Raw genomic sequence first — 138589 nt, forward strand, 5'->3', positions numbered from 1 at the left:
TTTTCTAGGAACAGCTTTACTGAGATATAATTTACATAGCAGAAATTTCACCCATCACCCATTTAAGGAATTCAGTGGCTTTCCGTATATTTTCAGAGTTGCACAGCCATTACCACAATCTATTTTAAAAACATTTCGTCACCCCAAAAAGAAACTTAGTACTCACTAACATTCGCTCCCCATCTGCCCTCTCTCAGCCCCTGCCAATCACCATTCTACTTTCTGTTTCTATGAATGTGACTACTCTGGGTACCTCATAGACAGTGGAAACATACGATATTTGTCCTTTCGTGTCTGGCTTATTTCACTCAGTGTAATGTCTTTAAGTTTCATCCATGTTGTAGCCTGTCTCAGAACTTCATTCTTTTTAATCTCTGAATAAGATTCCATTGCATGGACAGACTACATTTTGTTTATCAGCCCATCAGGAGACTGACATTTGGGTTGTTTCCACTTTTTGGCTATTATGAGCAATGCTGCTACAAACATCTGTGGATAAGTTTTTGTGTGGACGGATGTCTTCTGTTCTCCTGGGCATGCGCCTAGGAATGGAGTTGCTGGATCACATGGTAACTGTATTTTGAGGAACTGCCAAACTGTCTTCCACAGTGACTGCAGCATTTTACGTTCCAAGCACTTCTTTTTATAACACTCAGGATAGGAGTTAACTTTTATCAGTCCCAGGACCCTTTGAGAATTTGATTAAAGCCTCCCTCCTGCCACCAAGAGGATAGACCCACACTCCCTGGGACACTGGCAAACGCTGTCCTGACGTAGGCTAGGAAACTCCATCCCAGGGATGGAGCCCGGAATAGCCTTGGAACTCAGGAAACGCCGCCAAGATGGACTTGCTGAGAGCTGCCCTCCTTCCCTCCCTCTCCAACAATTGCCTATTGGCTCAACCCCGAACAGTCCTCTGGCGTCATCTGAGGTTTCACAGCTGCCCAGGCTTTCCTGGAATAACGTCCCTGGAAAGTCTCAGCCGGCAGATAGAATCCCCCGAAAAGTCCCCAAGCACGCCCAGAACACTGTCTCCTTTCCCAGCCACCTCCTCTCTCCTCTCAGCCTGGTCCTCTGCCTCTCTCCGAGCCTTTTTTCTGCCTCTTCCCTTCTCTGTTCATCTCCATCGGCTTTCCCATCTGTGGTCGGCAGAATAGTACCCTAGAAAGATCCAAGTCCTCATCGCCGGAACCTATGAATGTGCTAAGTTACATGGCAGGGGGGAATTAAGGTTGCTACAGCTGATCTTAAAGAGGTGCTCCGGGATCATCCAGGTGGGCCCAATGTCATCATGAGGGTCCTTAAAAGCGGAAGAGGAAGGCAGAGGAGAGAAGAGGGAGATGTGGCCGCAGAGGAGAGTCAGAGACGTGATGTGCAGGAGGAAGGCGCCACAAGCCAAGGATGCCGGGTGGCCTCTAGAAACCGGAAAAGGTGGCCGGGCGCGGTGGCTCAAGCCTGTAATCCCAGCACTTTGGGAGGCCGAGACGGGCGGATCACGAGGTCAGGAAATCGAGATCATCCTGGCTAACCCGGTGAAACCCCGTCTCTATTAAAAAAATACAAAAAACTAGCCGGGCGAGGTGGCGGGCGCCTGTAGTCCCAGCTACTCGGGAGGCTGAGGCAGGAGAATGGCGTAAACCCGGGAGGCGGAGCTTGCAGTGAGCCGAGATCCGGCCACTGCACTCCAGCCTGGGCGACAGCGCGAGACTCCGTCTCAAAAAAAAAAAAAAAAAAGAAACCGGAAAAGGTGAGGAAGCCCATGCTCTCCTAGAGCCTCCAGAAGGGAACATAGCCCTGCCAACGCCGATTTTAGGCCAGAGAGCCCTGTCAGGCGTCTGACTGCAAAGCTATCAGAACAGATATTCATGTTTGAAGCCCTTATGTCTATGGTAATCCGTTACAGCCCCCGCAGGAAACGCACGACTCCTGTGGGCTCCGTCTCTGACGTTCAATCCGGGGCCCTGCATTTCACACTGGCTTTCATGCGTGTCTCCCCCGGAGCAAGCTCCAGGAGGGCGGGGCTTTGTGGTGCTCCCAGCTGTGTACCCTGAGCAGAGTCTGGCACACGAAGGGCTCTCAGGTAATGTTTGTTAAGGGGAGGAGGTGCCGGGCGCGGTGGCCGCGCCTGTAATCCCAGCGCTTGATCACTTGAGGTCAGCCTGGGCAACAGGGCAAATCCATCTTTACAAAAAATTAGCCGGGCACCTGTAGTCCCAGCCACTCAGGAGGCTGAGACAGGAGGTTCATTTGAGCCCGGGAGGCAGAGGTTGCAGTGAGCCAAGAAAGCGCCCTGCACGCCAGCCTGGGTGACAGAGTAAGGACCCTGTCTCAATAAAGAAAAAAAGAAATTACAAATGTTTTCTTCATAACCACAATGCCATTATCATATATAACAAAATTCCTTAATAATTCCTTAATATCATCAAATACTTAGTCCTTAACCAAATATCCCTGATTGTCTAAAAAATGCCTTTCTACTGTTTCTCTGTTTTGAATCAAGAACAAGGTTTATACACTGCATTTGATTATTGTGTGTCTTAATGATTTTATCAAAGGCAAACACTCCCAACCCTCACCCTTATATGTCATTGAATTGTTGAAGAGACTGCATAAATTTTCCAGTAAAATTTTGCATGTTCTGGGATCTATCTGATTTTTTTCTGTGTGTGTGGTATTGAATATGCTCCTCTATAAATGGATGTTGGCTCAGAGGCTTGGTTTATTCAGATTCCACTTTTAGGCAAGAAGACTTTATTGGTGGTATTTTTTTTTTTTTTTTTGAGACGGAGTCTTGCTCAGTTGCCCAGGCTGGAGTGCAGTGGCGCAATCTCAGCTCACTGCAAGCTCTGCCTCCTGGGTTTACACCATTCTCCTGCCTCAGCCTCCTGAGTAGCTGGGACTATAGGCGCCCGCCACCACGCCCGGCTAAATTTTTTTTTTTTTTTTTTTTTGTATTTTTAGTAGAGATGGGGTTTCACCATGTTAGCCAGGATGGTGTCGATCTCCTGACCTTGTGATCCACCCACCCTGGCCTCCCAAAGTTCTGGGATTACAGCCATGAGCCACCACGCCCGGCCTATTGGTGGTATTTTATGCTGCACACTGCATTCAGGAGATGCACAATATCTGGTTGTCTTACTGTTAGTGATTCTAAAATTGATTAGGGGCTACAGGTGCTGATAACCTGATCCCTCCAAGATTCCTTGTCAACCTTTTCTTTTTTTAATTTTTTTTTTTTTTTTTTTTTTTTGAGATGGCATTTCACTCTTCTTGCCGAGGCTGGAGTGCAATGGTGCCATCTCAACTCACTGCAACCCCCACCTCCTGGGTTCAAGTGATTCTCCTGCCTCAGCCACCTAAGTAGCTGGGATTACAGGCACCCACCACCATGCCCAGCTAATTTTGGATTTTTAGTAGAGACAGGGTTTCACCATGTTGGCCAGGCTGGTCTCAAACCCCTGACCTCAGGTGATCCACCTGCCTTGGCCTTCCAAAGTGCTGGCATTACAGGTGTGAGCCACCATGCCTGGCCCCTCGTCAACCTTTTCTTTCTTTCTTTCTTTCTTTTTGTTTTTAAGAGACGAGGTCTCCCTGTGTTGCCCAGGCTGGAGTGCGGTGGCTATTCACAGGCACAATCATAGTTCTCTGCAGCTTCAAACCCCTGTGTTCAAATATTCTCCTTCTGCAGCCTCCCAAGTGGCTGGGACTACAGGCATGTGCCACCATACCCAGCCTCATCAACCTTTTATCCAATAGTCATATCTATTGGTAATAAATTGCCTGACAGTTATTTCATTAGGGGTTTCAAAATGCTGATTTTCCAGTTCTGTCATTCCTTTCTCATTTATTAACTGAAATTCTTCTTTTTTTTTTTTTTTTTTTTTTTTTTGAGATAGAGTCTTGCTCTGTCGCCCAGGCTGGAGTGCAGTGTCCGGATCTCGGCTCACTGCAAGCTCCGCCTCCCGGGTTTTTTTTTTGTTTTTTTTTTTTTTTTTTGAGACGGAGTCTCACGCTGTTGCCCAGGCTGGAGTGCAGTGGCGCGATCTCGGCTCACTGCAAGCTCCGCCTCCTGGGTTCACGCCATTCTCCTGCCTCAGCCTCCTGAGTAGCTAGGACTACAGGCGCCCGCCACCGCGCCCGGCTAATTTTTTGTATTTTTAGTAGAGACGGGGTTTCACTGTGGTCTCGAGCTCCTGACCTTGTGATCCGCCCGCCTCGGCCTCCCAAAGTGCTGGGATTACAGGCTTGAGCCACCGCGCCCGGCATCCTCCCGGGTTTACGCCATTCTCCTGCCTCAGCCTCCCGAGTAGCCGGGACTACAGGCGCCCGCCACCTCGCCCGGCTAGTTTTTTGTATTTTTTAGTAGAGACGGGGTTTCACCATGTTAGCCAGGATGGTCTTGATTTTCCGACCTCGTGATCCGCCCGTCTCAGCCTCCCAAAGTGCTGGGATTACAGGCTTGAGCCACCACGCCCGGAATGAAATTCTTCTGTAAAGAACGTTCCCTCATCAACTAGGACAATTTGGTAACACTGAAATTCAGTTCACACGGGAAAGAAGGGAGAATGCTTAGTTTTTTCCTTTGTTTGCCAATTTTCAGGGGAAGGACTTGGTACTCTGTCCACTGTGTTTCTTTTTCTCTCTCCCTTTATCCATCTTCCCTTTAGTGGAAGTGCCTTTAGTGGGAGTCTGCACTGACACATTTTTTTTAAATTCAGTGTTTCTGGTGTAATCTCTCTGAGGTTCAGTTTGTCTCTATCTTAGGCCAGTGGGAGTTCAGTGTCCGTTTGCTATTCCCCCGTTCTGTGTTATCTTTGCTTTCTGGAACCATCTGCCCCAGGCTCATTCAGAGTATTTTCTCCCCCAGACCTTAGATCAACCATTCCTCCAAGGGTTCCAGGATTTCTATTCAATTAGTTTTATTTATACTTAAATACTTTTTCTTCTTCTCTGGAAATACTGACCCCAAATATGTGCACTGTTATACAACACGTCATTAAATAGTTTCAAGTAATAACACCCATATTACCTTTAACAAGTACAGTAACAATTAAATATTTAATAAGATATCTTTAGTCTTCCTTGGGGAAAAACTAAGTATTACAAAATTCTCACCATACAAAAATAAATAAATAAATAAATACAAAGATAAACTGTTCTTCATCAAAATTTAAAGCCTGGGCCAGGCGTGACGGCTCATGCCTATAATCCCAGCACTTTGGGCAGCCGAGGTGGGCAGATCATCTGAGTTCCAGAGTTTGAGACCAGCCTGGCCAACATGGTGAAGCCTTGCCTCTACTAAAAATACAAAATCGGCCAGGCACAGTGGCTCACACTTGTAATCCTAACACTTTAGAAGGCCGAGGCGTGTGGATTGCCTGAGCTCAGGAGTTCGAGACCAGCCTGGGCAACAAGGTGAAACCCCCCATCTCTACTAAAAAAAAAAAAAGGCTGGGCGTGGTGGCTCAAGCCTGTAATCCCAGCACTTTGGGAGGCTGAGACAGGCGGATCACGAGGTCAGGAGATTGAGACCATCCTGGCTAACACGGTGAAACCCCGTCTCTACTAAAAAATACAAAAAACTAGCCGGGCGTGGTGGTGGGTGCCTGTAGTCCCGGCTACTTGGGAGGCTGAGGCAGGAGAATGGCGTAAACCAGGGAGGCGGAGCTTGCAGTGAGCTGAGATCCGGCCACTGCACTCCAGCCTGGGAGACAGAGCGAGACTCCGTCTCAAAAAAAAAAAAAAAAAAAAAAAAAAAAAAATTAGCAGGGCATGGCAGCATGCGCCCATAGTCCCAGCTACTCGGGAGGCTGAGGCAGGAGAACTGGTAGAGCCCAGGAGGTGGAGGTTGCAGTGAGCCGAGATTGCTCCACTGCACTCCAGCCTGGGTGACAGAGCAAGGCTCTGTTTCAAAAAAAAAAAAAACAATTTAGCTGAGCATGGTGGTACACACCTGTAATCCCAGCTACTTGGCAGGCTGAGACAGGAGGATCGCTTGAACCCTGGAGATGGCGGTTGCAGTGAGCCAAGATCGTGCTACTGCACTCCAGCCTGGGTGACAGAGTGAAACCCTGTCTCAGAAAAAGAAAAAAAAATTAAAACCTTTGTGCTTCAAAGGATGCTTTTGACAAGAAAGTGAAAAGACAAACAGAATCAAATATTTGCAAACTATATATCTGATAGGAAATTCATGTCCAGATTAAAAGAAAAACTTGTACAACTCAATAATTAAAAGGTAAATAACCCAGTTACAAAGTGAGCAAAAAATATGAATAACCATCTCTCCAAAGAAGATCTGCAAATGGCCAGTAAACACATGAAAAGAAACTCAGCCTCACTGGCCATGGGAAAATGCAAATCAAAGCCACAATGAGATACCACATCACACCCAGTAGGATGGCTACAGTAAAAAAAGACAGATAATAATAAGTGGTGGGGATGTGGAAAAACTGGAACCCCTTATAGACTGCTGGTGGGAATGTAGAATAGTGCAGCTATTGTGGAAAACAGTTTGGTAGTTCCTTCAAAAAGTTAAACATAGAGTTACCATTTGACCTAGCAATTCCATTCCTAGATATCTACCTAAGAATATTGAAAATATATGTCCACACAAAAATTTGTACATGAATGTTGATAGCAGTATTATTCAAATAACCAGAAGGCGTAAATAGCCCCAGTGTCCATCAGCAGATGAATGGATTAACAAAATGTGATAGATCCATATACTGGAATATTATATGGCCATAAAAAAGGAATGAAGCCAGGTGCAGTGGCTCGCAGCTGTAATCCCAGCACTTTGGGAGGCTAAGGCTGGTGGATCGCTTGAGCTCAGGAGTTTCTGATCAGCCTGAACAATATGGCGAACCTCCATCTCTACAAAAAATTAAAAATAAAATTATCTGGGTGTGGTGGGACACACCTGTAGTCCCAGCTACTAGGAAGGCTGAGGTGGAAGATTGCTTGAACCTGAGAGGCACAGGTTGCAGTGAGCTGATACCGTGCCACTGCACTCCAGCATGGGTGACAGAGTGAGACCCTGTCAAGAAAGAAAGAAAAAGAAAGAAAGAAAGAAAGAAAGAGAGAGAGAGAGGGAGGGAGGGAGGGAGGGAAAAGAAAACATTCTGCTAAGTGAAAGAAGACAGACACAAAATGCAACTGAATGTGGCTCTGGATGCTTGCTGCTTTCAGAGTCCAATAAACAAGAGCAAGGTCTGGTAGAAAGTGATTTTAGGCTGGTCTGAGTGCAGTGGTGTTTATAACTCATTGATCACAACTAGTTACAGATTTCTTTGTTCCTTCTCCACTCCCACTGCTTCATTTGACTAGCCTTAAAAAAAAATTTTTTTTTTAAAGAAAATGATTTTATTAACCAAAACTAGTAAAGGGAAAGTGGCCGGATTCCCATTCAAAGCAACCACCTTGATTTTTGCGGGGAAGGCAGGGATTAAAAAAAGAAAAAGAAAGAAAAAAGAAAAAAAAATGGATAAGGAAGGCATGCAAGAATTGAGCTGTGTCTTGTTCTGGTGGCTAGCTTGGGTCCCAGTCCACCTGGATTTCAGGCTGGTGTCATCTCAAGAATGGCTGGATTGTTAACTAGCCACCTTGAAGTAATCTCTGGAATTTTGCAGCTGGGTCTCCGGACTTGGTTCATCTATCTCAAGATTAGCCCCTGGAACCTCTAAGAAGGCACATAATTAGACACTAGCATATAGTTAGATAAATGTGAAGGGAATACATACTGTAGGAAAGGGAGGGATGCGGAGTCTATTTTAAGGCTAAGACAGAAGGCTTCTGCAGTTTTCCTCAAGATTATACCTCAAAACCCAAGATTTAAAAAAAAAATAAAAGTTTACAGGAGGCTGAGGCAGGAGAATCACTTGAACCTGGGAGGCAGAGGTTGCGGTGAGCTGAGATCACGCCATTGCACTCCAGTCTGGGCAACAAGAGTGAACCTCTGTCTCAAATAATAATAATAATAGTATTAATAAATTAATTTTTTTTAAAAAAAGGCCGGGCGTGGTGGCTCACGCCTGTAATCCCAACAGTTTGAGAGACCAAGGCAGGTGGATCAACTGAGGTCAGGAGTTTGAGACCAGCCAGGCCAAAATGGTTAAACCCCATCTTTACTAATAATACAAAAATTAGCCAGGTGTGGTGGTGGGTGCCTGTAATCCCGGCTACTTGGGAGGCTGAGGCAGGAGAATTGTTTGAACCCAGGGGGCGGAGCTTGCAATGAGCCAAGACCACGCCATCACACTCCATTCTGGGTGACAAGAGTGAGACTCCGTCTCAAAAAAAAAAAATAAAAAAAAAAGGAAAAAGTTTAAGGGCAAGTGTGGTTGCTCACACCTTAATCCCAGCACTTTGGAAGGCTGAGAAGTTGGAGGATCACTCAAGTCCAGGAGTTTGAGACCAGCCTGGGCAACACGGCAAAACCCCATCTCTACAAAAAATACAAAAATTAGCCGGGTGTGGTGGTGCCCATCTTTGGTCCCAGCTACTGGGGAGGCTGAGGTGGGAGGATCACTTGAACCCAGGAGATTGAAAAAAAATTTTAAATGCATTTTAAAGTTAAGGTGTCAGGTTACAAAAAGGGAACATATGGCCAGGTGCAGTGGCTCACGCCTGTAATCCCAGCACTTTGGGAGGCCGAGGCGGGCGGATCACAAGGTCAGGAGTTCGAGACCATCATCCCGGCTAACACGGTGAAACCCCCAAAAATTAACCGGGCATGGTGGCATGTGCCTGTAGTCCCAGTTACTCGGGAGGCTGAGGCAGGAGAATCGCTTGAACCCAGGAGGCGGAGGTTGTAGTGAGCCGAGATTGCCCCACTGCACTCCAGCCTGGGCGACAGAGCGAGACTCCGTCTCAAAAAAAAAAAAAAAAAAAAAGGAACATGTTCTATACTTCCACTTATATGAAATGTCTACGATTAGTGGTTGTCGGGGCCTAGGGTTTAGGGGTGAGTGGACAGTAACTGCTAATGAGTAGGGATTTCCTTGTGAGGTGACAAAAATGTTCTAAATTAGGTGGTGGCCGTTGATGCACAACTTTGTGAATATACTAAAAACACTAAATTTTACACTTTAAACGGGTGAGTTTTAAAGAGGCTCTGGGAGGACAGCTCCAGGTACTCCGGCCGCTCCCCTCCATTTGTCTTTTTAGCTGGAGGCGAGGAGCTGCTGGTACAGTCATAAGAATGGCTCCGCCCTCCTTCCCAGCCTGCCCCGCCCCTCTCGCGCGTCGGACGGGCGCCGATTTGCGCTTGCGCAGCGAGGCCGGGTTTACGTCGGCGCGAAGCGCGGTCCTGCAGGAGCCCGCCTGGCGGAGGCCGCCCCGGAGTAGGCTGGCTGGCTGCGCCTGACGCCTTTCCGTCCCGAGCAGCGCCCTTAGATGGGTTTTTTTTGCCAAGCCCCACGGGGCTTCTCCGGGCGTTGCGCGCGAGGGGCCTCCCGACTCTTCCTGCCCTGCTATCTCCCCGCTTGTGGGGTCGCGCGCGGCCGCTCTGGGTGTCTCCCGGCTCGCGGGTTTCCTTCCACTTCCCCTTCCCGGGGCTCACGGAAGCAGCGGCAGCCCAGGGGCGCAGGAGGGATGGGGCCGACAGAGGCGCCGGCAAACTCTTTCCGTGTAGGGCCGCACGAGAAGTATTTTCTGCTTTGCAGGCCATCGGGTCTCATAAACACTCGGCCTTGCTGTTGTGGCAGGAGAGCAGACATTGACAATCATAAGGAACGAGCGCGGCTGTGTGCCAGCAGAACTATTTATGGACACTGAAATTTGAACCCGTGTAATTTTTACATGTTATGAAATAGTCTTTTGTTTTTTTGTTTTTGTTTTTTCAACCACCTAAAAATATAAAAAACAATTTTAGTGTGCTGTATGTAACAAAAACAGGCAGCATCGTTTGCTGCCTTTGAGGCAGGTTTGGGAAGGGAGCCCCTTTACCCCCAGGGAAGATTCCGCAGACACAAGGCTGAGAGTATTGCTATGCTTCGAGAACTGGGTTCTCTGCGTCCACCATCCTCCTCTATCCAACCTGCTGAGAAAGGGCACTCACCACCTGAGGGCCACCCTAGTTAATCTGTTTTTTGTTTTTGAGACAGGGTCTCACTCTGTTGCCTAGTCTGTATTGCAGTGGTGCAATCTCGGCCTCCTGGGCACAAGCGATCTTCCCACCTCAGCCCTCCAAGTAGCTGGGACTGCAGGTATGCACCACCACGCCCGGCTAATTTTTGTTTTTTGTAAAGATGGGGTTTCGCCATGTTGCCCAGGCTGGTCCTGAACTCCTGGGCTCAAGCCATCCTCCCATCTCAGCCTCCCAAAGTGCTGGGATTACAGGCGTGAGCCACCGCGCCTGGCCACTGGTTCATCTTTGCAAACTATCTCATGATCTCATTTAATTTTATTTCTTTTTTTTTTTTTTTTTTTTTGGGACGGAGTCTCGCTCTGTCACCCAGGCTGGAGTGCAGTGGCCGGATCTCAGCTCACTGCAAGCTCTGCCTCCCGGGTTTACGCCATTCTCCTGCCTCAGCCTCCCGAGTAGCTGGGACTACAGGCGCCTGCCACCTCGCCCGGCTAATTTTTTGTATTTTTTAGTAGAGACGGGGTTTCACCGTGTTAGCCAGGATGGTCTGGATCTCCTGACCTCGTGATCCGCCCGTCTCGGCCTCCCAAAGTGCTGGGATTACAGGCTTGAGCCACCGCGCCCGGCTTTAATTTTATTTCAATCAACTTTTTGTAGGGCAACTTAATTTTTTTTTTTTTGAGACAGGGTCTCACTCTGTTGCCCACGCTGTAGTGCAGTTAGCACCATCACTGCTCATTGCAGCCCCGACCTCCCGGACTCAAGGGATCTTCCCACCTCAGCATCACCCCTCTGCCCTGGTAGCTGGGACTGTAGATGCGCACTACCATGCCTGGCTGTGTTGCCCAGGCTGGTCTCAAACCCAGTTCTTTTATAATTTATTTTATTTTTAATTATAGCAAACAGAAAACCTGATGCTTTTGAATTAAAAGTCGGCCTTCTTACAGCTTTCCATTTCTTTCTTTCTTTCTTTTTTTTTTTTTTGAGACGGAGTCTCGCTCTGTACCCCAGGCTGGAGTGCAGTGGCACGATCTCGGCTCACTGCAAGCTCCACCTCCCAGGTTCATGCCATTCTCCTGCCTCTGCCTCCCGAGTAGTTGGGACTATAGGCGCCCGCCACCACGCCCAGCTAATTTTTTTGTATTTTTATAGAGATGGGGTTTCACCGTGTTAGCCAGGATGGTCTCGATCTCCTGACCTCCTGATCCGCCCGCCTCGGCCTCCGAAAGTGCTGGAATTACGGGCGTGAGCCACCGCGCCCGGTGCTGCAGCTTTCCATTTCTATCACTAGTTGCAGCCTCTGTGACAAAGCTGGTTCAAAGAGCCGAGCCATGAGCTCAGCATAGGAGTGGAAGACAGAACTCTGTCCCAGCGACTGGCTCAGCCCAGTTTGCCAGAATCCCCTTCCTCCCAGCTGACCTTGCTAAAGTGCAGATACTCAAGAGCAGGGGTGACACAGGTGCAACTGACATGCTTCACTTGGCATTTGTGGGTTTGCAGAGTGAAGTGGGGGGTCAGGATTTAGGCCAGCACCGTTCAGTAGAAATATAACCTGAACCACATGTGTAATTCTACATTTTCTAGTAGCTACACTTTAAAAAGCAAAAATAGGCTGGGCGCAGTGGCTCACACCTGTAATCCCAGTACTTTGGGAGGCCGAGGTGGGCAGATCATGAGGTCAGGAGTTCGAGACCAGCCTGGCCAACACGGTGAAACCTAGTCTCTACTAAAGATAGAAAAAAAAAATTAGCCGGGTGTGGTGGCGTGCACCTGTAATCCCAGCTACTCAGGAGGCTGAGGCAGGAGAACTGCTTGAACCCGGGAGGTGGAGGTTGCAGGGGGCGAGATCGCACCATTGCACTCTAGCCTGGGCTACAGGGCGAGACTCCATTTCTGAGTTAAGGTGTGGGAGAGCAGCTGCAGGAGATGCCCCACTGCGAGCCAACAGGCTGCCTACCTACCCGAACCCCAGGCACACCCTAACTATTGTACTCCTCCTGGGGCAGATTGGAGAGGTGCTCAGAATGAGCTAAATCCCACATTTATTGGTCTGTGCGTGAAGATGTCCCCGGCACCTCAGCATGTGCCTTACCTAGTCTGTCAGTGAGGCTGCACTGGGCTTGCATGTGGAAGGGGGCAAGTTGTAAAGTTTTGGAACAGGAGGGCTGGCAATAGAGACCCAAGTGTGCCAGTAGGGCATGTCCCCTGACCTCTCATGTTGGGCAGAGGGGCTAGAAGGGGAAAGGCAAAGTAGCAGAAAATTTCAAGGACCCACAGCTCAAAACAGAGGGGGACCGTAGTTCCTAGGAGAAGCAGGAGCTTCATCATTTCAAGCTTTTAGAAGATGAACTTTCTGGACACCTCATTTGGGGGTCGAGAGGCCTTTTTCCTTTTGATTCTCACCATCCCTCCTGCCACCACATGCACTCTGAGCCTCACTCCATGGAGGGGCTTCCGTCAAACTCTCCTGCAGTATCTGAGGGTCTCCCCTGGGAACTGCTCCTTCTGGGAATGTCTGACAGTCACCAGGTAGGAGTAGGGACATCTGGAGGAAGGGCACCCCACTCTTCCCCCTCAAAGATTGGCTTCTCAGAGACAGCTGCGAGGCAGAGGGGTATCTTGAGCATCCTTGCCCCCACAGTCAAACACTTGTTTGGACTGGTTAAGACTCTTCCTCAGGCCCGGCCTACCTGATTCTCGGGGAGCAGTTTGGGCTGGCTGTGGGGGGCAGCGTTTCTGTGTGCCTCTGTCCACCTCTGCCCTTTGAGCCAACCCCTCGGGTCCTCCAGTTCCCAAGACAGAGCAGTGGGAGCCTGTCACTCGAAGAGTAAAACTGGAGTGAGCTACACAGGAACACAGACAAACATCAGTAACCAGAGGTTCTCCAAGGACAAGGGTCACACAGGATCTCCTGAGAGGAAAACACCAAGGTCCAAATATGGGACTCTGGCCCACAGCCAGTCAGGGCAGGAACGTGTGGCCTGTGGCTCCACGCCAGGAGAAAACTCTCGAGGAAAAAGCAGTTCCACAGAGAGATAGACACAGACTGTAGGTCAGAAAGACAGCTAGATCTGCTGTAGCCACATTTATTACAAAATAGTGACCGCAGTTCTGGTATAGCAAAGGTCCCTGACAGCCCAGCACCCCTGCAATGGCCCCCACCCCACAGAGTCCTCTCAGGTGCCTCAAGTGTGGAAGGTCTCAGATTCGAAGGTCCCCTGCCAGGAGGGCGCCGTACCGGGTAGGTGTGAGGGGCAGGTAGGCACCTGCAGCCTGGTCCAGAACGTACAGTGGGTCGGACAGGGTGCTGGGGTCGAAGCCCTCCTCTGCCATCCGCACTTTCTGCTGTTTGAAGGTCTCTGTGGTGGCCAAAGACTCCTGGGGACAGGAGGAAGGGTCAGAGGAGTTGGAGGGAAGGGGACTCTGCCCAGCTGGTTCAGGGGAGTTGCCTAAATTTTGTTAAGGAGCACGTCTGGGGAAAGGGAGTGCGAGGTCAAAGTTTAGGGGAGGAGGTGACAGGGAGGAGAAAGAGCCAGGCCAGAAGAAGGCAGGGATAAGGAAAGAAGTGGGGTGAAGGGCGTATGTCTCCGTGGTTTTTCTCTTCGTGGAGTGTATTACGTTGGGGGCCCCTTTGTAGAGTTTGGGAGCCATCAAACTCCCAAAGTTGATACATGGGGTGGATATGTGGAGTGAGGATATATGGGGTGAGGGGCTGCGGGGGGAGTGGCTGGTTACCTGGAGCCTGAGGAATCGGGGCCGGGCATAAGGTGGCAAGTTCTCAGACACGTGGGTGTAGAGCTGCATAAGGTCCAAAGAGTGGGGGGGACGCAGGACCAGGGCTGCCATTCCAGCCCTGCCTTCATGCCCTGATGGGTGTGGGAGACAGAGTAAGCCCCTCCATGGCTGACCACCATGAAGGCCTCGTGCTCCCTGCGCCCAGGTATTACCAATTCGGGGTGGTGGCTGGGTGCCTCCCCCACCTTCCATGCCTAGGCACCTGGCACAGTGACTCCATAGACGTTCACCTCCTGAAGAAAATCCAGGGCCTCAAAGACCTCTGCCACCTCGGTTGTGGCCACATTCTCCCCCTTCCACCTGTCAGAGAGCAGAGATCTGAAACTGGGAGTCAGGGGTCAGGGCCTCATGGGCTTGGTGGGGAGATGAGGTCAGAGGTCAGCGTGCCAGACTGTCACAGGGATGAGATGGTGAGATCTGAGAATGAGAGATTAGCTGAGGACCCGGGTTGAGGTGGCAGATCAGGGAGTTGAGGTTCAGAAGCTTTGGATCACAGAGATCAGAGGTCCAGGATGAAGAACCAGTTATGGACAGATACCTGAAGGTGTCTCCAGTACGATCATGGAAGCGGAGAAAACCTTGGTCATCGCAGACCAGCAGGTCCCCAGTGTTGAAGAAAACATCCCCAGGCCGGAAGACATCCTTTAGCAACTTCCCCTGGGCCAGCTCTGGCCCACCAGCGTAGCCCAGGAATGGGGACTGCTGGCTTACCGGGGCCACCAGCAGCCCTGGCTCACCTGGCAGAGTCACCAGGGTCAGGAGTGCTGTCACCTTTCCCAGAGCCTCCTGCCCCCATCCACCCGTCTCCAATTCCAGTCCTCCTGTGCCAGCGTCAGCACCTCGCCCACCCCACCAGAACACCACCAACCTGGAGATGTGGCCACACAGTGCCCCCGGGGGTCCCGAATCGGCTCTCCTATGGTGACATCATAGCGAATCAAGGAGAAGGGGAAGATATGCTGGGGAAAGGGAGACCCGGGTACTGAACCATTGCAGTCACATGAGCCCCCTCTCCTGCCAGCCCTCTGCTGTTCCACGGGTTCTCAGTTTCCTCTCTGCCCCTCACCTTGTAAAGCCAGGAAGCACGCCCCACAGCGCCCTGCTGTCCTGTGTAGTTGATGGTGGCCACGTTGCCCTCTGTCAGTCCATATGTCTCCAGCACCTGCAGGGGCCCAAAGCGCCGCACAAAACGCTCCCAGGTGTCTGGGCGCAGCCCGCTGCCCACTGCCAGCCGGACCTTATGGCCGTGTTCTGCCTTGCTCTGAGATGAGTGGGAGAGGGCCGGGGCTTCAGCACCAAGATGCCCGCTCCCCGCAGTGAATTCCTGTTCTCCATTCACCAGAACCCCCCCAGCACTGTGACCTCCTTCAGAGGCCGTAAGCGTCAGATGGCCTAGGCCATCTCCGGCTCCTTATCTTACACTGCGATTTCCTTCTTGCTGCTTCTCCCTCCAACTCCCTGTCTCAGTGTCTCCTGTCAACTGTCCTGTTCCCCGTGAGCTAGCCCTGTGTCAGCAGCTCTGCCCAGGATCTATGCCCACGCACCAGGGGCTGGTTGACAAGGTATCGACACAACTCCCCAATGTACTGGAACACGGTCACCCTGTGCTGCTGGCAATCTTCCCAGAACTGACCAGCCGAGAACCTGGACTTCAGCACCACTGTGGCCCCTGCCAGAAGTGGGAAGTGGGGAAGAAGGAAGCAGGTAAGATTAGGAGCAGGGTGGGAAGCCCGAGCCCCTCTTTCCAGACCCCAGCCTTCACTGTAGTCATTCCCTGGGAAGGGCCCACTGTGGGAGTCACACCGTCAGGAAGCTGTGCTGGCCCTCTTTCCCCTCCCCCGGCCCCTGTCCCCAGCCTTGGAAGAGGTGAATGCCCTTTCCCTACTTCCCAGCCCCAAAGATCCCATCCTCCACACTCTCACCTCCTTGTCTCTCTCTCCCTCTTCTCTATTTGCCTGTTCCTGGACTGATAGTCCTTCCCTGCCTTTGATCCTGCAGCCTGGAGTTATGTGGCTATATGGCCCCCCCTGCCCTGTTCCTCAGTCTGTAGGTCTAGGCAGGTAACATTGCCATTGTAGAGCTCCTGGTGAGTAGGGCTCTGCCCCATCCGTCCTCTAGATTATCTACCCTGGAGGACTCACACCACAGTAGGTGCTTAATAAATGTCTGCTGGATGAATTAATGAAGGTGGGGTTGGGGAGACTGACCAATGCCCAAGCAGCCCACAACGCCCAGCAGGGAGCCGGACATATGGTAGAGTGGGAGGGCGAGGTAGATCACATCTTCCTGGTGGACACCACACAGCTGGTAGAAGCCCTGGCATTGCAGGATCTTCAGATGACTGATCCGAGCAGCCTTGGGGAGGCCTGTGGGGTGGCAGTTGTGGGGCGATCAGGGGAAGGGTGGACTCCAAGCTCTACCTATCTGTTTGCACCCCCACTGGGTTTCCCACAGAAAGAGGCGGATGCAGGACGGAAGCTGAGGATGGAGACCAGGCTGTCCTGGAAATCTGGGTGGTCTGGGGGAGGTGGAGAAATGAGTAGGAGGTGAAGGGACTGGGGAGTGAAATGATGAAGAGAAAAAGGAAGTGCCAATGAAACCAGCATCCTGTCTGGGGGCTTTGAAGGAGTGGTCTGGGAGCTGAGGAGGTCCCAGTCTCTGTTCCCAGAACCCTGCCTTCCTCTGCCTTAGTTTCGGGGAGCTAAGTATGGTGCCCGGCTCTCACCCGTGGTGCCAGAGGTAAAGATGTACAGGCACGTGTCTGTTATGCTCTGGGGGGAAGAGAGGTATCCTGGCACTGGCCCATCCACTTCAGCGGACACTTCAGCCAGCAAATCGCTAATTCCAGCAGGGTGGGTTCCTGGGCCTGCAGCCCACAGGTGAAGCCCCATGCCTCTCAGGGCGGGCAGGTCCGGCTCCAGGGACTCCAGAAACTCTGGAAGGGTGGGAAAGCACAGCGCCGGGGCCCTGGCTCTACCTAGAAGAGCCTATGACCCATGTCTCCTCCCCATCCCAGCCCACACTGCTCTTGGGTGAGGGTGAAGGGTATGGACATTCCATCTTGGGTCTGAGGCCTGGAACTCGACTCCTTGGGGATACTTGGGGCACCAAAGATTCAGTCTCATCCCTTTGCAAACCCGGAGACTCCTAGCTCCACTCACTTTCGAACCCCAAGGGATAGTCGGCTTCTTCCCAGGCCCAGGGATGAATCCAAGCCCTTCTGCGGTCCCCGACACGCCCCCTTCTGTGGCTGGCCGCGCCTTAGTTAGTTCGGCGCTCCAGCCTTACCTGGCGCCAGCACCAGCGCGCGCGCGCCGCAGCTGCGGAGGCAGTGCAGCAGGGGGCCCCGGCGCAGGGCGGTGGGCACAAAGGCCGTGCGCAGGCCGGCCTTGGCCAGCCCGAACCAGAGCCACAGAAACTCCGGGCCGGCGGGGAGGAGCAGCGCCACGGTTGCTCCAGGTGCCAGAAGGGCGGCGGCTCCTCCACCTCTGGCCGCACCGTTCCCTCCAGCAAGCCCCGCGCCGCTTCCGGCCGCTGCATCTCCGGCGCCCGGCGCCGCTCGCTCGCCTTCTCCAGCGCTCCCCGCGCCACTGTCGCTGCCGCCAGGTCCCCCGTCCCAGCCTAGCGCACGTAGGAAGGCGCGTGCAGCCCTGTTACTCTCGCGCTCCGCCTCCGAGTAGCTAAAGCGCCGCGAGCCGTGAATGAGAAAGGTGTGCGCGGGGCGCTGCCGGGCTAGTTCCGCGAGGCGCCAGGCCAGGCTGCAGCCCCCCTCGGGACTTTCCGGGTCGGCGGCAGCCGCGGCCAGGGCGCGAGCTCGAAGAGCCCTTTTGCAGCGCAGGGCGCGCAGCGCGAAGGCCAAGTCCGCCGGGAGCCAGCGCAATTGCGGCCAGAGGTGTAGCTTCAGCAGCAGCAGCGGTAGCAACAGCAGCAGGGGCAGCAGCAGGAGGGCAGCCATGGAGCCCGCTTCTTCCGTCGGCACCGTCTGGTTCCAGCCGCTAGCAAACATCCCTGTTCCTCCCTCCCGAAAACCCAGGGCCTCTCGTTCTAGCTGAGACCTCTCCTTCCCGTGAGCGCGCCTGCGCTGGCACACGCCCCTTCCCACCCAAGCCCCCACCACTCCCCACGGGCGGAGAGCAGAAACCCGGGAGGAGTGCGGGTGTGGGGCGGCCCCGGACTCCCAGCCCTCCCCACAGCCTACGCTCCGCCCTAGGCGCGCTCCCTCCCGGACTGCTCGCGGCTCGCATCCTACCAGGTCCGGGGCGGTGCTCGCGCCTTCCCTCAATCCCAGGGTTATGTCTGTCTTCTAAGTTCTTTCTCGGCTTGGGCGGTTTAGGCATCTGGCTAAGCTCTAGAGTCCAGGCCTGACAGCCAGGGCTTTTGGATCGCAGTCCATCTTCCCCTCAATGTTTCTCATTTTCCCGTGAAGGGAAGGTACCATTGCTCTCTCCCAAAAGAATGAAGAACTTGGCCCCTGGCCCATTTGGTTCTGCAAGTCCCAGCAGGATAGGCAGGCCCATCCCCTCCTGCCAGCCGCAACCCCAGGGGATGGGTGGGGGCTGAGAGTTAAAATAGGGGAAAGGTGGAAACCCAGACTGCCAGATTTCTGAGGGACCACGATAGAGGCCCCTCCCTTTGGGCAAGGGTACAATAATTGGGGCCAGTCAGCAAATGCTCTCCATTCTGGTTTTAATTGGGGCAGAGGAAACTGGGGAAGGAGAGAGGAAGGAAAAAGGCCTCTGGTGGTTTAGACTTTCAAAGGAAGGAACAGCAGTGATGAGAGAGGGAAGAACCTGGATTCTGTAAAAAGACAAATTTTCAGGGTGAAGAGGAGCAGCTCTGTGCAGTTCACCCAAACTTCACTCCTCAGTCCGCCTCCATTCTCCCTGGACAGCGGGGGAACAATAGCATAGCCAAAGAACTCTCCTCTGCTGGTTCACATGGCCCAGCAAAGTGGCCAGACTGTGGAAGGAAGAGCATCTCTATCCCTCCCTGGTATCCGGACTTCATCTCCAGATACAGTTGTCCCTGGAGACTAAGCTGGAGTATCCCTCCCGTCAAGCAGGGAGTCCTCCGGCAGTTGTTGGTAGGCACACAGACTTCAACTGGAGGATGACAGACCTTTTGGAAGCCTCATTTCTTGAGAAATGAGAAAGGAAAGGCCTCATCCTACAGGGGATGGTTCTGCATAGATAGGTCAGCGCCTGGCTCCCACCTCCAGTGGTAGCAGGAAGGATGGGTAGGGGCCAAAGCCAAGTCCCTTCTGCTCTAGGCAAAAGTGGGGGCAGAACAGGAAGGGAAAGGGGGTTGTTCTGAGGTTACAAGTAGCGATGCCAATCAAATCAAGACCAAGCTATACATGCACGGGCAAACGCCAGCAGACACTCCAGCACAAAAGACATTCTGGCTTGTTTTATTGTCATTTAAAAACAACTTTTAAGACACGATTATCTCTGCCAAAAACAAACAAACAAAAAAAACCAAAAAACCCAGATTCAAGGAAATGGGATCATTTGACAGTTCTGTGAAACTTGCCTCTGGGACTCCCTGGACTCTGGTGTAGCTTGAGGTGCCAACCTCAGGCCAACCTAAGCCTCCAGGGCACACCACATGGGGCTGTGGCCACCCTTTCAGACTCCTTTCTGAATGCTTGCAGCATCTGCCCCATGATTAGGAATGGACACCCTGACCACGTCACAGATAGCCCATTTCACACTGGCATGTGGATAGTGACTATAAAACACCCCTTCAGAACAAACCAAGACCCGAAGGGGGAAGCGGGAAGGGACACCCACACACTGAGTCTCTGCTCTTATCCCAGCTTCTCTGGCCAGCTGCCCCTTTGTCATTTCCCTTCTTTGTTGCAATGGCTCCTTGGGAGACTGGGGGAGGAGACTGGGGAAGGGGCCTGGGGGCTGAGGACTTCCACTATGGCCTGATTTTACAGAGCCTCTGGCTTCAGTCAGATCCCAAATATCACTGGGAACAGCAGTGTGAGGGGCTGGAAGCCCCAGGAGGGAAGGGGCTAGGGGCTGCATGGCAGCTTCTCAAACTCAGCCAGAGGAGAAAGCTCCTCCCTTCCACCGGGGGAGCTTGGGGATGCGGCAAGGGTGTTTCCCCTGCAATCTCCCCAGCCTCTATTAACCTTTGAATCACCAAGGAGGAGAAAGCAATCCAGCTGGGGTTGGGATGGGGAATGCAGGGCCTCAGTCACTGTCAGAGCCCACTGCAGAGGACCCTTTTCGTTTCCGCTTGGTAGGCTTCGGTTTCGTGTCTTCCTCCTCCTGGAAGAGATGGGCGGGGAAATGGGAAGTTACCAGCCTGGGCAGCTGCTGGTGCCGACTCCACCTGCACCCAGTGCTCCTTTTCCCCCTGTGCACTGGCTGGGCTCTCACCGAAGCACTGCTGGAGCCTGACTCTTCTTCAGCATTGGGGGGCTGTGTGGCATTCTTACGACTTCGAGGGCTGGACAGAGCTGCTTTTCGCCGGCTCTTGGGTGGCTTGGTGGAAGAGTCCTCATATTCCTCCGCCAGGGAGAAGAGATCACTGAACCTAAGGAAAAGGAGCAGGAGCTCTGAGTGGGAGCCTGCTGCTCCTACGGCACCTCCCATCCTCTTCTCTGCCCCCAGGCCTAGGCCTCTTTTTCTTCAACCCTGGACCCTAAGGTCTTGCTGGCCATTACGTTTATGTCCCTAGCAGGCTTCCTCTCCCTTAGGCTTTTCCCCTACTACTTTCCAAGGCCCAAAGTGGCAGGAGCCTCACTTCATCTTGTGGGCTTCGTCACAGCTCGCCTGGACATGCTGCAGCGCCTGGAGAATTGGGGTCTGGCTAAAAACTAGAGGAAGAAAAGGGAGAGCAGGGAAGGAAAAACAATCAGATGTCTGGGAGCTTATTAAACAGCACCCAAAGGTTGTTTTATCCCCAGTGTGGGTTGTGGCCCCGAGTGTCCTGCCCCTGCCCCCAGCCTGGCTCCAGGCATAGTCTGGGCCAGGGCAGCACCGTCTACACTGGACGCCGAGGGTGGAAGCCATACAGTTCTGCTTGGTGTTGGTCAGGTTGAGCCGCAGGTTGTCCAAGTGCTCCAGGATCTGCTCCAGAGTCAGCTGGGCCAGCTTGCTGCTAGAGCTCCTCAGGCTGTGCAGGAATCACCAGAGCCAGAGTCTGAGTGCGGGAGGGTTCCAGAGTGCAAGACACCCTCCACCCGCCAGGGCCCCCTTAAGACAGAGGCAGCCTACATGGGGAGCAGAACAGGCAGGCTGGGAGGGCTGGGGTCAGGTGAGAAAGGTGTGCCTAGAGCAGGGGATCCTGGCCACAGGGGCACTGGAAGATGGGGAGAAGGGGCCACAGTGGTCTCGCATGCCATGTGGCTTCGGACCACTAGATGTCGCCCACAAACCAGGCTGGGACAGCACCAGCCCCCACCACCACCGGGCAGCAGTCACTGCAGACCGCCATGGCCTGGAGGGTAGACAGGGACCGTGTCCCACCTCTGTCTCTTGCGAGGCAGGCTGTTGTTCTTGATGAGCAGGGACTTGATGTGCTCGGCCAGCAGCTCGTCATGTTTCATGCACCAGTGCCGCAGGATGCTGGTGGTGAACTGGTCGTCAGGATGGCAGGGCCGGCTCAGCACCATCTTCACCATCTCCTCACTGGGCCTGGGGGAGGAAGGGGGTACTGGGTGCTGCTTGCACAGTGGCCACAGGGCATGCTGGGTCTCTCCCACTGATTTCCCAAACCCCGGCCTCCCTACCCACCCACTACTCTCACATCCCTCTCCCTCTTCTCCTTAGGCCAAGGAATGCCTGGTTTCATCCTCTGTGGAAGCCAGGAGAGGAGAAGTGAGATTCTTCACTTGCTGTAGTAGGAGAAGGTGTGTGCGTGTGTGTGTTGGGAAGGAGAACCCTCAGTTCTCCTCTTCCTCCCCGAGAATAGTCAGGGAGTGGGCCTGGGAGGCAGAAGCACAAGCATGTGACATGCAGATGCTCCCCTACCCCTACCCTGCTAGAGCTGTGGGCCAACCTGGCTTCCAGCTGGAGGAAGAGGGCAGGAGAGGGTTGTGAAGCCACAGCCCCACACAGCCTCCAAGCTTCCCTCTTCCTCTAGGATACTCTGTACCATTTCTAGTCTCTCAGGCAAGGGAGCAGAAAGGGTGGAAGGAAGGCAGAAAGGTAGGAAGGATAAGATACACAGCTGCTGCCCCATTTATCGGGGGATGTTGCTAAAGCGGCTTTGCGGGAAGAGGGGGCTGCCACCCCCTCCCTCTCTGCCCCACCCTGTCAAGGCACAATGGGTCCAGCTGGCTCTGCTCTGCACAGGGTGAGGGAGAGGATGGTGCGTGACCCCTCTACCCTGACCCTCCCTCCTCTTGGATTAGCTGTGCAGTGGCTGCAGGAGCATGGGGTGGCGGGGGCGGGGGTGGGGTGGCGGGGGTGGGGTGGGGGCGGGGAGCAGGAGCCACCAGGGATTAGAACTGCTGTGGCAGCAGGAAACAGGGATGTCCGGTCCCCACCTCCCCACCTCCGAGGGCAGCTCCTGGTGGGCAGGGGGGTAAAGTCGAGAGGAAGCCCAGATCCCAGGGGAGCTGCTCATTTGTAAGTCACGTTGGGGGAAGGGCAGAATAAGCAGATGTTAATGACAGGAAAAAATATGGCAATAAGGAGCAGGACAGAAGCCCTTTACACCACAGCAGCTTTTGGGATGTTAAAACTGAGGGCTAAAGAGCCCCAGAAGTGGAACTCACTTTTCTCTTCGGAGTTGAAGCAGTAGGCAGGACAGGGCCTCTGGGTGCTCTGTGAGGGAAGGGCAGAGGCTGTTGAGGGGAAGGTATGATTCCAGGATGGAATCTGGGGACCTCTCTCATCCCCCAACAGCCACTGGAGGGAATAAGGATCGTCTTTGATGAGGAGCCAGGAAGAATCCCCTACCCCACTCCTATCAGTCCCTGAGCCGCCTGAGCCCCAGCCCAGAGCCTGGCTCATGGTGGACCCACAGGACTCATCTAAAGAACAAAAGTGGCTGACAGGGAGCCTGCCCTTGTGCACTTTGGTGGGAAGGAGGACAATGGATCTGGGCTCATCCTAGAAGCCTAAGCCTCAGCCTTGCCCTAGCTGTATAGGAAGTGTCATGTCTGATGTGCTCCCTACCCACAAACCTACTCACCCTTGTATTTGAGGTGCTGCAGGATGGGGATTATGGTCTCCAGGGGAATATTGTGGGCCAGAAAGAGCTGCCAGGCACAATACTGCTCAAAGGTCTCCCAGTCTAGGCTCTGAACTGGAAGAGACAAAAGAAACATCTCTCTCAAGAACACACACACACACACACACCCCTAATCCACTGACTACCAACCAGCACTCCAAGCAGGGATGTTACAGAGGTAGGACAGATCCAGAAAGACACTGCCCCAGACCACACCAGGGTGGAGTACAGTTCTGTCCCCTTAACTTCCCAGCCCCAGAACCAGCTTTCCAGATAGTGTAAAATACACAGGACTGACACCCTGCCCTCCTCTCCTCTCCCAGGTACCTAAAGGTTTGATCACTTACTGAGTATGTTGAGAACTGAGTCTTTTCGAAACATAACCAGGTTACCCATCATCACGTGGCAGACCAGCTCCTGGAGCTAAGGAGGTGGAGGAAGGAGGCAGAACCCATCAGCTCTGAAAGGGGCCAGGAAGCTATATGGAGGGGGACGCAGGAGGGCTCATAAGGGGGAAAAAAATTAGAAGAAGTGAAAGCCCAGTTTAAAGGAATGGGAAGGAGATGGCACACAACGAATGCTGCCCTCTCTGAAGGATGAAAGGGCTGATAAAGTAGCCACAGGCCTGAGTGGGAATCTTAGGACTATTTTGGGCAAAAGTAGTTACAGCCTTGGTCTGAGCCTGAGAAGGAAAGGACCCTGAGAGGCTGGGCTCTAGATGTAGGTTGGGCAGGGTAAAGACAAAAGGAGGAGGATTCTTGGGTGCTAAGCTTCCTCTTTTATGAACGGGAACTAAGTGGAGAGGAGGAGAAATGGGATCCCAGTACATGCCTGAGAAGGATCCGAGCAAAGCTACAGCCTCTTGGGGACCTACGCATGGTGAAAAGGTCAAATAGAAATGGTCTGACCATTTTCATTCCGAGTCAAAGGAAAGACCAGTTGAGAGCTAAAACCACAACCCCCTCAGGTTTTGCTGTGGAACAGGAGTGCCCAAAGAATATGGAGAATAAGGGGAACTCCAGGCAGGATTGGCCTAACCTCAGCCTGCCTTGCTTGGGCTCCACTTTTCCTTCCCAGGCCCCATGGCTGAAAGTGCACATCACTGTAGCCAGGAGGGAGCATGGGCTCCCTGTCTGCAGGCCTGGAGGGAGAGCAGAGGCCCTGTTCCCCTAATGCTGCCTCCCAGACCTTTCTGGGGAGGTCAGAGCTCAATGTTTACCTGTGCAGAGTCAATAACAGCCACGATCATGTTCAGCAGCTCTCCGCTCCTCAAGGTTTCATCTGGAAACTAAATGGAAAAAGAGAGGGGAAGAGTCCTGGGTGGGCTCCTCAGCTTTCATTCCATAACCCACTCTCCTTCCTTATTAAATCTCAAGGTGTGACTGGGTCAGCCAGACACAGGCCCTAAAATAAACCGCTAAACAGAGATCTAACAGCTATGATGCTGGAAGACTTCGAGAATTTGAAGACCCCAAGTGCTGTTATTTACGTGTGCACACCATCAGGGGTGTGGGTTTTCTCTGATAGTTCCCACAGTGTGTGTACAGAAAGGAATGGGGAACTACTAGAGATAAAGCCAGAGCTGAGAGGACTGGCCATGATGCCTGATTCTGTGTGGGAGCAGCGGTAGAATAAATATTTGCATCCTTGGCAGCAAAGAAGTCCAACCTGTGCTGACCTTTAGCCAAAGAGGTGGTGTAAAGAGTATGTCTGGAGGTATGTGGGGTAGGCAGGGCCCCATCTAGAGAAGGGGGAACAGGGGGAGGGAAGTACCCTGTGTCCACCATCTGCACCCCTCCTCCCTCCAGTACTCGGCCGAGATCACAGTTCCTCCTGTCATGCCCTGGATCCTCATTTCCCTCTTCCTGGGAACTTCTACCAAGAGGAGAAAGGGCTGATACCTGTTATGTCCCAGTTCCTAGAGCGTGAGTGAACCAGGGGAAATGAAAGTGAGTCTCCACTACAGAAGCCCCGGTCATCAGGAACTATCAGAGAGAATCCAAGCAAGGGTGAGCCATCAGAGGACAAGAGGGCCTGCTGATGGGGATCTGTCCATGTTGATATGAACATGGATCTGGTTTGTGGGACCTGTCCTAGGTCCAGATGATGGGACCCAATATGAGAAGCCAAGTATATAGGCCCAGACCCCAGAGCACATCAGTTACACTGAAGTATAGGAATTTCAGGGAGTTCTAGAAATGTTTCAACCACTAATAAAGAGAAGTGGAAGGAGGGGACAGCTGTGATTGTGGGAAGCAATGGCCCACCTAGGTTAGTGAGGGTGAACAAAAGAGGGTTCAGGGTTGTGTGTGCTCAGAGTGTTCACTGAAGTGTGTTCCTGTGAGCCGCCTGGCACAGATACGGAGGCAGGCACTAACCTCTGTGTAGATGGAAGGCGTGAGGTGGCACAGGAGCCGCACATCATCCTCCTGGCAGGCCTTCATGTCCATCATCAGGCAGGTGTGTAGATCGCCCAGCTGGGTAGCCTGGGCAAATGACTCGTACAGGTTCATCTTCCCTGCGGCGGCTTTGCTGCAAGACCATCTGGGCCTGAGCCAGTAGCCTGACCCCAGTGCCCACCTTCAAGCATCACTGAAGCAGGCTCCCGCTCTAAAACTGCTTCGCTGGCTCCAGATGCCCTGTGCTGATCTGCCTCATTTCCCTCCCAACTGCCTCCCGCAGGGGCTTGATAACTCATGGGAACCAGAGGATACTCTTCTTTCTCTCCATCCTTCCCCAGAACTCAGAGGGCTCCAACCATGGTCAGTGAGTAAAGCTACTGACTGATGAGAGTCAGGAACAGAAGAGGGAGGGCTCAGGTCAGGCTGGAGAAGGCTTTTTCTCTTGCTTTCTGGGCTCTAACCATGAGGGCAATGACACCTCACAGCATATACAAACTTAGCTCAAAATGGCTTGTAGGCCTAAACGTTAAGAATTAAAGCCACACAACTTGTAGAAGAGAAACAGGAGTAAATCTTCATGACAACAAAAACACAAGTGTAAAAGAAAAAAACAGACAAATTTAACTTCATAAAGAGTTAGCACTTTTGTTCAAAAGTGCTATCAAAAAAGTTAAAACTTACAGAATGGAAGAAAAAATACTTGCAAATCATCATGTCTGAGACTTGTATCCAGAATATATAAAGAACTCTTTTGGTATGCAACAAAATCTTAAAAAGATTCTTAAAAGTTGGCTGGGTATGGTGGCTCATGCCTGTAATCCCAGTGCTTTGGGAGGCAGAGGAGGGTGGATCACCTGAGGTCAGGAGTTCAAGACCAGCCTGGCCAACCAGCCTGGCCAACATGGTGAAACCCCGTCTCTAATAAAAAGACACACAAAAAAACCAGCCAGGCGTGGTGGTGCGCTCCTGTAATCTCAGCTATTTGGGAGGCTGAGGCAGGAGAATCACTGGAACCTAGTATGCGGAGGTTGCAGTGAGTGGCGCTCATGCCACTGCACTCCAGTCTGGGCAACAGAGCAAGACTCTGCCTCAAAAAAAAAAAAAAAAAAAAAATCTTAAATGTCAATAATAAAAAGACAAATAACTCAATTAAAAATGGGAAAATCTTTTTCTCCAAAGAAAATATACAAATGGCTGGGACCGTGGTTCATGCCTGTAATCCCAGCACTTTGAGAGGCCGAGGTGGGTGGATCACCTGAGGTCAGGAGTTTGAAACCAGCCTGGCCAACACAGTGAAACCCCATTTCTACAAAAAATACAAAAATTAACTGGATGTGGTGGCGTGTACCTGTAGTCCCAGCTACTAGGGAGGCTGAGGCAGGAGAATTGCTTGAACCCAGGAGGCAGAGGTTGCAGTGAGCTGTGATCATACCACTGCACTCCAGCCTGGGTGACAGAGCAAGAATCCATCTCAAAACAAACAAACAAACAAAAAAGGAATGAAGAAACGATACATGTTACAACATAGATGAACCTAGAAAACATTATACTAGGTGAAAAAAGCAAGTCACCAGCCAGGCGCAGTGGCTCACGCCTGTAATCCCAGCACTTTGGGAGGCTGAGGTGGCCAGATCATGAGGTCAGGAGATCGAGACCATCCTGGCTAACATGGTGAAACCCCGTCTCTACTAAAAATACAAAAAAAACAAAAACAAAAAAAAACTAGCCAGGCGTGGTGGCAGGCGCCTGTAGTCCCAGCTACTTGGGAGGCTGAGGCAGGAGAATGGCGTGAACCCGGGAGGCGGAGCTTGCAGTGAGCCGACATCGCGCCACTGCACTCCAGCCTGGGCGACGGAGTGAGACTCCATCTCAAAAAACAAAAAAAAAAAAAAACAAAGCAAGTCACAAAAGATCACATACTGTATGATTCCATTTATCTGAAATGTCCAAAATAATCTATAGAGGCAGAAAGCAAATCAGTGGTTGCCAGGAGCTGGGTGAAGGGCAGAATGGCAAAGTGATTGCTAATGGGTATGAGGTTTCTTTTTGGGGTGATAAAAATGTTCTTTCTAAATTAGATAGTAGTGATAGTTGTATAACTTTGTGAATACACTAAAAAATTATTGAGGTCGGGCACAGTGGCTCACACCTGCAATCCCAGCACCTTGGGAGGCCAAGGCGAGTGGATCACCTGAGGTCAGGAGCCTGACCAACATGGTGAAACCCCGTCTCTACTAAAAAAAAAAAAAAAAAAAAAAAAATTAGCCGGGTATGGTGGTTTATGCCTGTAGTCCCCACTACTTGGGAGGCTGAGGCAGGAGAATTGCTTAAACCCAGGAAGAGGAGATTGCAATGAGCCAAGGTTGTGCCACTGCACTCCAGCCTGGGAGACAAGAGCGAAACTCTGTCTCAAAAAAAAAAAAAAAAATTGAATTGTACACTTAAGAATAAATTTTAAATTTTCAAATTTTATGGTTTTTGAATTATATCTCAAAAAAGCTATTAAGAAAAAAAAACCTTAAGGCCGGGCGGAGTGGCTCATGACTGTAATCCCAGAACTCTGAGAGGCCAAGGTAGGCAAATCACTTGAGCCCAAGAGTTTAAGACCAGCCTGGGCAACAGGCAAAACCATATCTGTACAAAAATACAAAAATCAGCCGAGGGTTGGTGGCTTACGCCTGTAGTCCCAGCTATTCAGGAGGCTGAGGCAGGAGAATCGCTGGAGCCTGGGAAGCAGAAGTTGTAGTGAGCTGAGATCGCACGCCAGCCTAGGTGACTGAGTGAGACCCTGTCTCAAAAAATAAATACATAAAAATTTAAGTTAAAAAAAAAAGCCTTAGGAGCACACAAGCCTTACTGAGATGGGGGAAAAAAAAACCCCAAAACCAATAACTGGGCATGGTGGTGCATGCCTGGATGTAATCCCAGCTCCTCAGGAGGCTGAAGCAAGGAGGATCACTCAAGCCCAGGAGTTTGAGACCATCCTGGGCAACAAAGTGAGACCCTGTCTCTACAAAAAAATTTTAAAAAATTAGCCAGGCATGGTAGTGCAAGGCTGTGTAGTCCCAGCTACTAAGGATGCTGAAGTGGGAGGATGGCTTGAGCCCAGGAGTTTGAAGCTGCAGTGAGCTATGATCAGGTGACAGAGTGAGATGCTGTCTCTTAAAAACAAACCAATCCAACCAAACAAACCCACAAGGCCCTGGTGATGACAGTCCAGGGTTGGGGAGCCAGTGGGCAGAAGAGAGGCTCTTCAGGATGTGTCCTGACACCATTTGAAACATGGGGACCATACCCACCTGGCCCTCAGGTAGTAGAGCAGGTGGTAGCCAATCTTGGGCTGCTTCTGATACAGCTCAGAGAGAAGGTCTAGAAGCAGAGAGAAGCTGCTGTTGTCTTCCTGCATCTGACATAGGTTCCTGGAGTAGGGCATGGGAGGAGAGGAACAGAGCTTTACCCAGGGCAGACTCTCCCGTGGAGTTTCTCAGGTGGCATGGGCTGTCTGTGCCCACAGCATATGTCCTCCTCCCTGGAAAGGGAGTCCCATTACCCCAGGACAGAAGCACATGTGTGTGCTGTCAGGGAGGACAGAGGGCAGAACAGTATCTCCTATAGCTGCATGCTTACCTAAATATTAGGTACAGAGGCTTTCCTACAGACTCCTCCAGGGACCTACAAGAAGAGGATTATATGTGAGAGTCCATGTGAGGGGGTGAGGTGAGCTATGGGCAGATATGGAGGACCAGCTGGAGGCTAAATGCCAGCCTGCTCCTTCCCTACCCAAAAGGCAAACTTCCTGCTGCTCTGTAGGCTTGGTAACAGAGAAAACAGGTTCCTAACATGGGACCACGCTCTCGCCCTTCAGAGACAGGCTCCAGGCCAGTGTCCAATCACACCTGATTCAGCAGATTAGAGTTACTTGGCCCAGCAGCAAGGGCTGGAAGCATGAGGAGGGGATGTTAGTCCACCTCCCCAGTACACACGGTGTTCAGCAGGTAAAAATAAGCCCTTGTTTAAATGAGTTGGTACATGTGAGAATAAAAACACCAAGTGAACAGATTTTTCTCCAGTCTACAGTAAGGGGTCTCTTGGACCCAGGCTGTAAGAGCAGCCTCTGGCTCCTGAGGCTCAGGAGTGAGGGAAGATGAGCCTTACTCCTCAGTAATCTCCTCGGGCAAGACCTCCCCTCGAAAGTGGGCCTTGAAGAGCTCCTGTAGGCAGGAAGCAAGGACAGACAGCTGCTCCGAGTCAAAGTCTTCCTGAGTGATGAGACAAGGGAGAGAGAATCACTACCTACACCCACGCCCCGCTGCCCCCACTATCCCAGTCTTGGAACTCATCTGCTTCCACCTCCAGGATCAGCAAGCTCCCCTCCCCACTATAAGAGGGACTCATCTAGGGGAGGGAAAAAGTGAGTTGGCTTCCCTGGGAGATGTGTAAGCTAAGCAGGCTAGGCTGCTTCCTCCCTAAGGGGCTGGGTTCCTCCTCACCTCCAGGACCTGGTCCACAATTTCCTGCATGACCTCACACTGGGCCTCCGTATCACTGCAGGACAGAAATGAGAGGAAATCCCAGGGACATAAATGATAGCAGAGGGCAGGACACACACCCAGAACAGTGCACAAGCACACTCACATGCACAGAGACAAAACAAAGGAGCTCTGTGTAAAATCCCAGCTTGGATGGGAAGGCTTTAGGGCAGAATTGGTGCTCTCTGGGCAGAGGCCTAAAGAAAAGGAAAATCCCCACCAACCCTGCTTTGGTTCTCAGAGGCTCTTCTCCCAAGAATCTGCAGTGGGAACTCAAGGTTTTAGGGAACGAGGCTGCCCCACTCCCAGCTTGTACTCCCAACGTCAACTGCAGAACTCCCTCATGAAGCTTCAGCTGCCTCTCCACACACTCCTATCATGTTTGCCTCCAACCCCCATCTCCTGCTGTACCCATTAAGCACCAGGTGGAGAGCCTGCGGCTGGACCTCTTGAGGTTGAGAACAGGGTCTGTACCCACCTCCCCTTCTGTAGCTGGAGTACTTTGTCCCTCAGGGACTCATCCAACTGGTCAAGGTAAGGGGTGATATCAACTGGCTCCTCCACAACTGTCTCCTTGATAGGGTGGAAGCGAAACTCTCTCTTCTTTCCTAAAGGGAGTGATTTGGGAAAGAAGTCAGTTTGCCCAGATGCCAGCAACAGAGACAGTCCCCTCAACCACTTATCCCCTTCCTCACATGCCCTAAGTGTGCACCTGTTTCCTCAATGCTGTGTGAGTGCCTGAAGCATCTCCCTGAATGTGCACATGTGCTAGCTCTTACAAGCAAACAAGGGCAGGAACCACTTCTTTTTTCCTTCCTGCCTTGAGTGTTAAGTGCAGGGCTCTGCACTCTGGAGTCTCATCCAGACACCCTGTGAACAAAACTTTAACTCACAGGAATAAGGGTGACAGGAAGAGTGCAGAGAGGCTGCTTCTGGGAACTGGTCCTCTCAGGGCCAGCATAACCCTGAACTAGCCCTTGCTGATACCCTCACCTTTGCTGTTGAGATCCTCTTCATCGTCACTGAAGGCTGCCTCTGCATTGTCATAGCAACTCTCATCCTTATCCGACATATGGTTGTCCATCTCCATGGAAACTGGCTCCTCAATTTTGACTTGGGAGTAAAAAAAGATAAGGCATATGATGGCCTCCTGGGTCCTCTAACATGCCTCATGCTTCTAGGAAGGGAGAATGGAGGGCAAGTGAGAGAATAAGGTGTTTATGATCTAAATGGAATTCTGACCCTGGAAGGACAAACCTCTTGACAAACCTCTTGTCCTCATAACCCTCCATGACCTGCAGAGGGATGTTGCCAGGAATAAGAGCAACACAGGACATGACTCCTCTATGCTCAGCTCGTTAGGATTGGTAATTAGAGTAAGACCAGGGACAGTCCCAAGTGCTAGTCTCACTCTTGTCGCCTGGGCTGGAGTGCAGTGGCGCCATCTCGGCTCACTGCAACCTCCGCCTCCCAGGCTCACACAATTCTCATGCCTCAGCCTTCTGAGTAGCTGGGACTACACGTGCCCACCAAATACAAATTTTTTTTGTATTTTAATAGAGACGGAGTTTCATGATGTTGGCTAGGTTGGTCTCCAATTCCTGACCTCAAGTGATCCGCCCGCCTCGGCCTCCCAAAGTGCTGGGATTAGAGGCATAAGCCACCATGCTTAGCCTCCAAGTGCTCTTTAATTTAAAACCAAGTTGGAAGATACTACTTGGCTTAGACCCTTATCCCAAAACAAAGTGTGTATGTGTGGTAAGGAGATGGCAGTTGAATTCTGAGCAAGGTTTGAGGCCCAACATGACATACTGTCATCAGAGGCCAGGACCTAGAGCTGGAAAGAGAGAAAAAATGGGCAAGTTAAAGTGAGATAAATATTGTAAATATTACATGAAAGCCTTCTAACTACTGAGCAGGAGTTACTAGGAGAAAAAACAAGAGTTAAGAGAGCAAGAAAGATGAGAGCACGTCAAATAAGATTAGATGAAGCAAGAGAATCAAGACAGACAACACAAAAATGAATAAAAAAGATAAACTGAAGAAGGAAAACCTGTGATGAACAGCGTCACGGAAGTGGAGAACTGTGAACATCCTGAAAAGGGCTCTGGCCTGAAAGCCTTGTTGTCTTGCCCCTCTTTTGACACAGGTGATGGAATGGGAAGACCTCATACCTTCCACAGGTGGGGAGGGTGAGCTGCAGAACTCAGGAAACTTCTCCCTCAGCATTGCCCGCAGCTCCTTATCCAACTTAGGGTTGTCAAACAGGGGAGCCAGGTGTCTAAATGGGGAACATGATGAAGGTCAATATCAGAGCTTCTCTCTTTTTTTTTTTTGAGACAGAGTGTCACTCTTGTCACCTAGGCTGGAGCACAGTGGCACAATCTCGGCTCACTGCAACCTCCACCTCCCGGGTTCAAGCAATTCTTGTGCCTCAGCCTCCCAAGTAGCTGGGATTACAGGTGTGCGCCATCACACCTGGCTAATTTTTGTATTTTTAGTAGACACGGGGTTTCACCATGTTGGCCAGGCAGGTCTCAAATTCCTAATCTCAGGTGATCTGCCTGCCTTGGCCTCCCAAACTACTGGGATTACAGGCGTGAGTCACTGTGTTCGGCCAGAGCTTCTCATTGCTAACTCAACATGGAGCTGAGATAGGTCTAAGCCCAATCATTATAACTGGACCATACTCAGATCCCTGAAGGGGGTCAACAGGGAAGATGAAGGCATTTGAAGACCTTTGTAATACGATGGCAGTAGAGAAATTCCTCTAAGAGCCAGGAAGACATATGCCCAGCAGTCTGAGGTAGAGCCAATACTTTTTACACCTGTCAGAGAAAAGGGCCAGCAGTGCTATGGCAACATTTGGATATGCCTGGACCTAATGAAAAATGGGAAAACAACCTCCTTCCCCCACCAAATTCCTTACGCCAAGACTCGCTTCTCCACAATGTGGTTGAGAGAGGAAAAGACACCCTGCCGCACGTGGCCTTCCAATGGTGGATAGAAGTTGGGAATGATCTGGAAGGGAAGAAGGAGGGGAAAAATGAGCACAGGACTCCATCCAGAGAGTTCTGCTGAATTAGATCTGAAAAGCTGCTTTGGTTTTGATCAGGAGACACTGGGGAGAATGGCTGCAGAGAGAACTGGACTTCCTGACCATTCCAGGCCACTCAATGAGAAATTCTTACTGGACCTGGCTGCTCCCCAAGGAAACTAGATTCTACCTTAAGTCACCATCCCTGTGATTGAGCAACCCCACAGAAAATGGAAGATGCAACTGCAGACAGTGGAATATGGAAGGGAAGCATTTATTAACTTGGGGGATAGGACCTATGACCACTTCTGCTCTCAGTCAAGGCATACTGAGAAGACGCATGCACTGGGAGATCGGGGAGATACACTTAATTCTGCTCATCCAGGCATGGGGAGAAAAGAGAGCTCTAACACTTACGCGGCACATGAAGTCCAAGAGTGTGGCAGTGATGGCTGGGTGGGGCTTCATGGAGTGGTGCATAACCAGGATGGCTGGTTCTGGAGGATGTGAAATTAAAGAGCCCCTCACATCAGTCAGTCTCTTTTTTTTCTTTTTTTTTTTTCTTTTTTTTTTTTTTTTTTGAGACAGAGTCTTGCTCTGTCACCCAGGCTGGAGTGCAGTGGTACAATCTCGGCTCACTGAAGCCTCCGCCTCCCAGGTTCAAGCGAATCTCGTGCCTCAACCTCCCCAGCAGCTGGAATTACAGGTGCGCGCCACCACGCCAGGCTAAAGTCAGCCTGTTTCTGTCTCCATAAAATGGCATGTCAATATACATGAATGGCCCTGGGAAGTGCTATGTCTATTCCCCCCATTCCCACTGAGCAGACCCAAGAGCTGACAGCCCCCGAAACAGCTTGTAGTCCTCATTTCCCTTCTTGTTCCCAGCATTCAGCTTGGAGAAGGGAAGTAATAGGAGAGGAAAAGCAGGACATGGTACAGCCTTTTCCTTTGCCCAGGCCCTCCCCTCCTGAAGACCATGCATCAGGCTCGGGGGAGGAGGTACGGTGATGGCTTAGCCTTATCAAAGCAATTCTCTTTCTAGGTCAAGGGAAAACTGATGAAGAACAACAGAGCTGCTCCCAGATAAGCTGCCTCTACTCCATGGTGCCCTGAGATTTATGACTGCTATCACTAAGACAAGGCAGTGGGGCTTAGGGTGGTGGGGAAGTGGAGCCGCCTGGTCTTGGTCACATACCTATGTTCATAATGCTATCCTTGTCTGGACTAAAGAACAGCCAGTCGTAAAACAAAGCCAGTTTGGCATTGGAGGCAGCGACATTTGACTGGAAAAGAGAGGAGAGAAACAGAGGGCTAGTTTCATCAATCACCTCCCTCCATTTCAGAGTCCCAAGACAGAGTCCAAGGCCCACTTGGCTGTTCCATCTATGAAATTCAGTTCCTAGTGAAACAGGTGGAACGCTCACCCCCCTTGTGTTGTGTATGGGTGAATACTCTGTGGTCTTAACCAAGAGGACAGGGATTGGGCCAGGTACCCCCCAACCTTTTTTTTTCCAGACAAGGTCTTGCTCTGTTGCCCAGGCTGTAGTGCCGTGGCACGATCTCAGCTCACTGCAACCTCCACCGCCCAGGCTCAAGAGATTCTCACCTCAGCCTGGGACCATAGGCACGCACCACCTCACCTGGCTCATTTTTGTATTTTTTTGTAGAGATGAGGGTCCTGCCATGTCACCCAGGCTGGAGCGCAGTGGCATGATCACGGCTCACTGCAGCCTTGACCTGTTAGGCTCGGGTGATCCTCCCAACCTCAGCCTCCTGGGTATCTGGGACTACAGGAGCACACCACCATGCCTGGCTTTTTGTTTTATTTTGGTGGAGATGGGTTTTGCCATGTTGCCCAGGCTGGTCTTGAACTCCTAGGCTCAAGTGATCCTCCCGCCTCAGCCTCCCAAAGTGTTGGGATTACAGGCGTGAGTCACCATGCCTGGCCAGGCCTGGGTTCTTTTCTTTTTGTTGTTGAGACAGGGTCTGACTCTGTCACCCAGGCTGGAGTGCAGTGGCAGGATCTCAGCTCACTGCAACCTCCACCTCCCAGGTTCAAGCGGTCCTTTCACCTCAGCCTGGGACTACAGGCGCACACCACCACACCTGGCTAATTTTTGTATTTTTTTGTAGAGACGGGGGTCTTGCCATGTTGCCCAGGCTGGTCTCAAACTCCTGAGCTCAACAATCTGCCCGCCTCAACCTCCCAAAGTGCTGGGATTACAGGCGTGAGCCACCATGCTCAGCAGGCCTGGGTTCTTAATAAAGCCAGCAGTTCATATCTCTGATTTCCGTAAGGGAGAATGCTTGGACTCAGAAGTTCACTCATCACCCCTGAGCTGAGGCAACAGTCAGACTAGCACCCCTCGGCTGCCCTTGCTGGGCTCTCCAGGCACATTCCTGAAGAAGAGACCCCCACCTCTCCAGGAAGAGCCTGTTGTCATATCTGAATCAGCACATTCCAAGGACCTAGTCAAACGGGGGAGGAGGAGCCCTGTTGGAAGAGGTCAGGGAGCAGCCAGATGCCAGAGAATGGATAGTTTCCCACCCTAGGCACAGAGAGGAAAACACTTGGAAGGAAATGCCTCCACTGCAGACTTGCTGCATTTACAGAAGGGAAGTAGACAAAGCTGAAGCCAAAAAGGCATGGCGGTGAGGGTCTAAAGAATGCAAGCTCTGAATCTGAGAAAGAAACAGTTAAGAGGAATAGCTGTATATGGTTTCTGGAAGCAAAAATGAAAAAGGCAGGGATGCTCCAGAAACCCAGGCTTTTGGGGGTTGGCAGTAATGGGGGAGATGAACCTGTTCAATCTCAAACCCAGATGGAAAATAATGAGTGTAAGTAAATTTCTAGAGACACAAAGGGAAGTGAGGCAGAAGGCTGAGATACTCTGGAGGACCAGAGTGAAAGAAGGGCCCTTAGGGGTCAAGTGGCCCTGGAGTCAGGAAGAAGAATGGAAATATGGGAAAACCATGGAGGAGGCACCCTTCACTACCCAGTATCTTTTGCCCTCACCGTGCACGTTGTCAGGAGCCAACCAATGATGGCCCACCGGGGCAAGATATCTGAACTCAGTACTTCATTAGAAGGGTGGACTACCCCACAGATGTAGCGAATGAGGTCACAGCGCAGAGACTGACTATCTGGAGTTGACAGGTACTGGCGCTGGAACCAATCTTGGTATCGCTTTTGTTGACCAAATCGCACCTGGGGAAAGCGGAAGCAAGAAAAAGAACTTAGAAGACAGTGTGGGTCCCTGGACAGAGGAAAACAAGCACCACTTAACTCTAGGTTTGCCCTAGACCTCCATTTCTTCCCACAACTTATTCATTAGCTCATATTGTGTCGTAAGTCTCCTCTCTTTTAGGAGAACTTCTTGATTTGAAAAAAAGAACTGTGCCAGGCACGGTGGCTCATGCCTGTAATCCCAGCACTTTGGGATGCCGAGGCGGGTGGATCGCCTGAGGTCAGGAGTTCGAGACCAGCCTGATCAAGATAGAGAAACCCCGTCTCTACTAAAAATACAAAAAAAATTAGCCAGGCATGGTGGCGCATGCCTGTAATCCCAGCTACTCGAGAAGCTGAGGCAGGAGAATCGCTTGAACCCGGGAGGCGGAGGTTGGGGTGAGCTGAGATGGCGCCATTGCACTCCAGCCTGGGCAAAAAAAGCGAAACTCCATCTCAGAAAAAAAAAAAAAAAAGCTGAAAATTTCTAGCTTGTACTGCACGCTAGTGTTATAGTCATTTTTGCCACCTACCTCAGGCTACATCTACCCCCAACTGCAACTTCAGTCCATTTTTTGGCTCTTTACTCCTTATACTAGTCACTGACTCTCCAGTCAGAAGTATAATCTTGCTGGGCACGGTGGCTCATGCCTGTAATCCCAGCACTTTGGGAGGCCGAGGTGGGCGGATCACGAGGTCAGGAGCTCGAGACCATCCTGGCTAACACGGTGAAACGCCGTCTCTACTAAAAATACAAAAAAATCAGCCGAGCATGGTGGCGGGTGCCTGTAGTCCCAGCTACTCAGGAGGCTGAGGCAGGAGAATGGTGTGAACCTGGGAGGCGGAGCTTGCAGTGAGCTGAGATCATGCCACTGCACTCCAGCATGGGTGACAGAGTGAGACTCCGTCTCAAAAAAAAAAAAAAAAAATAGAAGTATAATCTTTTCTCATTTTCTTGAGCCACTGGTGAACAGCAAGAAATGTTCTTCAAGAGTAAGAGCTGGGCCTGTTCACCACTCAACATCAACTGAGAATTTCCTGGTGCTGACCTAACAGGACCATTATCCAAAGCCTAGACTCTCCAAACCTTCTTGTGGAAAGTTTTTCCTCAAACAGACCCTAAGTGATCACAAATAATAACACTAAATAAGGAAAAGGATCTGGTTTCCCTCTTCTTATATTCTCCCATCTGTCAGAAGAAATCAACCAAGATAGAGCAAAAAGGTAAAAAAAGCAAACAAAAAGATACTTCTAGACCAACACCATCCAACAGAACTTTCGGCAATGATGGTTGCTATTGTGCACGTGAAATGCAGCTATTGTAACTGAGATATCAAATTATTATTATTATTTATTTAATTTTTTTGAGACAGAGTTTCACTCTTGTTGCCCAAGCTGGAGTGCAAAGGAGTGATCTCGGTTCACTATAACCTCCACCTCCCAGGTTCAAGTGATTCTCCTGCCTCAGCCTCCCAAGTAGTTGGGATTGCAGGCATACACAACCATGCCCAGCTGATTTTTGTATTTTTAGTAGAGACAGGGTTTCACCATGTTGGTCAGGCTGGTCTCGAACTCCCAACCTCAAGTGATCCACCCACCTTGGCCTCCCAAAGTGCTGAGATTACAGGCGTGAGCCACCACACTCGGCCCGAATTATTATTATTATTATTACTATTATTATTATTATTTTGAGATGGAGTCTTGCTCTGTTGCCCACGCTGGAGTGCAGTGGCGTGATCTCGGCTCACTGCAAGCTCCGTCTCCCGGGTTCACGCCATTCTCCTGCCTCAGCCTCCCGAGTATCTGGGACTACAGGTGCCCGCTACCATGCCCAGCTAATTTTTTGTATTTAGTAGAGACGGGGTTTCACCGTGTTAGCCAGGATCATCTCCATCTCCTGACCTCGTGATACGCCTGCCTTGGTCTCCCGAAGTGCTGGGATTACAAGCGTGATCCACCGTGCGCGGCCCAAATTATTATTTTTTAAGAGACAGGGTCTCATTGATGGGAGGATTGCTTGAGCCAGGCTGGTCTCTAACTCCTGGGTTCAAGCAATCCTCCCACCTCAGCCTCCTGAGAAGCTGGGATTACAGGCACATGCCACTGCACCAGGCTCTGAATTTTTTTTTTGTTGTTTGTTTGAGATGGAATCTCACTGTTGCCCAGGCTGGAGTGGAGTGGCATGATCTCAGCTCACTGTAACCTCTGCCTCCTGGGGCTGGGTTCAAGTGACTCTCCTGCCTCAGCCTCCTGAGTAGCCACCACCACACCTGGCTAATTTTTGTATTTTTTGTAGAGACAGGGTTTCACCATGTTGCCCAGGCTAGTCTTGAACTCCTGACCTAAAGTGTTCCCACCAGCCTCGGCCTCCCAAAGCGCTAAGATTGTAGGCGTGAGCCATGGCGCCCAGCTGTGGGTTTTTAATTTTAACTCATTTTAACTAACTTAATTTTTTTGTGTGTGTGACAGCGTTTCACTCTGTCGCCCAGGCTGAAGTGCAGTGGTGCGATCTTGGCTCACTGCAACCTCTGCCTCCCGGGTTTAAGTGATTCTCCTGCCTCAGCCTCCCGAGTAGCTGGGATTACAGGCATGTGCCACCACACCCAGTAAAATGTTTGTATTTTTAGTAGAGATGGGGTTTCACCATGTTGGCCAGGCTGGTCCCGAACTCCTGATCTCAAGTGATCTGCCCACCTTGGCCTCCCAAAGTTCTGGGATTACAGGTATGACCCACGGCGCCTGGCCAAGAATGTTTATCATACCTAGTCCTGAAGGCTAACTTAAATTTAAATGGCAACACATGGCTGGTGGCTATCACATAGTACAACACAGACCTCGACAATTAGTCTGGGTGACTTGGGAAAGCTGATTAAGAAAGTAGTTCTCGACAGCCAGACTGGCCGCAGAGGAATGGCCTGGGAAGTCTGCTAAAAACAGACTCTGGCTGAGTGCGGTGGCTCACTGTAATCCCAGCACTTTGGGAGGCTGAGGCAGGTGGATCACCTGAGGTCAGGAGTTCGAGACCAGCCTGACCAACATAGAAAAATCCCTTCTGTACTAAAAATACAAAATTCGCAAAGTGTGGTGCATGCCTGTAATCCCAGCTACTCAGGAGGTTGAGGCAGAAGAATTGCTTGAACCCAAGAGGCGGAGGCTGCAGTGAGCCGAGATCGCGCCACTGCACTCCAGCCTGGGCAACAAGAGCAAAATCCCGTCTCAAAACACAAACAAACAAACAAACAAAAACAAAAAAAAACCCCACAGATTCCTCAATCAAATTATCTGGGACAGTGGGATCCAGGAAGCTGCATCTTTAACATGCTCAAGTAATTCTGCCATTATTCAGTCAAGTTTGGAAAGATACATAACTCTTTTCCTGAGACTTCATGGTTCTCCTGGAGCAATTGTGGGTTTCTTAACATGAACACTTTCACTCTCCCCTTTATAGAACATTTCACACTTGTAAATGATACTAGTATTTCTACATAATTATTGGTTTAGTGACCACTTTAGATAAACTAAAAGCTTCACGAGAGCTGTACCTGTATCTCTCTTATTTGACAGTGTATCCCCAATCCTTAGCACCGTGCTCAATGTGTAGGCATAGAATGAATAAAGGACAAGGAAGCCAGTAGCCAGGCAGATCAGGTATGATTATTTAGCTACCATTCTACTGGTTAGTAAACAACGGTAACAGCTCCACAGACCAAAGCAAAGCCCAACCAGCGTGTGACCTCTTCTCTTGCTGCAACACCTTAGCTTACCCGGGATGTCATGAAGAGGAGTTTAGTCTCCATGTCTGGGGTTAGACGACATGCTAGGAATTTTCGGGATGTTCTTGACTGAAGAAGCTGTAGGATACCTGAATCAAATGTGGAAGGGAAGAGAAAAGAGGAAGCCTGAGGACCAGAAAGAATGAAAGGCAGGTTGGGAACCTGGGCCCAGGTACTGATGGCCAGTAGTCTTGCTCACGGAGAAATTCCAAGACAAGACCAAGGGAGGTCAAGCACAGGTGGGGATTCCAACCAGCACTTACGTGTTCTGCTCCAACCAACCACTATCCCCAGGACCCAGCTATATTACTTCCTGTCTTCTGCTGGTCTTCCAGAGCCTCCTACCCACGATTCCCACTGGCAACAGATGGGAAAGTTAAGGGGAAAATATGGGAAACCCCAGCTGCTCTTCCTGCTCCTGATGATCCCATCCTTGGGTCCTGGAATCAATGTTATCTGTGGCATGAGCATAAGCCCTGGAGTCAGAAACATGTGGATCCAGATTCTACTGTAGCTCATAAGCATGATTATTGGTTTTGCACATTCATGTGTGACATGTGCCTCCCTCAAACCTTGTTACCATGTCCTCACATTACCTGCCTGACATGAGAGAACAAAAATAATTTAAAAGGCCAGGCATACTGGTGGCCTGTAATCTTAGCACCTTGGGAGGCCGAGGCAGGCGGATCCCTTGAGCCTATGAGTTCAAGACCAGCCTTGGCAACATAGTGACACCCCATCTTAAAAAAAAAAAAAAGAGGCTGGGTGCGGTGGCTCATGCCTGTAATCCCAGCACTTTGGGAGGCCAAGGCGAGTGGATCGCTTGAGGTCAGGAGTTCAAGACCAGCTTGGCCAACATGGTTAAACTCCATCTCTACAAAAATACAACATTTACCTGGGCATGATGGCAGATGCCTGTAATCCCAGCTACTTGGGAGGCTGAGGTGGGAGAATCACTTGAACCCAGGAGGCGGAGGTTGCAGTGAGCTGAGATCATGCCATTGCACTCCAGCCTGAGTGACACAGCGAGACTCCATCTCAAAAAAAAAAAAAAAAAAAAAAAAAAAAAAAAAAAGACTTGGATCAAAATCCTGCCTCTGTCACCTAACCTACCCGCTGTATAGCCTTGGGCAAATTACTTAATCTCCTTAAACCTCAGTTTCTTTTCTTTTTTTCGGGGGGGTGGCGACGGAGTCTCACTCTGTCACCACGCTGGAGTGCAGTGGCACGATCTGCAACCTGCGCCTCCTGGGTTCAAGCGATTCTCTTGCCTCAGCCTCCCAAGTAGCTGGGAATACAGGCATGTGCCACCATGTCCAGCTAATTTTTGTATTTTTAGTAGAGACAGGGTTTCACCATGTTGCCCAGAATGGTCTTGATCTCTTGACCTTGTGATCCGCCTGCCTCGGCCTCCGAAGGTGGTGGGATTACAGGCGTGAGCCACCATGCCTGGCCTCAAACCTCAGTTTATGTATAAATGTAGAAACTAAAATACTTGTAGGGCTGTCCAAAGATTAAATGAGGTAATACGTGTTTGTCTAACACAGAGGAGGTACTTAAAAGCAATGAAATAGATGTTCAATATAAGAGTACTACAATTTCCAGCACTTTTCTCTCTTTCCTGACTTCCCAGGTCCTGGACAACTGCCTTCTGTGTGTGTGTGTGTGTGTGTGTGTGTGTGTGTGTGTGTGTGTGTAAGGGGTGTGTGCACGATCACAAGCACATGTGTGTTGAGGTGGTGTGGGGAGCAAAGCTGTACAGTTATTGTTCAGACCGTAGCAGGACCCTGGGAAAGGGAAAGGGATATAAAAAGGACCTTGTCGGGGAGGCACACGGAGACTCCCTCCTCCAAAGTGGATTTTGCCCAAGCTGGATCCTTGGAATTCGAGGCAAGACTGTTCCCAGGGAGGGGCCTTCTCTTATAGGATTAATTCCAGGCCTCTACTGACTCAGTCTCACGAGTTGACCTCTGACTCCCCTGCTAGACTCTGTGAAGCTGAACACTGGCCACTGGCTCACCTCCTGAGCCAAGGAGCTGCCAGGAAGAGGGGAGGAGGACTACCGTTCTCTGTCTCTCTTTTTTCTTCGTAGTAATGTGGCAGCTGGAGTCTGCCAAGTAGGGGCTGTCTAGGAACTACATGAATTGTTCTGTACCTCTACCATTCCCAGTTGTACTTGGCAAAGCTTGCCCTGTCCCAAGCTTCCTAAAATCTGATCACCAAAAACTCTCCTACCCACCAACCTCTACCTTCTTGATTCAAGCAAGACATATACATTGAACTCCCAGCTGTCAAGGACAGGATGCCTAAGACCCTACTTACCTGTGAACTGAGGACTCAAGGCCTGAGGATTATGGATAATATCTTTCCAAAGCAGTTCAAATTCTGGTATCCTAGCAACATTCTGAAGCAGTCTTACGAGATCCCGACCAATCATCAGACATTCCATGAACTTGATAAGGAAGAGGAAGTGGGGGACAGGAAAGAGAATAAAAACATGGATTGTTTACCTGCTGGAGGGAGGACAAAGGAACAACATGTTCTAGGGAGGGAAGGAAAGAGGGTTAAAGAGACTATAGGATTTCTTCTGGAACCAAAGGATTGGCTCCTAGCTGTTCAGGGGAAGACAGCTGGAAGCTGGAAGCTGGGGACTGATACCAAGAATGAGAGGTTAGCGGGAAATGCTGAAGCCCTGCTGGCTTTTACATTAATCCACCTCCCCCTCCACCCAGAACTGTTTCAATACAGTTCAAGGACGACTAAAGTTTCAAAAGGATGGGACTGGCAGAAACCCTAACCTCAAACTCATTTTGTCTAACAAAATTCTGCAGTATCTAATTCTGTGGGTCCAATTCTGTGGTAGAAATGTCTGTATCTGTGTAGTCTAAATGAAACCCATTAGCAACATGTAGCTAATGCAACTAGAGAAGTGAATTTTAACGTTTCATCTAACATTAATTTTAGGCTGGGCACAGTGGCTCACGCCTATAATCCTAACACTTTGGGAGGCTGAGGCGGGAGGATCACTTGAGGCCAGGAGTTCAAGACCAGCCTGGGCAACAAAGCAAGGTCCAGTATCTACAAAAATGTAAAGTAAAAAAAAATTTTAATTGCCACATGGGAGGTCTGATAGAGGACAATTCATAATCTCACTAGACCATGGGAATTACCCAGGAGAGTAGGTGGGGGACCGTGTCATGGTAGGCACACAAGGACAGCTTATCTCTGTGGTGTACAACAGTATCCTTGAAGCTGACCAGGGAAATCCCAAGGATGCCAGCTTAACGGGTAGCATTTCTAGGAATTAGGGCTATTCTACACTAACTCCCCCTCCTTTCTACCCTCATCTGTTGACAAATGATGGAAAACACCAGATCTTGACGCACCTTCGTCTCTAACAAGGTATTTCTGACCTCACTGCATAAACCTCCAGAGGCATCTCAGCCTGAGTCTCACTTCCCCACATTATTTTTGTCCTGTTCCCTCACCCGTTCCCGAAGCAGTGAGATGCAGAAGTCCACTTCCTTCTGTCGCAGGGCCTGGAGCTGGGCAGTCCCATGGTGGTCCACGATGAGGCGGAGGTACGTGTAAACAGCCATGGCAATGAGGATGCTGCTCTTCAGGACCCACTCCCTGCAGGGAAGAAACACACTGGCTCCTATGCTCTGTCTAGAACTATTCACCCTCCCAATTCACCCTTCCTGGGGTTGGCTACAGTGCCTCAGAAATAACTGATGATTTGACACTGGGAGTAGATGCTTTGATTTTTTGCTTGCTCACTCAAGCTAGTATCTATCTTGGACTAACAACTGGCTAAGCTACGGACAACTTCCTAATTTTCTCTTACAAGTGCCTAAAAGGTAACTGCCAAATAAAAGCAATCTCTTTTTACCACCTAACTACTTAGTTTCCAAGAAAATAACTCTCTTTGTTGACTCATTCATTCAAACATTTACTGAGTGCCTATCAGGCGCCAAGCAACAAGTGAGGTACTAGGGACAGAATTAAGCCACAGTATCTACCCAGGTCAGACTATGGGGAAAAGCTGGGTAAGTGTCCCTAAGTCAGCGGTTCTTAAGTGTGATGCAAGAACATGTGGGATTGCCAAGACCCTTCAGGACCTGGAGTTTTGAGAACATACTGTGCTAGCTCAGTCTGCTGATCATTAGCAGCTCACCATGCCACAAACCTTTCCCTGGCTCTATCTAGTCACCGACACACAATGAGTTCCCACTCCCACACAATGAGTCACCTGTCCTAAATCACAACCTGAAAAAAAGAACCCGATTTTGGGTGGCAAACTCATCTGCTCATGAGTTTCAGAATATCCCTGAGGAAAAAGGGGGTAATGAAAGGTTTGTTCCCAGTTGCTTTAAAAGGAGTAGAGAGAAAGACACAGTGGGGATATTCTAATCCTGTCTCTAAGTGACAAAACTGAGATGCTATCTCCTCCCAGCAAACAATTTGTAATGGTTTTGGCACCCCTGTTGGAAGGCAGGGAACTGGAGGAAGATGACATGACGTTTAATTAGTCCAGGCAGGCCACATCCTGATTCCGGAAAACTACTCAAGCCACCTAATTAAAATACTCTGTGGCCTTTTCTTTTCACAGAATGGGTGCACTAGCCAAGGTTACTGGGGAAGGTTTCCTCCCCTACCTGCTACCTTTTAACTCCACAGCCCTAGAAACATTTGGAAGAGAGTGAGGAGGAGGGTGTAGGAGAGGACACACTTTTAAATTTCTAGGTATTGACTTTCACCAAAAGATGTTAAGTTTTTTGGAGGGTAGAAAACAGGGCAGTTATCTGGCTGTCATCTGATGCCTGTACAGAAAATTCAGCTTTAAGGTATGGGGATAGGAGGTATTTGGCACCAGGAACAAAATAAGAAAAATCACTTTTTAGAAAGATTGCTAGCAAAGGTAATGAAATTACCTGAATCCTGGAATGGCATAATAAAGAGAAAGAAAGAGTTGAAAGGCCCCCTGACCCAGGACAGTAAAAAGGAACAAAGACCTAGGAAAAGCAGAGATCTGGTAAGAGACTGTTAGGATCTAACGTGCTACTGCAATGGCACCAATAACAGAAGTGGCTCCAGGCCCAGATGTGGCCGCACACCCGTGCCAAGAGCACTAGGTGGCACTGCACAGCAGATAGGGCAGGGCTCTCAGACCTGAGCAGAGCACAGCACACGGCCATCTCTTTCGCAAGGGTGAACGTTGGGAGGAGGTCCATTCTTCGGAACTACAGATAGTATGGACACTATTAGCCCTCTCAATCATTCGACTGCTATGGTGTCCTCAATCAGAAAAGAGACTCAGAAGTCAAGCAAGAGGAAGACTGAAACCAAGGGGAAAGCCTCACCTCCAAACAAGTTCAGAGGTGGAATAGCCCTCATAAAATTTCTGGCCTTTTATTTTGATGGATAAGGGAAAGAATCAGCCAGAAAGTCCAGTATGTATCCCCTGATGCACTCTCTACCACTGGAGCCTCCAAACCCCATATGCAAACTCCAGCAGGATTCACTAATCTCTATTACCTGCTCACACCAATTGCCCCCTGTGCCACTTCAAAAAGAGCACGGGTTCGATGGAGATGCTTGGACGGGAGACAAGGATACCTGCCAGGCGTGGGTGTTTGCCTGGCCCAACTCTGCTGAGCTCATTCCTCCCCAGCTTTCCCCTAAGATAAACATTCCAAGGAGGTCTGGATCAAAAATAAACCCTTATCAGATGGAGCCAGTTTTTCTGGGCTATGCGATATTTTGGCAAAGACCTCTTTCCCATTCCTTCATTCCTGGGCATTAATTTCTTCACTTGCCAACAATACACTTGTCTCTCCCTCTCCTTGCCTCCCCCTCTCTGACTTAAGGTGTTCATGGGCCACACAATCCTTTCATCCCCATTTCCCACACTCACACTCCTAATGGCCATTATCTGGCCTGTACCCCACCCTTCATGGTGGACTCTACCTTTGCTCTGTCAGGATATCCAGAACACTTTCTGCCAACCAGATATTTTTGGCTGTAACATCTCCACCTTATTTCAAAAGGAGAAAAAAAGAATAGCTCTGATTAGCAACTCAGCCAATCCAATACATCTCTTCACCCATTCTGCTGGTTCACCCTGACTGCCATCCCATCACTGCTGTTCTTAGTGCTGAGATAAACTGCCTTCTGTTCTGTCAGGCTTTAAAGTTTCACCCTTTGCCTCCGGAAAGAAGAAAAGGGAAGGTTCTGAATTTTTCTAGAAACCAGAGCTGCTGCTTTTCCACAGATTGTGAGTTGGAGTGGGAACATTTTGGCCCTTGAAAATGAATGTCTGACAAGTAGATATAAGAAGCCCACAGTTGGAAAGAAAGGATGATATCTCAGAGAGGGCCTGAGAGGTATAGGTGGCTGACAACAGCTGCAGTCTAGCAACTGGATGTCCTGAGTCCTGCACTCAGGCCCCCAACAGGCCAAGAGTTTCTTATTTCCAGGTAACAGTCTTTCCAGGTAACAGTGCTTGCTATGAAACTTCCTGGGGCAGAATTAACATACAGCAATGCCAGACCAGTCTTGGGATAAGAAGTGGGGGCTGGGAGTGCCAAACAGGGAAGAGGCCAGGAAAGAGGATAAAAATAGCCAAAACTATGCCTTGCCCCAGGTCCCAATTAAAAAATTCAATGTTCACAAAGTCACACATGACATAGATTAAGGTTCATACACATCAAAACAGGAGCATCAGTGTTACATAAAATTTTAAAGAGGAAGCAAGCCCCAATGGGCTAATGGTGAGGTAGTAGCAGGTCACTTTTAAACAAACACATGCAATCTTGGGAGTAGCCGCTTGAATATGCAGTGGCTCAGACAGATGTCACCGTAGCCAAGATGAGAATAAAACCTAAATGTCAGGGTCTGTTCTGTGACATAGTTTGTTCTCATTCTGGCCCCAGTAAAGGGCCTAATTATTAGGGAGCAAGCATTCAGATCATAGGGGTGGAGCCAGGGAAGATGTCTAGGTTTCTGAAAGCACAGGGACTTGGGAACAAATTTATTTGCCCTCACTTCTCTCCCCATTTCTTCCTGCTCTGAAATGCTATAAAATCTCAGAGTGAAGACTGGCTAAAATAGGCCAAATAGTCTGTCAAGCCCTGGGTTTAGTAGGAAAGAAAATGAGGCAAGACTTACTGCTTTAAAAGGCCCCCCCATGATTTTTCAGTCAATTTATTTATACAACATATGTGGCCAGAAGATGTCTGTATCAGAAAGAAACAGTCTAAGCAATCCAGGAATTCCATCCCTTTGGCACTTAATCATTCTCCATTGTCTCTATTTAGTCTCTGGGCTCTCCTCCTTTCTTCTTTATGCTCCTGCCATCAAACTCACCTGCAATCTGCTTCATAAACGTCATACAAACACCATCGGCTCCTAGAACCCCACTCTTCACCAGTTCCCGTACCAACCACACCAACTAAAGGAAAGAGGGAAAAACAGATGAAGAGCAGGACCTGTGAGTTTGAGAAGGGAACTAATTCAATTACAACTGAAAGGAGCACACTACAATTTAGACACACAACGATAGGGTGTGTTAGCCCTGATTCCTCTTTCCCACTCCTGACAGAGAGAAGATCCATCCTCTCTCTTTGAGCTGGATCCTGTCTTTTCTTTCTGGCCTTACCTGAGTACGGCAGGTATCCTGCAGCTTCAGGTACTTCTCCATAAGTATCTGGTTGATTTTATTCAGGACAATATTCATGCCATCACGACTCACCAGAGCCAAGTCCCGGTAACACTGTGAGAAGTAAAGTTTGTGATCAGCCAGCAAGCTGAGGATAAGGTCCTTAACCCCACCCACAGTGGCCCCCTTGCCCTCTAATCCCTTAAACTTAAATAACATCAGTAAGGCACCAAGTAGCAATGAAATACTTTCCATTCTGGACACTTTCTTTCCATAGGGGTCCTGCATTCCCAATCCATCCCTTGTTCTGTCACACAGAGTGGGGAAAAGGTACTGGTTATCCTTTAATGAGGTAGAAAAGCCTGCTGGGCAGCTGGGTGCGGTGGCTCACGCCTGCAGTCCCAGCACTTTGGGAGGCCAAGATGGATGGATCACGAGGTCAGGAGATCAAGACCATCCTGGCTAACACGGTGAAACCCCATCTCTACTAAAACCACAAAAAATTAGCCGGGTGCGGTGGCAGGCGCCTGTAGTCCCAACTACTCGGGAGGCTGAGGCAGGAGAATGGCATGAACCTGGGAGGCGGAGCTTGCAGTGAGCCGAGATGGTGCCACTGCACTCCAGCCTGGGCAACAGAGCGAAACTGTCTTGAAAAAAAAAAAAAAAGAAGAGCTTGCTGGGCAAGGCTCCTAGTACTATCCTTGTCCCCCCACTTCCCCTCTTAGGAAGTGTCACACTGTTTGATGCCACAGGCTGAGCAAAACCAGGTGGAGGCCATCTGCTTTTCATCTGCCAGTAAGTAAAAGGTCACTGCAAAGTGGGTTTGGCTGAACAAGCCAGAAAGGATCCTAAAGAGGTTTTTAGAACAGTACTGACCCAGCCAGATACAGTAAAGGGAATAGTAAGGGAAGAAGATCCAGGGCAGGGCCCTAGACAGTTAAGGACAGAACCAAAATTGAAATTTTTTTGAATTTTTAGTTTTTTTATACTTGGGGTCTTACTCTGTTGCCTGGGCTGGAGTGCAGTGGCACGATCGTAGCTCATTGCAGCTTTGAACTTCTGAGTAGCTGGTAGTACAGGCATGCACCAACACGCCCAGCTAATTTTTAAAACTTTTTTTTTTTAGAGGCAAGGTCTCACTATGTTCCTAGGCTGAAACTCTTGGCCTCAAGTGATTCTCCCGCCTCGACCTCCTGAGCAGCTGGAATTACAAGCACGAGTCACCATACCCAGTTGAACTAAATATCTTCATTCTTTTCTCTGTGATGCCCTTTCCTTCTGCCACGTATTGAAAAAGGAGAGGTGCTTCAGCACACCAAATCCTGGGAGAGGTAAGGGAGGGCGTGCTAATTTCTTCTGTGAGATTATTGCTTCCCTTCCCCTTAGTTTTTTTTTTTTTTTCCCTTCACTGTCTCTATTGTGAGACCAGACTCTTGGAGGAATACCTTAGGGGGCCTCATTAGCAACTTCCTTAGCCTGCTGAGTTCTATCCTGTCAGGATCTCATCAGAAAGAGTAGAAATTAGGCAGGTAGCTTCCCACAACCTCTGAAGACCAGTAGCAAGGATGGCATCAACAATAATAATAATATAGTATAGCAAGGGCTGGGTACGGTGGCTCATACCTGTAATCCCAGCACTATTTGGGAGGCCGAGGCGGGTGGATCACCTGAGGTCAGGAGTTCAAGACCACCCTGGCCAACATGGTGAAACTCCATCTCCACTAAAAATACAAAAATTAGCTGGGTGTGGTCACACGTGCCTGTAGTCCCAGCTACAACTGAGGCTGAGGCAGGAGAATCACTTGAACCCAGGAGGTGGAGGTTGCAGTGAGCCAAGATCACACCATTGCACTCCAGCCTGGGTGACAGAAGGAGACCGTCTCAAAAAAAAAAAAAAAATAGAGCAAGGATGTTGTTATACTATAGCAAGCAATAATACAGCAAGGATGGCATCAACAATAATAATTTTATATATATATATATAAATATATATATATAACTGCATTTGATATACGTAACAACCTTTTTTTTTTTTTTTGAGATGGAGTCTTGCTCGTCACCCAGGCTGGAGTGCAGTGGTGCAATCTTGGCCTCCCAGGTTCATGCCATTCTCCTGTCTTAGCCTCCTGAGTAGCTGGGACTACAGGCGCCCGAGACCACGCCCAGCTAATTTTTGTATTTTTAGCAGAGACAGGATTTCACTGTGTTAGTCAGGATGGTCTCGATCTCCTGACCTCGTGATCCGCCCGCCTTGGCCTCCCAAAGTGCTGGGATTACAGGCGTGAGCCACCGTGCCCGGCCAACAACCTTTTAAAATAGGTACTACTTATTATAATTATTACTTTTACAGATGAGGAAATAGGCATGGAGAGCTTAAAAGTTATTTGCCCCAGGTAGCCGGGCGCGGTGGCTCATGCCTGTAATCCCCAAGCTTCTTTCTAGAGCTGCCTGCTGGGAGAAATACCTGGACCAAGGGCTGCCTGGGCCTGAGTCCTTGACTCTTTGATGAAGACAGACCTTGACATTAGACCCTTTCCCATTACCTTTATCTACGGACTGCCAGCACCTGCACAGCTTAGGACTCTACCTTAGCCTCCCTCCTTGCCACAGTTCCCCAGCCAGGCCTGCTCCCAGCTGTTTAGTTCAGACACCAAATAGAAAATAAATAAACTCAAAGGATATAAACATTCCTAAGAGCTGCCAAGAGGGCTGATGCAAATCAAGAAGGTACAAGTGAGACAAAATCCACCCCATGCATCCTCTATTCTTTCCCAGTGCTGACCTGCTTTCTCCTTAACTGAATTCTCTTGTTCACCTGTTCAATCCATCCTAATCCCACCCACTAAGTCCCAGAGAGTTGGCCCTAACTCCTTGAACCTGCCTACCAGTTCCTCAGCTCATGCTTCCCTATAGCAGGATTCTATTTGTTCAAGACTCAGTTTCCACTACTTCTCCACCATATCCACATCCCATCTCGGTCCATGGAGATTCAAGAACAACTAAATCTCAAATCCATCCTGAGGTTTCTGTTCCAAAGGCAGAATTAACCCCAAATATAAATCCTTAGAAAGCAGTCCCGTTGCTTTAAGCTGAAGCCTAAAATGATGCATTACAATCAGTCCTCATCAGTAACTCCCACCTAAAACTTCTGTAGGACAGAAGTATTTTTACAAAATAATCACTCTTTTAGGGAGAAGGATCAAAGCTCTAGGGAGATACGTCACTAATTCTTCCATCATGCTCTGACCTGGCTCAAGGTCTCTGAATGAGTCACTACTTGATAGTTCCTCACCCGCCTACAACTGTGTCCTCCTAATTCTGTCTTTACTGCCTTTGTCTGAAGAGGTCTGACCTGCAGGCTTGGCCCAGAAAGGCTCACAGGTAGGGGATTTACCTGGAAACTTTTAGCATGTGAACATGAATGCTAGTGAAGGTGTCAACCAGCTATGAGACCCAAGGCAAATGCTTCACTTCCCCAGAGGGCCTGGGACTCCCGCATGGGGCTGTTAGAGGGCAAAAAGAAGAGGAGATACTCTAGTCTCTTGCATTTACATTGCAAAACCCAGCGGCCTCTTACTGATAGGCCAGGCAAAGAGCTAGAAATACCACACATATTCTGCCCCCTTCACTTAGGTTTACTGATTTACCCAGGTTGGTCCAGATCACCTGAAACAAACAAACAAAACTTTCCAGCCTTGCCTGCGCTGAGATGACTAAATGGAATTTGAATGGTATTTATAAAAACTCACATATAGCCAATGATGGGCGCACACAGACACACACACACACACAAAGATTTAAAAACCCACACAAGAGGAAGTTAAACTTTAACTCCAACCCAACCACTCTCATCTTTGCCAACAATTTCTTTTTTTTTTTTTTTTTTTGAGACGGAGTCTTACTCTGTCGCCCAGGCTGGAGTGCAGTGGCCGGATCTCAGCTCACTGCAAGCTCCGCCTCCCGGGTTCACGCCATTCTCCTGCCTCAGCCTCCCGAGTAGCTGGGACTACAGGCGCCCGCCACCTCGCCCGGCTAGTTTTTTGTACTTTTTAGTAGAGACGGGGTTTCACCGTGTTAGCCAGGATGGTCTCGATCTCCCGACCTCGTGATCCGCCCGTCTCGGCCTCCCAAAGTGCTGGGATTACAGGCTTGAGCCACCGCGCCCGGCCAACAATTTCTTTAAAATGGATGGGCTGGACTGGATCATATCACTCTTTAACACCACTCAACTGGAAACATTCATTTGTCTTCAAGGATCTTGATGATAAATTCAGTACAAAAATGAAACAGCAATTTAACTCGACAAGGTCCCAGCCCAGAATGGCCTTGGCTCTCCTGGGAAACCAAGGATTTCTGAATACTTGCTGCCTCACTGCCCACCCTCACCCCAGACCCTATTCTAGTTGGCATTAGAAGTACAAACAGATCAGGTTCCCATGCCCATAAATCCTTCCCTTGGCATTAATTCAAGCAGCTATGCCAAGGAACCATGAGCATCCTGCTCTAATGACCGGAAATGATTTTCCTTTGGTTCCCCTTGAACAAACGACATCATCTCTGACCTCCAAGTTACCTCACAGGTAAACTGGGAGTGGTTAGGAGGAGACAGAGCCACCAACTTCATATGGTTTTGTGAGAGGATCAAATGAGATCTTGTCTGGATAGAGTCTAATAGAATGCTGGGCACTGAGCATGTTTGTTTCCCTCTACATCACCTTTATTCAGAGAAGAACCAATGAAATGTTAATTCCCCCATTCCAAGCTCTTCTTAGTGTCATATAGTTAATGCCAGATAACAGATACATACCTTAACTCATTATACCAAGACTCAAAGGACATAGCGTTGCTAGACAGGGGAAATTTGGAGAGGCAAAAGACAGAATTTTGCTACTTTATTTTAAAAACAACAGGCCAGGTGTGGTGGCTCACATCTGTAATCCCAGCACTTTAAGAGGGCGAGGTGGGTGGATCATCTAAAGTCAGGAGTTCGAGATTAGCCTGGCCAACATGGCGAAACCCCATATCTACTAAAAATACAAAAATTAGCAGGGCATGGTGGCATGCGCCTGTAATCCTAGCTACTCGGGAGGCTGAGGCAGGAGAATCGCTTGAACCTGAGAGGCAGAGGTTGCAGTGGGCCGAGATCAGGCCACTGCACTCCACCCTGAGCAACAGAGCAATACTTCATCTCAAAATAAATAAAAAGAACAGAATTCAAAGAGATCACCCTGCCTAGTCCCTCACCTCAAGGAGGGAACCTACCTGAACCATTCCACATAAAGGGGACTCTTCAGTTTGTGAAGAACCCCAAACTAGTTTTCATATAATATTCCTCAGAAAGTCTGACTCCAGTATATTCCAGTGTTCTCCTAACCACTATATTATTTACTGTATCAATCATGTAACATTAAGCTGTCTCATCTAAATCCTACCTACTAAAAATTTAAACCTGTTTTCTCTTCACCTGCCAATGGCAGAATCTGCAAACTACAGGCCATGCTCTTCTGAATAAGAACTCTCATGGACTTGGTTACAATTGTTCTCTTCTATTCCCTGGATTAAATCCCAACCCTTTTAGCCTGGCCTCATAAATTTAAAATTTAAAACTCTATGTGTTGGCCGGGCGCGGTGGCTCAAGCCTGTAATCCCAGCACTTTGGGAGGCCGAGACGGGTGGATCACAAGGTCAGGAGATCGAGACCATCCTGGCTAACCCGGTGAAACCCCATCTCTACTAAAAAAATACAAAAAACTAGCCGGGCGAGGTGGCGGGCGCCTGTAGTCCCAGCTACTCGGGAGGCTGAGGCAGGAGAATGGCGTAAACCCGGGAGGCAGAGCTTGCAGTGAGCTGAGATCCGGCCATTGCACTCCAGCCTGGGCGACAGAGCGAGACTCCGTCTCAAAAAAAAAAAAAAAAAAAAAAAACAACAAAAAACTCTATGTGTTTTTCCACCTTCATGACTGCCATTTAGCTTCAGAATCTGGAGAGAGAGAGGGGACTTTAATCAGAGGATGACAAATTCACTGAGTAAAAAGGGACTTATAACTATATTTAGAGAACAAGGTGATCCAGCTCTGGTCAAAGAGTCTCATACTACCCCAGTTAAACTGTACGTTCCACCATATCCTGGATCATATATGAGGAGGGTTTATGGGTCCAGAGCAGGGTGCCTTACCTTCTGGGCTTGGGCAGGTTCAGTGAGGATGAGAGTAAACAGACCTAGGCAGATTTCTTCATGCTGGGGGAGGCCTTTGCACACCTGGAATATGAGAAAGGAAAACAAACTAGTTGTCATTCAAAGGCAGTAAGTTCTCAAACTCAGTTTCTCCCAGAAAACATGGGACTCCTAAGGAAGATGCAAAGGAGAATAATCAACTTTTAAATCTGATGATTTCCTTCTCTTAAAAGAGATTTTTTAAAAAAGAAGAGAGGGCTGGGCGCGGTGGCTCAAGCCTGTAATCCCAGCACTTTGGGAGGCCGAGACGGGCGGATCACGAGGTCAGGAGATCGAGACCATCCTGGCTGACACAGTGAAACCCTGTCTCTACTAAAAAATACAAAAAAACTAGCTGGGCGAGGTGGCGGGTGCCTGTACTCCCAGCTACTCGGGAGGCTGAGGCAGGAGAATGGCGTGAACCCGGGAGGCGGAGCTTGCAGTGAGCCAAGATCACGCCACTGCACTCCAGCCTGGGCGGCAGAGCGAGACTCTGTCTCAAAAAAAAAAAAAAAAAAAAAAGAAGAGAGATAAGGACAACAGGTGTGGTGGTGCACACCTGTGGTCCCAGCTACTCCAGAGGCTGAGGCAGAAGGATTGCTTGAGCCCAGGAGTTCAAGGCTATAGTGCATTATAATCATGCCGGTGAATAATCACTGCATTCCAGTCTGGGCAACATAGTGAGACCACATTGCTATAAAAATAAAAAGCTATACTGAAAGATGCCCAAGTCTCCAAGAGATAGGCTCCCACAGTAAGAGAGAAGAATTGAGAAATTTGATTCAGGGAGCCAAGACTTGATGAACTTCAGTCCCCTACCCCCAACCACTTAGTCTTCCCATCTTTTTGACCATGTTTCAAGACTTTCACAGCAGCAGCAGTGGCTGCAGGGATAGCATTCTACTTACATAGGCATTGAGGGCATCATTGGCTTCTCTCTCGGAGACACCAGCAGTCATCGATGTCACAATGCTCATACACCTTTCCAATCTCTGGGAAGGGGTGAGAAAAAATGAACAGTGTGCGGTAACACCACTTAAGAAGTACTTCTGGGGGCCGGGCGCGGTGGCTCAAGCCTGTAATCCCAGCACTTTGGGAGGCCGAGATGGGCGGATCACGAGGTCAGGAGATCAAGACCATCCTGGCTAACACGGTGAAACCCCGTCTCTACTAAGAAATACAAAAAATAGCCGGGCGAGGTGGCAGCGCCTGTAGTCCCAGCTACTCGGGAGGCTGAGGCCGGAGAATGGCGTGAACCCGGGAGGCGGAGCTTGCAGTGAGCTGAGATCCGGCCACTGCACTCCAGCCTGGGCTACAGAGCGAGACTCCGTCTCAAAAAAAAAAAAAAAAAAAAAAAGAAGTACTTCTGGGCCCCTAAAAGTTTAACAATTCAAACCTGATCATGCCTGTTGATGTAACTGCCAGTTTACTAACAAAGTCACCATGAGGATATAACCAGCAAAATCTAAAATGTGGAAACCGTAACAGGTGACCTCATTTTTTTAACACATAAATCACAAGAAAAAAAGTGAAGGAAACCTATATATTAAGAGACTTAGGCCGGGCGCGGTGGCTCAAGCCTGTAATCCCAGCACTTTGGGAGGCCGAGGCGGGTGGATCACGAGGTCAGGAGATCGAGACCATCCTGGCTAACATGGTGAAACCCCGTCTCTACTAAAAATACAAAATACTAGCCGGGCGTGGTGGCGGGCGCCTGTAGTCCCAGCTACTCGGAGGCTGAGGCAGGAGAATGGCGTGAACCTGGGAGGCGGAGCTTGCAGTGAGCCGAGATCGCGCCACTGCACTCCAGCCTGAGTGACACAGCGTGACACTCCGTCTCAAAAAAAAAAAAAAAAAAAAAGAGACTTAGGGCCAGGGGTGGTGCCTCACGCCTGTAATCCTAGCACTTTAGGAGACTGAGGGGGGCAGATCACCTGAGGTCAGGAGTTCCAGACCAGCCTGGCCAACATGGTGAAACCCTGTCTCTACTGAACAGCAGCAGCAGTGGCTGCAGGGACAGCATTCTACTTACATAGGCATTATATCGTATTACATGAAAATACAAAAATTAGCTGGGCGCAGTGGCACGTTGTCTGTAATCCCAGGTACCTGGGAGGCTGAGGCAGGAGAAATGCTGGAACCCGGGAGGCAGAGGCTGCAGTGAGCAGAGATCGCGCCATTGCACTCCAGCCTGGGTGACAGAGCGAGACCCTGTCTCAAAAAAATAAAATAGGCCGGGCATGGTGGCTCCCACCTGCAATCCCAGCACTTTGGGAGGCCGAGGTGTGTGAATCACAAGGTCAGGAGTTCAAGACCAGCCTGACCAACACGGTGAAACTCTGTCTCTACTAAAAATACAAAAAAGTAGCCAGGCATGGTGGCATGTGCCTATAATCCCAGCTACTCAGGAGGAGGAAGCTGAGGCAAGAGAACTGCTTGAACTCGGGAGGCGGAGGTTGCAGTGAGCAGACATCGTGCAACTGCACTCCAGCCTGAGTGACAGAGCAAGAGTCTCAAAAAAAAAATAATAATAATAATAAATTTTTAAAAATAAAATAAAATAAAAGGGACTTAGGCCAGGCCAGATGCAGTGGCTCACGCCTGTAATCCCAGCACTTTGGGAGGCTGAGGTGGGCGGATCACCCGAGTTCAGGAGTCTCGTCGAGACCAGCCTGGCCAACATGGTGAAACCCTGTCTCTACAAAAAATACAAAAATCAGCTGGGTGCGGTGGTTCACACCTGTAATCCCAGCACTTTGGAAGGCTGAGGGAGCTGGATCACCAGAGGTGGGGAGTTCGAGACCAGCCTGACCAATATGAAGAAACCCCGTCTCTACTGAAAATATAAAAATTAGCTGGGCATATTTATATTTATAGTTATATCCTCATGGTAGCACATGCCTGTAATCCCAGCTACTCGGAAGGCTGAGGCAGGAGAATTGCTTGAACCCGGGAGGCAGAGGTTGAGGGGAGCCGAGATCACATCATTGCACTCCAGCCTGTGCAACAAGAGCAAAACTCCAGCCGGGCGTGGTGGCTCATGCCTGCAATCCCATCACTTTGGGAGGCAGGAGGACTGCTTGAGCCCAGGAGTTCGAGACCAGCCTGGGCAATATAGGGAGACCCCACCTCCATAAACAAGAAAAATATTAGCTGAGCATGGTTTTGCATGCCTGTGGTCCCAGCTACTCAGGAGGCTGAGATGGGAGGATCGCTTGAGCCCAGGAGGGCAAGGCTGCAGTGAGCTATGATGGTACTGCTGCACTCCAGCCTGGGCAAGAGAACATTATTGTTAATGTTTTTAGTTATGATATAAATACTATGATTATGTTTTTAAAAAGTCCTTTTCTTATAGACTTTATATAAAATGTTTACAGATAAAACTGTATATCTTAGATTTGCTTCAAAGTAATAGAGGTAGCTGAAAGAAGATAAAAGAAGATTGCTATCTACTGTTAAGTACTGAAGCAGAGTGATGGCTACATGAAGATTTTACTACTCTACTTTTTTATACTTGAAACGTCCCCCCAAAATCTTAAAAACAAACTTAAAAACCAATGAGAGTGTGAGGAAAGAAAAATAGAGCACCAAAGGCCAAACTAAAACCTACCAGGGGCTGGGCGCAGTGGCTCATGTCTGTAATCCCAGCACTTTGGGAGGCTGAGGTGGGAGGATCACTTGAGGTCAGGAATTTAAGACCAGCCTGGCCAACATGACAAAACCCCATCTCTGCTAAAAATACAAAAACTAGCCAGGTGTGGTGGCGCAAGCCTGTAGTCCCAGCTTCTCGAGAGGCTGAGGCAGAAGAATCGCTTGAATCTGGGAGTCGGAAGTTGCAGTAAGCCGAGATTGCACCTCTGCACTCCAGTCTGGGCTACAGAGAGAGACTCTGTCAAAAAAAAAAAACAAAAACAAAAACAAAACAAAAACCTACCAGGGTCTCTAAACAAGGATGGAAATAGCTGCATTAAAGCCTACCCAATAGTCATTCTGGTTTCAACTCCACCATGGCATGGGGTCAACATTCTAAGGGAACCTTAGTCATGGGTCCCTGTTCAGAAGAAGCAGTATTGGTAAGATACTGACAAAATGTATCTCGTAAGTCAATGAACCTCTCCATTATCACCACCTAAACTATTTCCTGAGTCCTTTTAAAACTTTATCTTGAGGATTAACACAAAAACTGTTTAAGGAAAACCAATTTCCAATGATAATTATTCTGGCAAGAGGAGGACAAAGGAAGGCTGGTTTACTTCTACCTGATCTTAGAGGTCATCACCACGTATCTTATTGAGAAGTGGTTCTATTGCATCATTTTGAGGAACTGACAAAGATGGATAATAGGATAGAGGTTTAAGAATGAAAGATGGCCGGGCGCAGTGGCTCATGCCCGTAATCCCAGCACTTTGGGAGGCCGAGGTGGGCGGATCACGAGGTCAGGAGATCAAGACCATCCTGGTGAACACGGTGAAACCCCGTCTCTACTGAAAATACAAAAAAATTAGCCGGGTGTGGTGGCGGGTGCCTGTAGTCCCAGCTACTCTGGAGGCTGAGGCAGGAGAATGGCGTGAACCTGGGAGGCAAAGCTTGCAGTGAGTGGAGATTGTGACACTGCACTCTAGCCTGAGCGACAGAGGGGACTCCGTCTCAAAAAATTAAAAAAAAAAAAAAAAAAAGAAGAAGAAGAATGAAAGACAACTGGGCTGGGCGCGGTGGCTCATGCCTGTAATCCCAGCACTTTGGGAGGCAGAGGGTGGGTGGATCATGAGGTTAGGAGTTCAAGACCAGCCTGACCAACATGTTGAAACCCTGTCTCTACTACAAATAGAAAAATTAGCTGGGTGTGATAGCATGCGCCTGTAATCCCAGCTACTCGGGAGGCTGAGGCAGGAGAATCGCTTGAATCTGGGAGGCAGAGGTTGCAGTGAGCCAAGATTTCGCCACTGCACTCCAGCCTGGGTGACAGAGCGAGACTCCATCTCAAAAAAAAAAAAAAAGAATGAAAGACAATCATGCTTCTCCTTTACCATTATCCTCAGGTTGCCTATGTCTATCCTGTGTAAGAGCATAAGGTGGCACAGGGTAGAACTGAGTGGTAAGGCAAGGCAAGTGTTTGTAGCTGCCACAGCTACAAAACTTCAAGCTAAAATAAGCCCCAAGCCACTTATTACAACTTAATATCAGGTCTGACTATGCCCCAAATTAGGTCAGATTGGTAGCTCAGCCTGAATAAAAAGCACCTGTGTACTTGTGAAAAGGAGCTGTGAGGTCACATGAAAGCTGAGCTATGACTCTCACAGCCTACCTCTCCCACAAGCTCTGAGATCCAGTATTACCTAGTCCATCTCCTATATGATAAGGGGAGGGAAGGAAAACCCTCTGGCTGGGCTTCCTCTGTTTTTAAATCTTATCCCACTTGCCAGGCACAGTGGCTCATGCCTGTAATCCCAGTACTTTGGGAGGCCGAGGCAGGTAGATCACTTGAGGCCAGTAGTTCAAGACTAGCCTGGGGAACAGAATGAGATCCCCCGCACCATCTCTACAAAAACTAAATAAATCAGCCAGGCATGGTCGTGTGCACCTGTAGTCCCAGCTACTTGGGAGGCTAAGGCAGGAGGATCACTTGAGCCCAAGAGCTGTAGGCTGCAATAAACCATGATTGCACCACTGAACTCCAGCCTGGGTGACGAAGCGAGGCCCTGTCTCAAAAATCATCCCTCTCTACCCAAGATAGTTATCAAGAACTGGGGAATCAATCACATCCAGCTGCTAGGTTCAGATTGTTCTTACTAGGAGATCTGGGGGAAGCCCTGTACACAGCCTAGGTTAACGGTTTCAGAGGAGAAGGAGATGGTGAACAAGGAGTGGCATAGCATTCTAAAATTCTAGATATTCTTTCCTATCAAAGGGAAAAATCTCTGCTGAATCAATGGAGAGGAAAGGCAAGCAAAATCAAACAGCGGCTAGCTAATAAGCAAACTGACAGGAAGCATAACATAGAAAGAACCCTCTACCACTTGCCAGCCTTAGGCTAATCTTGGGTAATTTAGCCACTCAAAACCCCTCAAAACAGAGATAATGCCTCTATCACAAGGTTGCTGTAAGGGTTAAACAAAATGACATGTGAAAACACCTAGCATACAGCATCAGTTAAATTAGAATCTATTCAATCTGCAGCCAGGCATGGTGGCTCATGCCTGTAATCTCAGCGCTTTGGGAGGCCAAGGTGGGGAGGAATCACTTGAAGACAGGATTTCAAAACCAGCCTGGGCAACATAGTGAAGATGCTGTCTCTACAAAAAAAAATGTTTAACAATTAGCTGGGTGTGGTGGCGTACCTCTAGTCAAAGCTACTTGGGAGGCTGAAGTGGGTGGATCATTTGAGCCCAGGAGGTTGCAGATGCAGTGAGCCATGATCACGCCACTGCACTCCGCCTGAATGACAGAGCAAGACCCTGTCTCAAACAGAACAAAAACTATTCAATTTGAGGGAAATTCAGCAATTGCAAAACTAAATTTAGAGGACTAAAATCTTTCCACTCCCAGCCACTATTTCTATTCTAATGGGATGGCCTTAAAGATTCCTGAAAACTCCTACCACAGGACATGAATGCCTGACCAGGCTAAAAAGCTTTCTCTCCTATCTACTCTCTGTAAACTTCTGTCTTCTAGGAGACAAGATGAAAAGGTAGGAGAGAGGGAGGGGCCTGAATGATGTATCCTGTACCAGATCTTGCAAAGATGGCTACACAGACCTAAGGGCTAGCTGAGTCTCAGGCAATGATCTATGGCTGAGAGACCTTGGGTTGAACAGTTTCTCTAGGCCCCTTCCCTAGCTCCCACGAGTTCTGCTCAGAGGCCTGAGTCAATTCTATGGGTCACTGCCCAGTGAAGGAGAAAAATGGCCTCTTGGAACAGAGAGGCCCAGCTAAGGTTGTAGAAAGTGAGAGTCCAGAATTTGGATGGGTGGATAACTGCAATGAGGAAAAAATATGAGGCCCAGTCCTTTCTGTTCACAGACGAGAAGTATAAATGATACTTTACTCTTCCTGAACTATACAAATTACTTTTCCAAACAGGGATGGGAAAATTAATTACAAATCATTCAGGGTGACAAAGGACCATGTCCCTTCAAAGAGAGCCACAGGAAGCCAGATCCTTACAATCAAGTAATAGCAACCCTTTTCCCCTAGTCTTCAGAGGCTCTTAGTAAAGATCAAATCATAGGTTCAGATGCCAACAATTGCTGGCAGAATGGCTCTGTTCAGAGTAAGCCCTCCATGACAGTACCTTAGAGAGCTGAGTAAATATTTACAATCTCTAGGAGCTCCTGAACTAATTTTTCTAATACTAAGACTACCTGATCATGGTTTCCATGACAGCAGCAGCAGATGAAATGGGGGAGAAAGGGGGGAAGGCCTTTCTCTTTGCCAGTATATACCCAAAGCTGGAGACTCAAGCTTTCCATTTCCTCTAACCTTTCCATTTCCCCTCCCTCAGCCAGGTGGATATAGAGTCTGGTAAAAAGCATACAGTGGCCGGGTGCGGTGGCTCACACGTGTAGTCCCTGCATTTGGGGAGGCTGAGGAGTGTGAATCACGAGGACTGAGAGTAGTCTGGCCGACATGGTGAAACTCCATCTCTACTAAAAATACAAAAATCAGCTGGGCGTGGTGGTGCACACCTGCAGTCCCAGCTACTCAGGAGGCTGAGGCAGGAGAATCACTTGAACCCGGGAGGCGGAGGTTGCAGGAAGCTGTTGCGCCACTGCATTCCAGCCTGGGTGATGGAGCAAGATTCCATCTCCCAAAAAAAAAAAAAAGCATAAATACTGCTCCCTATGGCAAGTGGCCTTAAAAACTAAATTCCCGGCCAGGCACTGTGACTCACGCTTGTAATCTCAGCACTTTGGGAGGCCAAGGCGGGCAGATCATGAGGTCAGGAGATCGAGACCATCCAGGCTAACACAGTGAAACCCCGTCTCTACTAAAAATACAAAAATAATAGCCGCGAGTGGTGGCAGGCGCTTGTAGTCCCAGCTACTTGGGAGGCTGAGGCAGGAGAATGGCATGAACCCGGGAGGCAGAGCTTGCAGTGAGCTGAGATTGTGCCATTGCACTCCAGCCTGGGCGATGGGGCAAGACTGCCTCAAAAAAACAAAAACAAAAACAAAAACAAAAAAACCTAAATTCCCTATCTTCAGAAAAAGAAGATACAATCTAACTCATAAAATCCCCAAGGACGGCTGGGCGTGGTGGTTCATGCCTATAATCCCAGCACTTTGGGAAGCCAAGGCGAGTGGATCACAAGGTCAGGAGTTCGAGAGCAGCCTGGTCAATATGGTGAAACCCCATCTCCACTAAAAATACAAAAATTAACTGGGTGTGGTGGTATACGCCTGCAGTCCCAGCTACTTGGGAGGCTGAGGCAGGAGAATCACTTGAACCCAGGAGGCAGAGGTTGCAGTGAGCTGAGATCACACCAATACACTCCAGCCTGGGAGACAGAGCAAGACCCCGTCTGCAAAAAAAAAAAAAAAAAGAAAAAAGAGAGAAAAAGCATACAGTAAATACTGCTCCCTATGAGAAGTCAGTGGCCTTGAAAGACTAAATTCTGGCCAGGCACAGTGGCTCATGCCTGTAATCCCAGCACTTTAGGAGGCCGAGGTGGGAGGATCACAGGTCAGGAATTCAAGACCAGCCTGCCCAACATGATGAAACCCCGTCTCTACTAAAAACACAAAAAAATTAGCCGGGCATGGTGGTGCACGCCTATACTCTCAGCTACTCTGGAGGCTGAGGCAGGAAAATCACTTGAATCTGGGAAGTGGAGGTTGCAATGAGCCGAGATCATGCCACTGCACTCCAGTCTGGGCAACGGAGTGAGACTCCATCTCAAAAAAATTAAAAAAAAAAAATAAAAAAAAAAAAACCTAAATTCCTCATCTTCAGAAAAGGAATATACAATCTAACTCATAAAATCGCCAAAGATGACTGGGCACAGTGGCTCCTGCCTGTAATCCCAGCACTTTGGGAGGCTGAGGCGGGCGGATCACCTGAGGTCAGGAGTTCGAGACCAGCCTGGCCAACATGGTGAAACCCCATCTCTACTAAAAATACAAAAAAATTAGCTGGGCATGCTGGTGGGCACCCATAATTCCAGCTACTCGGGAGGCTGAGGCAGGAGAATCGCTTGAACTCAGGAGGTGGAGGTTTCAGTGAGCTGAGATCACGCCATTGCACTCCAGCCTGGGCAACAAGACGGAAACTCTGTCTTAAAAAAAAAAAATAAAAAATCCCCAAGGACTCATGCAGGTAAGGAGTTACTGAACAAGCTGGGTTCAAAGTATTCCACAACCATGAGTCACTAGTATATGAAATTATGATTTAAGGGGACAAAAACTAGAAGTGACTCAAAGTCCATTCCCTGGAGATTCCTCCCATATGGATATGAATTATTCCTTGGGGAAAACCAGGTAGGGACATACCTCTACCAAATGCAACCCTGAGACCTATCCAGGGCTTAAGAGGAAGCTCTGGCCAGGTGTGGTGGCTCATGCCTGTAATCCCAGCACTTTGGGAGGCCGAGCACTTTGGGAGGCCAAGGTGGATCACCTGAGGTCAGGAGTTTGAGACCAGCCTGGCCAACATGGTGAAACCCCATCTCTACTAAAAATATAAAAATTAGCCAGGCGTGGTGGTGCCTGTAATCCCAGCTACTCTAGAGGCTGAGGCAGGAGAATTGCTTGAACCCAGGAGGCGGAGGTTGCAGGGAGCCAAGATCGTGTCACTGCACTCCAGCCTGGGCGACAGAGGGAGACTTCGTCTCAAAAAAACAAAAAAAAAAGTTAAAAAAAGAGGACGCGGGGCCAGGTGTGCTGACTCATGCCTATAATCCCAACACTTTGGGAGGCCCAGGTGGGCGGATCATGAGGTCAGGAGATCGAGACCATCCTGGCCAACACAGTGAAACCCCGTCCCTACTAAAAATGCAAAAAATTAGCTGGGTGTGGTGGCGGGCCCCTGTAGTCCCAGCAACTCGGGAGGCTGAGGCAGGAGAATGGCGTGAACCCGGGAGGCGGAGCTTGCAGTGAGCCCAGATCATGCCACTGCACTCCAGCCTGGGTGACAGAGCGACACTTGTCTCAAAAAAAAAAAAAAAAAAAAAGAGGATGCTCTGACTTCTTGGGCCTCCTGCTTTCAGCCTGATTTAAAAGTGGTTGGTCCCTCTTTGGCAGAAGAAAAACCAGGAGCTACCAAGGCTCATGAGATTAGGAACTACATGTTCTAAACTCCTTCAATCTCTGGCACTATTTTTATCTCATTCCCTCCCCAAACTGGGATGGGAATGGGCAAGAAGACTTCCGCCTTCAAAGGGAAAAACAGGGCCAAAGAGAAGAAAGGATACACCAAGTGTTCCCTAGGGTAGAAGAGTTAAGAGTTCCTGCCTGGAATGCTCTTGACCAGTGCTTCCTACTCCAAATCTCTAAAGGTCTTTCCTAATCACACCCAATTATAATGACCCCAGTCTCTTCACTACTCTAACCAGTTTTTTTGTTTGTTGTTTTTGTTTTTTTTACCTTCCTTGTGGATGTGTTAACTCAAGCTGTGAGATGATAAGCTTTGAAAGGTAGACCTTGGATGTCCTCCATCCTGTTTTCCTATCAGACCCAGCACATAGTAAGCATACATGGTCAGGAAACTACCTCTGTGTTCCTGGGCAATAGGTAGGTCTGTGATGGAAAATAACCAAGCCAGAACAAGCAGAGGTCAGTTGATCAACACCAAGTTTTCTTTTTTTTTTTTTGAGATGGAGTCTCGCTGTGTCTCCCAGGCTGGAGTGCAGTGGCATGATCTCGGCTCACTGCAAGCTCCGCCTCCCGGGTTCACGCCATTCTCCCGCCTCAGCCTCCCAAGTAGCTGAGACTACAGGCGCCCGCCACCACGCCCGGCTAGTTTTTTTGTATTTTTAGTAGAGACGGGGTTTCACCATGTTAGCCAGGATAGTCTCGATCTCCTGACCTTGTGATCCACCCGCCTCGGCCTCCCAAAGTGCTGGGATTACAGGCTTGAGCCACCGCGCCCGGCCCAACACCAAGTTTTCATAACTTCGGTGTGCAGAGATCTGTGGGGAGACCCAGAGGAAGAAGCCAGTAAGTCCTGCCCTTAGAGACCCTCTGGTCTAGTGGGGATAACCGAACCACACACATAGGGAAAAAAAATAGTGTGGCAAGTATTGTGAGAAAATTCAAATGCAAAGGACAAACGGCAAAGAAGGGGGACCATGAAACATACTGGAAAACAACCACATTATGGAGATCAGAAAAAAAGAAAGACCCTCCCTCCCCACTTTCCCTGGAAACAGCTGAAAAGTTCACTCTCAGTATAAAGAAAGTCAAAAAATGCATGCTTCCCCTCTTCGATGGTCCCCTCCTGCCGCATCATTTCATTCAGTAGCAAACACGTCACAGCTCAGAAGAACAGGATGCTGTACTATTCAGTGAATTGAATTAAAGCAGAGACACAATGACGCCTCTAAGAATTCTATACTTCTACAGCTCCAGTGCTAGTACACAGGGATCAAGAAATGCCTTGACAATGATAGTGGCCATTTCTTAAAAAGTAGATAACACCAATTGCCAGGCAGTCTTAAAGTCATTCTCACTTGTTTTGGGAATACATTGTTTACATTCATAATTATATCTACCTTAGCTGATAACTACAGACAACAGAAAACAAACTCTGATTTACCTGAATGCCCACAGAATTACAAGGGAAAAGCATGATGGGAAGGCAGACCGTAAGTAGACATTTGCTGGTGGATCAAGCTGCTTCCTGATTCACAAAGTTCATTTTTGCATATATGTTCTACGATCTTGTATCTGACCCATTTTTTCAAATCTAAATTCTGAATTTCACCTGTCTGCCTGCCCACCCTCTAATAGCTGACAAAGTTAGAAGCAGGGAAACGGCCAGTGAAGAGCCAAGGCCTGTTAATGTACTCATCCTATCCCTGGATAACCACCGAGTTGAATATTAGGCCTTACAAATCGTTAAGCAATCAATGTCCCAGTTCTGGATCTCATATTCTTTTTTTTTTTTTTTTTTTGAGACAGGGTCTCTCGCTCTGTCGTCAGGCTGGAGTGCAGTGGCGTGATATTGGCTTACTGCAACTTCTGCCCACGGGTTCAAGCGATTCTCCTGCCTCAGCCTCCCAATAGCTGGGATTGCAGGCATGAGCCACCATGCTCATCTAATTTTTGTATTTCTAGTAGAGACGGGGTTTCACCATGTTGGCCAGGATGGTCTTGATCTCTTGACCTTGTGATCCGCCTGCCTTGGCCTCCCAAAGCGCTGGGATTACAGGCGTGAGCCACCGCGCCTGGCCTAGATCTCATATTCTTAAGTACATATTCTCGTTTGTAGCAGAGGAAAGGTATACATGATCAACTCTGGGATGGCAGAATGAAGAAGCTGGGTAAGAGGACAGGAGGGGCAACTATCAGGACCCCTGAAGTCCTCATTCAGGTCCATTCCATTGCTTCACTCCACCTTCTTATTCAGAAGCGATGTGTTCTCTCCTCTGTGTGTGCTATCTGGTTCTGAAGGAGAGTCCCCTAGGTACCATTCACCCCACTACTGTGGCTAATGCCACCAAACTAAACACTACTCACTTAAGTTTTCACTCATTCTAAATACCCAGTTAAATCACTAGCAATTGGTTGTGTGTACATGAAGTCAATGACAGCATCTAACAGGAGGGTCCAAGGTCTACTGCCCGCTCTTATCAGCCCCCCAAACATCTACACACACACACATTACATCTCAACTCAACATATTGACCTAAGTCTGAAACAGGGTTGATAGTAAAAATAGCTGTGGTGTGTATGTGGAAAGGAATATCAAAAATAAATTCGGTAAATCTGGATGCTGTATCCCTTCCTTCACCAACACCCCCCACCCATTTTCATACTAGTGGCTGCTGTTACTATGACAACCTGTCCAGGAAGTTGGCCCACACTTCTTCCTTCAGGAGCAGGAAGCTGGAGCAGTGTTTGTGTTGCTTCAGAAAAAAACTTGAAAGCCTCCTCCCCCGCCCCCCCTCGTCCCCCCACCCGGTATCCGCTCCAGTATCCCTCCAAAACCCAATTTCTTAACTCCCTTCCCTCCCCCCACACCTACCTCCTCTAACTCATCCTTGGCATCCAAACTGGTTGAAAGTAGCAGCCTCCCCCCTCCTGGTGCTCCTGCTCCCGCTCCTCCTCCTCCACCTCCCGCTGCTCCCGAAGCAGCTGCTGCTGCTGCTGCTGCCCCTTTTCCCTTCTGCAACTCCATGGCTGCAGCCAGGAGACGGGAAAAGGTCAGGGAGTGGATGGATGGAAAGTCCTAGATATCGGGAACTCTGGATTGCCAGGGACTGGGGGACAAGAGGCACAAGTTGGGGAGGGGAGAGCAAGGGCCCCTGTCCTCTCCACTCCTCCCTCCTCTCCAAAAGGCCGCGCCTGCGTTGGGGGCGAAGGCAGAGTCCTCTGGGTCCTGACTTTGGGGTGGCAGTGCTGAGGGAAAGCCGCTGGCTCCGAAGTACAGTGGGATAAAAGCCTGTGCCCCTATGGGAAGGGTAGGAGAGGCTTCCACCCCTGAAGAAGTGGACCCTAAGAGCGTCTGACCCTAAGAAAAGGAGGGAAAACCCTAAGTTTCTGCCTCTTTTCCCCGTTGGGGGGGAAAGAGGAGTCCTGCCCCTGAAGTAGGAGGTAGGAAACCTTCCTGGCTGATGCCCCAAGGCTTGGGAAGTGAAGCGCCTTTGGATCCGGCCCCTAGGGGGTGAGGGTGAGGCAATAAGCGCTATGGGAGGACAGGGAGGACCAGCGTCTCCCCACACCACACAGAGGTAGCCATGGTGGAAGGGCGGGGGATGGAAAGGCGGAGGGCGAGGGCGAGGGCGAGGGAGGTGGAGAAATCCTCTAGGCCCGCGCCGGAAGTGAGCAGTCGCGGCCTCTGGCCTCCGCCAATAGCTGCTTCCGCGGTGGCACTGAGTCTCCAAGGGGTAGGAAGATCTCGGCGGACCGGCCTTTTCCCCGTCTGCCAATTGTGTTGAGGGAGAAGAGAGCCTGGTCTGATGGGCAACTAGCGTGCCCAATCGCTTCCCTCCTTTGCTCTCAGGTGGGATGGGAGCGCGAGGCGATGAGGAAGGAGAGAGGCTGCGCTTGCGTGCGCTGACGCGCATGCGCGATGTCACCCTCCGCCCTCCTGTCTCCTTTTAGAATTTGGGTGGGTGCAGGAACCTGGGCAATGTTCCTGCGTGGCTTTGAGAGACACGAAGCCTGCAACGAAGTGGCAGGGTCGGGGAGGCAACGGTACCCCAACCCGTAGGCAGTCACAGAGCAAATGCCGTCGGATGGTATGAAGCCAACTCCTAGAGCTAGGAGTGCATCACACAGGCAAGTGTGTGCGCTCTCACAAGTGCAATTATCAGACTTTGCAAAAAAAGTGCATTGACCCTTAGGCCGGGCGCGGTGGCTCACGCCTGTAATCCCAGCACTTTAGGAGGCCGAGGCGGGCGGGTCACGAAGTCAGGAGATTGAGACTATCCTGGCCAACATGGTGAAACCCCGTCTCTACTAAAAATGCAAAAATTAGCCGAGCGTGGTGGCAGGCGCCTGTAGTCCCAGTTACTTGGGAGGCTGAGGCAGGAGAGTCGCTTGAACCCGGAAGGCGGAGGTTGCGGCGAGCCGAGATCGCGCCACTGCACTCCATCCAGCCTGGGCGACAAGAGCAAAAACTCGTCTCAAAAAAAAAAAAAAAAAGTGCATGATCCACTTGTTCAAAACAAGTCGTTCGAGTCGTGCGAGCACTACGTCCAGCAAAAATGTTCCAAATGATAGAACCAACTTCATTTTTGTTTTGAGTATCTGTGACTGACCCATGTCACTGAAGTCACTGTACTTTCACCCAGTGCAGAGTGTTGTGATGTGTTGCGAACCTAATGTAGCCTTGATTGTAAGTCCATTTGTATTTCTTGGTTCTCCATTTGTGTGTCTCAGTGGCATTTTTTTTTTCAAGAGCACTTTAGGATTATTTTTCGCAGATCCAGACAGATCACGCTTTTTTTTTTTTTTTTTTTTAAGACGGAGTCTCACTGTTTTCACCCAGGCTGGAGTGCAATGGCGTGATCTAGGCTCACCGCAAACTCCATCTCCCGGGTTCAAGCGATTCTCCTGCCTTGGCCTCCTGAGTAACTGGAATTACAGACACCCACCACTACGCCCGCTTAATTTTTTTTTTTTTTTTTTTTTTTTTTTTTTGAGATGGAGTCTCACTGTCGCCCAAGCTGGAGTGCAGTGGCGCGATCTCGGCTCACTAAAAGCTCCACCTCCCAGGTTCACGCGGTTCTCCTGCCTCAGCCTCCCGAATAGCTGGGACTACAGGCGCCCGCCACCATACCCGGCTAATTTTTTTGTGTGTTTTTTTTTTTGAGGCGGAGTCTCACTCTGTCACCCAGGCTGGAGTGCATGCGGGCGATCTTGGCTCACTGCAAGCTCTGCCTCCCGGGTTCACGCCATTCTCCTGCCTCAGCCTCCCAAGTAGCTGGGACTACAGGCGCCCGCCACCGTGCCCGGCTAATTTTTTGTATTTTTAGTAGAGACGGGGTTTCACCGTGTTAGCCAGGATGGTCTGGATCTCTTGACCTTGTGATCCACCCGCCCAGGGATTCCCAAAGTGCTGGGATTACAGGCGTAAGCCACCACACCCGGCCAAATTTCGCTATTTTTAAAGACTGCATTAAAAAAAAAAAAAAAAAAAAAAGCACAGGCTTGTCCTAGTGCAGTGGTGTTTACAACTCATTGATCACAACCAGTTACAGATTTCTTTGTTTCTTCTTCAGTCCCACTGCTTCACTTGGGTAGCCTTTAAAAAAAAAATCCACATTCCTGCTTGTTTTACTTCCAGTAAAATGGAGGCAAAGGTTGCCTGTGCTTTGAGAACATTATGTGACCTAACGGATGTGAGATCACGTTTTAAACTGGAATACACTGCACAGATACTAGTTACCACTGCAGGCAATCCTATTTATTTTTACACTTGTAGTGGCTTAACATTTTAACTCTATATGTGAATATTCCTTTAAGTTGGCTCACTCATTCCTTTCTTTAATAGTAGGTGTAAGACCTTAGGGAAGTCCCAGCAAGACCATCCTGGCTAACACGGTGAAACCCTGTCTCTACTAAAAAATACAAAAAAACTAGCCAGGCGTGGTGGCAGGCACCTGTAGTCCCAGTTACTCGGGAGGATGAGGCAGGAGAATGGCGTAAACCCGGGAGGCGGAGCTTCAGTGAGCCGAGATCTGGCCACTGCACTCCAGCCTGGGCGACAGAGCGAGACTCCGCTTGAACCTGGGAGGTGGAGGTTGCGGTGCGCCGAGATTGCACCATTGCACTCCATCCTGGGCAACAAGAGTGAAACTCCATCTCAAAAAAATAAAATAATAAAATACATACATACATACATACAGAAGTACATAAATTCACAGCAGGAACCCTCTCATCATCTTTGCTATCCACTAAGAGCCTCACACTTCAGAGCACCTTCTTGCAAGCTGCCGAATCAGTGAATGAACCTCATTTAGTAAAGGTTTTTCAAGGCAAGCCAATAAGGCCATCTTCTCAAATCCAAAGTAAAGTCTCTCCAAACCAATTACTCAGATATTCCAAGATAGTAGCTACTGTTGTCTGATTCATTTGCTAACCAAGGGAAGAAAACCAATTTGTACATAATCAATTCCAGGACTTTCATGTGTAGCTGTCAGTGACCACACCAGCACGTAAACTTTCATCCAGACAAAATTTCTTCCAGCCTTCTTCATCTTGAGATATTGGCGTAGTCACATTACTATCCAACTGTCATGATTTCCAGCGACTTCTATGTTTGTACACATTCTGTCTTACGTTGAAAACAGTGCCACTTGATGTTGCCACTGAAGTGTTGGAGAATAACCTTCAGGGGCAGGTTGGCATCCTAAAAGAGAAACATTCACACCTTGCTTTCAACTTGTTTTTTTTTTGAGATGCAGTTTTGCTCTTGTCGCCCAGGCTGGAATGCAGTGGCACGATCTCAGCTCACTGCAATCTCCGCCTCCTGGGTTCAAGTGATTCTCCTGCCTCAGCTTCCTGAGTAGCTGGGACTACAGGCGCCCACCACCATGCGTAGCTAGTTATTGTATTTTTAGTGGAGACGGAGTTTCACCATGTTGCCCAGGCTGGTTTTGAACTCCTCACCTCAGGTGATCTGCCTGCCTTGGCCTCCCAAAGTGTTGGGATTACAGGCATGATCAACTGTGCCTGTCCTTCCTTTTCTTTTCTTTCTTTTTTTTTTTTTTTTTTTTTTGAGACAGAGTCTTGCTTCTTGCTCTGTCGCCCAGGCTGGAGTGCAGTGGCCAGATCTCAGCTCACTGCAAGCTCCGTCTCCCAGGTCTACGCCATTCTCCTGCCTCAGCTTCCCGAGTAGCTGGGACTACAGGCGCCCGCCACATAGCCCGGCTAGTTTTTTTGTATTTTTTAGTAGAGACGGGGTTTCACCGTGTTAACCAGGATGGTCTCGATCTCCTGACCTCGTGATCCGCCCATCTCGGCCTCCCAAAGTGCTGGGATTACAGGCTTGAGCCACCGCGCCCGGCCTGTCCTTCCTTTTCAACTTCTTTGGGTCAGTTTGAGCTACCACAGCATCTGGACATTGAGCTGCTTTGGTCTGGACCTGCCTCAGGTATTCCTGAGGCATCCTCGGGGATAATGAGGGATGGAAACCTTCTGTCTAGTGGCAGAGCTCTACTGGCAGTAGCCGGGGTATCAACTCCTGCACTGCAGACTCTGCTCGTACCCATGCCATGATTTTCAACCCAGCCAGTTCCCCACAGAATCTTTTTCTATTCCCTTTCTCTTCCCAACTTATGTATCCATTTAGTTTTATCTATATCTTTATTCCTTCCAATTGAAACAAACTTTAAGTAACTTGTAAAATAGAAAAAATTATTTTTTTCTCAACACTTTTACATGCTTTTACAACTTTCCTTGCCAAAAATATATCTTGCTTTTGTTTATACACTTGTATACAGAATTGTTTCTTTTATATCTAGTAGGTTTTTTGTTTGTTTGTTTGTTTGTTTTGAGATGGAGTCTCCGTCACCCAGGCTGGAGTGCAGTGGCACCATCTCGGCTCACTGCAACCTCGGCCTCCCTGGTTGAACTCCTGGGCTACAGTTATTCACTTGTGTTAGCCTCACAAAATAACAGGCGTGAGTCACCACAATCAGCCCAATTTTTGTTTATTAAGAGATCTATCTAAATATATTTAAGTTTTCTATATTGCATATAAATAAGATGCCAAAGTATAAAACTTATGTTTAATAATTAATGTTTCAGTATTTTAACTTACTTAGAAATGACTCAGACATTTTGTGATTATCTGTTACTTAATTTAACATAATATGACTTAATAATTTATTTTATTTTATTTTATTTTGGCCGGGAGCGGTAGGTCACACCTATAATCCCAACACTTTGGGAAGCTGAGGCGGGCGGATCACTGAAGGTCGGGAGTTTGAGACCACCCTGACCAACATGGAGAAACCATGTCTCTACTAAAAATACAAAATTAGCTGAGCATGGTGGTGTGTGCCTGTAATGCCAGCTACTTGGGAGGCTGAGGCAGGAGAATTGCTTGAACCCATGAGGCGAAGGTTGCGGTGAGCAGAGATCACACCATTGCACTCCAGCCTGGGCAATAAGAGTGAAATTCCATCTCAAAAAAAAAAAAAAAAAATCTCACTGTGTTGCTCAGGCTGGTCTTAAACACCCGGGCTCAAGTGATCCTCAGCTTCCAAAAGTACTGGGATTATAGGCATGAGACACCACACACAGCCTTTATTTTACTAACAAATTTAAAGCTAGTTTTATTTATCAAAAATTGTCACATAAACATAGCACATATAGACATATAGACAGACAAACAGAAGTACATCTTATAGCTTTCATAAAAAGTTATCATTTGCTGGCTTTCAAACAGTTTTTCTTGCCATGTGTGATGATGCATGCCTGTAATCCCAGCTATACAGGAGACTGAGGTGACAGCATTTAAGCCCAGGACTTTGAGACCATTCTGGACAACATAGTGAGGTACTATCTCAACAACAAAAAACATAAAACAAAAAACAAAAACAGACTGGGTGCAGTGGCTCATGCCTGTAATCCCATCACTTTGGGAGGCTAATGAGGGCGGATCATTTGAGGTCAGGAGTTCAAGACCAGCCTGGCCACCACAATGAAACCCTGTCTCTACTAAAAATACAAAAATTACCCAGGCGTGGTGGCGCGAGCCTGTAGTCCCAGCTACTCAGGAGGCTGAGGCAGGAGAATTGCTTGAACCTGTGAGGTGGAGATTGCAATGAGCTGAGATCACACCATTGCACTCTAGCCTGGGCTATAGAGCGAGACTCCGTCTCAAAAAATTGCAAAAATAAAATAAATAAATAAATAGTTTTTCTTTTTGCCATTCAGACTATCAATCTTCTAATTACCTGTTTTATTACCCTAAGCAATTGTTAGCTAGGCAGTCCTAAATTTGCATGTCTAAAGGGATGAATCTTAGGTAAAACAAGGTAGAAAATTTAGATCTCAAAGGCACAGAGCTTAAACCAGGCCCACATATTGTACCATCATTTGCCCAAACCAAGGAAGAATGGGTAAAAGCCCAGTTAAGACGAGATGCCGAGCTGGGCAACAGAATGAAACTCTGTCTCAAAAGAAAAAACCAAAACAAAACAAAACACGATGCCAAGGAAAAGCACCTTAAACAACGTTATAGCTTGTTATGTAAGTTTTTTTTCTTTTCTTTTTCTTTTTTTTTTTTTTTGCCTATAGTTTCAGCTACTTGGGAGGCTGAGGCAGGATCACTTCAGCCCAAGAGTTCAAGGCTACAGTGAGCTGTAATTGCAGCACTACCCACCAGCCTGGGCAACAGAGACTCCAATTCTTTATTTTTCCACAAAATCCAGATCCTGCAAAACAGCAACTGTTTTTTTTTTTTTTTTCTGAGACACAGTCTTGTTCTGTCACACAGGCTGGAGTGCAGTGGTACGATCACGGCTCACTGCAGCCTTGACATCACAGGCTCAAGTGATCAATTCTCCCACCTCAGCCTCCCAAGTTGCTGGGACTAAAGGCATGTACCACCATGCCAGGCTAATTTTTGTATTTTTTGTAGAGATGGAGTTTCGCAATGGTGCCAAGGCTGGTCTCCAACTCCTGGGCTCAAGTGATCTGCGCAACTCGGCCTCCTGAAGTGCTGGGATTACAAGTGTGACCCACCACACCTGGCCAACCGCACCTCCCTCTTTTTTTTTGAGATGGAACTTCGCTCTTTGATCCAGGCTGGAGGGAAGTGGCACAATCTTGGCTCACTGTAACCTCCGCCCCCTGGGTTCAAGCGATTCTCCTGTCTCAGACTCCAGAGTAGCTGGGAGTAGCTGGGATTATAGGTGCCCGCTACCAAACCAGGCTAATTTTTGTATTTTTAGTAGAGATGGGATTTTGTCATGTTGCCAGGCTGGTCTTGAACTCCTGAACTCAGGTGATCCACCCGCCTCGGCCTCTCAAAGTGCTAGGATTACCATGTGAGCCACTGCGCTTGGTCAAACCCCAACTTTTTTTTTTTTTTTGAGACCAAGTTTCATTCTTGTTGCCCAGGTTGCAGTACAGTGGCACAATCTCCGCTCACTGCAACCTCTGCCTCCCGGGTTCAAGCAATTCTCCTGCCTCATCCTCCCGAGTAGCTGGGATTACAGGCAAGCACCACCACCCCTTGTTAATTTTTGAATTTGTAGTAGAGATGGGGTTTCACCATGTTGACCAGGCTGGTCTTGAACTCCTGACCTCAGGTGATCTGCCCACCTTGGCCTCTCAAAGTGCTGGAATTACAGGCATGAGCCACCGTGCCCGGCCATCCCAACTCTTCTTTTTTTTTTTGAGACAGAGTCTCGCTCTCTTGCCCAGGCTGGAGTGCAGTGGTGTGATCTCAGCTCACTGCAACCTCCACCTCCCGGGTTCAAGCAATTCTCTTGCCTCAGCCTCCCGGTAGCTGGGATTACAAGCACCTGCCACCACGCCCGGCTAATTTTTGTACTTCTAGTAGAGACAGGGTTTCATCATGTTGGCCAGGCTGGTCTCAAACTCCTGACCTTGTAATCTGCCCACCTCGGCCTCCCAAAGTGTTGGGATTACAGGTATAAGCCACTGCACCTGGCCACCCCAACTCTCAAACAAACAAAAGAAAATTTGGCCAGGCTTGTCTGGAACTCCTGGCCTCAGGTGATGTGCCCTCCTTGGTCTCTCAAATTGCTGGGATTATAGGCATGAGCCACCATACCTGGCCCAGACTTTTAAAATTTCAAAAAGCAACCTATGAGATATCACTAAACACTTTCTAGAATAGCTACAATTGAAAAGACTGACAGTACTAAGTGTTGGCGAGTATGTGTAGTGACTGGAACTCTCAGGTTTTGCTGGACCTAGTGAAAATTTGGCTAAGTCACTGTAGAGGTCAAGGGAATACTTTCCTTTCTGCCTCTGAAGGCACACTGAAAATCAACTGACAATTGGACAGATTTTTTTTTGTTTTTTGAGACGGAGTCTCGCTCTGTCGCCCAGGCTGGAGTTCAGTGGCCAGATCTCAGCTCACTGCAAGCTCCGCCTCCTGGGTTTTTACGCCATTCTCCTGCCTCAGCCTCCCGAGTAGCTGGGACTACAGGCGCCCGCCACCTCGCCCGGCTAGTTTTTTGTGTTTTTTTTTTAGTAGAGACGGGGTTTCACCGTGTTAGCCAGGATGGTCTTGATCTCCTGACCTCGTGATCCGCCCATCTCGGCCTCCCAAAGTGCTGGGATTACAGGCTTGAGCCACTGCGCCTGGCCTGGACAGATTATTATTATTATTATTATTATTATTATTATTATTATTTTGAGACAAAGTCTCACTCTCTTGCTCAGGCTGAAGTGCAATGGCATGATCTCAGCTCACTGCAACCTCCACCTCCCAGGTTCAAGCGATTCTCCCACCTCAGCCTCTAGGACTACAGGTGCCCACCACCATGCCCGGCTAATTTTTTGTATTTTTAGTAGAGACGGGATTTCACCATGTTGGCCAGGCTGGTCTCAAACTCCTGACCTCAGGTTATCCATCCACCTCGGCCTCCCAAAGTGTTGGGATTACAGGCGTGGGCCACCACGCCCGGCTAAAAGGGCAGATTAATAGAAAAAAAAGGTATACAGATTTTATTTTAAGGTACATAACAAGGGGGAATAGCAGGAGAATTATTACCCAGTAAACCAGTGGGGGCCAGGTATGGTGGTTCAGGCCTGTAATCCCAGCACTTTTGGAGGTTGAGGCAGGCAGATCATCTGAAGCCAGGAGTTTGAGACCAGCCTGGCCAACGTTGCAAGACCCCCATCTCTACTAAAAATGCAGAAATTAGCCAGATGCACTAGCGTGCGCCTGTAATCCCAGCTACTCAGGAGGCTGAGGCAGGAGAATCACTTGAACCCAGGAAATGGAGGTTGCAGTGAGTCAAGATTGTGCCGCTGCACTCCCACCTGGGTGACAGTGAGACCGTCTCAAAAAAAACAAAAAACAAAAAAAGGCCAGGCTCGGTGACTTGTGCCTGCAATCCCAGCACTTTGGGAGGCCGAGGCAGGAGGATCAACTGAGGTCAGGAGTTTGAGACCAATCTAGCCAACATGTGGAAACCCTGTCTCTACTAAAAATACAAAAATTAGCCAGACGTGGTGGCCTGCACCTGTAATCCCAGCTATTTGGGAGACTGAGGCAGGAAAATCTCTTGAAGTGAGGGGCAGAGGTTGCAGTGAGCCAAGATTGTGCCACTGTGCTCCACCCTGGGTGACAGAGAGACTCTGTCTCTAAATAAATAAATAAATAAATACAAACAAACCACTGGGGTACAGAAATTTATATACTCTATAGGGGAGGGGAGAGATGAGAATGTAGACAGTTCTTTTGAGGGGCAAAATGATTAGGGAGAAGGAATGGACATGGGAGACAGAAATTATCTCATAAATTATTCTCTTTGGAATTTGAATGGTCCCAGAGACAGGAATTATCTTGTGAAAAAGCCCCTCCAGGTGTATTTGCATTCCTTAGTTTTCTTTTCTTTGGCACATGATGAAATTTCAAGGAAGTAACAGAAGGCAATTGTGTTTCTTTCTTTTTTTTTTTTTAGACGGGGAGTCTCGCTCTGTCACCCAGGCTGGAGTGCAGTGGCACGATCTCAGCTCACTGCAAGCTCTGCATCCCAGGTTCACACCATTCTCCTGTCTCAGCCTTCTGAGGAGCTGGGACTACAGGCGCCTGCCACTACGCCCGGTTAATTTTTTGTATTTTCTTTTTTTAGTAGAGATGGGGTTTCACTGTGTTAGCCAGGATGGTCTTGATCTCCTGACCTTGTGATCCGCCCGCCTCGGCCTTCCAGAGTGCTGGGATTACAGGTGTGAGCCACTGTGCCTGGCCGGCAATTGTGTTTCTTTTGGAAAGAAGCTTTCTTGGTCAGATCAGGAAATTCCAGAAAGAGTCCTTCCTTGAGCTTGGTGAAGGAACAAGACAAGGTTAGAAAGACCTTCATTAGGAGGCTTTTTTTTTTTTTTTTTGAGATGGAGTCTCCCTCTGTAATCCAGGCTGGAGTGCAGTGGCATGATCTCAGCTCACGGCAACCCCCACCTCCCAGGTAAAAGCAATTCTCCTACCACAGCCTCCCAAGCTAATTTTGTATTTTTAGTAGAGATGGGGTTTAACCATGTTGGCAAGTGTGGCCTCTAACGCCTGACCTCGTGATCCACCTGCAGACGATCACAGCATGTTTAAGGCCACAGCATGTTAAAGCACCAGTCTTTGGGGTATTACTTTTTGAACCCCAACAGTACATTGGTAAATTGTTGAGCAGTATCTACCAAAGCCAAACAATGGCCTATCCCATGATATAGCATTTATAAGTATATAGCTGAGAGAAATGAGTACATGTGGCTACTAAAAAGCATGTATAAGAATGGCTGGGTGTGATGGCTCCTACCTGTAATCCCAGCACTTTGGGAGGCTAAGGCGGGAGGATTGCTTGAGGCCAGGAGTTTGAGACCAGTCTGGACAACATAGTTTAACTGCCTTTGCAAAGATTATGCCTGTTTAGAGGAATCTAGCATGGCTGACTCTGTCTTGCTTCTAGCCTCACAGGCTAGCTATCTTCTCTTATTCCTAGGTATAGGCCAAGCTACCCATAAGAGGAATTTAGTGCATAGCTTAATTTAAAAGCAATGATGATAATAGTGCCTTCCTAAAACTAACCCCCTTCTTGCTCAGGGACTGAAAGCTGCCTTTATAAGACTAATGAAAGTCCACAGGATTAGGATTATGGGAGGGACGTGAATTCTGCTAAAATGTAGGCATAGTTTCTATAATCTCTTACTGTTCAGGAGTCATGTGGCCAGTGGTCTCAAGATTTGTGACTTCCCCAATTGCTCCTTTTTTTTTTTTTTTTTTTTTTTTGAGACGGAGTCTTGCTCTGCCGCCCAGGCTGGAGTGCAGTGGCCGGATCTCGGCTCACTGCAAGCTCCGCCTCCCGGGTTCACGCCATTCTCCTGCCTCAGCCTCCCGAGTAGCTGGGACTACAGGCGCCCGCCACCTCGCCCGGCTAGTTTTTTGTATTTTTTAGTAGAGACGGGGTTTCACCATGTTCACCAGGATGGTCTCGATCTCCTGACCTCGTGATCCACCCGTCTTGGCCTCCCAAAGTGCTGGGATTACAGGCTTGAGCCACCGTGCCCGGCCACCCCAATTGCTCCTATAGATAACATCAGTATTGTAGAACCTAAGATTGGTCTTTTAAAATGTTTTCAGGGCAGGTGAGGTGGCTCACGCCTGTAATTCCAACACTTTAGGAGACTTAGGTGGGCAGATCACCTGAGGGCAGGAGTTCAAGACCAGCCTGGCCCACATGGTGAAACCCCATCTCTACTAAAAATACAAAAATTAGCTGGGTGTAGTGGTTCATGCCTGTATTCCCAGCTTCTCAGGAGGCTGAAACAGAAGAATCGTTTGAACCCAGGAGGCAGAGGTTGCAGTGAGCTGAGATCGCGCCGCTGCACTTCAGCCTGGGCCACAGAGCAAGACTCTGTCTCAAAAAATAAAATAAAATAAAAGTGTTTCAGACTTCTATTGGGGGGTGCAAAAGAAAGGATCAAAGCTGCAATTACTCTTGCACCAACCTAATACATTCTGGCAACTTACTGACCTTACCCAGACTTGTGACTCATGATATAACCAAATGGTCTTGTGCCCGCTCCCCACCACCCAGAGGCCGACTCAGCACACAAGGACATTTTTCCACACCCACATGATTATATCCCCAACAAAATAGCAGCAAACTGTCTTTGAAAAACCCTAACTTTGATGATCACTTGAGGCCAGAGTTCGAGACCAGCCTAACCAACATGGCAAAACCCCATCTTTACTAAAAATACAAAAAATTAACCGGGCGTGGTGGCATTAGCTTCTAGTCCCAATCACTCAGCATGCTGAGGCATGAGAATTGCTTAAGCCGGGGAGGTGGAGGTTGCAGTGAGCCGAGATTGCATTGCTGCACTCCAGCCTGGGTGACAGAAAGAGACTGTCTCAAAAAGAAAAAAAGAAAGAGAAAGAAAGGAAAGAAGGAAAAAAGGAAGGGAAGGGCAGGAAAGGGAGAAAGAGGAAGGAAGGAAGGAAGGAAGGGAGGGAGGAAGGGAGGGAGGAGGCGGTCATGGTGGCTCACGCCTATAATCCCAGCACTTTGGGAGGCCGAGGCAGCGGATCACCTGAAGTCAGGAATTCAAGACCAGCCTGACAAACATGGTGAAACCCCGTCTCTACTAAAAGTACAAAAATTAGCCGGGCGTGGTGGCTAACGCCTGTAATCCCAGCTACTCAGGAGGCTGAGGCAGGAGAATCGCTTGAACCTGGGAGGTGGAGGTTGCACTGAGTCAAGATCGCGCTATTGCATTCCAACCTGGGCGACAAGAGTGAAACTCCGTCAAAAATAAAAATAAAAATAAAAATAAAAACAGGCCCTAACCTTCTAGCCTTCAGGGAGGCTGATTTGAGTGATAACTCTGATTGTACTACACGGCTGGCCTTGCATTGATTAAACTCTTTATTGCAATAACAGGGTCTCAGTGGATTGGTTTCATGTGTTCAGTGGCCAGAAGAACCCACTGGGGAATTACAATAGCCAGACACCATCTCTCTAAAAAACAAACAAAGTTATCTATGTCAATAAAAGTAAGAATAAGTTGGGTGCGGTGGCTCACCCTGTAATCCCAGCACTTTGGGAGGAAAAGGTGGGCAGATCACGAGGTCAAGAGATCGAGACAATCCTGGCCAACATGGTGAAACCCTGTCTCTACTGAAAATAGAAAAATTAGCTGGGCGTGGTGGCACACGCCTGTCGTCCCAACTATTAGGGAGGTTGAGGCAGAAGAATCACTTGAACCTGGGAGGCAGAGGTTGCAGTGAGCCGAGATCATGCCACTGCACTCCAGCCCAGTGGCAGAGAGAGACTCCACTTAAAAAAAAAAAGTGAGAAGAATGATTATGTCCAAGGGGTTGAGGGTCAGGGGAGGTACTGATTAGGAGGGACAAGAAAGAACCTCTGAGGTGTTGGGAACAATCCTATCTTTTCCTGGGTGATGGTTATATGAATGTATACACATGTAAAACTTTATTGAGCTGTACACTTTATGTATGGTTTTTATGTTTGTTTGTTTTGTTTTGTTTTGTTTTTGAGACAGAGTCTCGCTCTGTTGCCCAGGCCATAGTGCAGTGGAGTGATCTCCACTCACTGCAACCTCCGCATCCCAGGTTCAAGCTATTCTCCTGCCTCAGCCTCCCAAGTAGCTGAGATTACAGGTGCCCACCACTACGCCCGGCTAATTTTTTGTATTTTTAGTAGAGACAGGGTTTCACCATGTTGGCCAGGCTGATCTTGAACTCCTAACCTTGTGATTCGCCTGCCTCAGCCTCCCAAAGTGCTGGGATTACAAGCGTGAGCCATCACACCCAGCTTGGTTTTTTTTTTGTTTGTTTTGTTTTTTGAGATGGAGTTTCGCTCTTGTTGCCCAGGCTGGAGTGCAATGGCGTGATTTTGGCTCACTGTACCCTCTACGTCCCAGGTACAAGTGATTCTCCTGTCAGAGCCTCCCAAGTAGCTGGGATAACAGGCATGTGCCACCACGCCTGGCTAATTTTTGTATTTTTAGTAGAGATGGGGTTTCACCATGTTGGTCAGGCTAGTCTCGAACTCCTGACCTCAGATGATCCACCCGCCTTGGCCTCCCAAAGTGCTGGGATTACAGGGGTGAGCCACTGCACCCAGACTTACCTTACTTTTTTTTAAAATTGAGCAAATAAAGCTAAACCGAGGTACCACTTTTTATCTGTCAGGTTGACAAAAATCCCAATTTTGATATAGGAGTTAAGAAAATGGGCCGGGCGCGGTGGCTCAAGCCTGTAATCCCAGCACTTTGGGAGGCCGAGGCGGGCGGATCACAAGGTCAGGAGTTCGAGACCACAGTGAAACCCCGTCTCTACTAAAAATACAAAAAATTAGCCGGGCGCGGTGGCGGGCGCCTGTAGTCCCAGCTACTCAGGAGGCTGAGGCAGGAGAATGGCGTGAACCCGGGAGGCGGAGCTTGCAGTGAGCCGAGATCGCGCCACTGCACTCCAGCCTGGGCAACAGCGTGAGACTCCGTCTCAAAAAAAAAAAAAAAAAAAAAGAAAATGGCGGGGCGCAGTGACTCACACCTGTAATCCCAGCACTTTGGGAGACCAAGGCAGGTGGATCATCTAAGGTTAGGAGTTCGAGACTAGCCTGGTCAACATAGTGAAATCCCATCTCTACTAAAAATACAAAAATTAGCCAGACCTGGTGACATGGGCCTGTAATCCCAGCTACCTGGGAGGCTGAGGCAGGAGAATTGTAGGAACCTGGGAGGCAGAGGCTGCAGTGAGCTGAGATTGTGCTACTGCACTCCAGCCTGGGCAACAGAGCAAGATTCTGTCTTAAAATTAAAAACAAAGGCCGGGCGCAGTGGCTCACGCCTGTAATCCCAGCACTTTGGGAGGCCGAGGTGGGCGGATCATGAGGTCAGGAGATCGAGACCATCTTGGCTAACACGGTGAAACCCTGTCTCTACTAAAAATACAAAAATTAGCGGGGCGTGGTGGCAGGTGCCTGTAGTCCCAGCTACTTGGGAGGCTGAGGCAGGAGAATGGCGTGAACCTGGGAGGTGGAGCTTGCAGTGAGCCAAGATCGCGCCACTGCACTCCAGCCTGGGCAACAGAGCGAGACTCTGTCTCAAAAAAAAAAAAAAAAAGAATCTACTTAGGCAGGTAGTGAGGGTATAGGAGTCCTCGGTAAGGTTCTCCTTTTATTTTTATTTATTTATTTATTTGTTTGTTTGTTTATTTATTTATTTATTTATTTTTCAGATGGAGTTTCACTCTTGTTGCCCAGGCTGGAGTGCAACGGCACAATCTCAGCTCACTGCAGCCTCTGCTTCCTGGGTTCAAGCAATTTTCCTGTCTCAGCCTCCCGAGTAGCTGGGATTACAGGTGCATGCCACCACGCCCAGCTAATTTTTGTATTTTTTTAGTGCAGACAGGGTTTCATCATATCGGTCAGGCTGGTCTCACACTCCTGACCTCAGGTTATCCGCCTTCCTCAGCCTTCCAAAGTGCTGGGATTACAGGCGTGAGTCACTGCGCCTGGCCATTATTATTATTATTATTATTATTATTATTATTATTAAGAAGGAATCTCACTCTGTCACCCAGGCTGGAGTGCAGCGGCCGATCTTGGCTCCCTGCAACTTTTGCCTTCGGGTTCAAGTGATTCTCCTGCCTTAGCCTCCTGAGTAGCTGGGAGTACAGGTGCATACCACCACGCCTGACTAATTTTTGTATTTTTAGTAGAGACGGGGTTTCACCATTTTGGTCAGGCTGGTCTTGAACTCCTGACCTCAAGTGATCTACCTACCTCGGCCTCCCAAAGTGCTGGGATTACAGGCGTGAGCCACCATGCCCGGCCTATTTATTTATTTATTTTCGAGATAGAGTCTTGTTCTGTCACCCAGGCTGGAGTGCAGTGGCAGGATCTCAGCTCACTGCAACCTCTGCCTCCCGGGTTCAAGTGATCCTCTGCCTCAGCCTCCCTAGTAGCTGGGGTTACAGGCACGTGCCATCACACCTGGCTAATTTTTGTATTCTTAGCAGAAACGGGGTTTCACCATTTTGGCCATGCTGGTCTCGAACTCTTGACCTTGTGATCCACCTGCCTCAGCCTCCCAAAGTGCTGGGATTACTAGCATGAGCCACTAGGAGGGTCTCCTTTTAATGAAAAGCAGCCCCGAATCATTTTGCGTTCTAACAAAGAGCAGCCTGTAAAATCGAGCTGCAGACATAGATGCCGGCAGTTGTGCCAATCATGTTCAAAATGGCGGTTCCATCTTTCCTTCCCTTTGTCAGCCACAGTGTACATACAGTAAGGAGCAGATAATATGGCGCCTGCCAAGGGGAGAGTTCATTTGCATAATAAGATTAGGGTGGGGTAGCCAACCTTCCCCTCATGCTATATAAACGTCACACCTGATTGAACCAATTTGATTTACCTACGTAAATCAGACATCACCTTCTCAAGCCTGCCTATAAAACCCGGCGAACTCTGCTGCCGGCCAGTCTTTTCCTTTGGGAAGCCCCTATTTCTTGCCAGAGAGAGAGCTGTTCTTTCTCTTTCCTTCTGCAGCCTCCGTCTCCCGGGTTGCAGGAGCAAAAAAGCTAAACTGAGGTATCACTAAACTCCTCCTGTGTGTATGTGTCCTAAATTTTCTTGGTAGGGGACGACGAAACTCGGATATTTACCCCAGGCAACGAAGCCACTTTAGTTTGATACTGTTGTCAAAGTTTTGGGGAATTAGTCACTATCATGCATTGCTGGCGAGTGTGCAAGTTGTTAAACCCTATATAGGGTCAATTTGGAATAGATATAAAAGTAACAAATGCATATTATATCTTTTGACTCACTAATCCCATTTCTAGGAGTTTATCTTACAGAGATATTGAATGAAACATAGATATAACACATTAAGTATAGGTATGGGATTAGACATAGCATTTATATAATAGTGAAAGATTAAAAATATATAAATGGGCTAGGCACAGTGGCTCACGCCTGTAATCCCAGCACTTTGGGAAGCCAAGTCAGGATTGCTTGAGGCCAGGAGTTCAAGACCAGCCTGGGCAAAATAATGAGACAGTGACTCTACAAAAAAATTTAAAAATCCGCCAGGCATGGTATTGCATGCCGGTAGTCCCAGCTACTTGGGAGTCTGAGGTGGGAGGACCACTTGAGCCCAGAAGTTCAAGGCTGTAGTGTGTTGTAATCATGCCATTGCACTTCAGCCTGGGTGACAGAGTGAGACCTGTCTCAAAATAAAAAGAAATAAAATAAATAAAAATAAACTTCAGATGGGCCAGGCACAGTGGTTCACACCTGTAATCCCAGCATTTCGGGAGGCCGAGGCGGGCGGATCATGAGGTCTGGAGATCCAGACCATCCTGGCTAACACAATGAAACCCCGTCTCTACTAAAAATACAAAAAAAATTAGCAGGGCATGGTGGAGGGCACCTGTAGTCCCGGCTACTGGGGAGGCTGAGACAGGAAAATGGCATGAACCCGGGAGGCTGAGCTTGCAGTGAGCTGATATCGTGCCACTGCACTCCAGCCTGGGTGATAGAGCAAGACTCCATCTCAAAATAAATAAATATATAAATATAAATAAATAAACTTCATTTGATTTTGCTAGAGAAAAGATTGAACTTTTTATCTTTCTTTTTCCTCCATAAAAAACGATACTATGGGCTGGGCACAGTGGCTTATGCCTGTAATCCCAGAACTTTGGGAGGCTGAGGCAGGCAGATCGCTTGAGCCCAGGAGTTCGAGACCAGCCTGGGCAACATGAAAAAACCCCATCTTTACTAAAAATACAAAAAAATTAGCTGGGCGTGGTGGTGGGCACCTGTAATCCCAGCTACTCCGGAGGCTGAGGCAGAAGAATCGCTTGAATCAGGGAGACAGAGGTTGCAGTGAGCCGAGATCACGCCACTGCACTACAACCTGGGTGACAGAGTGAGACTCTGTCCCAAAAAAAAAAAAAAGTCTAAAAATTAGACAGGGGTGTGTGCCTGCGGTCCCAGCTACTCAGGAGGCTGAGGTGAAAGGATTGCTTGAGCCTGAGTGATTGAGGCTGTAGTGAGCTATGATTATGCCACTAGACTCCAGCCTGGGTGACACAGCAAGATCCTGTCTGAAAAAGAAAGAAAATGGTATTACAAAATCATTATTATATGAAATAACAATCAGAGTATGCAATGAGAAAAGTAGGAGTTTGAGCTGTACAGTGGCAGAAAATAAAAAAACTTTTAAAAACTTTTTTAAAAAGGAAAGAAGAGAAAGGTAGTAGTTAGTATTATAGAAGTGAGATGGGTAGTTACTAATAAAGATATCCTTCTAGATTGTGAGATGTTTGGATTTTTGTCAGCTTTTTGAAATTTGTAATTTCTTTTCACTTTCTAATTAAATATTTATTTCATAACAATTTTTTTTTTTTTGAGATGGACTCTTGCTCTGTCGCCAGGCTGGAATGCAGTGATGCGGTCTCCTGTGTTCAAGCGATTCTCACATCTCAGCCTCCTGAGTAGCTGAGGTTACAGGCACACATCACCACAACCAGATAATTTTTGTATTTTTAGTAGAGATGGGGTTTCACCATGTTGGCTAGGATGGTCTCAATCTCCTGACCTTGTGATCCGCCTGCCTCGGCCTCCCAAAGTGCTGGGATTGCAGGCTTGAGCCACCACGCCCAGCCTGTATTCTTTTTTTAAAAGGGGGACCCACCAAACTGTGTAAACTCCAAGTCCTACAAAACCTGGATCCACCCTGGCTTGGGCCAGCTACAGAGGGACTTTGAGGAGACAGTAAAACTGTCCACTAGAGTTTTTAAATAAAACAAAACAAAAACTGATCTCTATGTGACATATCCCTCCTTTCCCCCAAATTCTGTATGAAATATTTAGCAAAATAGCTATTTTTTAACTTTAAAATTTAACAGAGAACCAGGTGGAAGAGACTTAGATTAACAGGAGCAATGTGAGAAATTCTGCGGGGGTAGAGGGAGGAGTGTATGTGTGGCCACAAGTTCCATAATAGGTAGGGAGGTGACAATTGCCTGCTCTCTGCACGCCTCAGGCTGCACCTGGAAGATTCTGCCCCAGATAAGGAGGCAGGTTGTCAAAGGGACATGGACAAACTAGGGCAAACCCACAGGCACTCACCCAGAGTGATAAAGAGTTTGGAGTCAGAGCCCGGAGATTTCTTTCTTTCTCTTTTCCTTCCTTCCTTTCCTTCCTTTCCTCCCTTCCTCCCTTCCTCTCTTTCTCTCTTTCTCTCTTTCTTTCTCTTCCTTCCTTTTTTTCTTCTCTTCCCTTTTCTTTTTTTTTCCCCTTCCTTCCTTCCTTCCTTCCTTCCTTCCTTCCTTTCTTTTTTTCTCTTTCTTTCTTTTTCTTTCTTTCTTTCTCTTTTCTTTTCCCTCCCTCCCCCCCCTTCCTCCCTCCCTCTCTTCCTTCCTCTTTCTCTCTCTTCTCTCTCTCTCTCTCTTTTTTTTTTTTTTGATAGTCTCCATATTTCCCAGGCTGATCTTGAACTATTGGCTTCAAGGAATCCTCCTGCCTTGGCTTCCCAAAGTGCTGGGATTACAGGTTTGAACCACATGCCTAGCCAAGATCTTGGAGAAATGTCTCAAGAAACTACAGATGATCTTTGACTTACTATTTTTCTTTTCTTTTTTTTGAGATGGAGTTTCACTCTTGTTGCCCAGGCTTCAGTGCAATGGCACGATCTCGGCTCACCTCAACCTCCACCTCCCTGGTTCAAGCAATTCTCCTGCCTCAGTCTCCCAAGTAGCTGGGATTACAGGCATGCACCACCACGCCCAGCTAATTTTGTATTTTTAGTAGAGACGGGGTTTCTCCATGTTGGTCAGGCTGGTCTTGAACTCCCGACCTCACGTGATTCGCCCACCTCAGCCTCCCAAAGTGCTGTGATTACAGGCATGAGCAACCGTGCCTGGCTAATATTTAATTTTTAATTATGGATACTTGCTAGTTGTACTAAATGTATTTTCTTTTTTTTTTTTTTTTTTTTTGAGACAGAGTCTCGCTCTGTCACCCAGGCTGGAGTGCAGTGGCCGGATCTCGGCTCACTGCAAGCTCCGCCTCTCGGGTTCACACCATTCTCCTGCCTCAGCCTCCCGAGTAGCTGGGACTACAGGTGCCCGCCACCACGCCCGGCTAGTTTTTTGTATTTTTTAGTAGAGACGGGGTTTCACCGTGTTGGCCAGGATGGTCTCGGCCTCCCAAAGTGCTGGGATTACAGGCTTGAGCCACCGCGCCCGGCCTAAATGTATTTTCAATTTATAATACTTTCAATTTAGGATGGACATATTGGGATGTAACTCCATCACCCATAAGTCAAAGAGCATCTGTAGTGATGTTGTACTGCTGAGACTCCAAATGGAGAGGTAGGAGGGGGGCGGGCACTGTTGTTAGAAGAGACAACGGACCTCTGCCTACTTAGAAAAGACAGTGCTGGGCCTGGTGCAGTGGCTCATGGCTGTAATCGCAGCAGTTTGGGTGGTCAAGGTGAGCAAATCGCTCGAGCCCAGGAGTTCAAGACCAGCCTGGCCAACATGGCAAAACCCCATCTCTACAAAAAACACAAAAATTAGCCAGGTGTGGTGGTGTGGGCCTGTAGTTTCAACTACTTGGGAGGCTGAGATGGGAGGATCACTTGAGCCCAGGAAGTGGAGGTTGCAGTGAGCCGAGAAGGCATCCCTACGCTCCAGCCACTGCACTCCAGCCTGGGTGACAGAAGGAAACCCTGTCTCAAAAAAAAAAAAAAAAAAAAAAAAGCCAGTGCTATGCAGGGCAGGTGGGCTCCAAAACTGGGGCTTAGCCTGGGAGGGTTCTTGGTCTCCCCCAGGAAAGAATTCAAAGGTGAGCCAGTGGTATTAAACTGCAACTTTTAATTGAAGCGGCAGGGTACGGCAGCAGCACAGGTGCTGCTCCTTGGGGAGCACAGCTACCCCATAGGCAGTGTACCCAGAGTAGCAGCTCAAAGGCAGTTTGCAGTCATATTTATAACTCACTTTTTTGTTGTTGTTGTTGTTGTTTTTGTTTTTTGAGATGGAGTCTTGCTCTGTCACCTAGGCTGGACTACAGTGATGAGATCTCAGCTCACTGCCTCCTGGGTTCAAGCGATTCTCCTGACTCAGCCTCCGGAATAGCTGAGATTACAGGCGTGCACCACCACTCCTGGCTAATTTTTATATTTTTAGTAGAGATGAGGTTTTACCATGTTGGCCAGGCTGGTCTGGAACTCCTGATCTAAAGTGATCTGCCTGCCTCGGCCTCCCAAAGCGCTAGGATTACAGGCGTGAGCCACCTCACCCAGTCTATAACTTACTTTTAATTACATGCAAATTAAAAAGTGGGCTATGCAGAAATTTCTAGGAAAAGGTTGGTAATTTTCAGGCCATCAGGTTGTTGCAATGGAAAGGGGCGGAAACATCCTAGTGTTGCCGTGGCAATGGTGAACTGACAGGGCACACTGTTGGGCATGTCATGGAAAGCTGCTTCTCTTCAGTCTGTTTTAGCAAGTCGTCAACTTGGTCCTGTTTCTGAGCCCCACCTCCTGAGTTGAGTCCTGCCGGCTACCTCTCTAGGACCATTGGAAGAGGTGGGGAACCAGATTGGCTTTTCTATAAATGTGAAAGGCATTTATATTAAATACCTAACATCAAACAATTTATAATTAACATTGGAATGATGTTCATCAGATTTTTTTACATTTTATTTTCATTTTTTATTTTTTTGAGACAGGGTCTCACTCTGTAGCCCAGGCTGGAGTGTGGTGGCAGGATCTCAGCTCACTGCAGCCTCTGCTTCCCAGGCTCAAGCAATCCTCCAACGCCAGCCTCCCTGGTAGCTGGGACTATAGGCACGTGCCACTGTGCCAGGCTAAATTTTTTTTTTTTTTTTTTGAGACGGAGTTTCACTCTTGTTGCCCAGGCTGGAATGCAATGGCGCGATCTTGGCTCACTGCAACCTCTAGCTCCTGGGTTCAAGCAATTCTCCTGTCTCAGCCTCCTGAGTAGCTGGGATTACAGGTGCCTGCCACCACGCCTGACTAATTTTTGTACTTTTAGTAGAGACGGGGTTTTGCCACGTTGTCCAAGCCGGTCTCGAACTTTTGACCTCAGGTAATCTGCCCACCTCGGCCTCCCAAAGTGCTGGGATACAGCCGTAAGCCACTGTGCCCAGCCTTAATTTTTTTTTTATTTTTAGTAGAGACAGGATTTTGCCATGTTGCCCAGGCTGGTCTCGAACTCCTGAGCTCAAGTGATCCATCTACTTCTGCCTCCCAAAGTGCTGGGATTACAAGGGTGAGCCACCGTGCCTGGCCTTATTTTTAGTTTTTTAATTTTTTAAAAATGCGGGTTTGGCCGGGCGTGGTGGCTCATGCCTGTAATCCCAGCACTTTGGGATGCCAAGGCAGGTGGGTCACCTGAGGTCAGGAGTTTGAGACCTGCCTGGCCAACATGGTGAAACTAAAAATACAAAATTAGCCAGGTGTGGTGGCGCCCACCTGTAATCCCAGCTACTTGGGAGGCTGAAGCAGGAGAATCACTTGAACCCCAGAAGTGGAGGTTGTAGTGATCTGAGATCATACCACTGCACTCCACCCTGGGCCACAGGGCAAGTCTCAAAAAAAAAAAAAAAAAAAAAAAAATTCAGGGTCTTGCTCTATTGCCGAGGCTGGAGTGCAGTGGCTATTCATAGGCTGGATCCCATTACTAATTAACATGGAAATGTTGACCTACTCTGTTTTTGATGTGGGCCAGTTTACCCCTCGTAAGGCAACCTGGTGGTCTCCTGCTCCCAGGAAATCACCAGATTGATGCCCAATGTGGTGGGGACACCTGATTGCATAGTGCACTACAGCCCAAAACTTCAGCACTCAAGTGATCCTCCCGCCTCCCCACCCCAAGTAACTGGGCCTACAGGCATGTACTACCAGGCCTGGCCAAATATTAACAAATACTATATTTATAATTGTAGAGACAGGGTCTTGCTATATTGCTTAGGCTTGTCTCAAACTCCTGGGCTTCAAGTGATCCTCCTGCCTTGGCCTCCCAACATGCTGGGATTATAGATGTAAACCACTATGCACTGCCAATAATGACTATTTTGATGTCAGAATCTTAGGTGAATGTTTTTTTTTTTTTTTTTTGTAAGTCTGCATCTCACTCTGTACCCAGGCTGGAGTGCAGTGGCATGATCATGGCTCACTGTAACCTTGAACTCCTGGGTTCAAGGGATCCTCCTGCCTCCTCAGCCTATTGAATAGCTAGGACTACAGGCATGTGCCACGACACCTGGCTAATTTTTTTTTTTCTTCTGTAGAGATGAGGTCTTGTTATATTGCCCAGGTTGGTCTTGAACTCCTGTCCTCAAATAATCCTCTTGCCTGGGCCTTCAAAGTGTTGAGATTATGGGTGTGAGCCACCATGCCTGGTCTCTTAGGTGATTTTTTATTTCTTCTCTGTAATTCCTTTGCTAAGTGTATGTTATTTCTAGAAATAATAAGGTCACTAATCTTTTTATTTATTTATTTATTTTGAGATGGAGTCTTGCTCTGTTGCACAGGCTGGAGTGCAGTGGCACAATCTAGGCTCACTGGAATCTCTGCCTCCAGGGTTCAAGCGATTCTTCTGCCTCAGCCTCCCAAGTAGCTGGGACTACAGGCTGGTGCCACCATGCCTGGCTAATTTTTGTATTCTTAGTAGAGATGGGGTTTTGCCATGTTGGCCAGGCTGGTCTTGAACTCTTGATCTCGTGATCCACCCACCTCGGCCTTCCAAAGCGCTGGGATTACAGATGAGAGCCACCTCAGCCTGCCCAAGGTCATTAATCTTAAAAAAAAAAAAAAAAGAGGCTAGGCCTGGTGACTCACGCCTGTAATCCCAGCACTTTGGGAGACCAAGGCGGGCAGATCACGAGGTCAAGAGTTCGAGACCAGCCCGGCCATCATGGCAAAATCGCGTCTCTACTAAGAATACAAAAATTAGCCGGGTATGGGGGCACGAGACTGTAGTCCCAGCTACTCGGGAGGCTGAGGCAGGAGAATTGCTTGAACCCGGGAGGCGGAGGTTGCAGTAAGCAGAGATTGCACCACTGCACTCCAGCCTGGGCAATAGAGTGAGACTCAGTCTCAAAAACAAACAAACAAACAAACAAACAAACAACAACAACAAAAAACTCGACCAGGTGTGGTGGCTCACACCTGTAATCCCAGCACTTTGGGAGGCTGAGGTGGGCAGATCACCTGAGGTCAGGAGTTCGAGACCAGCCTGGCCAACATGGCAAAACCCCATCTCTACTAAAAATACAAAATTAACTGGGTGTGTTGGCAGGTGCCTGTAAAAATACAAAAAAATTAGCCAGGCGTGGTGGTGTGCCTGTAATCCTAGCTGCTCTGGAGCCTGAGGCAAGATAATCGCTTGAACCTCGGAGTCGGAGGTTGCAGTGAGCTGAGATCATGCCACTGCACTCCAGCCTGGGTGGCAAGAGTGGGACTCCGTCTCAGAAAAGAAAAGCCTCTTTTAGATACATGTGGTCTCCAAAGTTCTAATTCAGCTACTGAAATACCTCTACCATTGCTTCTTCTCTCAATTATCACACAAGTGGATTAAGTTCATCCTGAGTTTCATGATGTGTATAAAAACTCATTCCAAGCTCAACAAAACAGAGGATCTCCCATCCAACAAGATGTGCCTTCCTGGCTGGGCCTGGTATCTCATACCTGTAATACCAGCACTTTGCGAGGCAGAGGTGGGCAGATCACCTGCGGTCAGGAGTTCGAGACCAGCCTAAAACCTTACCACTGCTAAAAATACAAAAATTAGCCAGGCATGGTGGCGGGTGCTGTAATCACAGCTATTGCTATTAGGGAGGGTGAGGCAGGAGAGTCACTTGAACCCAGAAGGTGGAGGTTGCAGTGAGCCGAGATTGCACCACTGCACTCCAGCCTGAGTGACAGAGTGAGACTCTTATCTCAAAAAAACAAAGAAATAGGCCGGGCTCGGTGGCTCATGCCTGTAATCCCAGCACTTTGGGAGGCTAAGGTGGGTGGATCACCTGAGATCAGAAGTTCAAGGTCAACCTAACCAACATAGTAAAACCCCGTCTCTACTAAAAATACAAAATTAACTGGGTGTGTTGGCAGGTGCCTGTAGTCCCAGCTCCTCGGGGGGCTGACGCAGGAGAATTGCTTGAACATGGGAGGCGGAGGTTACAGTGAGCCAAGATCTCACCACTGCACTCCAGCCTGGGCGACAGAGCAAAACCCTGTCTCAAACAAACAAACAAACGAAACCCAAAGAAACAAACAAAAAGCAAAAAAAGGTGCACCTTCCTTAGATGGCAGTTTCAGGGTCAAGCCCCCTTTTCCACAAATAAAATGAGCTTCTGTTCCCTCAAAAGGAATTGTGATGATTGAAACATTTCCTTCTTCCTCTTCCTCTTCCTCTTCCTCTTCCTCTTCTTCTTCTTCTTCTTCTCCTTCTCCTTCTTCTCCTTCTCCTTTTTTTTCTTTTTTTAGATGGAGTCTTTCTCTGTCGCCCAGGCCAGAGTGCAGTGGTGTGATCTTGGCTCACTGCAACCTCTGCCTCCCGGTTTCAAGCGATTCTTGTGCCCCAGCCTCCCGAGTACCTACAATTACAGGTACCCGCCATCACGCCTGGCTAATCTTTTTGTATTTTTAGTAGAGACAGGGTTTCACCATGTTGGTCAGGCTGGTCTCGAACTCCTGACCTTGTGATCTGCCCACCTTAGCCTCCCAAAGTGTTGGGATTACAGTTGTGAGCCACCGCGCCCAGCCAAATTTTTTTTTTTTTTTTTTTTTTGAGAAGGAGTTTTGCTCTTGTTGCCTGGTCTGGAGTGCAATGGCGCGATCTTGGCTCACCACAACCTCTGCCGCCCGAGTTCAAGTGATTCTCCTGCCTCAGCCTCCTGAGTCGCTGGGATTACAGGCACGTGCCACCATGCCCAGGTAATTTTTGTAGTTTTAGTAGAAACGGGTTTCACCATGTTGGTCAGGCTGGTCTCGAACTCCCAACCTCAAGAGATCCGCCCGCCTTGGCCTCTCAAAGTGCTGGGATTACAGGCGTGAGCCATCGCACCTGGCCGAAGATCACGGATATTTTTAAAAGGATTTCAGACCTGGATAAGCAGTTAGATTGCATAATCTGTACTTTTTCTTTTTCTTTCTCTCTTTCTTTCTTTTTTTTTTTTTTTTTTTTGAGACAGAGTTGCCCTCTTGTTGCCCAGGCTGGAGTGCAATGGCGCGATCTCGGCTCACTGCAACCTCTGCCTCCCTGGTTCAAATGATTCTCCTGCCTCAGCCTCCCCAGTAGCTGGGATTACAGGCATGCGCCACCATGCCTGGCTAATTTTTTGTGTGTGTGTATTTTTAGTAGACACAGGGTTTCTCCATGTTGGTCAGGCTGGTCTCAAATTCCTGACCTCAGGTGATCCGCCTACCTTGGCCTCCTAAAGTGCTGGGATTACAAGCATGAGCCATCACGCCTGGCCTAATCTGTACTTTTTCTAATACAAAGATTTTTAGATCTTACTAATATCTCTCATTAAGGGGTTCAATCAGGTGCTGCATTTCACTTTCAACTATTCTCCAGACATAAGCAACTCCTTAAATCTAGCATTATGGGCCAGGTACATTGGCTCACACCTGTAATCCCAGTACTTTGGGAGGCCAAGGCAAGATCACTTGAGGCCAGGAGTTTGAATCAACCCTTGGCATCATAGTGAAACTTCATCCCTACTAAACATTTTTAAAAATTAGCTGGGGGCCAGGCATGGTGGCTCACGCCTGTAATTCTAGCACTTTGGAAGGCCAAAGCAGATGGATCACCTGAAGTCAGACCAGCCTGGCCAACATGGCGAAACCCCATCTCTACTAAAAATACAAAAATAAAATACAAAAATTAGGCCAGGCGTGGCAGCTCATGCCTGTAATCCCAGCACTCTGGGATGCCAAGGCAGGCGGATCACGAGGTCAGGAGCTTGAGACCAGCCTGACCAACATGGTGAAACCCTGCCTCTACTAAAAATACAAAAATTAGAGGCCGAGCACAGTGGCTCATGCCTGTAATCCCAGCACTTTGGGAGGCCGAGGTGGGCAGATCGCGAGGTCAGGAGATGGAGACCATCCTGGCTAACACGGTGAAACCCTGTCTCTACTAAAAATACAAAAAATTAGCTGGGTGTGGTGGCGGGCACCTGTAATCCCAACTACTCAGGAGGCTGAGGCAGGAGAATGGCATGAACCTGGGAGGCAGAGCTTGAAGTGCGCTGAGATTGTGCCACTGCCCTCCAGCCCAGGTGACAGAGCAAGACTCTGTCTCAAAAAAACAAAAAAAATCTCAAAAAACAAAAAGTAGCCGGTCATTACACACACCTGTAATCCCAGCTACTCAGGAGGCTGAGGCAGCAGAATTACTTGAACCCGGGAGGCGGAGGTTGCAGTGAGCCGAGATCACGCCATTGCACTCCAGCCTGGGCGACAGAGTGAGACTCTGTCTCAATAATAATAATAATAATAATCATCATCATCATCATCTAATTAAAAATACAAAAATTAGCCAGGCTTGGTGGCAGGCACCTGAAATCCCAGCTACTCAGGAGGCTGAGGCAGGAGAATCGCTTGAACCTGGGAGGCGGAGACTGCAGTGAGCTGAGATAATGCCATTGCACTCCAGCCTGGGTGACGGAGTGAGACGTCATCTCCCAAAAAGAAAAAAAGAATTAGCTGGTGGGGGTGGTGTGCTCCTGTAGGCCTAGCTACTCGGGAGGCTGGGGTATATGAATCACTTCACCCCAGGAGTTCTAGGTTGCAGTGAGCTAGAATTGCTCCACTGCACTCTAGCCCAGCCTAGGAGACAAAGTGAAACTCTGTCTCAAAAAAAAAAAAAAAAAAAAAAAATTCTAGCGTTATGGTTTGTATAATGTTGACTCTTAATCATAGCAACAAACACTTACCTAATTGTTATTACCTGCCAGTGTTCTGAGGATGTAACAGGAATTATTAAGTCATGTAATTCTCAAAACATACCTATGAAGTAGGTTTTATGATCATTACTGAGTTACAGAATAGAAAACTGAGGGCAGAGGGAAGTTGAGTAGTTTGCACAAGGTTACATTGATTATGAGTGACAGAGCTGGGATCTAAATCCAGGCAGGCTATCTCCAGAGTCCAGTCTCTTACCCAACTTTGCACTGCCTCTCATTTGATAGAGGAGTGTAATTGTGCCAGTTTTGAACACTGAGATCTGCATGGTATTTTGGCCTAGTTTTTGCCTGCCTGAAGTTTAGTGGGCTGACCTGATCATCGGACATGCAATAGCCAAGGCATACCATATGTAGTCCACATTTGGAAGCCAAAGGCAGATAGTCATGCTGGGATGATTGCATCAGTTTCAGACAGGGTGCCACTGTCATGAACAGATGTGCCTGATTATGGAATCTTCCCTTTGGAAAGGTTCTTAAAGGGCAACCAGCCTATCCTCTGACTCACTGGTGCCAGTGGATGTGGTATGGAAGTGGGTGGCTGGGGTCTTTTCCTATCTGGACTCTCTCACTACTTCTCTAACCTTGGTCTGAAGTACAGTCAAGCAGGTTTTTGCCACCACCTCCCCTGTTCCTAGCAGAATGCAGTCTGGGAGCAGGCACGGGATGTGGGCTCATCTTCCTCCAGAGCGTTCTCTCCTGGCTTTGTGCAACACCAAATTCATCCTCATCCCGACCCTTCATGTTGGTGGTAAACACCTCGCCTGGAATCTTACTTGCGTTCCAACCCAAAGAGATTAAATCTCCCTGGACAGTATTCTTCTTTATAAATAAATGGTTAATTTATTTATTTTTATAGCTCCTGCAATTTAATTAAAAAATTGACTTTCAGTCTGCAAAACTGGCCTCTGCTTAATTAGATTCCATGGATCTGTCCTGAAAGGTATAAATCTTTTTTAAAAATAATTGTTACTAAATATACTGCTATGATAAATACATTACTCAAACCCTTTGACGTAGAGAAAAGAGCGGGTGGGGGAGGAGGTTATTTGTCTGTTTCTGTCAGCTCCATTTTTGTTCCAGGCTCTGGCCTTGTTCGGGGCTGGCTGGGCGGGGGTTCCCTCCGCACAGCCTCCAGCTGGCCCTCCCACCCGCCTGCTGAGCTGCCTTCTCAGCCCGCCCCACTCTTCCAGGGGCGTCACGTGGGCTGATGAGATAATGTATGTGAAAGCCGTTGTCAACTGCAAGGCATAATTGAATGCCAATTATTATTGTTATTCTTACCATACTCTGGGGAAACCCTGTGGCCCCCATCCCTCCCAAACGTACTAGGCGGGACAGCCCGGGAAACTGAGAGGCTAGACTGCCCCTCCCATGTGGGCGGAGGTTCCTGGCACAAGACGGTCTCCGCGGCCTGCGGGGAGGGCTTTATTGCTACCCTCCTGCCCCCTCACAAATGGCTTTCCCAGTTCTTCCTGGCTTCAGGGGCCTTCCTCCGGAAGGAAATCTCCTTAGTTCCAGTGAAAGTTCTCGGGCCGCTGAAATTATCGACTCCTTAGGCCCCTCCTCACCTTCGCCGCACAGCCCCTTCCCCTCCCGGTGCCCACAGTGGAGCCAGGCTGCCCCGGAAGGATCTGACCGGCAATTTCCTAGAATTGTGCTTCTGGAGCTCCTCAGTCGTCCACTCCCTGCCCCTCTTCCCCACCTCATTTAAGACTCCTCTCCCCAGAGCCCAACTCCCCGTAGCTGTCCCAGCTCCACCCTGATCTAACTTCCTAGGCCTCACAGCTCTCTTTATCATAGCCAGTCTCTTCAGGGGCTGTCTACTACCCTTGTGGGGGGGACCTGGGGCACGGGAGGCTACAGGGCCACCAGGGCCCATCAGGAAGTTCAGTAGCTGTGGTTGACAGGACAGCCACTCTTGGTTAGGCCTTCCCACTGCTGTTCATCCGTGGCTTGGCTGGTGAGAGGACTGAACCATGTCTGCTCCCTCTCCCAATAAATTGAGCCTGACTGGGGCAAAAAGGGTGGGTGGGAAGCACAAAACAAGAAGAGTCACTGGACAAGAGGGGAGCAATTTGTCTTTTCTTCATCCCGAACTGCCAGCTGTGTACCACGGAGTAGTGCCACGCCAGACCTCCAAGCTCCCAGTGGCCAGCCTACGTCCAGGTCCTACAGGATGGACTCCAGGAAGAGGCCTGGGAGGTCAGGGTAGAGGCCTGCCTGCGCTTGATGGATGGTCCTGAAGAAATGTCTGGCACTTTCCTCCCCCGTGGGGGCGGTGGAGCTGCAGCCACCTCTCCCCCGCATTCCTGCCTGCCTGCCTCGGAAGGAGGGGGTGAGGGGTGGGTCCAGCAAGGAAACCAGGGCTCCTGGCCCAGCTGAAAGGCATTTTGCAAACTATGACTCACATTTGTCTACACTGACATGGGGAATGGAGGAGCAGGTGGACAATCCCTAAATTTCACCTGGGTTGAAAGGCATCCATATGTTCCCACCCGACTCCCACTTCCTCCCCAGCTCCCAGGACTCTCCATTCAGTCCATATTAATTATCTGATTCCTACTGTATGCCAGCCATTGAGTAACATAACAGTTCTCAAGGTGTGGTCCACAAATCCTGGGAGTCCCCAATATTTTTTCAGGGCATAGATGAGGTCAAACGATTTTCATAATAATTCTAATACGTTATTTGCCCTTTTGACAGAGTTGACACATTGCATGGAAGTGCAAAAGCAATGGGGGCAAAACTGCTGTAGCTTTACATAAATCAAGGCAGTGGCACCCAATTAGTATTGCATGCATTCTTCACCACTGCACATTGGAAAGGCTAGTTTCACATAAAAATGTTCTTGATAAAGCAGTCAAAAATTATTAACATGTAATGGGTTTATTATTGTTATCTTATATGAGTTAATAAATAAGGATTTGTGGCCGGGCGCAGTGGCTCACGCTTGTAATCCCAGCACTTTGGGAGGCCGAGGCAGGCGGATCATGAGGTCAGGAGATCGAGTCCATCCTGGCTAACACGGTGAAACCCCATCTCTACTAAAAATACAAAAAATTAGCTGGGCGTGGTGGCGTGCACCTGTAGTCCCAGCTGCTGGGGAGGCTGAGGCAGGAGAATGACGTGAACCTGGGAGGTAGAGCTTGCAGTGAGCCAAGATCACGCCACTGCACTCCAGCCTGGGTGACAGAGCAAGACTCCATCTCAAAAACCAAAAATAAATAAATAAAAAATAAATAAGGATTTGTTTTAATATCTACTATGGCAAATATCAATAGATAGTCACATAAACAAAAGCTCTTTAGGTCCTTAATACTTTTTTTTTTTTTTTTTGAGGTTGAGTTTCACTCATTTTGCCCAGACTGGACTGCAATGGCACGATTTCGGCTCACTGCAACCTCTGCCTCTCGGGTTCAAGCAATTCTCCTGCCTCAGCCTCCCGAGTAGCTGGGATTACAGGCGACCACCACCATGCCCAGCTAATTATTGTATTATTATTATTTTTTTTTGAGACAGAGTTTCGTTCTTGTTGCCCAGGCTGGAATGCAATGGCGCGATCTCGGCTTACCACAACCTCTGCCTCCCAGGTTCAAGCGATTCTCCTGCCTCAGCCTCCTGAGTAGCTCAGACTACAGGCACGGGCCACCATATCCAGCTAATTTTTCTATTTTTAGTAGAGACAGGGTTTCCTTATATTGGCCAGGATGGTCTCGAACTCCTGATCTCGTGATCCACCCGCCTCGGCCTCCCAAAGTACTGGGATTACAGGTGTGAGCCACTGCGTCCGGCAACTAATTTTGTATTTTTAGTAGAGACTGGGTTTCTCCATGTTGGTCAGACTGGTCTCAAACTCCTGATCTCATGTGATTTGCCCGCCTCAGCCTCCCAAAGTACTGAGATTACAGGCGTGAGTCACCGTGCCTGGTGTTTTTTTTGTTTTTTTTTGAGACAGAGTCTCCCTCTTTTGCCCAGGCTAGAGTGCGGTAGTGCCATCTTAGCTCACTTCAACCTCTGCCTCCTGGGTTCAAGAGATTCTCCTGCCTCAGCCTCCCGAGTAGCTGGGATTACAGGCACATGCCACCACACCCAGCTAATTTTTGTATTTTTAGTACAGATGGGGTTTCACCATGTTGGCCAGGCTGGTTTTGAACTCCTGATCTCAGGTGGTCCATCCGCCTCAGCCTCCCAAAGTGCTGGGATTACAGGCATGAGCCACTGTGCCCGGCCAATAATAATAATTCTTAAGGGTGTAAATGGGTCCTTAAACCAGTTTCAGCACTGCTGGGCAATTCATAGGCTGTTACTACTCTCAGAGCCTGCATTCCCAGCTTAAGAATCGAGTCTTTTTTTACTTCTTCTTCTAGGCCCTTGTAGAACAAGAAGCGAGAGTCTTATTTGAAGTAGAGAGTGGAGAACTGACTGTTTTCTGGCAACCCTCTCTCCCTCAAGAAGAGACACTGTCACTGGAATAAAGATTTTAATTGTCTCTGCTCACAGTAGAAGCAAGGCATACAGGCCCCCAACCCTTCTGCGCCACCCCTCTTCTCCCCTGTGCACTGTGTCTATGGCTGCGTGGAGGGGGTCGGGGAATCAGGTATTGTGGGCCAGGCCCAGATGTGGGCTCCCCTGCCCTCACTTCACCTAGTCTCTTTTCTTGTTCCCCTTCAGGTGACTATTTCTCCTCCCAATAAGTCACAGGGTAGCAAGGCTGAGGGAGGAGAGCATGGGGAGGGGAGGGGAGCAGGAATCCACAGCCCAGCCCGGCCTGAGTCCAGGTGGAGAGCAGGTGCATGTGCCTGTGTGTGTGTCCCTGTGCATGGCCGTGGGCTTGGCTCAGCCTGTAAGCGCTGAGATCCCCCCATGCCAGTCCCCTCTCAGAGGTCCTATCTGGTGTCTTCACTGGGGTCAGCACACCTGAGCTATTCAAACGACTTCCATCCTTTGGTGATGGGGCTGCTGTGGGCGAGGCTGAGGCCTGGCACCTCTGTGGCTTCTGGCACAGGGTAGGGAGGTGTGGAGGGATAGGAGAGGAGGCAGGTCAGCCTCGGGTGCTACTCCCCCGCTCCCCCAGGAGCCAGTAGGTCCGAACCTTGCCTTTGCCCTGGAGGGAAAAAGAAGAGGATGGGCTGGTGAGTGGCACATGCCCTTTCCCCAGTCAGATGAGAGGCTTAGGGATGGGAGTGGTGTTGGCTGCTTGAGAAGGGTAACTCCTTCTAGGACCCCAAAAGGTGGGGAGGACAGAGGCTTCCCCCTCTACCTTCATTTCTACATCTCCTCGAAGCTCCAGCTCGAAACCACCAAACTCCTCCAGGACAGCCTTGGTCTCAGAAGACAAGTGGATCTTCAGGGCTGGGTAGGACAGGGGAGAATGGAAGGTGACCGATGTGAGACAGGAGAGCAGGAAAGTAGAGGCAAAAGAGACCAGGGACTGTGGGGGTGGACAGGTACCCTCTCTCCCTCTTTTCCCTCTCTAGCTCAGAGCGGCCCCACTCCCTGCATGTAGTGCGTGACATTAGCCTCTCACTTAGAACTCTGGAGCTGTGTAATCCAATACAGTAGCCACTAATCACGTGTGCCTGTTTCAACTTAAATTAATTTAAACTAAATACAGTTAAAAATTCAGGCTGGGTGCTGTGGCTTACACCTGTAATCCCAGCACTTTGGGAGGCTGAGGCAGGAGGATCACTTGAGGCCAGGAGTTCAAGACCAGCCTGGCCAATATGGCGAAACCCCATCTCTACTAAAAATACAAAAATTAGGCCGGGCGCGGTGGCTCAAGCCTGTAATCCCAGCACTTTGGGAGGCCGAGATGGGCGGATCACGAGGTCAGGAGATCGAGACCATCCTGGCTAACACGGAACCCCGTCTCTACTAAAAAATACAAAACACTAGCCGGGCGAGGTGGTGGGCGCCTGTAGTCCCAGCTACTTGGGAGGCTGAGGCAGGAGAATGGCGTGAACCCGGGAGGCGGAGCTTGCAGTGAGCTGAGATCCGGCCACTGCACTCCAGCCTGGGCGACAGAGTGAGACTCCATCTCAAAAAAAAAAAAAAAAAATTAGCTGAGTGTGGTGGCTCACACCTGTAATTCCAGCTACTCAGGAGGCTGAGGCAGGAGAATCACTGGAACCTGGGAGGTGGAGGTTGCAGTGAGCCGAGATTGCACCACTGCACTCCATCCAGCCTGGGCAACAGAGCGAGACTCTGTCTCCAAAAAAAAAAAAAAAAAAAAAAATCAGGGCCTCATTTGCACCCGTCACATTTCCAGTGATCAGTAGCCACATGTGCCTAGAGGCTACTGCATTGGACAGCACAGAATACAGAGCATTTTCATGACTGCAGAACATCCTGTTGAACAGCACTCTGGAATGTCACTGGGCTCAACACAGCATAGTGCTTAGGAGCTGGCAATTTGGATCCTGCACTGCCTCAGTATGAACCTCAGCTTGGATACTTGCTTGGGTATGTAATATAAATTCTCTCTGCTCCTTTTCCTAATCTGTAAAATGCTGATAGTGTCAGTACCTATCTCAAAACCTTGTTGTGACGATTAAATTCAACATCCATAAAGTATTCAAACAGAATGTGCTACCTAGGAAGCACTATGTAAATTGTTGCTTTCACGATTTAATAAATTATACCCTCATTTTGTGGCCGAGGACCTGAGGTCCAGGGTGATCTGCCCAAGTGGCTGAGGAGGTCAGTGATGGAGTGGGGCCCAATATTGCCACACCCTCTCTTTGACCACTGTCTGAACTCACGTCCTTACTTCTGGGGTTTGCATCAATCACAGCGGCCTTGTTGTGTTTAACAGTTTCTTTCTTTTCTTTTCTTTTCTTTCTTTCTTTTTTTTTTTTTTTTTGAGACAGTCTCTCTCTGTTGCCCAGGGGTGCAATCTCGAATCACTGCAACATCCACCTCCCGGGTTCAAGTGATTCTCATGTCTCAGCCTCCTGAGTAGCTGGGATTACAGGCACACGCCACCACGCCTGGCTAATGTTTTGTATTTTTAGTAGAGACAGGAGGTTCACCATGTTGGCCAGGCTAGTCTCCAATTCCTGGCCTCAAGTGATCTGCCTGCCTTGGCCTCCCAAAGTGCCGGGATTACAAGCGTCGCCGGCACCCAGAATGTTGAACAATTTCTGGCAATGTGCTCCTTGAGGACTGGACCTCAGCAAGGGGCTCTACTCTGACAGCTCCCAAAACAGTGCCCAGGGAATATCTGCCGAACTAGATCCCTCTGGGCTCCCAGAACTGGCTCCCAAGCAGCCTTTCTTTCACCATAAGGTTTAGATGGGGTCCACGTGAATTTCTCAGCTAACTCTGGGTCTGGATCATGTTACTATCCAAGGGCCTGGTATTCAGTAGTCACTCAATAAATGTTTACTGCATTGAATTATGTCGAATACAGTAGGAGGACGGAAGATAAACAGGAGGCAAGAGCAAGGGGCGGGTGGGAGCAAGAATTTATTAGGTGCCTACTGGGTACCAGGGTTTGTGCTAGGCTTCTTGCAATCCTGAGATAGACATCATTTTACAGATAATCAGCTAAGGCTTGGAAAAGTTAAATGACAATTATGTGGTAGACATTTTTTATGGATTTCTCACATAACCCCTGTGAGGTAGATTTTTTCCCCTCATTTTACAGATGAGGAAAACCATGGCTCAGAGAGGTATAGCAAACTGACACACAGCCAGCTGTGGAGCTGAGATTCACAGCCAAGTATGCTGGCTCTGAAGCCATCTTTACCACATCAAAGGTGGAGCAGAGGGTTTTTTCTCAGACAGTTTCACTCTTGTTGCCCAAGCTGGGGTGCATGGTGCCATCTTGGCTTACCGCAACCTCTGCCTCCCGGGTTTAAGCAATTCTCCTGCCTCAGCTTCCCGAGTAACTGGGATTACAGGTGCCTGCCAGCACGCCTGGCTAGTTTTTTGTATTTTTAGTAGAGACAGGATTTCATCATATTGGTCAGGCTGGTCTCGAACCCCCGACCTCAGGTGATCCACCCACCTCGGCCTCCCAAAGTGCTGGGATGACAGGTGTGAGTCACCGCGCCCAGCCCACAGAGGGTCTTAAAATAGGATTCCTGCTGGGAACTCTCCAACACTGGTCTGGAAATACTTTTACATCGTTTGACAAGAGGGGCAGCAGGAACCTGAGTCTCTGATTACAGTCAAGGTGATGAGCCCAGGTTGAACTATTTATATTATGAGAAGGGGAACTTGGGAGGCTAAAGCGCTAGGAGCTGAAACGGGCTGTGCAGGCACAGGCTGCCCCAGGGTGGCATTTCCCTTGGCCACCCTGCCCTCCCCATTCCCTCTAGAAGGGGGCACTGTACCTTCCCCATTAGACTCCATTCTTGAGGCTGTGTTGACTGTATCTCCAAAGAGACAGTAACGGGGCATCTTCAGTCCCACCACTCCAGCACACACGGGTCCTGGGAGGAGCAAGGGAAGGAGCAGAGCCCACCAGCGAGTGAGGGAGGGAGGGGTGTTAAGGGAGGTAGGTGGACAATCCAGGAGAGGCAGGAGGCAGGATCTGAGGTCCCAGCTCTGTGTGTGTGTGTGTGTGTGTGTGTGTGTGTGTGAGATAGATAGAGAGAGAGATGAAAGGGTGAGGGGCTGGGCCAGGGGACAAGTTCCCTTGTGAAGCCTTGGCCTCTGGATGCCCGCCTGCACCTTCAGTGGCTTTACCTGTGTGGATGCCAATGCGCAAGCGCAGCTGCTCCTGCGGCCGGTGGCGGATTCGGAAGGAGCGCACAGCATCCAACAGAGCCAGGGCCATGCGGGCTACCTCGCAGGCGTGCAGCCGCCCGTTCCGCACAGGGAGCCCCGACACCACCATGTAGGCATCGCCAATTGTCTCCACCTGTGGGAGTGGCAAGGGGGTGAAGGACTTGAGGGCTGCAACTGTGCGGCTAGCCACACCGTCACACTGGGTGCAGCATCTGTCATTCTGTACCCTCATCTATCTTTGCTCATCCCCCATCCCACATGGGTTCTCTACCTGTTCCCGGGTCTCCCTGTGTCACTGTCTCCGCCTGTGTCCCCTGGTCTCCTCTCTTAAGACTCCACATCATTCTGCCTACGCCTCATCTTTTTCTGACCTTGTCCATGTCTGTCTGTCCCTTCCCATCCCCACTCCCACCCTCACCTTGTACACATCAAAGTTATCTATGACAGCATCAAAGCAAGTGTACAGGTCATTGAGCAGCGTCACCACCTGGAAGGGAAGAGAAGCTAAGAGAGACAGGAAGTAGGGGACCCCACCTGGGGTCAGGTGGGTAAAGCAGAACCAGAAGGCAGGTCTGGTGGGATCCAGACACTGAACCAGGCCAGCGTGCTTACCTGGCACCTGCAGCTGAACCCCAGCCTACCTGCATGGGCGTGCTCTCTGCCGACAGCGCCGTGAAACCCACAATGTCACTGAAGTAGATGGTAACGCTGTCAAAGGCTTCGGCCTGCACTGTCTCCCCACGCTTCAGCTGCTCAGCCACTGAGCTAAGGGGTCAGGGCAGGTGCAAGATCAGAATGGGGTGTCGGGACAGGGGCTTTGTTTGTGTGGGGGTCCCCAGACTCAGGCACTCACTGAGGCAGGATCTGGTAGAGCAGGGCCTCAGCCTTGCGCTTCTCCTCCAGGTACGCCTGGGTCCGCTCCTCCACCAGTTCCTCCAGATTGTTTGCATACTGCTCCATGCGGGACAGCAAGTTGTCCAGGATGTTGCTGCTGTTCTCTCTGGGGGCAGAGGGTGGCAGTGGGGGTGGTGAGAGAGGAGCAGCACAGCCTACCCGGGAGCGCCCACCCCTAGGCTCTCCCCTGGCTCAGGCTGCAGTGGGGTCTCTAGAGAGGCTCAGGGTTGAGGGCATAGCAGGATACTGGGGAGCAGGGGAAAACAAAAGGAAGAAAGTTCAATTCCTCTCTAAGACCCCAAGGTCAAGTATGAAGCTTCAGACATATGGACATTTTGTTCATCTTTGTTGAACCCAGTGAGTTAGAAGGAGGTAGAGAAGGTGGAGAATGACAAGGGTCAATTGTGGACAAAGTGATGGCCACAGAAGGGTGTGTCTGGAGGAACTGGGCCTGGTGGGCACAATGGGGAACGGAAATCAAGGGCTGGGCCAGGAGCTCCCATGGAGGGCCAAGAGCCTACAGGGCAGGAGGCAGGAGGCCCATCTACTCTACACACTGCTGAGAAGTCTAGAGGCCAGCAAGGGGAGTGGGCAGGAAGGGTGTGGGGTGTCAATGGTGGAGGGAAGGGGTATGAATGGCAGGGGACTGGGGGGACAGCTGAGTCATGCTGTATTTGTGAAGAGGGTCGTGAGGCTGTGGTGGTCTGGAGCAGACCATGTATACGGAGGAGGTGAGTGGTCTTCCTCTGCCACTGCTGGGATAAGCCAGAGCCAGAAGCGTTGGGTAAATGGCGGCTGTGGAGGAGGGACCTGGGGGATCCATGACAAACACCAGGGACCTGTTAAACTTGCGCAACGTCAGGCGGATCTGCTGGAATGGTGGCCTCTCCTGTGGGTCCTCAGCCCAGCACCGCTGCATCAGCAGTCCCAACTCCTCCAGGTGACTCTGCAGGGCCAGGGAGGGCCGGAAGGGGGGCTGCTCACCCCGAGTCACCCGCTCGATGATCTCTGTATTGGGGGGTAGGGGAGCTGAGGGGTGGAGCCACTAGGCCAAGGGCCTAGTGAGAGACTGGGACAACCAGCTGGGATGGCAGGGGAAGTCCAAGACCAAGGCATGGGGGCGGGGGACTGGTCACTGGCAGCAATGGGTCAAAGGGTGGTGACTGAGCCCCATTCCAGAAGGAAGATGTGGTGGTGCTGCCAGGGGACCCTCTCCCTGGGGCTGGGGTTCTTTGAGACTGTGGCTGGGTTTAAGGAAGGCGTGGTCCTCTCACCTTTGGGGCTGAGGTCCAAACCTTCCACATGGAAGACCCCACTCCTCAGGGCAATCTCCTGAAGGATGATCCCAAAGCTGTATATGTCACCAGCCTGGGAGCCCCGCACAGGGGGTGAAGCCATTCGCAGGAGCTCAGGGGCCGTCCACAGCTTTTCTGTGGGTCAGAGGTCGGTGGTCACCGAGTGAGGGAGCCCAAAGCTAAGGGGTGAGGGGGAAACAAGGATGTGGCCGAAACTGATCTGGATGCATCACAGAGTGTTAGAGCTAGAGGAGGCCTTAGAGACCACTTTGTCTGGCTTTCCTTTTCATGGGTGAATGAATTGAGGCTGGAGTCAGGACAAGCATGCCCAGGCCCATCAGAGGCCTTGCATCAGTCTCCCTGCTGGGTGGTGCTGGGGGCAGGTGTTAGGGTTCAAGAGTCGAAGCTCACTGGCATAAAGGGTGTGTCCTTGCTCTGGGTCCAGGTCTCTGAAGCTCTCCAGCCCATAGTCGGTGATCTTGAGCACAAAGCGCCCATCTACCACGCAGTTGGATGACTTGAGGTTCCCATGGGAGCAGATAGCCCCATTGTGTAGAAACAGCATGCCCTGGAAACGTGAGTGGGCAGAGGTCTTGGCCATGAGTGGGACCTACACCCGTGGCCAGGAGAAGCATGCCTGGCCCCTCCCCTACACATCCAGTAGGTGCTTAGGGGCATACCTTGACGATGTCATTGGTGAGCGAGTACCGGAACATCCAGTCCAGGGTGATGCTCTCATTCTCCAGAATGTCCTACTGGGGCAGTAAGAGTCAGACCAATCCCCTGCAGACCCCCCTGGGAGTTGGAGGAGGGTGCAGGGTCCTACTGATGAGAACTGGTAGAACAGGACAAAACTTTGGATTGGCTCTAGTGCCACTGCCCTCCCCCAACTCCCATTTTACACATGGAGCCAGAAAGGTCAGAAAGCGGGTGAGGCATGCCTGGGGTCTTATGGCCAGTCAGGGGCAGAGCCAGGGCTAGAATCCAGGTTTCTTGACACCCCTTGTCCCCCTCACCTGCAGGCTCCCACGGGGACAGTACTCTGTGAGGATGCAGATATTGGGGGGGTCGGTGCAGGCTCCCACAAACCTGGTCAGGTGTTCATTCTGCACATCCCGCATCTGCAAGTGGGACCAGCATCCAGAGCTTGACAGAGACCTCACTCGTCACCAAGCTGCTCATTAGCCTCAGGGACCCTCACTCTTCTTAACTCCTTACTCATTTTCTGCAACCATCACTAGGATCTTCCCTGGTGATTCCCACCCATGTCCTTTAGCCCACCCTCCCCAGAATCTGCTCCTACTCCCTCTGCCTCCTAAGCTCTCTCTCCCCCAGGGACATCACATATGGCCCCTCAAGATTCCTCCAGGTTATCTCCAGTGGTCTCTTCTCCAAGCTTAGGATCCCCCCATCCCACCCACAAAATGAAGGTCCATCCCAGGGCTCCAGTCCCTGCCTCTTTCTTGGGGTACCCTGAGGTCCCTCCATAACTAGTTCTGTTGGCCAGTCTCCCTTGTGTCCCCATGGGCCCCTTCTCCATGCCACTGCCTCACTCCCCACATTACATGCTTCAGTTCAAACAGGACTTTTCGTGTCAGCTCAATGCGTTTACGGTTCACACGTTTCACAGCCACGAGGTTGCCCTGGGCATGGAATGGAGACTGTCACTGTGAAGAGCATGGTCCCATGTCCTGGGAATTCCAGCTGCTCCCGACAGCCCATCCCTGCCCTCAGGACCCTCACTTGTTCCCAATAGCCCACCCCCAGGGCCTCCATCTGCTGCTCCCCACCAGCTTACTCCTTCCCTCAGAACCCCCCACCAGTCCTCCATCAGAGTACACTCCTGCCCCAGTCCCAAGGCCCAGTGATCTTTCCCCAGGCCCACCTTATAATATGCTGTCTTGGCAAAGACTTGGAACTGGCCCTCTGTGGTTAGCAGGGAGCCATAATTGGAGCCTCTCTGAAAGGAGGGAGAGCAGGAGGAATGGTCAACTGGTGGGCCCAGTCTGCATCCTGATTGCTTGTGCTCTGGTCTTTATTACCCTGCCTTATCCTGCCTTATCTTTGTGCTCTTTTTGATGTTGGGTTTTTTTTTGAGATGTAGTATCGCTGTGTCGTCCAGGCTGAAGTGCAGCAGCGCTATCCTAGCTCACTGCCGCCTCAGACTCTTGGACTCAGATGATCCTTTCACCTCAGCCTACAGAGTAGCTGGGACTACAGGCATGTGCCACCATGCCTGGCTAATCTTTGTATTATTTGTAGAGATGATGTCTTGCTATGTTGCCCAGGCTGGTCTTGAACTCCCAGGCACAAGCAATCCTCCTGCCTCGGTCTCCCAATGTGCTGGGATTACAGATGTAAGCCACCGTGCCTGGCCCGCCCTGCTTTATGTTCCACATCATAAAATCTCCTCATTTCCTTTTTTTTTTTTTTTTTTTTTTGAGACGGAGTCTCACTCTGCTGCCTGGGCTGGAGTGCAGTGGCCGGATTTCAGCTCACTGCAAGCTCCGCCTCCCGGGTTCATGCCATTCTCCAGCCTCAGTCTCCCAAGTAGCTGGGACTACAGGCGCCCGCCACCTCGCCAGGCTAGTTTTTTGTATTTTTTTAGTAGAGACGGGGTTTCACCATGTTAGCCAGGATGGTCTTGATCTCCTGACCTCGTGATCCACCCGTCTCGGCCTCCCAAAGTGCTGGGATTACAGGCTTGAGCCACCGCGCCCGGCCGCTTTTTTTTTTTTTTAAATGTGTTTTCACAGGTACTGTCTCCTCTGACCTTTAAAAGAGCCCTGTGAGGGAGGCTCTGCAGCTGTAATCATCATCTGAAACAGTCTCGGAGAGGGACTATGAGTCGCTCAAGGTCACACAGCAAGTGAAAGCAGAGCTGGGACTAGAATCCTGCTCCCTTCCCTACCCCTCAGGCACTGCCCCTTGTACCTAGCTCTCCTTTATTGCCCCCCAACACAAACACTAGCGTTCTTACCCCGCTCAGGGTCAGCCGGCTGCCTGCACTCCGCAGGTGCCTCTCAAGGCTACTGGGCTCAACGTCCTCCCAGCGCACCCGCCACAGCTCCGAGGCCAGTTCCTTCTCCAGCTGCATCTTCCTGGGGTACGAAGGTTGTATCTGAGCCCGTGGCTGAGCCCCTGACCCAGGGCAGGGTGCTCAGCAGCCCCTCCTCAGAGCCGTGGGACCACACCATGATGCGTGGTCAGAGATGGAGGGGGAATTATGTACTCTGGACCGAGAATCAGGATGGCTGGGGGAAATTCTGCCTCACTGGGGACCTTGGGGGAATCACCTCAATGTCCTTATTTGGGAATGAGGCCTCAATATCTATTTCATTCTTAACTATTATAAGAATGAAAAGAAAGTGTGTGTGAGGCCAGGTGCGGTGGCTCATGCCTGTAATCCCAACACTTTGGGAGGCCGAGGCGGGCAGATCATGAGGTCAAGAGATCGAAACTATCCTGGCCAACATGGTGAAACTCTGTCTCTACTAAAAATACAAAAATTAGCTGAGCGTGGTGGCATGCACCTGCAGTCCCAGCTACATGGGAGGCTGAGGCAGGAGAATCGCTTGAACCTGGGAGGCGGAGGTTGCAGTGAGTCGAGATCATGCCACTGCACTCCAGTCTGGCGACAGAGCGAGACTCCATCTCAAAAAAAAAAAAAAAAAGAAAAAGAAAAAGAAAAAAGAAATAGTATACGTGGAAGTGCTTGGCATATATTTTATGTTCAACCAGCAGTGATTTTCTCCCCTCCTTCTTTGCTTTCGTATATCATTAACTCCTCCTGTACTTCATTTTAGCCTCCACTGAACGGCAGGAACAGGGCTCATTTAGCTCCCCCTCCACTCTAGGTTGGGCACCTGGCACACACCAGGGCTCACCACCCTTCTCAACTAACATGGGCATGATCCCAAGGTTCAGAACATTGCTTCCCATCTGGCCTGCAAGAGTAGCAAGGGAAACCAGTCTACGCCCCTATGATGTCACGCATCAACTTCTCTGCTTCTTGGATCTCTCTGACTCTCCTTGGCCATTCCTATCCTTGTCTCCTCCTCTCGCCTGCCATTCCCTTCTCTTTCTCTCTCCTCTGGCTTTTAAGCCTCCTTTCTTCCTCATCTCCCTTAGTTTTCCCCTGCTGTCCGTTCACCCCTGCCCCCTTCCCTCTGGGTCCCCACCACCTCCTCTGCTATTGGTTCTCCGGGTCCTCCAGCCTCACTCAGCCCCCCACATCACAGCTCACCTGTATATGAAGAAGGAGACAATCAGAATGCTGAGCAGGGAGAGGCTGCCCACCAAAGCCAGCACCTCCAGGGTAGAAAGGTGATCTGCAGGAGAGAGTCCATATTGCAGCAAGAGAGATTTGGGTTAGACAGCAGGAGGAAGAACTTTCTAATAGTCCATCAGTGAACTGGGATGATGGATGAAGGGGAGAAAAAGGCAGGAATCATTCTCCAGGAAGCTCTCAGCGTGGGACAGGAGCACCTACTCAACTGTGCTTAGGGGAAGGATGCAGCATCTCCAGGATGGAGGCCTGGAAGGCAAGGGGCAGTCACCTTGGTTGCATGCTGGGTCTTCGTTGTCAAAGCCACATTTGGGGATGTCAGGAGGAGGGTACCCCAGGGGCCAGTTCAGTTTGCGCCCTGACACAGCCACCAGCTCTTGGGAAGTCCCATTGTAGTTCAGTACAACCTAAGGGAGAGCAGGAGTGGTGGCTAGGCCAGGGCCTGTGGGGAAGGCCTGCTGTGCAGTGCAGCAGTCTCACCTCCCACCTACCCCAGCTCTGCTTCCAGAGCCTATATGTATCTGGGTTGTCACCTGCTTACCAAGCCCCTGCTGCAACTGGATACAGGACCTCATACCACACACATATTATTCAAGTGGAAACACCTGAAAACTATCAAGGGATTTATAAAGAAAACTCCATTTAGAACCCGATGTCTACACCCAGGGGGTTTATAATCTTGGTTGAAGCACCAACCAAGCACTGATTTTTCTCTACCTATTTTCTTGGTAGAAAACAGAAGGTAGTGTCCACCTCAGCCTACATTCCCAGGCCCAGTCCATGTGCCCCTCTTCCAGGAGGCCTTCTCTGGATGACCTGTCCCTTGCCACCATTGGCCTCAGCACCTTCCTGTCTCCACTCAATTGCAGAGTTATGTAATGTGCGTCCTTCACCACCCTGTCTCTGCTGGGAGGTGGTCCTGCTGCCTCCTTTCGGGGCTCCCCAAGGGCAGGGTTGTGCTCCTTCCTCAGGCATGGGGCTCCCCAAGTGTGATGCCTGTGGGTCCCTATCATTCTGGTGGCTTCCCCAGACTGGAGCTGGGTCTGTTTTATCCAGGGCTCTCGTAAGTGTCCAGGCACGGTAGAATGGCTACAGGATAAACAGGTGCCCTGGCAGGGCTGTGGGGAGGGAAGTGGGAGGGTGAGATGTCATTTGGAATTGGCACTGACTTCTGGGTGCACAAACTTACCCTGAAGGCACCAGTCTTGGGATCCATATCCCAGAGGGAGAAGTCTGTTTCCCGATCGCCACTGCTATCAATTTTTAGGTATCCTGTCACACCTGAGGACATGGGGGAAGACGATTATGTTTGAGAGAATGGAAGTTCAGGGGTGCCCCACTTCATCTCTTCATCCTCTAATCTTTTTTGTCTTGCCTTCCAAACATATATGTATACAGAATGATAGTAAATGGTAAAAGGGCTGGGCACTGTGGCTCACACTTGTAATCCCAGCACTTTGGGAGGCTGAGGTGGGCAGATCACCTGAGGTCAGGGGCTCAAGACCAGCCTGACCAACGTGGTGAAACCCTGTCTCTACTAAAAAAAGAAAAAAGAAAAAAAAAATTAGACAGGCATTGGGGGAGGGCACCTGTAATCCCAGCTACTCAAGAGGCTGAGGCAGGAGAATCGCTTGAACCTGGGAGGTGGAGGTTGAAGCGAGCTGAGATCGCACCACTGCCCTCCAGTCTTGGGGACAGAGTAAGACTCCATCTCAAAAAAAAAAAAAAAAAAAAAAAAAGTAAAAGAATTCAGTGCCCAGCAGGGATGATTGAGATTGGACACTTAGTAGGACTTCTGAGGGATGGGCCTGAATAAAAGCTGTGGAGGAAAAGGCTGGTGTGCATAGGTAACTGTGCTGCAGGGCAATAGGCTTCTCATGGCTTTACACTGGGCACCTGGGATTCATCCCCCAAGGCAGCCCATTCCAACCACCTCCAGGCCCTGACCTTGAAAGCTTCGGTTCCACATCCGCTGAGTGATGTTCTCCCCATCAGTAACAGTTCCCCCATGTGCCAGAGTCTCCGTCACTGCCTGGATATAGAGCAGGAGCCCATCGTGGAAGGATGCTGGGATGGTGTTCACCTGTAGGGGCAAACAGAGGTTGGCTGGGGTGGGTGTATGAAGGGTATGGAGGTGGGAGCTGTGGGGAAGGGAACGAGAGGCACTGGGATTTTGGAAGAGGATGGGAGAAAATAACACCGCTACATCACAGGGAGATTTTACTATTTAAATGATGTCTTTGGATTAGCATCACGTCCTGAATCCTGCTAGGTAGACAGGGCATGATGTATCGTCTCCATATTACTGATGATGACCTGAGTTTCAGAGGCTGAACTTGCCAGTGTCCTCCTCCATCATCTCGAGAGACATGGAACAATGGGAAGGGAGGGAAGGGGAGAACTGGGAATAGGGAAGGATGGAGGCTGGCAGAGGGTCATGGAGTGGGGGCTGGAGGTCCACGCTGGAGGGTCCCGGGACCCCTTCTTACCAGGCCATCCTCCATGGTGAAGTTGAACTGCTCACGAGCCAGGTGTTTTAGCTGCTTCAGGAATTCCAAGTACTCGGGATTATCTGGCTCTTTATATGTAATGATTTTGGCAGCCTGAGGAAGGTGTCAGTGGAGGGCAGAGAGTTGGGAGCTGACTCTATCCCCTCAGTACTGTGGGGCCCCAACAGTCGGGAGCCCACCTCCCAGAGCTGCATCTCTGCTTAGCTCAAGGTCAAACTGGACCCTATGCCCTGCATGAAGTGATGCCCACTCCAAAGCAGAGGATCCAATGGGATGGCTTCTCCAAGTCCTGTCCAAGCTGTGGGACTTTATCCTCCTCCCGCCTCAAGCCATGTTCTTATATTTTTAGCCTGCTGGTGCCAAAGCGCCCCTGTGCAGTCCCCTGCCCTTCATTGCTTAATTCCCAGTGAGCATCACCAACCTCTTCTGTTCTGTGAGTTACCAGGAGTGCATAAAGAAACAAACAGACAAAAACTTCTTTTCTGGAATTCTTTCAGACGCTGAGGGACACAGTGCCCAGAAATTATGTGCCACAAGCTGAGACAGCCTGGGCTTCAAACCTAGGTACTCACTTGAAAGGCCTGGCGGGCACTGACATCCTGTCCATCCCCTCTCTCCCAGGGCCTGCGGGGAGCAGGGCCCTGTCCACCTTGCAGGCTTTGCCCAAAGATATCCAGGTGGAAGAAAACGTAGTCCTCCCCACACAAGCCAGCTTCCAGGGCCAGGAGCATCAGGGTTCTGAAGGCGTCAGGGGAGCTGCAGATGTAGATAACTGGAGAAAAAGACGGGGAGTCAGAGGGAGAAGCCTAGGTACTGCGGGAGAGACAGGAGTAGGAAAGCTGGGGCATCCAGGGTAGGAAGTTTAGAGATAGGGGGCAGGAGAGACCCGGTGAGAGTTAAGCGGTAACTCCCGGCTCAGCCTAGGCCACAGCAGGAGATAGACGAAGGGTGGAAGGAGAGGCGGGGCGTGGGGGGCGGGGGGGGCGGGGAGGAAAGAGGGGAGGAGGGGGCGGAAGCGAGGAAGGAACAGGTAGGGAGAGCGGGATAGTGGAGCTGAAGGTGGAGAAGGGTGGGGCCAGGAGGGCGAGAAGAGTGAGGGAGGGGGAGAAGAGAGGGGATAAGGAGCAATGGGAGGAGAGGATGAAAGAGGGGAGAAGGCTATAGGGAAGAGAGAAAATGCAGGAGGAAAAAAGGGACCGGAACCGAGCTGTACTAGGGTGGGAGGGAGTGAGTGGGGGTCGGCGAGGTGAGAGGATAGAGATGTGGTGAGGGTGGCGGAAGAAGAGAGGGAAATAGAAACTCAGCTGTACAAAGGACCGTGGAGCTGAGAGTGGAATGAAGAACGGCGAGGAGAAAGAAGAGTACCCCCAGACAAGAGAGGAAGTCCCGATGCCTCCGGCCGGTCAGAGGGGAAGCCCTGCAGCTAAGCTGCGGGACGGGGTGTGCCAGCGTCTCACCTCGGCCTTTGCGCGGCATGGTCCGCAGCAGCCTGGTGTAGTGGCTGAGGTCGTCCTCGGCGAACTCTAGGTGGTCCACCGTAATATTGAGGCGGTCGCGGACCCGCATGAACAGCCCCTCCACGAGGAAGAAGCAGTGTTCTTCGTCACCCGGCCGGTAAGCGTAGAGCATGAGCGCTTGGCGCTCCCAGCCCAGCCGTCGGTGCAGCGCCGCCACGAAGTCCCCCAGCTTGGCGTAGCTGGGCCCCGCGCGGGTGGTCAGCGCATACTCGTCCTTGACACCGAAGCCCAGCGCCGGGGCGCCGGCAGTCAGCAGCGGGACCCGCCAGTGCGCGGTGAAGCGCCCCACCGGGGCGGCGGCGTACACGCAGCCCGGGCCCAGGAACGCGGCGGGGTTGTGCTCCCACTTGAGGTCCACCGCGGCCAGGGGCGCTGCGGTGTCGGAGCAGACGCCCAGCGCGTTCTCGCTGCTACCCAGCACCGTGCGGACCGTCCAGCCCGGCAGCAAGTCGGGGCGCGCCTTCACCCGGGCCAGGGCCAGCTCCACGGCGGGTCCCACGCGCGCCCACGACCATGGGTACGAGGTATTGGCCAGCGGCAGTACCACGGCTACCGTCAGGTTGCCCGCGTGGCTGCCCCGGAGCAGCAGCAGCAGCGGCGGCAGCAGCAGGAGCAGGAGCAGGCGCAGGCGGGAGCCGGCGGGGCGCCGGGGCCCCGGCATGGTCTCAGCGGGCACCGCAGCGGGCGAGCGCTCCCACCATGGCCTTCTCGGTCCCCACCGGCTCAGCGGCCGGTCCCAGGCATCAGGCGCGTCCCTATGGGAAGGAGCAGGAGCGGGAAGGGGGCGCTCACCCCGGGGCTCGAGGCCCCCTGTAGCTGCGACGGTCTGGGCCGAGAGCGCAAGGGGCGCGACGGAGGGAGGCGCGCAGGGCGCCGCAGAGCAGGTGGGTGCCAGGAGAACGTCGGACCGGAGAGGACCCGAGTGTGAACAACTGGGCGTGTGCGTGCGTGTTAGAGAGAGAGAGTGAGAGAGAGAGAGAAAGGGTGCGAGCGAGCGCTTCGTGAAGAAGGATGGGAGAGGGCGCGCAAGGGAGGAAAGAGGAGTGTGTGTTTGTAGCGTGCGTGTGCGCCTGCCCCAGGGAGTGTGCCAGAAGGGGCGTCCGGCCGGCCCAAGTCTCCAGCTATCCGGAGGGAACCGTGGAGGACCCGAGCCAAGCTCCGAACCCTCCCTCCCAGCCGCTTCCCCTCCCAGACTCAGTGACTGAAGAGCCAATCCTGGATCTTTAACTCCTTCCTCCCCGCCGCACAGCCCGCGCGCTTCCCGGTGGACCATCTTCCCGGGTCTCGGCCGCCCCACGCCTACCTCCTTGGAGGACAGGACCTTCTGAAGGCGCGCCGTCGCCGGAATGGAAAGGAGGGCTGAACGGAGGGTGTGTGTGGAAGCAACCGGGGCCCGCTTGCGCCCCACCTTTTCCCTCACCCCACCTTTTCCCTCACCCCACCTTTTCCCTCGCCCCCTACCTGGTCTTATGGGGGAAGAGTGAAAGGTGTGCTGGTTTGGGATCCTGGCAGGAAACTGTGTGAGTGCGTGGATGTGTGTGTTTGGGAGTGGGGTGACGGGTTTCTGGAAAGTCTGTTAAAGTTGAAGGCGAGCCCAGAGTGCTTGTTACCCAGTCCTTCTATGATCCCCCTCTCTTTCCCTCCGTGCCACCTTCCAGATTGTGCAGATTAGCTGTGAAAAATAATCTGGTGTCAGGGCGGAATTAAATCTTTAGCGCCCAAATTGTAGGAAGATGGGGAGAGTGGGTAGGTGGCTGGGAGGGAAGAAGTTCACACCTCAGGGCCGCCCCAAGAAAATGACTGTTTTGTGTTGAGGGTTGTTAAAATGAAGGCTATGGAAGATGTTGTTGGAAATGACCATTGAAGGCGTTAAGTTGCGGGAGTGGGTTTTGGAGCACTTGACAGCTGGGCCCCCGGTGCAGACTGCTGTGGAATCAGTGTGCCCTCTAATGGTTATCAGGGGTCATTGACGGCATTGCAGCGCCAACCTCTCCAACGCTGCGCCTAAGCAGGACATGTAAGATCACCAAACTTGAGGTCAGCAAATATTTCCAGAGAACCCTTGGTGCGTCAAGCACGCACTAGGTGCCGAGGGCTTAAAGATGAATATATATAGTCCGTGCCTTTGAGGAACTCTATTTGGGACGAATAACCGTAATGCAACATGCATTAAGCACTACACGGGAGACATGGATAAACTGCTAAAGGACTCAGTGAGGGCTATTCATTCTGCTTGGATTGGGGCCAGAAAATCTCCAAAGAGAAATAATTCAAGAGGACAGAAGGATGAGAAAGGTATTCTGTGTAGACAGAGCAGAATTTTGAAGTATATTTCCTATATATGGAATTTTAGGAGACTTGAATATTCTTATTATCTGGAGCAAATTGTGGTCGATAGGCCAACTTGAGATGGTAGGCATGCTTTGGTTTGCATTCTCTCTGTGTATATTGTTTTTAATTCCCCACACTTAAAAATCATAAGATGGGGCCGGGCAAGGTGGTTCAAGCCTTTAATCCCAGCACTTTGGGAGCCAGGGTGGGTGGATCACGAGGTCAGGAGTTCAAGACCAGCCTGGCCAAGATGGTGAAACCCCGTCTCTACTAAAAATACAAAAATTAGCTGGACATGGTGGTGGTCACCTGTAATCTCAGCTACTTGGGAGGCTGAGGTAGAGAATTGCTTGAACCCGGGAGACAGAGGTTGCAGTGAGCCAAGATTGCGCCACTGCACTCCAGCCTAGGCAACAGAACAAGACTCCGTCTCCAAAAAAAAAAAAAAAAAAGTCATAAGATGGCACATAAATATTTGGATTTCTGACTTTTTTTTTTATTCCAAATATGGAGGTCTTTCTATGTTGCCCAGGCTGGTCTTGAACTCCTAGGCTCAAGTGATCCTCTTGCATTGGCCTCCTAATATTCCTGGATAACATGTGTGAGCCACCAGGCCCAACCTGGATTTCTGACTTTTCCTAAAATATTGGAAGAGCTGGCAATATATTGTCCTGCATCCCTCCATGAGCAACCGACCAGAACAAGTATCCATTATCTCCTTGAAATGAGTCTAGTTCATCATGGTTCCTAGGCACCCTGCTTCATTCAGGTGCATTACCTGCCTGGCTGTAGTAGGAGTCTGTGTTTTCAGCCCTGATCTTGGATGTAAGGTGTCTGTATGTAGGATGACTGAGGAAAAGAGGCAGGGCAAAGGGCAATGGAGGGAAGATTATGAAAGCTTTTGTGTGACAGGCATAATGTTCTTGTCCTGTGATGGAGATGGCGGGTTCCAGAGATTGTAGAGGTAGACAGCAGTTGGAGATGGGGAGATGTTTTGTAAGTAGAATCAGTTGAACTTTGGGAAATGAGGACATTATACAAATAACAGGTCTAGGTGACGTTGACCCCATTAGTTGAGAAGCTGAAGAAGGAGGTTTTGGAAGGATGATACTTTTAGTTTATTGGATGTGAGGTGCCTACAGATACTCAAGTGGAAGTGTCTGATAGGCCTTGGACTAGTGGAGCTGGAGCTCAGAAGAAATGACTGGACTAGAAATATAGTTTAGTAATTGAGCTCCTTTCAATAACGGTGAACTAGCCTTAAAGCTATAGACAACTAAAAGAGTTGGATGAAATACTTTTTTTTTTTTTTGAGACGGAGTCTCGCTTTGTCGCCCAGGCTGGAGTGCAGTGGCGCGATCTCGGCTCACTGCAAGCTCCGCGGATGAAATACTTTTTTAAAAATCAAGACGGAGCTTGCAGTGAGCTGAGATCCGGCCACTGCACTCCAGCCTGGGTGACAGAGCGAGACTCCGTCTCAAAAAAAAAAAAAAAAAAAAAAATCAAAGAACTGGCTGGGCGGCCGGGCGCGGTGGCTCAAGCCTGTAATCCCAGCACTTTGGGAGGCCGAGGCGGGCGGATCACAAGGTCAGGAGATCGAGACCACAGTGAAACCCCGTCTCTACTAAAAATACAAAAAATTAGCCGGGCGCGGTGGCGGGCGCCTGTAGTCCCAGCTACTCAGGAGGCTGAGGCAGGAGAATGGCGGGAACCTGGGAGGCGGAGCTTGCAGTGAGCCGAGATCTGGCCACTGCACTCCAGCCTGGGCAACAGCGTGAGACTCCGTCTCAAAAAAAAAAAAAAAAAAAGAACTGGCTGGGCATGGTGGCATATCCCTGTAGTCCCAGCACTTTGGGAGGCGGAGTTGGGCGGATCACTTGAGGCCAGGAGTTCAAGACCTGTCTGGCCTTCATGATGAAACCCTGTCTCTACTAAAAATACAAAAATTAGCCAGGCAGAGGCCATGTGCGGTGGCTCACGCTTGTAATCCCAGCACTTTGGGAGGCTGAGGCGGGCGGATCACCCGAGGTTGGGAGTTTGAGACCAGCCTGACCAACACGGAGAAACCCTGTCTCTAGTAAAAATACAAAAATTAGCCAGGCGTGGTGGTGCGTGCCTGTAATCCCAGCTACTTGGGAGGCTGAGGCAGGAGAATCGCTTGAACCTGGGAGGCAGAGGTTGCAGTGAGCCGAGATCGTGCCATTGCACTCCAGCCTGGGCAACAAGAGTGAAACTCTGTCTCAAAAAAAAAAAAAAAAAAAAAAAAAAATTAATAGGGCTTGGTGGTGCATGCCTGTAATCCCAGCTACTCGGGAGGCTGAGGCACAAGAATCAGTTGAACCTGGGAGGCAGAGGTTGCAGTGAGCCGAGATCGTGCCACTGCACTCCAGCCTGGGCAACAGAGCAAGACCCTATCTCAAAAAACAATAAATAAATAAAAATAAAAATAAAAGAACTAATAAGATAGTAAGGTGAGGCACAGTGGCTCACGCCTGTAATCCTGGCACATTGGGAGGCTGAGGCAGGTGGATCACCTAAAATCAGAAGTTCAAGATCAGCCTGGCCAACATGGTGATACCCCATCTCTACTAAAAATACAAAAATTAGCCGGCGTGGTGACAGATGCCTGTAATCCCAGCTACTCGGGAGGCTGAGGCAGAATTGCTTGAACCCAGGGGTGGAGGTTGCAGTTAGCCGAGATCGTGCCATTGCACTCCAGCCTGGGCAACAAGAGTGAAACTCTGTCTCAAAAAATTAGCCGGGCTTGGTGGTGCACACCTGTAATCCCAACTACTCGGGAGGCTGAGGCACAAGAATCATTTGAACCTGGGAGGCAGAGGTTGCAGTGAGCCGAGATTGCACCACTGCACTCCAGCCTGGGCAACAGAGCAAGACCCTGTCTCAAAAAACAATAAATAAATAATAAATAAATAAATAATTAATAATTAATAAAAGAACTAATAAGATAGTGAGGCCAGGCGCAGTGGCTCACGCCTGTAATCCTAGCACGTTGGGAGGCCGAAGCAGTTAGATCATCTGAAGTCAGGAGTTCAAAACCAGCCTGGCCAACGTGGCAAAACCCCGTCTCTACTAAAAATACAAAAATTAGTCAGGCGTAGTGGCGGATGTCTGTAATCCCAGCTACTTGGGAGACTGAGGCAGAATTGCTTGAACTCAGGGGGTGGAGGTTGCAGTGAGCTGAGATCGTACCATTTCACTCTATTTTGAGCAAAACTTCATCTCAAAAAATAATAATAATTTAAAAAAATAAGATAGTCAGAAATTATTGGTGTGAGAGCACAAAAGTACAGGAAAGTAGAGAAGTAAGCCCAGTAGTAGGGCTGATTTTACCTTGGGGTCATTTGCTAATTTGGAATTAGTGGCAGAAAATACGCTGTGTGGGGCTGGTGAAGTCCAGGCCAGGTTTGGTGGCTCACACCTGTAATCCTAGCACTTTAGGAGGCCAAAGTAGGAGGATGGCTTGAGCTTAGGAATTTCAGACCAGCCTGGGCAACAGGGTGAGACCCCATCTCAATTTTTTAAAATTAAAAAAAAAAAGGGCCAGGCACGGTGGCTCATGCCTGTAACCCCAGCACTTTGGGAGGCCGAGGTGTATGGATCATGAGGTCAGGAGTTCAAGTCCAGCCTGTACAAGATGGTGAGACCCCATCTCTACTAAAAATACAAACATTAGCCAGGAGTGGTGGCACGCGCCTGTAAGCCCAGCTTCTTGGGAGGCTGAAGCAGGAGAATCACTTGAACCCAGGAGGCAGAGGTTGCAGTAAGCCGAGATTACACCACTGCACTCCAGCCTGGGCAATAGAGGGAAACACACTCTCAAAAAAAAAAAAAAGGAATCCAAATGTCCCCAAAGGTGATAATCTTGGTAAACCACCTTCATGTTTTGGGCTAGGATCTCAAAAGGCTGCACTCCTAGGGGCAACCTGGGAGTAGAATAAATAGAAAATCTAAGGTCCTGCTTGGTGGCTCACATCTGTAATCCCAGCACTTTGGGAGGCTGAGGTGAGGATCAGTTGAGCCCAGGAGTTGGAGACCAGCTTACGCAACATAGTGAGACCTTATCTCTACCAAAAATTAAAAAAATTAGTTGGGTGTGGAGACATATGCCTGTAGTCCAAGCTACTCTGGAGGTTGACACAGGAGGATCACTTGAGCCCAAGAGGTTGAGGCTTCAGTGAGCCGTGTTTATGCCACTGAACTCCAGCCTGGGCAACAGGAGTGAGACCCTGTCTCAAAAATAATAATAATCCAGACCCAAAACATTAAAAGACCAAAATTAAGAACCAATTGATAGATTTAATACTATGTTAGACTTAACTGAGGAGCAAGTAATGAATTGGAAGAAAGGACAGCAGAAACTACCTAAAATGAAGAATGGGTAAAAAGGAATGAAAAACATAAAAAGAGAGGGTAAAAGCCCTTTGCAGTGGCTCATGCCTGTAATCCCAGCACTTTGGGAATCCGAGGCGGGCGGATCACCTGAGGTTGGGAGTTCGAAATCAGCCTGACCAACATGGAGAAACCCTGTCTCTACTAAAAATACAAAATTATCCAGGCATGGATAATGGTGGTGCATGCCTGTAATCCCAGCTACTCGGGAGGCTGAGGCAGGAGAATCACTTGAACCCAGGAGGCAGAGGTTGTGAGCTGAGATCACACATTGCACTCGAGCCTGGGCAACAAGAGCGAAACTCCGTCTCAACAAACAAACAAAAACAAACAAAAAAGACTAGCTTTGACAGCATATAAAGTACCCCATCTCTAAATAAATAAATACATACATACATACATACATAAATAAGCCCGGGGGCAAGGGAGGTGGCTTATGCCTGTAATCCCAGCACTTTGGAGACAGAGGCAGGAGGATCACCTGAGGTCAGGAGTTCAAGACCAGTCTGGCCAGCATGGTGAAACCCCATGTCTACTAAAACTATAAAAATTAGCCGGGCATGGTGGCATGTACCTATAGTCCCAGCTACTCAGGAGGTTGAGGCAGGAGAATCGCTTGAACCGGGGAGGCGGAGGTTGCAGTGAGCTGAGATGGCGCCACTGCACTCCAGCCTGGGAGACAGAGGGAGACTCCATCTCCAAAAAAAAAAAAAAAAAAAAAATTAGCTCAGAGTGTTGTGGCCTGTGCCTCTGAGTAGTCCCAACTACTGGGGAGGCCGAAATGGGAGAGTCTGTTGAGCCCAGGGGGTCGAGGCTGCAGTGAGCTATGATGGTGTACCACTGCTCTCCAGCCTGGGCAACAGAGTGAGACCCTGTGTACAAATAAAATAATAGAAGAGAGGGTAAGAGACAAAGAGATTACTGGGGGAAAAGTCTAATACGTCTTTGGAGTTCAGGAAGGAGGGAAATAATAGGTAAAACTAATACTGGAAGATATAATAGCTAATAAATTATATAAATGGATGACAAACCTCAAGCCATTGATTCAAGAAGCTCAACAAACCTCAAGCAAGATTTTTTTTTTTTTTTTTTTTTTTTTTTTTTTTTTTTAAGACGGAGTCTCCCTCTATCACCCAGGCTGGAGTGCAGTGGCGCCATCTCAACTCACTGCAACCTCCGCCTCCTGGATTCAAGATTCTCCTGCCTCAGCCTCCTGAGTAACTGGAATTACAAGTGCCCGCCAGCACAAGCCACCGCACCCGGCCCTTTTTTTTTTTTTTTTTTTTTAAATTAATAACATTTATTTAAATCTGGATGGTGGTTATGTGGACAGAATACGTTTAGACTTAAGATGTTTACGTTCTGCTGTAGTAAATTAAATATCAAAAAAGTACGTATGGAAGGGAGGTAGATGAGGGATAAAAGTCTACAAGTTGGATTCAGTGTATACTGCTCGGGTGATGAGTGCACCAAAATCTCACAAATCACCACTAAAGAATTTATGTAACCAAGCCGGGCGCGGTGGCTCAGGCCGGTAATCCCAGCACTTTGGGAGGCTGAGGCGGGTGGAACACCTGTTTTCCACATTAATTCAATCAATATACTCCTCCTATCTGAAACCTGTTTCTCCTGCTTCGAGTTTGTAGACGTGTAGTGTTCATGGTTGCCTAAACTCCCTTTTCCCCATCAACTTCAACTGCTAGTGGCAAAAATGGCTGATACTGCTTGCGTTTTTGGGGTAGGAAAATCGGCAAGGTATTTTCATTCACTGAATGTAATGTAAATTACGTGTACGGTACAGGGCAATGAAAAAATTCCGATAGCAGAGGATGGTTTCGATCCATCGACCTCTGGGTTATGGGCCCAGCACGCTTCCGCTGCGCCACTCTGCTATCTGAAGGCCAACGTTCTCATAACTGTTATAGAAGACCACGTAGTCGTTGTCCTGACTTCTTCAGTGCCACCTAATGTCTGATCAAAAATTCGTCATTACTATAGAACCAGTTCTTATTGGCTAGTTCCTGACACAGTAGGCGTTTTTTATTGGTTCATAAGCCCGGTTTGACAAAGTAAGCCAATAGGCATAAGCGATGGGGTAAGGCGGGAGCCAATCACGCCGGGTTTTATTGGGACACGCCGGCAAGACTCCTCTTCAGTTGTCTGCTCCTCAGAGGAAAGGGGCGGTTGGTGCGGCCTCCATTGTTCGTGTTTTAAGGCGCCATGAGGTAAGGGGGTCGAAGTGGTCGAAAGGTTTCAGGTATTCGACGGAAAACTTTGGGAACGTGGGTCGAAAGAAGTCGGAGTACCTAAAAGGACCATGTATCCGGGAGCTGGCCAAAAACCTGAGAACTCCTGGTCTAAGAGAGTGGGAGAGAGTGAGGCCGGTAGAGGCGGGGAAACGGGCCCGGGATGGGGTTGGGGCCCAGGAGTGGGGAGGCGGGTTCGACACCTCTCTCTGAAGGGTTGCGATGAGGAGGTGTCCTCAAGTCCCCGGAGGAGCTCCCCACCTTCCCTCCGCCCCCGTCATCCGGGCTGAGAATGCTGGAGCGAGCCGCATTCATCCTCAGTGCGAAGGGCTTGACATATAGGACATGCCCGATAAATGTGTACGTTAATGAAGAAATGAGCAATCTTTAGCTTCCGAAGTATTAGGATTCGTGTGGCCCAGGATTATGGGTTATTTCGTGTAGGGCTCACTGTCTGAGCCCCATCATTACTTGATGGGGGGTTGTGATTAACTTATCCAGAATGAGGAGGTTATGGGGGTGTAACTGGGCACCATTTGGAATGGGGAGGAGTGTGTGAGTGGGGTCTCTTGCCTACCGTTGGGAGGTTCCGAGGGATGAAAGTAGCCAACTTAAAATGATATGGCCGGTGGGTATTCCTTCAATGAGATCAAAATAAAATCTGCATTTCTAGGGGTGACAGAGGCCGTGGTCGTGGTGGGCGCTTTGGTTCCAGAGGAGGCCCAGGAGGAGGGTGAGTGCCAGCTTTTAGCATCTCTGCACTTAGTTGTTAGTTTCTGCTTGTCATCTAAATAGGAGTTTTGGAATAGACTAATGTCACTTGGTTTTGTGAGAGCCAACTGTGGTCTTTTCCGCACTCCTGCTAAATGAATTTGGCCCCACTATGCTAAGAATGATTCTCTCCCTCCCCAGAGACTTTGTCACTCATTCTGAGGTCTGACATGTTTTCAAAATTGTTGGTGTGTTATTTAAATCTCACTTGATTCCTACATAGGGAATAATTTGGCTGTTTTTCATGTTTTAGGTTCAGGCCCTTTGTACCACATATCCCATTTGACTTCTATTTGGTGAGTACCTTGGGTTAATAATACACAATTTCTGGCCATTCTTGAAATGGAGCCTAGTATCTCCCAGTTAATGAAGTTAGATAGTGGTTGAAGAGGGCAGGCACAGTGCCTCACACCTGTAATCTCAGCACTTTGGGAGGCCGAGGCGGATGGATCACCTGATGTCAGGAGTTTGAGACCATCCTGGCCAATATGGTGAAACCCCATCTCTAGTAAAAATAAAAAAGTTGCTTGGGCGTGTGCCTGTAATCCCAGCTACTTGGGAGGCTGAAGCAGGAGAATCGCTTGAACCCGGGAGGCGGAGGTTGCGTGAACTGAGATGGCACCACTACCAAAAAAAAAAAAAAAATGGTGATTGAAGTGAGGGGGAAAGTGATTTTTGAAAAGACTTGGGGTTTTGAGTCAACTGTGTGTTGCTTTACCTACAGAAACAGTGTAAGCATGGTGGGGAGAATAATTCCTTGACTACTGTTGGCATTAAACATGATTATAATCTTTGTTCTGAACAAGTAATCGTATCTACGGCTAATTTGTTACTATAAAGATAGTGATAGCTTAAATTATGGCTATTCCAGCTTGTATCCTTGTTTGAACATTTTTTCTTTTTTTTTTTGAGACAGAGTCTCACTCCGTCACCCAGGCTGGAGTGCAGTGGTGCAATCTTGGCTCACTGCACTGAACCCGGGAGGCAGAGGAATCAGGACCTCTGCCTCCCAGGTTCAAACAGTTCTCCTGCCTCAGCCTCCCAAGTAGTTGGTATTATAGGCGCCATGCCCAGCTATTTTTTGGGTATCTAGTAGAGACGGGGTTTCACCATGTTGCCCAGGCTGATCTTGAACTCCTGACCTCAAGCGATCTGCCCACCTCGGCCTCCCAAGGTGCCGGGATTACAGGCGTGACCCACCATGCCTGGCCTTTGAACAAAATTTTTTTTTTTTTTTGAGGCAGGGTCTTACTGTGTTGCCCAGGCTGGAGTGCAGTGGCACGATCTTGGCTCACTGCAGCCTCGCTTCCTGTGTTCAAGGGATTCTCCCACCTCAGCTGGGATTACAGGCGTGAGCCACCATGCCCAGCTAATTGAACAAATTAAGGAGTAAAAACAAGTGTAGAATTTTCTATTTTTAACCTTTTTCTGTCGTAGTAATAGAAAAAACAATCTCTCCTGTATATTATTTTCGGCAAATGGAATGTAGTTGTTTACTTCTGGTTTAGTGTGAAATGGCCTTCCCCCGGGTCAAGCCAGCACCTGATGAAACCTCCTTCAGTGAGGCCTTGCTGAAGAGGAATCAGGACCTGGCTCCTAATTCTGCTGAACAGGTATGTTCTTTTGGCTGTCTTCCAGAAATGTCTCTAAAGCAGGTAAAAGTATTGGTAAAGAGTAACTGTTGGTAAGGTTAAGAATGGTGTTAACAGAGCCTGAAATCCACAGAGGGTTTAATTGTTCTCCTTATTTCTCATTGTGGGTGGAGACAGCCAGGTGGATATATAAACAAATTACATATGCATTCTTATTTTTATTGGGGATAAAGAGTTGTTCTCTTTCCATATATTCAAGGCCAGAATGAAGTGTTTTTAAAGTCCTAGGTCAGTATTGAGTCAGCTCGTATGGAAGGGATTAGGAGAAAATACTCAAACTCTGAGAATTTGCTTCTAATTTTTCATCTTCGAGTATTGTTTCATGCTGTTTTTCAGGCATCTATCCTTTCTCTGGTGACAAAAATAAACAATGTGATTGATAATCTGATTGTGGCTCCAGGGACATTTGAAGTGGTGAGTTTTTGATGATTTAGTTTTAGGAAAGGGCACCTTTGGTAGTGTCGAAATTTCCTTGGCTCCTGACTTTTAATTTTCAGTTGTCTATTATCCAAAGCCAAGCTTAAAATGAGAACATACAGTGGGATTTCTTTGTAGTACTGATCTTGGGGACAAGACTTGTATCACTGTTATGCTATCTGTGATGTATCAGGCTTTCATGTGGTGGTTCTGGGGTGATTTCACCTCTTACTTCCTAATTTGGGTAACAGGTGGCTATGTTGTAACAGTTCTGGGAGGACTTAGGCACCTTTTTTTCTTCTAAATTGTTTTTCCCCCGAAATCCTTTTTCCAATAGCAAATTGAAGAAGTTCGACAGGTGGGATCCTATAAAAAGGGGACAATGACTACAGGACACAATGTGGCTGACCTGGTGGTGATACTTAAGATCCTGCCAACATGTGAGTGTGCCTGTTTCTGGTCATGGGAACAGAACATAGCACTTGGATTAGGGGCTTAGGGATCTTTTTTTGTTTTGAGACAGATTCTCACTCTGTTGGCCAGGCTGGAGTGCAGTGGTGCCATTGTGGCTCACTGCAGCCTTGACCTCCACTACAGCAAGTGATCTTCCTGCCTTAGCCTCCCGAGTAGCTGGGACTACAGATGTGTGCCACCACACCCAGCTAATTTTTTAATTTTTTGTAGGTACAGGGTTTCACCATATTGCCCGGACTGGTCTCAAACTCCTGAGCTCAAGCAATCTGCCCACCTCAGCCTCCCAAAGTGCTGGGATTGCAGGCGTGAGCCACCGTGCCCAGCCCTTAGGGATCTTGAAAGCTCAAATTTCTTGTGCGAAAGGATGTTTATTTATTTATTTATTTTTTGAGACGGAGTCTCGCTCTGTCGCCCAGGCTGGAGTGCAGTGGCCAGATCTCAGCTCACTACAAGCTCCGCCTCCCGGGTTCACGCCATTCTCCTGCCTCAGCCTCCTGAGTAGCTGGGACTACAGGCATCCGCCACCTCGCCCGGCTAGTTTTCGTATTTTTTTAGTAGAGATGGGGTTTCACCGTGTTAGCCAGGATGGTCTCGATCTCCTGACCTCGTGATCCGCCCGTCTCAGCCTCCCAAAGTGCTGGGATTACAGGCTTGAGCCACCGCGCCTGGCCTCACGAAAGGATGTTTGTAAGACAAATGTTTTTAGTTTTTGTTTTTGTTTTTGAGACGGATCTCTCTCTGTTGCCCTGGCTGGAGTGCAATGGCGTGATCTTGGTTCACCGCAACCTCCCCTCCTGGGTTCTAGCTGTTCTGCCTTGGCCTTCCGAGTAGCTGGGATTACAAGCATGTGCCACCACTCCCGGCTAATTTTTCTATTTGTAGTAGAGACGGGGTTTCACCATGTTGGCCAGTCTGGTCTCAAACTTCTGACCTCAGGTAATCCGCCTGCCTTGGCCTCCCAAAGTGCTGGGATTACAGGCGTGAGCTACTGCACCCTGCCTGACAAATGTTTTTTAATGAGTGATAAGGGACAAACGCTGAAGTGTGTGTGTCTGAAAGAATGTATAGCAGGTTACTGTAGAGCCATGTTTCTCAACTGGAGGTAATTTTGCCACCCAGGGGATATCTGGCAGTATCTGGAGGTACTATTGATTGTTAAAACAAGGGGGTGCTACTGGCATCAAAAAACGGTGGAAGCCAGGTGTGGTGGCTGTATTCCCAGCACTTTGGGAGGCTGAGGCAAGAGGATCACTTGACCCCAGGAGTTTGACCAGCCTGTGTAACATAGAGAGACCCTGTAGCTGCAAAAAGAAAAAAATTAGCTGGGCATGGCCGTGCATGCTTTGGTCCCAGCTACTCAGAAGCCTGAGGTGGGGCCGGGTGCAGTGGCTCATGCCTGTAATCCCAACACTTTGGGAGGCCGAGGCCTGGAGTTCAAGACCAGCCTGGCCAACATGGCAAAACCCCGTCTCTACCAAAAATATAAAAATTAGCCAGGCGTGATGGTGGGCGTCTGTAATCCCTGCTACTTGGGAGGCTGAGGCAGGAGAGTTGCTTGAACCTGGGAGGCAGAGGTTGGAGTTAGCAGAGATAGTGCCAGTGCACTTCAGCTCGGGTGACAAGAGTGAGGCCCTGTCTCAAAAAAAACAAAGAAAAAAAAGCGGCATCCTGAGGTGAGAGGATTGCTTGAGCCCGGGAGACTGAGGCTGCAGTGAGCTGTGATTGTGCCACTGCACTGCAGCCTGGGTGACAGAGTGACACCCTTTCTCAAAAAAAGAAAAAGGATAGAGGCCATGGATGCTGTTAAAACATCCTACATCCCCATCACCCCAAAGATTTATCTAGCCCAAAATGTTTTTAGTGCCACTGACCTAAAAAACCTTGCTGTAGAAAGAGGATATGAGTACAGGAGGGGTCCTGTTGCCTGAGTCTTACAATTTTTCTGTCCAGGCCTTGGCTTCCTCTTATAAAAGTATTTATTCTATTATTTACCCTTGCTTCAGCCTTGGATATGGGACAGAAATGAGAGTGCAAAGTAGCTTAGAGATATATAGAAAGTCTAGATAAATAAATTATTACAACATTATGTCCTTTTCTGTCAATTAGTGGAAGCTGTTGCTGCCCTGGGGAACAAAGTTGTGGAAAGCCTAAGAGCACAGGATCCTTCTGAAGGTTTGCATTTGTTGCTGATTATGTATTTAGTAGCCATAGGAACCAGGTCTTGTAAGTACACTTTCAACAAAATCAGGTCAGACCAGATGGAAGAGTAAATGCAGAGTTTTATGTTGTGGGAGTTTTTGGCAGGGGCTTCAGGTGTTCAAGGTGTTCAAGGGAGATCTGTTTGATCTCCCTTCTAAAGCTCTGTATTCTAAATTCTCATTCTGGACTTTGTGCTGTTTTTAAAATCCACCTGTTCCCCCGCACCCTGGATTTAACTTTGGTCATCTAAAGGAAATGTGAGTTACAGTTTTTCTTTATTCTGTTTTTTCAGTTTTAACCATGCTGACCAACGAAACTGGCTTTGAAATCAGTTCTTCTGATGCTACAGTGAAGATTCTCATTACAACAGTGCCACCCAATCTTCGAAAACTGGACCCAGAACTCCATTGTTAGTTCTTTTTTTTCCATTGCTGGAAAATTTAGGGGATATTCAAAACATGGTATTGTTGCTGTTTAGTTTACTTAGCTTGTTGCTATTCCACATGCAGCTTTCTGGGAATTGAAGAACTTAGGTTTATTCTGAGCTTTGCTCTCTCCCTCTGTAATCTGGAAATAGTTTTTTTATCAGCTTGCCAGTGGAATTTTCAGATGGGGTGACCAAGAAAGCATTTGGAGGACTTAAAAAGGACCGAAAAAATATTTATGGAGGGGGATATAGGCTTTTGGAGAAAATCATCGCTCTTGCCTGCTTCTAGTGATTTTTAGACAAGTGATTTGCTGATATGAGAAACACGGGGTGGCTTAAAGAATTGCAAAGTTGGTTAGGCGCAGTGGCTCACGCCTGTAATCCCAGCACTTTGGGAGGCTGAGGCAGGCAGATCACCTGAGGTCAGGAGTTGGAGACCATCCTGGCCAACATGGTGAAACCCCGTCTCTACTAAAATACAAAAATTAGTGGGGCATGAGTAGCTGTAATCCCAGCTACTCAGGAGGCTGAGGCAGGAGAATCACTTGAACCCCGGAGGTGGAGGTTGCAGTGAGCTGAGATCGCGCCACTGCACTCCAGCCTAGACTGTAGCAGTGGTAATGAGTAGCTTGTTTAATGAAAATGTTTCATCCTGGCCTATCATGCTTGTCTTTTTAGTGGATATCAAGGTATTGCAGAGTGCCTTAGCAGCCATCCGACATGCCCGCTGGTTCGAGGAAAATGCTTCTCAGTCCACGTGAGTCCCTCCCTGACCATTTGGATTAAGATAAACTTTTTAATTTCAGTGAATAGCAGGATACCCCCATACTTCCTCTGACAGAACTATTTTGCCTGACTTTTTTTCTGGATTTTTATTTTTACCTTAAGCAAGTTAAGATTTAGAGAAAGCAGAGAGCGTATAGTTCTGTAAACAGCATAGTCAGCTTCAATTCTACCTTAGGCGTGGAAATACATGATGGTATTGATTTTAATGTTTGGGTCACTATTACTTTCAGAGTTAAAGTTCTCATCAGACTACTGAAGGACTTGAGGATTCGTTTTCCTGGCTTTGAGCCCCTCACACCCTGGATCCTTGACCTACTAGTAAGTAAAGATGGACAATTGGAGTTCCTCCTCATCCTTATTTACTAGTAGTAGTAGTAACTCTGAAATTCACCAGAGTCTGAAATTTGGTGAAGCTTAAAAGAAATTTTATTGGTAGACAAGTAATCCAATAAAAATTCAACATTTACATGACTCAGAGACATTTGTTTAAAAAAAAAGAAAAAATTAAAAGTTTTTTTTTTTTTTTGGTATATTCAATTAAATGAGTAGTTACTGAGTTATAGTGTCCTGTTTTCTTCTCATGACTGCTACCATTTCATCATGGCAGTAGAGAGAAATGAGTGAGCAGCCATTTCAGAATTGCTTCTGAACAACATGAAAATTTTGGCTAGGCTTAGACCTTAATAACCAGTTTTCCTCATGATGATTTAAGGTTTTAGTTTGATGCCTGTAATCCCAGCACTTTGGGAGGCTGAGGCCAGAGGATCACTTGAAGCCAGGAGTTTGAGACCAGCCTGGGCAAAATAGTGAGACTGTCTCTACCAGGAAAAAAAAAAAAATATATATATATATATACATATCCAGTTGTAGTGGCTTGTACTTATAGTCCTAGCTTCTCAGGAGGCTGAGGCAGGAGGGTTGCTTGAGCCCAGGAGTTTGAGGTTACAGTGAACTATGATTGTGCCACTGCACTCCAGCCTGGGTGACAAAGTGAGGCTACAGTTCTAGTTATCAGAATTGCCATTTTGATGGCACACCTACTGGATTTATTATTTTCCAGGGCCATTATGCTGTGATGAACAACCCCACCAGACAGCCTTTGGCCCTAAACGTTGCATACAGGTACAGCATGCTTCTTTGGGTTTAGGGTTGGTTTTAAGCTATTTTGTGCATTCTTTTAATACCTCATACTTCCCTGTGTTCTAGACGCTGCTTGCAGATTCTGGCTGCAGGACTGTTCCTGCCAGGTTCAGTGGGTATCACTGACCCCTGTGAGAGTGGCAACTTCAGAGTACACACAGTCATGACCCTAGAACAGCAGGTATTGGGACAGATACGAACTGAGTTGTTTTGCCCCATTCTTGAATACTCCTAGTCAGCTGGCGAAGTGGAATATGGTCTTTAGGGGTCAGGAATTGGGGGATTCTGAAATACTTTGTTCCTGAGATTTAAAAAATTGTCTTAATCTCTGTTTTCACAAGGGTATTACTCAAAGTCTTTTGATTTTCCTTGCTAACTTACTCTCACTTTGCTCTCCTTCAGGACATGGTCTGTTACACAGCTCAGACTCTCGTCCGAATCCTCTCACATGGTGGCTTTAGGAAGATCCTTGGCCAGGAGGGTGATGCCAGCTGTGAGTGACTACTGTGGGTCGGGGTTTTGTATTGTAATCTGGTCTACAAAGAAGCTGTACACTATTTAAATGTCTTTAATATTTCCACAGTGTAAATAATGTCTTTTATGCTGGGCTACTTGTCTAAATCACCTTTTTCTCTTTCCTAGATCTTGCTTCTGAAATATCTACCTGGGATGGAGTGATAGTAACACCTTCAGAAAAGGCTTATGAGAAGCCACCAGAGAAGAAGGAAGGAGAGGAAGAAGAGGAGAATACAGAAGAACCACCTCAAGGAGAGGAAGAAGAAAGCATGGAAACTCAGGAGTGATGTTCCCTTCACTCCTTTTCCTACCCAAGGGGGAAGACTGGAGCCTAAGCTCCCTGCTACTGGGCTTTACATGGTGGCAGACATTTCCGTGGGATAGGGAAGATAGCAAGAAGAAAAGTAAACTCCACAGAAGTGTCATTCCACTGGGTTTTGATATTGGCTTTGCTGCCAGTCTCCCATTTGTGACCTATGCCATCCATCTATAATGAAGGAGGATACCAACATTTCTTCCTAATATTCTAGAATCCCCAACTCCTGAAAACCCCTCTCTCAATTAATACTTTGCTGTTGAAATGTTGTGAAATGTTAAGTGTCTGGAATTTTTTTTTTCTAAGAAAAACTATTAAAGTACTTCCTAGTAGGGTTCTTGGCCTTTTGGTTGGTTTTTTGGGTTTGTTTTTTTGCATGTGGCAACCTTTTTTGCTTCTTTTTGCTTTGTATACTCTTGCGTTGAAAATAGTATTTGAGTCTTTTAATTATAAATACTCAGATCACAATTTGAAGCTGTCTTTGAATTAAAGTACAAACTCCTAGAACCTTTCCATATACCAGAGTAAACTAGAATACCGTTTTAAGTATTTATTGAATAAAATGATTCTATCAATACTGCTACTGTATTGAAGCCAGTGCAATAAAAAACTGGGTGGACAGAGGTCATTCACTTTGACTTTGCCTGCCCTCTCCAAATCCCCAGTGTAAACAGGAAAATGAGAAGTCACAGGTAGAGGACATGCTGCCCAGGCCCATGTAACTAGGCATGTAACAAAGGAAGCCCCTCTGGTTAACTAGGCCTGAAGAAGGTAAGCCTCAAGTATGCAGGTTAAAAAAAAGTAGAGGCCTCTGCTCATTTGTGAAAGGAAGCAAGAGCCATAATTAACGTAAGTCCTTTGGGAACCTCATTCTGGCTGTGTGTAGCTTTCCTGGGGCCCCTACATAAATGAGTAAGACAAAGTGCTTCAAACAACCCATACAGCTGCCTTTTTAAATGTCTGAAGGTCTAAGGGGACTGTCTCCTAGGATCTTTGCATGTCTGTTGAAACAAGGCAGCTGGGAACAGTACTTGCGCTACTGAGTCCATAGGCTCATCTGTTATTTGCTTGGGGAGCCAGGGGGGTAAATTCCCGAATCCAGCATTGCTCTCCTGCGGGCTGTTTCCTTGGCAACACTGTGGTTTAGCCGCCTCAGTCGTTCCTGCAAGACAAGGGAGGTTTGGAATCTTAACCACTGTGAAAGGCTTTAGAGTATAAGTGAACAAGGTGCTGAAAAATATCGGGCTTGGTCTACCTCAAAGTCAGTCTTCTAAAGCATATATAAGAATGTAGGTGGGGCATGGTGGCTCACCTGTAATCCCAACACTTTGGGAGGCTGAGGCGGGTGGATTACCTGAGGTCAGGAGTTCAAGACCAGCCTGACCAATATGGTAAAACCTGTCTCTACTAAAAATATAAAAAAATTAGCTGGGCATGGTGGCGGGTGCTTGTAATCTAAGGCAGGAGAATCGCATGAAACTGGGAGGTGGAGGTTGCAGTGAGTTGAGATCGCGCCACTGGCCACTGCACTCCAGTCTGGGTGACAGGGAGAACTCCGTCTCAAAAAAAAAATAGTCCAGGCATGGTGCTCATGTCTATCCCAGCACTTTAGGAGGAAGTGGCAGGAAGATCACTTGAGCCCAGGAGTTCGAAACCAGCCTGGGCACCATAGTAAGATCCTTTTTTTTTGATACGGAGTTTTGCTCTTGTTGCCCAGGTTGAAGTACAATGGTGCGATTTCAGCTCACCACAACCTCCGTCCCCCATGTTCAAGTGATTCTCCTGCCTCAGCTTCCCTGGTAGCTGGGATTACAGGCATGTGCTACCACACCCAGCTAATTTTGTATTTTCAGTAGAGACGGGTTTCTCCATGTTGGTCAGGCTGGTCTCAAACTCCCGACCTCAGGTGATCTGCCCGCCTTGGCCTCCCAAAGTGCTGGGATTACAGGCATGAGCCACCTCACCTGGCCAATCCTGTCTTTTTATTAAAAAAAAAAAGAAAAAAGGCCAGGCAGGCCGGGTTCAGTGGCTCGCACCTGTAATCCCAGAGTTTTGGGAGGCCCAGGCAGGTGGATCACTTGTGTGCAGGAGTTTCAGACTGGCCTGGGTAACATGGTGAAACCCTGTTTCTAGAAAAAAATACAAAAATTAGCTGGACATGGGGGTGCATGCCTGTAGTCCCAACTACTCAGGAGGCTGAGGTGGGTGGATGGCTTGAACCTGGGAGGTAGAGGCTGCAGTGAGCCGTGATCATATCACTGCACTCCATCCTGGGTGACAGACCTTGTCTCATAAAAATAAATAGCCAGGTGTGGCGGCTCACTCCTGTAGTCCCAGCACTTCGGGTGGCCGAGGTGGAAAGCTCACTTGAGCCTAGGAGTTCCAGACCAGCCTGGGCAACATGGCAAAACCCTACCTACTTCTAGAAAAAAATACAAAAATTAGCTGGGCGTTGTGGTGCACGCTTGTAGTCCTAGCTACTTAGGAGGCTGAGGCAGAATTGCTTGAGCCCAGGAGGCAGAGGTTGCAGTGAGCTGAGATTGAGCCACTGCACTCCAGCCTGGGTGACAGAGGGAGATCATCACACACACACATACACACACAAAAGAATGTAAATGGCAGCAACTGAATACTGCGAAAAAGACGAATTCTCCTAGGTATTTTCCAAGTACTGAGAGAAGTGAATTTCCTTTTCGCTGTTTTAAAATTACAGCGGCTTTCACTGTGTTGAGGACTTACAAAAAAGGGCAAAGAATCACAGGTATGATATTCTTTTACCTGAGCATTCTGTAGAATGTTGTTGACCAAGACAACGCGTCGCCGGGCATTAAGTAGCTTCTTAACATACGGGTCAAGATCCAGGGCCACCTTCTGATCCTCATTGATGCGGCACAGTTCTGGGGATGCAAGGTGCAGCTAAGATCTAATGGCTCATCTCTTGTTCTGAGGGAAAGCAGGCTGGTAACGGGAGGGAAAACACTTGCACCCAAACGGGCCACAGCCATTAGAGATTTAAGACATCCCTGAAAGGAGGAGTCCTTTGGCAGCCCTGATGCCCTGGAAGCAAGCGATAGAAACCCAGCCCAGGAGTTGGCAAAAACCTAAGGTCCTGAAAGTGGGCTGAAGGGTTCCGGGTACACAGGGATGCTCACTCACCTGTGGCTAGGTTGTCAATTTGTTCCCGGAGCTCTACCTGGCTCTCTCTGCAAAGAGGTACAAGGCCTACACGGTCAGGCAGTTACCGGAGCTCAGGAAACGAACTCCCCCTACGTATTTACCAAGTACTCAAAGAAGCCAGCCTCCGCTGAACCCTCCACCTGCGGCCTTCCGCCTGTCCTCCCCGCCTCGAATCAGTTTCCTAAATTTATGCTCACTCCCAGCTAGAACACTTTCTTGGCCCCGCCCCTACAAAGCCAGAGAGACAGGTCCCGCCCCCAACTTCCCTCCCGGGCACCTGACGGCGTGCACGTGAGAATCGAGCTGCTGCACAGCGGGTCGCAGGAACTCCAGCAGCCCTTCGGCGAAGAGGTCGCGGCCTGTGGGCCCCGCCACCGGTGTCCCTGCACCCGACACAGCGGCGGAACCAGGCCCCGCCATCACGAACTGTCCTGACGCCCGGAACCTGCCGCGAGGGCCGCCGGGAACCGGAGCCGCGCCGCACTGCCCCGCGAGGGGGCGTCCGGAAAATGCTGTCTCCACCAAGGCACTGGGGTTTCTGGGAAATGGAGTCTGGAGCGAGCCGGGCGGGGAGGAGGGCCAGGCCCCAGGAGTAGAGGCCTTGTGGCTGGTCTTGAAAATCCTCAAAGGTCAGGTTGTAGAAAGGAACCAGTTTTTGGAGTGGATACTTTTTGTTTTCTCCAAAGGTGAAAATAAACACGAATAACTTCAGTCGTCCATAGCCTTCCCATGTTAACTTTATGAGATAGTCGGGCGTGGTGGCAGGTGCCTGTAATCCCAGCTACTTGGGAGGCTGAGACAGGAGAACCGCTTGAACCCCGGAGGCAGAGGTTGCAGTGAGCCGAGATCGCGCCACTGCACTCCAGTCTGGGCGACAGAGAGACTCCACCTCAAAAAAAAAAAAAAAAAAAAAAAAACCAAACGAAAACAAACCAAAACCAAAAAAACTTTATGAGAAAACCACATTATATTCATAATAATGTTTTCTGTTTCTAAAGAGTTTTTTGTGGTTGGTTGTTTTTAAGACAGGGTCTCTCTCTGTCGCCTAGGCTGAAGTGCAGTGTCACGATCTTGGCTCACTGTGGCCTTCATCTCCAGGGGTCAAGAGGTCCTCCTACTTCAGCCTTCCAAGTAGCAGGGACCAGAAGTGTTAGCCACCATGCCTGATTAATTTTTTATTTTCTGTAGAGAAGAGATCTCACTATGTTTGGTGCCCAGACTAGTCTGGAACTCCTGGGCTCAGGTGGTCCTCCCACCTCAGCCTCCAAAAGTGTTGGGATTACAGACGTAAGCCACCACGCCTGGTCTATTTCTAAAGAGTATATTTTTAATGGCATTAAATATGTACAAAACTGCATGTATCCAAATTTCATTCCTTTTTAAGGTTGAATAATATAAACATGCAGGCTGGGCGTGGTGGCTCACTCCTGTAATCCCAGCACTTTGGGAGGCTGAGGCAGGAGGATCACCTGAGCCCAGGAGTTCAAGATCAGTCTGGGCAACAAACCTAGTGAGACCCTGTCTCTACAGGAAATAAAAAATTAGCCAGGCATGGTGGCTCACAGCCATGGTCCCCGCTACTTGGGAGGCCGAAGTAGGAGGACCTTGAGCCCAGGAAGTCGAGGCTACAGTGAGCCAAGATCGTGGCACTGCATGTACTTCAGCCTGGGTGACAGGGTGAGACCCTGTCTCAAAAAATAAAAATAAATTTTAAAGTTTCCTTAGTTCACTTTTTTCCTTTCATTTTTAGAGACAAGTACTCACTCTGTTGCTGAAGCTGGAGTGCAGTGATGCTATCATAGCTTACTGTAACCTCAAACTTCTGGGCTCAAGCCATCCTCCTGCCTCAGCCTCCTAAGTAACTGGGACTACAGTCACCTGCCCCCACGCTTGGCTAATTTTTAAAATTTTTTGGTAGAGACAGGGTCTCCCTATGTTGCCCAGGCTGTTCTCGAACTCCTGGCCTCAAGACAACCTTCCATGGTTTTCTTTTTCCCTGAGGCTTATGAAGACAATGATTCCTTTTGGATTCGGTGTGGTTTTTCATGGCTTTCCAGATAATTTGCATCTGTCTGCTAGGCTCTAATGTGTTCCAGTGGCTCCCAATTCCCTAGGCCATGGGGAAGGATGTATGTGCAGAAATGCTTCTGGAGGACAGGCAAAGGCATCCATAGTGATAAATAGGCACCAGAATGTTCAACCTCAAGCTTCATCTTCGGTAATAAAGGAAGATAAGGCATTTGAATCACTGTGAGATTTGGTGGTCAGCAGCTCTAAACCTGAGACCCCAACTATGATAACTGTTTTTTAAAATTTTCTGTAGAGACGAGGCCTCTCTGTGTTGCCCAGGCTGGTTTTGAACTCCTGGATCAAGCGGTCCTCCCACCTCGGCCTCCCAAAGTGCTGGGATTACAGGCGTGAGCCATCAAGCCCAGCCCCAACTGTGATAACTTTTAAAATCTTATACACTTACACTGGGTGGGGTGGCTCACGCCTGTAATCCCAGCACTTTGGGAGGCTGAGGCGGGAGGAATGCTTGAGGCCAGGAGTTCACGACCAGCCTGTGCAACACAGGGGGACTCCCACTCTACAAAAAACTTGATTAAAAAAATAATAACTGGGCATGGTGGCACACACCTGTAGTTCCAGCTACTCGAGAGGCTGAGGTGGGAGGATCGCTTGAGCCTGGGAGGTAGAGGTTGCAGTGAGCTGTGATCATGCCACTGCACTCCAGCCTGGGTGAAAGAGCAAGATTCTGTCTAAAACACACACACAGACACACACACACACACACCCCCCAAAAACAACCTTATACACTTTTTGTCGTTGATTACGCTTGTGTCCCTGTAGCTTCCTCTCTGGTGATTAGAGTAACGCTCTTGTGAGAGGCTAGGAGCTTATTTTGGGAGTAAGTGGCAAGGCAACTGCAACCTGCTTCATAGTTGGGCCTTGGGAAAAGGAAGCCCAGGGGAGAGAGTGGTGACAGTGTTGAAGAGGAATGGAAAAGTGTTGAAATCTCTAAGGCTTGTACTGGAGAGAGAAAACAGGTGTTGACCTGGGCTGGGAAAGGGCCTTGGAGGTTGATGGTCCACTGTTTGCACAAGAAGCCCTTGGGTTAGGCCACTGTCCTTTCAGGTGCCTCTTCAACTCTTTAGATTAAATGCTCCCTAATACCAGATTTAGCAAACAGAATAAACAAAACACTTGGGACACCAGGTAAATTTGAATTTCAGAT

General features: G+C 49.2%; 5 protein-coding genes, 2 long non-coding RNA genes, 2 other non-coding genes and 1 pseudogene across 27 annotated transcripts; 3 read left to right on the plus strand and 7 right to left on the minus strand.

The window, feature by feature from the left end:
- Nucleotides 1–13156: 13156 nt before the first annotated feature.
- SLC27A3 (solute carrier family 27 member 3) lies at nt 13157–18082 on the minus strand. 5 transcript variants are annotated; one of them, XR_013397969.1, is made up of 10 exons: nt 17168–18081; nt 16605–16814; nt 16087–16245; nt 15424–15548; nt 14946–15041; nt 14748–14838; nt 14418–14616; nt 14032–14179; nt 13820–13950; nt 13157–13462 (listed from the first exon to the last, which is right to left on the minus strand). XR_013397969.1 is itself a non-coding variant. In XM_015109681.3 (10 exons), exons 1-10 carry the CDS (start codon nt 17883–17885, stop codon nt 13286–13288), a joined length of 2103 nt encoding a protein of 700 aa, XP_014965167.2. In that variant the 5' UTR covers nt 17886–18082; the 3' UTR covers nt 13157–13285. The 5 variants fall into 5 exon arrangements, 3 of the variants coding, with proteins under 3 accessions (XP_014965167.2, XP_077802083.1, XP_077802089.1); XR_013397968.1 differs by having other exon boundaries at nt 14946–15140; XM_015109681.3 differs by having other exon boundaries at nt 14082–14179; nt 14946–15140; nt 17168–18082.
- Nucleotides 18083–19273: 1191 nt separating this feature from the next.
- On the minus strand, nt 19274–67945 carry INTS3 (integrator complex subunit 3). 6 transcript variants are annotated; one of them, XM_077945619.1, is made up of 31 exons: nt 67675–67945; nt 67097–67331; nt 54824–54907; nt 53877–53960; nt 47702–47815; nt 47410–47494; nt 46012–46078; nt 43530–43674; nt 42364–42493; nt 40033–40130; nt 36059–36250; nt 34238–34325; nt 33460–33539; nt 32935–33026; nt 32180–32286; nt 30999–31118; nt 30484–30613; nt 29967–30021; nt 29632–29735; nt 29104–29148; nt 28776–28895; nt 25453–25606; nt 24294–24362; nt 23422–23497; nt 23036–23149; nt 22617–22665; nt 21364–21531; nt 20910–21010; nt 20639–20711; nt 20272–20428; nt 19274–20160 (listed from the first exon to the last, which is right to left on the minus strand). In XM_077945619.1, the coding sequence occupies exons 2-31, from the start codon at nt 67247–67249 to the stop codon at nt 20083–20085; spliced, it is 3132 nt and encodes a 1043-aa protein (XP_077801745.1). In that variant the 5' UTR covers nt 67250–67331; nt 67675–67945; the 3' UTR covers nt 19274–20082. The 6 variants fall into 6 exon arrangements, with proteins under 6 accessions (XP_077801745.1, XP_077801729.1, XP_077801742.1 ...); XM_077945603.1 differs by adding an exon at nt 57526–57789 and having other exon boundaries at nt 67097–67945; XM_077945616.1 differs by having other exon boundaries at nt 53877–53985; nt 54786–54907; nt 67097–67945.
- LOC114675374 (small nucleolar RNA U13) lies at nt 40544–40647 on the plus strand. Its single transcript, XR_003726418.2, has one exon. It is a non-coding gene; the product is annotated as a small nucleolar RNA U13 (small nucleolar RNA).
- On the plus strand, nt 49084–56145 carry LOC144331141 (uncharacterized). The gene is made up of 3 exons (XR_013398082.1): nt 49084–49359; nt 49981–51626; nt 56042–56145. It is a non-coding gene; the product is annotated as an uncharacterized LOC144331141 (long non-coding RNA).
- Nucleotides 67946–68645: 700 nt separating the features above from the next.
- Nucleotides 68646–70077, minus strand: LOC144331137 (uncharacterized). The gene is made up of 2 exons (XR_013398077.1): nt 69658–70077; nt 68646–69172 (listed from the first exon to the last, which is right to left on the minus strand). It is a non-coding gene; the product is annotated as an uncharacterized LOC144331137 (long non-coding RNA).
- Nucleotides 70078–70437: 360 nt separating this feature from the next.
- LOC100426407 (gem-associated protein 2 pseudogene) lies at nt 70438–73514 on the minus strand (annotated as a pseudogene). Its single transcript, XR_013398022.1, has 3 exons — nt 73298–73514; nt 71576–72350; nt 70438–70952 (listed from the first exon to the last, which is right to left on the minus strand). The product of XR_013398022.1 is annotated as a gem-associated protein 2 pseudogene (transcript).
- Nucleotides 73515–99715: 26201 nt separating this feature from the next.
- NPR1 (natriuretic peptide receptor 1) lies at nt 99716–116293 on the minus strand. Of its 6 annotated transcripts, XM_077945580.1 has the most exons (24): nt 115954–116293; nt 115796–115851; nt 114433–115247; nt 113548–113747; nt 112955–113068; nt 112413–112548; nt 111655–111746; nt 110737–110872; nt 110424–110508; nt 109158–109278; nt 108063–108137; nt 107743–107820; nt 107194–107298; nt 106858–106929; nt 106589–106745; nt 106157–106312; nt 105722–105890; nt 104842–104988; nt 104630–104753; nt 104407–104475; nt 103947–104121; nt 103592–103690; nt 100513–100604; nt 99716–100356 (listed from the first exon to the last, which is right to left on the minus strand). In XM_077945580.1, the coding sequence occupies exons 3-24, from the start codon at nt 115151–115153 to the stop codon at nt 100294–100296; spliced, it is 3186 nt and encodes a 1061-aa protein (XP_077801706.1). In that variant the 5' UTR covers nt 115154–115247; nt 115796–115851; nt 115954–116293; the 3' UTR covers nt 99716–100293. The 6 variants fall into 6 exon arrangements, with proteins under 6 accessions (XP_077801706.1, XP_077801703.1, XP_077801708.1 ...); XM_077945577.1 differs by having other exon boundaries at nt 115796–116164; XM_077945582.1 differs by lacking the exon at nt 107743–107820 and having other exon boundaries at nt 115796–116047.
- A 6760-nt stretch (nt 116294–123053) lies between these two features.
- Nucleotides 123054–123125, minus strand: TRNAM-CAU (transfer RNA methionine (anticodon CAU)). The gene has a single exon. It is a non-coding gene; the product is annotated as a tRNA-Met (tRNA).
- A 240-nt stretch (nt 123126–123365) lies between these two features.
- Nucleotides 123366–132512, plus strand: ILF2 (interleukin enhancer binding factor 2). Of its 4 annotated transcripts, none has more exon segments than NM_001266173.1 (14): nt 123366–123458; nt 124153–124212; nt 124504–124546; nt 125759–125863; nt 126239–126316; nt 126657–126759; nt 128900–128965; nt 129285–129401; nt 130098–130176; nt 130436–130523; nt 131266–131327; nt 131412–131526; nt 131748–131838; nt 131988–132437. In NM_001266173.1, coding segments are annotated over 14 exon segments (1173 nt in total). In that variant the 5' UTR covers nt 123366–123453; the 3' UTR covers nt 132149–132437.
- A 285-nt stretch (nt 132513–132797) lies between these two features.
- Nucleotides 132798–135847, minus strand: SNAPIN (SNAP associated protein). The gene is given in 4 exon segments (NM_001257650.1): nt 132798–133339; nt 134956–135074; nt 135334–135380; nt 135632–135847. Coding segments are annotated over 4 exon segments (411 nt in total). The 5' UTR covers nt 135775–135847; the 3' UTR covers nt 132798–133237.
- Between the last annotated feature and the right edge of the window lie 2742 nt (nt 135848–138589).

Source organism: Macaca mulatta, chromosome 1 (assembly GCF_049350105.2).
Source record: "Macaca mulatta isolate MMU2019108-1 chromosome 1, T2T-MMU8v2.0, whole genome shotgun sequence".
Lineage (NCBI taxonomy): Eukaryota > Metazoa > Chordata > Mammalia > Primates > Cercopithecidae > Macaca > Macaca mulatta.

Excerpts from the sequence above, each read along its gene's own strand:
- ILF2 (XM_077994337.1), top strand. The coding sequence starts at position 125,765 with ATGGCCTTCCCCCGGGTCAAGCCAGCACCTGATGAAACCTCCTTCAGT. Across the intron at positions 126,317-126,656 it reads CTCCAGGGACATTTGAAGTG|CAAATTGAAGAAGTTCGACA; the intron begins GTGAGTTTTTGA and ends TTTTTCCAATAG. Across the intron at positions 129,402-130,097 it reads ACTGGACCCAGAACTCCATT|TGGATATCAAGGTATTGCAG; the intron begins GTTAGTTCTTTT and ends TTGTCTTTTTAG.
- NPR1 (XM_077945568.1), bottom strand. The coding sequence starts at position 115,153 with ATGCCGGGGCCCCGGCGCCCCGCCGGCTCCCGCCTGCGCCTGCTCCTG. Across the intron at positions 107,821-108,062 it reads CCAAGACAGCATATTATAAG|GGCAACCTCGTGGCTGTGAA; the intron begins GTGGGCCTGGGG and ends TTCCATGCCCAG. Across the intron at positions 100,605-103,591 it reads AATGGAGTCTAATGGGGAAG|CCCTGAAGATCCACTTGTCT; the intron begins GTACAGTGCCCC and ends TGTCCTACCCAG.
- INTS3 (XM_077945601.1), bottom strand. The coding sequence starts at position 67,249 with ATGGAGTTGCAGAAGGGAAAAGGGGCAGCAGCAGCAGCAGCAGCTGCT. Across the intron at positions 40,131-42,363 it reads CTTGAGTCCTCAGTTCACAG|GTATCCTACAGCTTCTTCAG; the intron begins GTAAGTAGGGTC and ends CATTTGATTCAG. Across the intron at positions 23,498-24,293 it reads CTGTTATTGACTCTGCACAG|CTCCAGGAGCTGGTCTGCCA; the intron begins GTAAACATTGAG and ends CCACCTCCTTAG.
- SLC27A3 (XM_015109681.3), bottom strand. The coding sequence starts at position 17,885 with ATGTTTGCTAGCGGCTGGAACCAGACGGTGCCGACGGAAGAAGCGGGC. Across the intron at positions 16,246-16,604 it reads CTTTACCTCTGGCACCACGG|GCCTCCCCAAGGCTGCTCGG; the intron begins GTGAGAGCCGGG and ends GCCACCCCACAG. Across the intron at positions 15,141-15,423 it reads ACCTTGTCAACCAGCCCCTG|AGCAAGGCAGAACACGGCCA; the intron begins GTGCGTGGGCAT and ends CACTCATCTCAG.